We start from the raw sequence: 132,949 nt of genomic DNA on the forward strand, positions 1-132,949 counted from the left end.
TTGTTTTGCGGCGAACTAATAAGGCGTCGCGTTTCCAAAGAGCGCGGAGATCTCCAATTCTCGGATGTTGAAGTTTTTCGTCTGTTTTTTTTTCTTCTACGGATGGATAACAAGTTCTTGAAACTGAATAAATAAATTTAGAAACGCAAGTATGGCAAGTCCGCCTCTTAAAGGGGGACCCGCGTTGCCGAATGACAACAACGCTCATTCAAACAACATCAGAAAATGCGGATACCTCAAGAAGCAGAAGCACGGACATCGGCGCTATTTTGTTTTGAAGGATCAGAGCGACGGGCTCCCTGCGCGCCTGGAGTACTATGAGAACGAGAAGAAATGGAAAAACAAGTCCGCCGCAAAAAGAGTCATATTCGTCGACTCCTGCCTGAGCATAAACAAGCGCGCTGACGCGAAACACAGATATTTAATAGCGCTTTATACCAAGGACGAGTATTTTGCTGTCGCTGCGGAGAATGAACAAGAGCAGGAGAGCTGGCACGCAGACTTAACCGATTTATTAAGTAAGGGAAAAGTGTGTGACAGCTCCGTTTCTAGTTCGGCATCGTCTCTGGTGGGCTTCGAAGAGGGAAATTACGGTATGATCACGCCAGTGAATGCCGCGTATAAAGAGGTATGGCAAGTAAACCTTAAAGCGAAGGGACTTGGGCAGAGCAGAAATATAACTGGAGTTTACAGACTGTGCTTGTCAAGTCGGACAATTAGCTTTGTGAAACTTAACTCGGAGGTGGCGTCTGTGACACTGCAGTTGATGAATATACGCAGATGTGGGCACTCTGATAGCTTTTTCTTCATTGAGGTGGGAAGATCTGCTTCTACTGGACCTGGAGAGCTGTGGATGCAAGCAGATGATTCTGTGGTGGCGCAAAATATACACGAGACCATTTTAGAAGCTATGAAAGCGATGAAAGAGCTGTCAGAGTTCAGGCCACGCAGCAAAAGCCAGTCGTCAGGATCAAATCCCATCTCTGTACCCACCCGGCGGAACCTAAACAATCTGCCCCCCAGTCAGACGGGATTGGTGAGGAGGTCGAGGACAGACAGTACTGCAGCGACATCTCCTGTCCCTAAATTTTCTTCTTGCCGAATACGCACGGCAAGCGAAGGCGAGGGTACCATGACCAGGCCTGTCTCCATGTCAATATCTGAGAACGGGAGCCCGATAACTGTTGGCCGAAACCACATGAGCAGATCTAACACGGTCTCTGTGGGCTGCCGGACATCAGAACCATCGCTGCTTCATCACAGCAGGTCCATGTCCATGACAATGTCCCACTCGCCACCATCTGCTGTAAGCCCACTAAGTTTGTCCTCAATCAGTATGAATGGATCCATCTCATCTGCAGTACACAGACCCTCTAGCTGCAATGATTCCGTTTCTGGGTCACCCAACGATACTGGCTTCCTCTCATGTGACGATTACAGTTCTAGCCCAGGGGATGTGAGGTACAACCTAGCAAACAGGAGTGACACTCCTTCTTCTCTCTCCAGTACACCACCCTCACGAGAGGCCGGTGAGCTCCATGGTTACATGGTGATGGACAGGCCAACCCAAAACAAGATGTGGCCAAGTAGCAGAGAAATGCTGGATGTGGAGACATACCGGAAGAGGACGTCTTCTCTGACAACCCCGCGGCAACAGGTAGCACACTCCCAGGTTTCCTCAGCGTCGCTTGATGAATACATGCTGATGAGGGCTGCCAACAGCCACTCTGGACGGAGCACAAATTCTGCCTCTCCTAAGGTCTCATACCCAGAAGATTATGGGGACATTGAAATTGGCTCTAATGTCAATGTGGGTGACAATGGCTACATGCCTATGACACCAGGCATGGCACCTCTGTGTGCCAAAAACAATCATTACATGCCCATGAGTCCTATGAGTGTTTCAGCACCCAAACAGATCATTAACCCAAGGTTACATCCACAGCTCACAGGCAGTGGCTGCAGTACTAACTCGCCCAGCAGTGGATCTCTAGAAGACAGTGGGTACATGAAGATGTGGTCAGGATCCAAGTTTTCTCTTGAGAGCTCTGACGGGAGAGCGGTGAGTGGAGAATATATGAATATGTCGCCTGTTGACTCATGCGTCTCACCCACACCGCCAGATTATTTGCTGGGTCAGTGTGAACCACCACAACGGCCATCCCCATCTCTAAGTATTCACTTTAACAAGCAACAGGCCCCTAAACGGGCAGAGGATGACCAGTATGTTTTGATGAGTCCCCAGAGCCAAACTCCAACAGAAGAGGCAAACAGGGTTTCTGCCCTGCCCCCTCTCCGTCGGCCCGATGGCATAACACACAGAGCAAGAGTCAACAGGCCCAATAGGTTATCTCTAGACACTCTGAGGATGCTTCCCAGCATGACAGAACATCCTCTCCCTTGTGAGCCTAAAAGCCCTGGTGAGTACATCAACATAGACTTTGCTGCTGCTACACAGTTTTCTTCTCCCTCTATGGTTTCTGTGGAAAGCCAAGGCTCGTTGTCCAACCTCAGACAGGGATCCCCCCTCACAGACTACATGAAGCTCAACCAAATTTCACACTCTCCTAAACTGATGAAAGCGCTCAGCAGTCCCCTGGATGGAATGCCAGAGCTGGCTGAATGCCCATGCCCACCTGATGAGAGGGCGTTTTTCCTCAATGAACAGAACAACTCACCATGCCCATCTGGCACAGGTAAAGATAACTACACCGAGATGAGTTTCAACAGTGGTCAGATCTCACCTCCATTCCTGACCGAGAATGATGAGAGTGCTTCAGTCAGCCCCACTAGCAGAGTTCAAAGGATAAATTTGAGCGACCAGGGGGTTTCAACCGGAATCGGCGCTTTCTTGTTGGCTGCCTCCTCTGTAGACCCAAATGGAGGAGCGAAGGTGATCAGAGCAGACCCTCAGGGCCGGAGGCGGCATAGCTCTGAGACCTTTTCGTCCACCACCACAGTTGCACCTGTCTTTCCTTCCTTTGCACACAATGTTAAGCGCCACAGCTCTGCCTCAGTCGAGAACGTCTCTGTCCGAAGCAGTGAAGGTTCTGATGAGGAGTATGGGTCTCCCATGTGCCGAGAGACTTCAGCTGGTTATCAGAATGGACTTAACTACATTGCCTTAAACCTCATGGAGAAAAAAGAGATGGGCAATTGTGAGCTTGTGGGCTTCAAGACTGGTGGTTGCTGCAAAGCAGGAATAAATGGATTACATACAACTCCATATGTGTGTCTGGGATTCAAAGAGACTGCAACCACTGTACAAGGTGAGTTTAGATGATGCGATGGCTTTTATGATTTGAAAAGCTAGCTGAAATATTCTGGTAAATGCGCCATGTAAGGTTTACATTACAGTGTTTTACAGTGTGGTTAAAAGTCACTTTTATTAGTGTATATTTGCAAATGAAATTCAAATTTTCGTGGTACTTTTACATAGGAACATCCAAGTCAACCTTAAAAACAAATACACACACACACACACACACACATATATATATATATATATATATATATATATATATATATATATATATATATATATATATATATATATATATTTTTTATTTTTTTATTTGTTATATAGCTACTATATGCTTGCTTGTGTTTATTTTAATTGCTAAAATGAATAGTAAATGGTATTTAGGACACAACTGTATTGAAATTATTCAGAATTTTTTACAAAAAGTAATTAAAAAACATTTGGGCGGGACGAGAATATTATGCAATTTAAAATATTTATTGAGGTTTGCGCCTCTGGCTATTTATGTAAGTACATGGGGCGTTTATGGCGATGATAAGGTGTTTTTCATTCAGAGGAATTCCAGAGAAATTTGAAGCATGAGAAACGTGACTAGCTCAGTGGCCGCGCGCGGTAAACAACCCGACTGCGCAGGCACGATGACGCTGCAGGAAAGAGAGGGGCGCGCGCCTGCTTATTTACCCCAAACTTGATCGACGCTAGGTTTCTGTAGACTGAAATGTGTTAAAGATTAACGCCGTTTTACTGTTTGGCGGCTCGTGTATTAGCTGTTGTCAGAGAACGGAGCGTGCACTGACGACAGAGAAACGTTATTTTGAGGCTCACGCGCAGTGTTTTCATTCTGTTCGTCGATGCTTTTCCCAAAACTAATCACCGTTTACTTTAGTGATGAACACAGGTGTGTTATAATTTCACTTTGTATTCAAAATTTTGTTACGCCCCATATACTGCAAAATAAAAAAAAAATGAAGCATTTCCCATTAACAGCAACATAAGGTTAAGAAGGATTCGCATATCAAATATCCTTCACGCATGACATTATTTCTTTTAGAAGTGTGTGCTAATTTGCCTACTCGAATCATACGTAGGTGTGCGTGAGAGGGAATTGCTGGAACAATATGCTGTTCTTAAGTGCAGTGCCTGGGGCTTTTCCATGTGCACGCTGTTTTTGCATAGCACACAGAAGACAGAACATGCCATGTTCTGAGGCACGTACTTCACATCATCTGGTTCACCCATATTTCCATAAATGCCTCAGTTGGAAGCAGCGTTGTGGCCTAAAATGATCCCCGCTGGCTAAAAGACCGTTCATGGCTGGTGCTTTTCAGTGCAGGCAGCCTGCAGTGTAAACATCAGAGGGGGGTTTGTGCACAGCAGTTTAACTCTTTCTCGCCTGGAGTATTGAGCCTTGAGAATATGAGAGTGCGGAGGAGGAGGTGGGGGTGAGAGCTTGTTTTGCATTTTGTCTCTGAAATGAACACGTGCAACCGTGTCCATGGGCTGGCAGAGCAGAAGAGGGAGGGCCTGATGGAAGCTTGGGCCATGTGCTTCATCAGGAGGAAAAACAAGCCAGTTGGTTGTTATTGGTTCGATGATGTTTCACGCTTGGAATGTGTGACTGGTTAAAGGTTGCCGGGAGAGGCGGGCGCTCGCTTGTTTTGATTTCACCTTGAGTTTTAGTATTGTCCGTGCTCTCTCCACTCATCGCCAGGCTTCAATTTCACATACAGTGTGTTGACAAGAGCTTGTTTTGCTTTTCGGAAGAGTGCCAGGGACTCTCGAACGTGATGCTTTCACTTTTGTATTCGAAATTGTGATGCATGTGGGTTTCAAATGCAGAAAAAAATTCTGACAGCTCAGATGGCAATTAAAAATTCATAGCGGCAGAAAAAAGAAACCACATTTACAAGCAGTGCCGGTCATGTCCCGTCTGGGTGAATTTCTCACAATTAATGTACTTTTGATTTTTTTAAATTCTCTGTTGGTTAGATGATCACTAAAACTTTATTTGAGCATCATATAATGTTGCTAGGAAGAGAAATTGGCTTGCAGTGAAATTGGCTTGGTAAATTGGCATCCCCGAAGAGATGGCACCCTGGGTGGTTTTCTGTGTTGCCTAATGGGTTTATTATGTGTCCCTGTTTACAAACACATTACTGTGCAGAAATGCTATCAGTGGTAAAAGCTAGCCATTATTTCCACAGTAGCAGGAAAAGAACATGCGCGGGGCTAGTTTATGCAGTTTATTTCTGAACAAAAAGGAATATGGACATTAATCTGAAAATGAGGTGCATGTATGGTCAGTGTATTATTACCTGTTGCTCACTATATACATAAAAACTTTGATGAGCACATTTTGGAATGCTGACATTATAAAGATGTAGACTACCTTTTAAAAATAAGAATAGTGAAAAATACCAGAAAAAAAATAAGCATTGTTTAAAAATTCACACATTCATGAATCAACAGGTTTTCTTTTAATTTGATCAATAATTTGTTAATATTTATGAATACATGTAGAATGTCTCTGTACGGATTTGATATCTGTTACTGTTTATCTGTAAACAACATTTTAAAGTTAGAAAGAAAAGAGAACTATCTCAAACCAAGAAACATTTAGTACACAAGAAGCTTTTTTCTCTCATTCAATTACTCTCCCTTTTTCTCTGGAATCATATTTCTAGAGGTGTTTGTGTGCATTTGCGTGTGTGGCAGATGGCTGAGCAGAGAGGAGTGTGTGTGTGTGTGTGTGTGTGTGCACCTGCCGCTCTGCTCACCGCAGGTCTGTTATCAGGCATGGCAGCAGCACAGACAATACACTAATGACAGCAAGCCATCTGCTTCTGCCCCAGGACAGTGGCTAGTGCTTGTCCCTTCAGCCTGAGAGGAGCAGGGGGTGGGGGAATGGAGAGCTAGAGAACCTGTGTGATGGACAGAGAGAGATAAAGACTGAAAGTGGTTTGCAGAGAGAGAGAAGAAATTAGGAGAGACGTTTTACGTTTAGAACCTTTTTTCTTTTTCATATTCAGATATGTGATACTGAAACTGAAATAAAAGTTTTAATTTAGCCAAAAACTAACTAAACTAAACTTTTGTCAATTCAATTCGGATCATTGAGTAATTAAACTCTGGTCTCTTTCTCTCAAGTTTTTTGGAAACAAGTTGTAACTTGATATTTCAAAACAATTTCTCACTCTGTTGTCATTTTTGGTCCCAGTAAAGTGTTGAACCCAATGCTTATCCACACTGTGTAAGAAACTCTAACGCAGTCAAAATGCATTATCAGAGAAGTGCTAATAGAGCATTTTTTAATCAGTGATTTTGTTGATTTAATAATTCGGTTGCTTACATTTTCATGCATCGCTTTAAAAGGATTGGTCACACAAAAATTAGCTGAAAATGTACTCCGTTTATGTAGGCAATATGGCACAAAATAAATCTTTTATTCAGAACATTTGAACAAATTTTATTCTGATATTTTTTCAACTAGTCAACTTCGTCAACTACAACATGATTCACTTAGCATTCTGTTTATTTAAAATCCTCTGGTTATAGAAAATTCCATTCACCTTAAAATACTGAAAGCAAATATTAAAAGCAAATGAATATATGTATGTGTTCAGAAATAACTTTAGAATTTAGAAAGAATAGAATATAATGATTTCTGTTAAGAAAAATGGCTAAATATTCTTTAGTTAGATTTATTTAGTTTCATTCACTTCTGGAGGTCGACCCAAAAAGTCAAAACAATTTAAGTTCAAAAAGTTTAAATGTACATGAGCAGAAAAACCTGACAGTCAAAAAAAAGTTTTCATCTCAACTCATTTCATCTCAACGCATGTTCTTCCCGTTTCTATGTCTGCTTCTTGGGTTTTTCTGTCTGAAGAGCCCTCGGGACTAGGGATATGTTTTTGGTTTTTCACAGAGAGTGTCACAAATGAGCGGGTAATCAAATACCACGTTTTCATTGGTGTATTGCCAATGTGTCTACTTGTAATGTTTGCTAATATTCTTATTCAAAACTATGATTCCTTGATTAAATAAATGTCAAAACATTACTTTTGAATGAATCTGTAAAACTGGTAACATCGGCCACCAATACCAACAGGCCAGGCAAAATACAGATGAGTTTGTTTCTTTGTGGAAACAGATTTGGAGAATCTTTGCATCAGTGGAACATCTGAAGTGACTGGGTGCAGTCAGAATGAGAGTCCAAACTGCTGAGAAACAAGTAATCTGCACGATTCCGGTCCATCATTGTCATGTCGGTCATGACCCGAGTACTTTTTCAGCAAGGTTGAACTGTTCCTTAAGGGTGTGAAACGACACGATTCAAATAGCTGGCTGAATGTTAATGTGTGCAAACAGCTTGCAGGTTTTTGAGTAACTTCAGCACGAGCACAGTGAGTGTGCATTTTCTGAGAACTTAGTTACTATTCTACTACACTTTCAAAAACTAGGCTATATCTCTCCCTATCCCTTTTTCTCTGTATGTTATTTTTACTGTCATACATTTAGATACATTCTGGGTTAATTACTACTTCAATTACGGCTTACATGCCAGAACAATGTAAACACCAGTCAATTACCATAGAAAAAGTACTTAATTTATGTACCATATATATATACATAAGCATATTTTATAGTAATACAGAAGAAACCTAGACCTCATCACTACTGTTTCGACTAGTTATGCGAGACTAAACTGAACTAAACTATTTGGCCATTTCTTGGTTATTTAGGAGGTGCATAATATCGGTTCCCAAGACCTTGCAAGTTTAATCCAAGCTGTAACTTTAAACAATGAGATTTAAGCAACAAAAATTGTTAACCCAAGCAGTTCTCTCAGACTCTCCACCTCTGCAGAGCTGGCTAAACTAGGCCGGGATGTTCCTGCCTGAGATAGCCATGTCAACACTGTCAGTGTTACCCACATTTAGCCAGGAGCGAGAGGAGATTACTCTTAGGGGAGAGTGGGGGATTAGACATTGTTCAGCGGCTTGTTTTGAGGCGGATGAAAGGAGCATTGACTCAGACGTAGACAGTCATTCATGCAGGTTCACAACAACCATGTCCTCAAGTGGACGTCACAACATTTCCAGGATGGTTTTGCGCAGCCTCATTAGCTTTTGTGTCTTTGCCGATTATAGACCTAGATTTTACTCATCGCTGTGGAAGGTTCTGTAACCCTTATTAAATCCACAGCTTAGACTGTTTATTAGAGGACTGGGTTGCCTTCTTGTTCCACAGTTGTAGGTTCTGTTATATCCTCTATCCACTGATGCGCAATCTAGCAGAGACTCTGCGTCATGCATGCATTAAATCAGCATTGCGTGACTATTTCCCGGTCCCAGGCATTGCTCCCTGCTGCCTAGAGCTTTCAGCATTACACACTGAATTATAGGCTGCGGACATGGTTGTTGGTAGCGTCATCACGCAAACCCTAAATCTCATCAGCTGAATCAAAAACAGGGAGGATAATCATTTAATTTATCTGCTTGCATGCAAGCTTGAGCCTTTCGCTCTTGATTGGCGGTTGTAGTGTCGCATCCTTTATGCTCGTTGGTTCATTGAGGGTAGAACATCATTATACAGTCACGGGTACATTCTGTGAAATGTCTATTGCAGGGTAGGCAGGATTCTGGCAAAATTCATAACTGACTTGGCTCAGTTTCAGTTCATGAGGAGTTTGAATTGAATTGAACTAGAATTTGAACTGGAGTAAAGGGAAGAATTCAACAGGTGATGACATTTTTAGAAATGACGTGGTTCTCTCTTCTCATTCATATACGTGTTATATAAATAAATATAGGTGTTTGTGTGTCATGTGGAGGAGTAATGTGAGGCCTTACAAAGGTCTCATTCTGTAAGGAGGCCCAGATGCAAGTGAAAAAGGGAACAAAATCCAAAAGGGCAGACATTGTACACGCAAATATAAGCCTTTACAAGGACATCCCAAGGCCCTACTTAAAGGGAAATTGAAGAACGAACAGGTGTGACGTCATGTCAAACTAAATGTGACCAGCTCGTTTTGATGGTGTGAAGCAGCTTTCTGGAAACTTTCTGGAAAGCTTAGTGCTGTCTGTTAAAAACATCTAAACATGGAAAACTTCACAGGATAATTGCTCCATTGAAGTAAAACCCTGAAAAGACTCAAGAGCTGCTTTATAATTGTATTCATAGTTTCAATTAGAATCACTGAAATTGGAGAATCCTGTTTTTTGCTGCTTACAAGGAGTTTGTATTGATGATCAGATGCATTGATGTTGTTTAGGTTGTGTAAGATATTTACACACTCGTCTCCTCTTTTTTTTTTTTTTTTTGCTTTAACTGGTCTAAACAGGGTTTGTTTCGACCCTCCATTTCATTTGAATGGAATTGCAAAAGACTTCTTTTGGATAACCTTTAAGTCGCTTTGACATGGTTTGATTACAGAGATTCTATATACTGCAACTGCATTTTTTCTCTCTCAAAACAAATAGAGCCTTATTGACATCTTCTCTTGTTTTCTCCCTTTTACTAACACAGATTGAGCAGGAAGCAGATGTTTCTCCTCCTGGTACTGAAGCAAAGTGGAAGCTCAACCAGTGACTGGACTGGTCTGATCTGGTCTGGACTATGCTGCTGTAAATGAACTGTGACCTTTACACCTCATCCTCAAGCTGAACGTCAGTGATTATTCCAGTGAGGCCACTTCAACGTGCTGCTCCTGTTTGTACCATCCGCACCGTTTTTCAGGAACTGCAAAGCTGCTGCTCTGTTGGTAACAGGAGTCACGAAACGTACACGCCACTTGTATGTTTGAACATTTGTTATTGTTGTTGATGTGAACACTTTGTTTCGGGGGTTGTTCAGATTCAGAACAATGATTAGAATATAGTTTACCCTGAAATCTGTAATCTTTATTTACCTGACCCAAACAACCGTAAGGTCCTTTTTGCCCTGTCGTGCGAATAGCTACATTTGTGGCATTTTAGTAATTTTAAATAATAATAATAATAATAATGACTAAAAGATTCTCTTTCGGGAAAAGACTGAGGTACGCAATTCAAAATTGAATGTTCTCATACGACCAATCCAAAGCCTTACTCTATCTGCAAAATTGTGACTGCTTATTTGGACCTAAACAATCAGAAAGTTATCAAAAAATATAAGATATTTATTGTATTCATTCTATTTTTCTAAAAACGTATTCAGTAATTACATAGTAAGTAGCTATATAAGAATCCACTTTTGATACGCAGAGTTTCCTACCACTTCATCAGAGGTGGTTATAGCACATAATATTTAATAACTATTATAGTCACGACCAAATACGGTCAGTCTTTCTTCTGTTTCCTCAGATTTATTGTCACTTTCTCACCTTGCAACTTAAAACGTGGCCATTCCTTTTTCTCAAGTCGTATTCAACAGTTAGCAGTTATATCGTAGCAACCAGTGAAGGACGTTAAAACCCGTGTAAGACGTCAGGCATGCACAGAAATGTTGGTTGCGTAAAATCTGGACCCAAAAATGTCCGCCCCAGGCTTGTTTAGAATAGAGTTAGTTTGAAGCAAATCAAACACTGATCAATATTGACACCGCGGAGCTGCGTTATATGTTATATTTAAATATTTAAACCATTTTGGAAAGCAGTGACATCACACCAACCAAATAAAGTAATCGTTTAAAAATGATTCTTAACAGAATTGATTAGATTACTTGACTTTTTCAGATTAGCGGATCCAGAATTTGGCAAGAACTTCTTTTCGTTTCTGTGCATCACTGCTTGTCTTAATCCGCTCACATTGGCTCCGTGTCGATACGGCAGTGATGTCTCATTCAACTAGATTGTAGCACATGACGCATCTGAATGTAGAGCACAAAACTGAATTAGTGGGGCAGAAAGAATACGATCACAACATGAGTCATTTTTAGCCACTGTCTGCTTTTCCCTGAATGTTGTGAACTAAATAAAAGCTGTGATGTGCTTAGCATTTTCATGACATTATAAATACTCTTCACCCAACGCAATATATTAGTGTCTTATATTAAAATATAAGAAGAAAATAAACAAGATACTAAGCATTGCATTGGTGAAAGACGTTTTGTTGATATCTCAATAAATCCCTCATCAAAAACACATGTATAGCACTGGTATAGATGTGTTGATAGTATTTCTGTTTTAGTTTATGTTTAAAAGCCTAAAAAGAAGTGACACGTGACTAAAGTAATTTCTTGAGGCAATGGTACATATTCTACTTGATTCTTGAGAAGGTCTCGCTTCTTAGGTAGCTTTCATTCACCCTTTCTATATGCAATACTTACAAATCAGATTAGTTTACAAAGTGGAACCAAATGTATAAATATTATGTTGATATATTTGTTAAAGATTTTACAGAGATGCTGAATTTATGCTGTTTATACTTTTCTTTCTGCCAACTTTGAAAGCTTATTTTATTTTGCTTTTTGAAACAAAAAAATATATATATTCAACAGTGTTCTTGAAGATCTCGAGTATAAGTATACAAATAAATATATCTATTGTTTGTACGTATCAAAGGGTTAATATATTTTCAATATTTGCCAGGTTTAATTGAACAAGCTGTGTCTTCCATTGTACAAATGTCACATACTGTTCATTGTTATGCTGTTAAGAGATCATTTAATATATCCTTGATGAATATTGCTTTTGTTTTGTGTTGCGAAAGATAGTCACATGCAATAATACGAATAAAATCATTATTTAAGGAAAATAACTGTTTTATTGTTCCTTATATATTTTTTACAACAAATCTGAAATGTCAGTAAAACAACAAACTAATGACGCACAAAGTATTACATAAACACCTACGATATTTGCCATAATTCTCACCTCATTACTGACACGGTGTTCCTGAGCTCCAGGGCAATAGAGGAAGGAACACGCAGTTCATTCATAAACAAGTGGACTGATTACTTCCTGTTGAATGAGCAGGACAGAGGCTAGTGTTTTCCTGTGCACATCGTGATCCGCAGGCTTCCATTGACACAACAGGATGCTAATAAATCACAGTATTCTAATCAGAGAGACGGGTCTAGCCACATGCCTCCTTTTTGCCGTCATCGTTAATGTTAACTATTATTTTTAACTTTCAGGAAACAATAGCTTGATTATTTATGGCGGGAATAAAGAGTTAAATTTAGCTAGGTGAGAGTGTTAGTTTAACATAAAGTCATTCTTTTGAACCACTTTTGACATTTTATTTTACAGATTATCAGCATATGCTGTACATATGCTAGATTTTTACGTGAGACAGTTTCTAGACACGTTTTAGGAAACAGAATATATGCTGAGTCATGCGCGCGCAGGGAGATGAAACACCTGACAAACAAATGACCACGTATTTGTAGTCACACAATGAAGCGCAAGGACAGCAGGACCTCTGTTAGATCACAGTGACTGCAGGGAAGAGGCAAGGGCACTGTGTTATGCAATAATCCATGTCAGTGTGCAGAGAACACACTGTGCCGGAACTGCAATTTCCCCTGCCTCTGTCCCAGGGCCTGTTTCTGAAATATTTGCAAAAGACCTCCCACAGAGGCTAAATGAATAAGAAGCGAGTCAATTAAAGTCATTTAAATGTAGACAACTGTTCACATAGAAGCTTTGACCAAAAGAATTGGGCACTGATTTTGTGGGAACGATTTCCCCCTTAAAGCAGACAATTCACACTGACATAAAAAAAAACCGAGGCCGGTCCCATGAAAATACACACGAATGGTATGCCAAATAAAAAGCAAAAACCTGTATATATCGCACACACGTGATTGGAATGCATATAATACACAGTTTTTGTCGCCTTGCATATAATACTAATGCATCTACCCCACTCGAGTATATATGCCACACTGTCTTTTTAATTTTCTCAATGAGTATTTTTACATTTATATGAGACTTTTTATTTATCTGGGGCAGTACTGACGGTAAATAGGGAATGATTGGGATTCCCCAGTCATACTGTCTTTCCAGGACAATAAACCAGTGGTGTATGACAGATGCTGAACCAGCTCAAAAACTATGGGTGGGGAAAGCCCCCGTGAATTTATGTTTATGTTTATACGTCCATGGTAAAAATGAGTTGATGTTCACGGTGAAAGGAATGGATATACAATGGTACAAGTATGTTCACACGCAGTTTGTGTTTGATCTGTGACACATTAAAATCTGTTCCAATGCATTTAGCGCTCGTTAAAGATATTAGATATTCTCAGATACGCTCACCTATTCAAGCTATCCTCCTGCATTCCGAACGGCGTTAAATAAACTAAATCTTTTATAATGAACTCTCTGCCGTAATGCCATCAGGCATGGTTGTGCAGAACATGCGTGCGCATAGCATAAGCACTAACACCTCGCCAATCAAAAGAGCAACCGCTGTTTATGAAGAACCCATTAGTAGTCATGGTGGCAGTCATGCACACATCCATCCATTATGCAAACACATTATTTCCAGACAACGTGGCTTATTATACTCTCCTCACAGGGAAACTACTTTAGTTTCAGTACTCCATTCTCACATGCAACGCAGCACTGGCATCCTAAACACTGAAGTCCAATAACATGCAGTGTAGGCTGAGTTATCAATAACTGACTGATTCACTTGAATAAATACTTAGAACAACAGCATTTACCTAATGGATATAGAGCGTATACTACGTTCAAATAATTGTATTGGAGTTGCGGTGCATGCAGACTGAATTGCCTTCAGAATTACATTTTATGATTAACTTTTGTACAGCAGAGACGAAAATGGGAAACTGTTGCTTGAAATTCTCAGGGGCATTTCTCATAGCCAGTTTTCTTTTAATAGTCCACGTGGATGTACGCTTCACTTGTGATGCTTTCACATAGTGCTTTTATAAAGCCATTGCAGCAGGATGATTACACCAGTCTTGACACTAACAGAACCGAGAACAGATAACAGTGTTTGACAGCATGTTCATCTAATTGCTGGTAATACCCCGACTTGTCCCAATGACTGCAGGACATTTTAAAATGCATTTGGATGGACCCATGTAATGGCTCCATCCCCCACACATGCATCTCCACCCTTTTTATTTCCCATGGGGAATATCTAAAATGCAGCAGCCTATATGCGCACGGGCTAGTTTGTTTATTTTATTTAATGTATACGTATAACGTAAGCCGATTTGACAAGGAAAGAGATACGCTGGCATTGAAACAAACCAAGAAGCGTAGCTCTGTGGGAGTCCCTTCGGACGGACGCATGCACGAGATCATGTACGCCAGTCGCTCACGTGCGCGTTGTCACGGACGGCAGCTGATGGCGTGTAACCCGATCGTTCCACCCCCTGCTTCTATTCTCCCGCTTTATAAACAAAACTAAAACTATACCGTTCCGATGGAGGCAAGTAACGTGCTTTGAGGAATAATGAATGGGCTTAGTTCTAATCGCGCACGAGGCCACAGACAGTAGCGAGTAATCGCGCGCTTGTAAACACGTCCACGTGCTCGCTGCGGTTTCCTCCTCCGAGTCTTTTGGTTCTTGTGTATTCTGCGGGAATTTGAAGCTTCGTGAAGTCGTCTGCATGGGATGAATGCTGAAGTAATTTGTCATTTCGCTTGTTTATTTATTTATTTATTTATTGAAATAGTATTTTTGCAATATAGGCTAGCGGAAAATGCCTGTTCTGTTTGAGGGGGAAATCATTTTTTTCTGTCTCAAGAACTTTAAATGATGCCTTTAACAATTTGCTATTTTCTATTATTATTATTATTATTATTATTATTATTATTATTATTATTATTATTATTATTATTATTGTTATTACTGTTAATTATTCATAATAATAATAATAATAATAATAAACCAAAAATTAAAACACCTTTTGTGAAAACATGCCTTACTAGCTGAGCATGATTCCAACCTGTTTAATTTATATTTATATTTATTTTTTTATTTTATTTTATTTTGTATATATCCAAGAGTCATTTTTCTATTCCTTTGTGTACACAAGTCCTGATATATGACTGTTACGTGTTCAGCAGCTTTTCTTTATAGCACAATGTTTTTCATCTACCCTGCAAATCAGGCAAACATGCAGAAAACATGCATGACAAATAATATTGTTTCTGTAGAGGTAATTCTAATTTGATTTATCTTTTCATTATGTTCCCTGCTAAAAATATGCTTCAAGCACAAGGCTACTCAGCTGTGACTTATTTGTACATGATATGAAAACTATTTAGAGCATTATGATACTTAAAGAGGTCAGTAGTTTCCTTTTTTTTGGTTTGTATTCTCTTCATTATGTAGGTCGTTTGTCCTCACTAAAATATAACAGTTTTTTGGGTAAGCAGAAGTTTTCTTTTTAGTTTTTTTTTAGTTTTTTTGGACGAGAATGTAAATATGTTTGCCACATGTCAGATTTGTGATTTTTGAGTCCGTCATAACAAAATGGGCTTGTTTTGTACATGTGCTTATAAGGGTTTGTTTACCTTATTAGGTCATTGTTACACATCCTTGTTACTTATTCTCTAAATCCTTGGTAAACAAGCTGTTTATAATTCCGATTCCTCTTAAAGGAAAAGCTCACGCAAATAGTTCACAGGTTTGGAAATATACTCAAGGGTGTGTAAATGAATTGAAATTTTTGAGTGAACTATTTCGTTAAGAATGATTTACAGTTTCGATGGAAAGGTCAAGTGTGGCCTCTGGCAGGGAAATTCATCTTTACGTGTATTCATTTTTAGATAATTTAATTTTTTTAATGTTTTGCACGCATCTCTTCCCTCAGGTGATGCACCTGATGTTTAATATATGATATATACTAAAATAATACAAGAACTGTAGTGAGATGTAATTTATAAAAATGCGGCGTCACTAGAGTTTTGTGGCTTCGTCTGACTTCCGTAAATGCGTATCCTCTTATCTCACTGTTTGTTTTACCAAATGTTCTGTAAATGTTTGTATATGTGCATGGGTAATAAAATGTAGAATGTAAAAATCTGTCTGAACTGATTGACTCGTGGTATAAGTGTCTTAATCAGACACCTTTAGACTTGGACGAGATAAGGACTCTATTATATTAGGGTCTTAAATAGATTACAGGTAAAAAGTCAGCAATGAGAATTTGCTATGTAATATGTTTTTTCCGTGACCGGTTCTGAATTGTAAAAGAATCAGTCCGCCGTACGTTTAAGCAACAAGACGAAGCGACATACACATAAAAATGACAATATTTTGTCAATATATAATAAATAATTTGCTCAACTGGATATGAAATATTATACTCAAAGCCAGTTATGCTATCTACATTGCCTCTACATTATCTATAGAGTAAAGGGCAACAATTACTAATCGATACTGAGGTAGAAGCATTAAGTACTAAGCAATCTTTAAAGGTCTTTGTTTCTCGTCAGTTAAAAATAGCTTTCAGGACATAATAAAAACAGATTACTGTATCTCTCAATGCTTTCGCACATCATAGTTGAATTATTAGTAAAAGATACTTGTCTAACAGAACTTTGTTCTGCAAGTCTCATACGTGCATTTAATTACCTTTAGCTCACTGGAAACATAGTTCACAGAGTGCTTGTGGCGCTGCTGTTCTCTCAAAGAAAGAAAGGTAACACAAACAACGGTGAGATAATTTGCGATGCCCTAGGGGGGCATTATATAACTCGTGGCTGTCATGTGATGTCATCATTCACTTGTGCTGCAGCTTGGCTCTTGAAGTCGAGCGAAGTTGGATATTTCACCTTTAGCTTTCTAAGTGCATTCTAAATTATAGAAAGGACGGTCGTGACCACGAGTCAAGCGGAATTACTTTATAAAAGCTGTCTAATCAAGCCCGGAAATGCATTTACATTTTCACACTGCTTGCATATCCAGAATGATGGAACTTTCTGAAATAGGAATCAAAGGGTGATGGCCAAAGGTGCTCCCTCGCTCTGAATCCCAGCTGCAATCCTAATCCCATTTCATAATCCTTTGTGGAGTCTTGCCTGTATATGAGATTTGTTGTATCTTATAGTATTTATTGTCTTTGCATTGTGTCCTTATATCGTGGGATTGTGTCTGAAACGAGTCAAGGTGGATTCAAGCATGCATTACAACAATGCAAGTAACAAGTCAATTGCTCTGTATTAGACACAGCTTGAGCCGCAGTGAAAATCCTAACAATTCATAATTTCATTATTAAAGTATGATGTGTTTTTCTAGTCTCAAAATTGCAGCATAGAACATTTATGTCAAATGTAAAATTATCATCACGCATTTGACCAAAACGTATGCAATTTTTAATTTGTGTGTTTTTTTTCCGACTAGAAAAGTGCTGTGGATTATTTTTGGTTGCGTGTTTTATGAAAAAAAACAATGGGGGTTCTGTTAAATCTGAAGTTACAAAACAAATATCTATCTATCTATCTATATAAATATATAATCAGATTAGACATTTGACATGTAATTTTCCTCCTTTTAGACTGTTCAAAAGAAATTGAAATATATTACATTTACATGGCATTTGTTTAGATAATCTTGACAATGTTCCAAAGTCCAGTAGACCAGAGTCCCAGTACCAAAAACATGTAATCTTTATTATTTACAGAATCAAAAATATCCTAATATCCTAATTCCTTTGCAAACTGTGGTAGTATCCAATCATAGGTGGAAAGAAAAAGACAGAGAGACAAAAGGATGTGTTACACTCATCTTCTTGCCTGAGAGAGAGTTAGCGTATCCCCTGCTTTGGGAGAACAGCAAGCCAATAATGAGCAAATATATCTGGACAGATACAACAACAACAAGCAAGTTTAATAAGCGAGACTTCACACAACGCCAGCTTTCCCTTGCTCAGGTTCAGTCTTGGAAATGTAGGAAATTAAAAAGATTCTTCAAACTGAAGGGGTTTTCCAGACATGCGTTGAGTAATGTTGACGCTGGTCTCTTGAGTGATCATACTTGTTTATTACTGTTTGAGTGACACTGCGGATTGATTTCAAACAAGCAACAACATATTAGCTGCATCTTTGTGGGTTTTGTGCATGTACGATGAGGGCAGGGTCTAAACTAACACATCATTACAGAGGTCAGGAATGTTGGACATTTTCCTGAAAGATACGAGAGCTTCTCACTGCCGTTCTGCTTTGAGCTGAACCCTGTCATCCATAATTTACACTCTCCTCTCCCCCCTCACCTCTCTCCCCTTCCCCTCTTGTCTATCTGTCTATTCTGAGCCTGGAGAAAACCGGAACAAGACAGGGGAACACTGTGTACCAGGCGAGCACAACGCACACATGCGCTTGTTTTTCTGTGATGCTGGGGACTTTCCATTGACTTCTATTGTTTTTAGAATGAGATAATGGTACTTTTATACCGTACTCTTAAACCGAGCATATTATGTTTTATTATAAACCACGATCGTCATTAGTTCCCACAGTGCGGGTGATATCAGGTTTTACTATCCCAAATGTTCACACAATGCTGACAAAACCTCATCCACCCACGCACATCACTACACTCATCCCTCACTTTCATTCATCCATGCATGTTCTCTCTCTCATTCTCTTCCTTGCTGAGTTTTAGTAATGTTGCTTGGCAACAGATCTAAACAAACCGTCATAATGCTGTAAATACATGCATGTGCTTCTATGAACACAATGAACGTGTTAAAAGATTTAAAGGTGGTTATAAGAGAAAGCAAACACATCAGCAGATGTCTGTTATATCACCCTGACGCTGTTTAGACCTTTAAGAAACACACGGGTGAAGGTGCTCTGAGGACTGCTGTTTTTCACAATGCTCCTCCCCCTCCTCCCAGGTAGAAGCAAAGACTCAGGAGACTCGAGAACGTGTTTACTACCACCGTTAATAAAACACTGAATTAAGGTCTGCCTACAATGAATAAACTCCAAACTGAACTGTGTGTACCTGTTACAGCACACAGTTTACAGCACATGACTGGATCTCGTGCTGGTTGTCAATGTCTTGTCAAACTGTGCCACAATCCTCTGTGAGCAAATATTGACCTGAATGAAGTGTAATGGAAACGACAGCTCATCTGGGATGTTTGTAGAACACAAACTTCATTAAAGGATTTTCGCTTGTGCATGTCAGCAAGATGCATTTTAAAAGACAATGAGGCGTCTCGGTATGCTGTACGTATCTTTTTCACTTTGGGATTGATGGATGGCACTTGTGGGCTTAAGTTAAGCTGAGTTTCCTGACCTCATTTTTCAGGATCCAGATTACCTGCTTTAGTTCATTGTAAGGAGGCAGCAGTTCTTAATTACCAGATAAGATCTGGCTAGTGTCTGTGTTGTGATATTGCTCTCAAAATAGAAAAGAGAGAAAAGAGAGATATCACGAGTAGCTTCCTGCTTAAGCTGGTCTGTCCTCAAAAACAGGTCATGGACCTTCCTAAATATGCATAAAGGTGAGAAGATACATGGATAAAATTTGACATTTTAGTTTTGCAAATTCCCGCTAAAAGTAAAAGTTGTCAAAACACATTGAGGAAGCACATTTTTGGATCTGGAACCAAGGATAGCTGTAATGCTAAAAAAAGTTGCAAGACTCATTGTAATATAGAATTATAGAATATAGAATATAGAAAATGTTCAGCTTCACCTCCTGAATGGAATCTCTGCCTCTGACTTTGTGTAACATTAGCATCTGACCCGAAAATGAAAGGCTCAATTGAAGCCATAAGGTACATTGAACTCAGCAAGAATTTATCTACATCATGATTGCAGTGTGATCCTTATATACATTAAAAATAAACAAGAACGTTGCATGTTATTTAACTTAGATTTAGGACAAAATATTGCCTATTAGTTCTCCTTCATCAAGACTTTTTTTCTCTGAACAAGTGGCACTGAACGAAGGCACAGCCAGTTTTGCAAATTTTTCCATTGTCAGGAACACTGTAAAATGAAGTAGTTTATCTTAGATATAATTAGTTATCTTTACTTAGTAGTTATACTTACCAGGTTTTATCACGTTACAGCTACTTTTAGTCGAGTGAAATGACTTGCTTACTGCTATGAGTAAGCGTTACTTGAGATATCCTGGTAGCTACGACAAAACCAATGACATGTTGACAGTTTGGGTGGATAGTATGCACACCGGGAAGCAGGGCAAACTACATCTTACCACTCGACGACGACTGGTTATTTCTTCATTGTGTGTGTGTATCTTCTGTGTGCTACTAACTTGATTGAACAATTCGTAGCCAACTGTTAGTTAAAAATTACAGCATGGAAATTTTGAGGTATAATTCAAGAACATGCCAAAAGTCCCCAAGATAAGCTCTGAGTAGGTTTTACAGTGATATGTGCCTATGATAGTTAATTGTTTGCTGTAATCTTTTGCAGTGTTCCCGCTTGAACTTTACAACACAGTGATGCTTTGATCACTTTTTTGGTAAAATAATTTTTTCTTGTCAATATATATCATACATTACGGTCATGTACATTTTCTGTAACTTTTAGGGTTTAAACTTTGTCTTGCAGTCATTTGTGTTGGAACATTGGTGATACAGAGGCTGCTTTTGAATTGGTTTTATTACTGAGACCTCATAGATATATATATAGAAATGCCCTACCTTTCTTTCTTTCTTTCTTTCTTTCTTTCTTTCTTTTGGTAAAGCATGCAAATATTAAGAAATGAATGTTATCTACAAGCCACAACTTAAACTTAAACTGAAGAATTATCTTTTATATTTAGGACAACAGCCTTCACATCACACAGGTCTCAGTGCACTGAAGGGGAACTATTTTATAAGAAATAGGCACTGTAACATCATCGTAGCTCTATTCTGGAAAGCATTCGCTGGACGCAAACAGCATATACTCTTCTGTGTCAGCAGCAATAGAGGAATACGTCTTGTACATATATTTACATTTTGATTTGTTCAAGCAGTGTAGCCTTCCCTTGTTGCTGACACAGAAGTGCGTCCACTATGTGCATTCAGTGGATACTTTCCAAAAAGGCACTATGACAATGTTGCGGTGCCAAATCATTGAATAAAGTATATTATAAATATTACGGCTGAACTACTGATGACGGATGGAGTATTCTGTCTTTCACACTTTTTCTGAACATGACATGCAAATTGTTTGTCGGTCAATGGGACAGTCACAAGCTGAATTTCATCCAAAACATCTTAAATTGTGTTCCAAAGTCTAACTAAGCTTTTATGGTTTGGAGCAACATGGGGTAAGTGATTAATGACATTTTCATCTTGGGGTTTTGACATTTTAAACAAGTACATAATTGTGTAAATTGTGATAACGTATGTTAACTCTTGCAAGGCAATGGTTGACACATTTGTGTTGCATTCTAAAGAGCTCTGTTAACAGGCCAACAGTAGAAAAAATGCAACATTTTTGAGTCAGCTTTGCCAGCATGGAGTAAAATGGTTAAGCAATAAAAAAGTTTTGGCCCGACAGAGGAGAAGCAGCTCAAGATCGCTGTATATGATCAACCGTCTGAGGTCTGGTTTAGGTAAATTGAAGTTAGACATTCAGAAGGATAGGATTGAAATTTCTTGGATTTTTATTTTGTTTAGAAAATAAACACATGTCATGGTTGAGTAAATGATGGCATCAATTTCAAGTTTGGGTGAAGTAATGAAATGGCATGCCAGTATAGGTGTAGATAACAATGAAAACTGATCATTCATAGTGTTTTTTAATTTGTTTATACAGGTGTCTGATGTTGATGCAGTCTGGGCAGTAGTGTCTGCTGGGGTTCTGACTACCACTGACGATGAAGCACTTCTCCAGATCTTCTCTGCCTTGACTTTGTGTCTTCTGCCATCATTGTTCAGTAAAGTACTGCAAAGAACAGTGTCCAGGATGTTCCCCAACCATTTGCTTCCAGACTGTCATGTGCCATGTTTGGATTATTGCTACATTTGGATTACTGCTGTGTATGGATTACTGTATGGATTATGGTATGTCGTGAAGAACACTTACAGTGTGACGCTTGACGCAGGACAGAAAAAACCCCCAAAACCAAACTATTGACAACTTGTGTGGCCGATCCAATGCCACACTAAACTCATTGTACTGCTGCCTTCACTGCATTCACTAAATATGATTGTTTTTGCTTTGTTTCCAAATGTCTGAAACACTGCATTGAAAAATATGAAAATATAACTTTTTTTAAGTAAGGTTAACTAATTAGATTATACAGTGAATGAATGGATGAACAAAGCACTGGTCACAAATAAATGAACACAAATAAACAAAACAGTAATAATTGTCACTACACCCCATTTACATCGACTGAGGTTCCATATGTGTTTGTGTTTAATTTTGGCCAATGGGTATCCCTGGATAAAGGCAATCCCAGCCAACCATCTGTTTGTCTGACAGGTTTATATTCGAGAAAGTGTTTGCCACACACACCAGTCTATGGGTGTTAATTATGTGTTATGTACTAAGTACTTTTTGTGCTGAAGACGTTATTTGAAAACTCTCCCTCAAGTGAATAAGCTTAAAAACGAGAACTTCTCGTTATAATATGAACTGTGAAAACAGAGGTTTTAGAAAAGGATGATGCATGTAAACCCAAAACAGTCAAGATGAAGGCCCATATTTTACCAACATCGTTGTACCTTTTTTTCATTTCATGGCGTTGTTGAAAATTATAACATTGATGGAAAATCATTCCCAAATGCTATCCTGACCATGTTTTATTCAAATCAACCTGTAAGTGGACAATATTTTTTCAGCAATGGTTTTTGGTTGCTTTGGTTAAAAGACACTTTTATATAGTTATTAACTGAAAGTATTGCGGTTTGCACTATGACTTGAAAATATCTCTTTGAGGAACTGTAACAAAAGACAACATATTGAATGGGTCATTCAAGTGCCCGCTGAGGTCAGAAAGTCAAAACAGACGTAAGTCATATGACACTAAAGGAAATGAAAATCAAATCCCTCGAAAAGACCATCATCTCTTTGATTTCCTGACTGCTTAGAGGCTGAACCTGAAGGGATAAAAGGTAAAAGATTTTTGTATTTCTCCTTTCACAACACATGTTTCAAGCAGCTTTTAAGTTATACTGTACTGTCTACAATGCCTTAAAGAAATAGTTGTAATGTACCCACCCTCATGCCATGGGTTTGTTTCTTCATGGCAACAAATTTGTAGAAATGTAACATTACAATACTTATTCCCAATGAATCCAGTGAATCCCTTATTCATTATCAAGTAACATTTTGACACTACGGGAATGCATTCTCTCAGCTGGTGTCTAATTCTAGTGTGCAAACACACATCCTCGATTGACTGGCATGGATTCTCATTGCCGGTGATGTTGCTTAGCCATGCTGTGTATGCATAGATGCTTAAAAGCTTCTTTGTCTTCAGGAAACAGCTGTTTGTTCGGTGCATATGAAGTGTGGGTGAAAAAGAACAAAAATTTTGCGCTAGAGCCGACTGTGTTCGATAGAAATATTTTCCCGTCTGCAAGCATAGCACAACCTCCCTGCCGTAATCTCCCATTCTTGCCTGGTCTTGAGAGCTTGGAAGAATACTGAGCCTTAAAGGGCATATGCCAAAGGTGAAATACTTGCATGTGAGCTAAACATACCAACATCAGGTGCTTCCTTTCAGCCAAGTCACCTTGAACCTTCACAAAGAATTATAGAGCCTCATTGTTGACCGGCTGAACTACCCAGGTCAAAAAATTGGTGATTCACCAGTTCTTCTCGCTCACATAAGGTGCCTAGGCTTAAAATGAAACCTTAAAAAGAGCGTATTTTCTCCAAGTCAAAGAACCATTTTCATAGGGTATTTGAACACTGTGCAGGCATAACTGTCTCCTGCACATGAGTTTGATCCTCTGCTATGAGCAGCATCTCAGCGTAATTCTAACGCAACTGTAAACTAGTGCAAGCTTGGCTTGTACATGAACTTGAGCTACCCTCTTCCCAGAAGTGGTGGGTAAACAACACAGATGTGACATACTGAATTTATTGTTCCCTGAAGGCTTGAGATACTAAAGAATCCATGAAGCAATCATTTATTTATTTTTTTTAAATGAGCCGCTGGATTCTATTACTAAATATCAATCCTGTATTACTCTTCATTGTTCAGGATCATGAATAAAGAATCTTAATATGAGAGAATGATTCATGTCTAAAATGCATTCACTAAAGGAATCATAGAGCAAGTCAAGGGAAGAATAGCCCATTGTATCACTGCCCTACATTTTGTAAAATGTGTTTTGCCTTCTTTTTTCATCTACTTCTTTGGAATATATTTAGAAAGTAGCTGAGGAAACCTGTAATTGAACGACACTGTGCTGTTACAGCAGTTCAGCAAACTGGACATAATATCACATAAAGTTGAGCATTTCTCTTTACTACCAGAATGATAATTAAACGTAACAATCAGTAATAGCATTGGTCAGTGTTATTCAGAAATTTTTAACGACCTGCTTTGTTCATTGATGTGTAGGCCTATAGAAAAGTGAAATGTAGAAAATATATTAAATATGGGCCTCCGAAAGCAATACTACAACTACTTAATTTGAACAGTCTTTAGTTGTTGTTAACGTTTTATAAGATGATACGTTTCTATGATATTCCTGCATTTTTAAATAAAAAGCTGCTCTGTCTCTGAAGTATTGTAAATTCATCTAGCGCTCCAATTTAAATCAAGAATTAAGCGTCGGAAAATCATGGCTTCCGGGTATTATTATATTGTTTTAATAACACTCCGTTTCAGTTTCACATCATATACACACATTGCCAGTCTAAGTGGATCTATGTCATTTGTTAAGTTAACAAAAATGTAAAATAAATCAATCTTCTTCAGCACAGCTAAATCGGGTCACCCATTAGCCCACCTGTCACCGTCTCTGCTATCTGTAAACAAGCCTTGTTTTCTTGACCGCTTACAAACGGCTGTTTGTCTTATCATGCAATTACTATGTTGCCTCAGTTCAACCCAACCACGTGTTGAAATTCAGCTGTTTTTCTGCATGTTTTCGCTGTTAAAAAGCCTCTTAGTGTGAATTGGGCCAATTAAAAAGGAAACCAGGACAATGTGTTATAAAAGCGTGATCGTAAGCTCTTTGTTGGGTATTTTCAGTTTGAAAACACCTGATCTGTAATGTCAGAGCACACACACGCTGTTTTCCAAAGATTTATACGGACGTCCTTGCATATGGCATACTGGTTTTTATACTGTATGCTGTAATGGTTTTATTTCTAACCTTACTTCTACCCTACAAAATTCAAATACCCCACAAAACTATATAAATATAACATAAAATATACATCCTGCAACATCTGGGCAAATAAGGGACTTGTAAAGATCCTATTTGTGGCCTTCTGTTTGACCTTCAACACCATCATTCCAAACCTCCATCCATCAATGGATCGTAAGTGGAAAGTAAGGCTGAGAAATTCACATCCAACACCTGTACCATCAGCACTGGAGCCCCCCAAAATTGTGTCCTCTCCCACTACTCCCCTCTTTACAATTGTCTGCATCTCTACTGACCCCTCTGTTAAATGACACAACAAACATCAATCTCATCCAGCAATGTGTCTGCATTTAGATCCAGTGAAATCCCTCAGGTTCTTGTGCTCTACAAAGTCTCAGGACCTCACATACTGAATTATGGATAACAGGGAAAAAGCCCAGCAGAGGTTGTACTTCTATCACCAGAAGAAAGAAGTTCAACCTGTCACTACGTGACTGTCATCAGAACACTACAATGGACAGTCTAGACCGCTTAGAGGATTTTTGGTCCTCCTGTGTCCACCTTCCAGGACCTGTAATCTGTGAGGAAGTGGGCAGAGAACATAATCACGACTTCACTCACCCTGGCCACAACCTCTTTAAAATGTTGAGATCCGGCCGGCGACTCAGGACACTAGAGCATCTAGGCACAAGAACAGCTTCTTCCTTACAGGTCAGCTCCCTCATGAACAGTAAAATACCTCCCAATACCCCTCTCAGTGCAATACTTCAATTTTAATATTATATGCATTGTATTTTTGTCTACACTGGAAGCTTAAAAAACAAGCCAGACCGCTAGTTCATAGGAATTGCTCTATGTTTATTGCAATGTAAAAAATTGCTTTCTATGTAATGTTCTCTATCACAAAAAACAAAACATGTGAGCAATAGGTTGCAGTGAGTAGATGCAGACATTAAAGCCACTGCCGCAGCCTGGAGCTTTAGAGGTTTGTGCAGAAGCATTTGTGCAAATCTGTGCACCGACCTGATTTCAGTTATAGAGTGAGGGGTGGAGGAGATAGACTGTCTTAGATGCAATGTGATGTCTCTCCCAGTCAATGTAGTGCTATGTAGTGCATTCCTCCCACTCATCTGTACACCTGACTCATTCTTTTCCTCCATATGATCAGCAATAGAAACATTAACAAGACTGACAGTACATCTCAGACAGAACAGTAGTTCACCCTTATCTGAAATAAATATATATTCATAAATTCAAGTTCGTGAGATAAGAAAAGCTGCTCTTTTGTTGGTTTTGATTGCTTCTAATGTCCTCAACTGTCAGTCGCTTGGGTTAAAAGCATCTGCTAAATTACTAAATGTAAATAATATAATACAATTTTGTTAATGATTATACGCCATAAAATATTATACATAACGAAACAGCAAAACTTGTTTACTGGTTACAGGTAAGTTCCCCACTATACTCTAACTGTAATAAAAAAGCTATAATAGATTTAACATGACTTTTTTTTATTTTACAGTAAAATACTGTTAAATGTAGTTTACAGTGAAAAAACAAATCGGTATTCTCAGGATTACCTGGATAATACTTCTTATTTATTTGCATTCCATTTAAATAATCGTATTTATTATTGGTTTTTGTTAAACCTTATGGTTACATAAAGCGTGTTACATCTTATGTTGGTTAATTCTGTTTTATTGCATTATTTTAACATTACCATTTGTTCGTATTCGTGTGTATGACAAAGTGCACTCAGCTTCTGTAACATCCTGGGGTGAACTTTGTAATCTTCACGTGGCTTTATCTTTTACTATCGGTGTTATTGTAAAGGTTAGTCTATGTTAAAGATGCAAAACAGATTTTTGTTGCAACACGGTCACGTTACTGTAACTGAGCTGAAAAAAAATGGATTTAGTATTTTTGCCTTTTTTAAATTCTGGTCAGTTTCTTTTGTTTTCTTTTTATGTGTGTGTATCTGCTCCGTTGGTGTTTCTTTTTCTGCTGCAATAGCTTTCACTCTTCTGGCAAGGCTTTCCAGTAGATATTGGAACATGGCTGCAGGGATTTGCTCGCATTCAGATACAACGGCATCAGTGAGGTCAGGGACTGATGTAGAGTGATGGAGCCATGGCTGGCAGGCTGTGTTCCAGTTCACATAAACTCACTCAGTGGGGTTCACATTTTTCCACAACGGGTTCAGTAAATGTTTCTCAGGGTCCTGTGTCATTTTGCATATTTAATATTACAATAAAAATAATTTAAATGTCTTTAAAAATGACATGAATTATAAAACCTGATGGCATTTTCTGTTTAGTTATACATAAACATTTAGAACTTGTACTTTGTTTCTATGACGTGCATCCACTGCACAGTTGGGTCTCTCCAAACAGACGGACAGGTGATGGAGAAACCATGTGCCTCTGAACAGTAATAACTTTAATCTTACTGTAATCAATAGAAATCACCACTACAGCCCTTGCTGTAACCATCTCATGCCAACCAGATAAAGCCTGATTGGTTTGTGTGTTTTTCATTTGGCTAAACAATCATATAGCAACGTGATAGCAGAAGACACAGGAAGTGCTGATGTGTGAGAAGCATTTTTGTTTTCAGTTAACTGTCGTTTGAATATTATTTTTATAATCTCTTTTGGATGATTTTGCAAAACCAGACGCATTTGAGTGTAGCCCGATTACCTGACACACACATACAGTATATAATATATATTTGTGACCCAAGTGGTGGCTACATATAAAAATCATAATATATATTTTTAACTAAGAGTGTTTTATATGTTTTAAACTTATATCTTCTCATTAACATGCATCACTCTTGATATCTGCCAATATATGTCATATATTACATTTCCATATGGATATTTTCTCTTTTTTTTTGTCCTAGTTAGAAAAACCACAACTAGATCACCGTGGGATTTTAGCGACACAGAAGAAAACAGATATCAAGAACATTAAAATGATTATGTGAAGTAAACCTCTCTCCTTATTGCAGGTTAGAGTCATCAGTATAGTCATTTCTGGACAGCTTTTAGTTTTTTTCTTTGCTTTTTGCATGGTCATGGTGATGCCACCCCCCCGGACCCTGTGACTTCTCTGAAGCAGTGTAGGTTGTGGTTCAGTGATGCCGAAGTCATTTGGTGTGCAGTGCAGTGAGTAATCCTATGAAGATTAAAACAGCAATAGCCTCACAGCTGGGAATATGTACGTATGCATGTGTGCGTGTGGATAAAAGCGAGAGAGAGGGAGGACCGTTAGCGATTTTGTGCTATCAGCTGACCTAAAGTTTCCCTGACAACAGAACATTTTCCATGCTCTAAACCCCCTGCACAAAACACGCACACATTGTTTGGTGCCACTTGAAAATGGACTCACCACAAATGCTTACGTCACTTGTTTACCATTTCCCAGCTCAGCACACTCTCCCTAGTTCGGTTCACTTAATCACAGTTCCCTCTACCTCTTGTGCACACACACACACATCTACACAACCCCACGATCACGCACACGGAGTGTTATGTAACGAGCTGTTTCTTGTTTTCATGCATGCAATTCCAGTTGATGAGATGTGAAGTGTCAAGCCGTTGGTAGCACCGATGTTGTCGTTCTGAAGGATGGCAGTTGGAGGGATAAGATGGTCAGTGTCCCTTCAACGGTTTGTCCACTGCAGGGCTGATGTAAACAAGCCAGGGCTGTGACACAGTTCCAGCAGTGCAGTTCCAGCTCATACGGAAAGTACTTCCCTCTAGTGGTGAGTATATAAATTCCAAACACACTGCTGGCCTTTTGACAAATTCATTCTGGCTCACTCAGCTCTTCTGCTCCAGCGCTTCAGGTCGAGGGTTCATGTTTGCATTATGATTGGATTATTTGAGGGCACAGGCTTTTAACCCCAAAGCAAAGGATTCCTAAAAATACTTGCATAAACATTGTGCCCTCGTAATCATGACCATAAGCAATTTCTCTGTATGTAAGGCCTATAGGCCATTTGCTCTGATATCATTTAATAAAGTAAAACGTTTTTTATGTAATAAAGCAGTTTATAGATACCTTTCGGTTTCTGGGCAGAGGCAGGGGATGTGGTGGTGTCCCTGCACATTTACTGAAATCTTAAATTCTTCCCTTGCCCTTTTTTTCTAATGGACAAGTATGCTCACATAGAGGTTTTAATGGCGCAATGTGCACGTATAGATGAAGATTTAAAATTCAAAGAGATAAGATAATCTATACAGCATGTAACCTGGCATTTCAAACAAACAACTTCACTTCTTTTTCTATCAAGTTGCTTTTGCGTGTAGTTTCCAAATTGTGTTGCACAATGACAAATAAATTCTTTTTAATTCTTTTAAACAAATAAATACATTTTTTTAAACCCTGCTTAAGAAGACTACTGTTTCTTGTGATAAATAATTAGCTAGCAAGTCTTGAATGCCCAAACGCTCATAGTATATCGGTGTATTTTGGTAAAAAAGTAATACACACATAAAAATATATTCATTATATATTTATTTCAAACATACTAATAAGTATACACAATACATTCTTGCTGAGAAAAGCATTTTAATGCATAATTTCTTTTTTAGTAGGTTTTTCATTAGGATGTATATTTATATTTTGTAATCAAAGTTCAGATTTTCTTTTCTTTAACATCATTCACAAATTTAGCTTTTTCAGTGAAATCTGACTCAGTGACTCATTACTCTTTAAAAACTGACACTAGAGTTTCTGTATTCTATCTACATTCTATCTACCACAAAATAAGTTTCTTTTTTTCTATATTCTATCTACTTGATTTTCTTATATATACTTTCTATATATATATATGCTTGCATGTTGTTGTCCTTTTGCTGGTTTTGATTGCTTCCATTGTCTCCATTTGCAAGTTGCTTTGAATAAAAGCGTATGTTAAATGACTAAAGTGTAAAATGTAAATGAGTGCATGTATCCAATTCATATCACATTTATGTATACATATGAATAACGCCTGAAACCGATCTGAGAATATTGAATATTTTCCTATTTTCTTTTTTACACTTTGCTGAAACTGCCAAAAATAAACCCAAACGAATAAAAATCATCCAAATGATTCAGCTTAAATGTTGAAAGGATTCATTGCAGTGATGTAGGAACCAGTGAGCAGGAACATTCTACCACCTCAGAGAAAGAACCAAGCAAAAATACAGCCTAAATTATTATGTCCTTCAAAAGCTATTAATAAATGATAACGTGAAACTCTGTAAATGTTTCTTTAAACCCATTGTAATCCCTGGATCTTTAGGTTCAGTTTAGTGAATGTACTGTAGGTGGCGGTAAAGTCGTCTATTAAACCAGGAGAAGAAGTATACACCTTGTGTTACATTAAAAAACTTCCCGACAGGCTGGCTGGAATTTGCAAGATTCGTTGCTTGCATAAAATAACACAGCATGAACGACACTTTAATTAAATCACATTATATGCAGATAATTCCGATAATTGTTTGATGAGCATCCTGAAAATAACACGGAAGTTGACATGAACTGACTCCCGTTTCAGAAGTCTTCGTTCAAAGGTAACTCAATAGTTTGTTATGGTTTCTGGTATGTAAATATTTTTTTATTTGCCAAAGTGACGCTTTTAAATGCTTACCAAATTTTACAATACGATCATTTGGCAATTAACGTTATTGTTAGGCCTTTTACTTATATAGCATATTTTAATTATGTATTAAAATATATTGGAGTTGCTTCAAAATAGTGAAAGCATCCCGTTAGCATTCCGTTTAAGAAAGAAAGTGATTCGTTCTGCTTTGTGTAAGTTGTAATTGCATTGGTCTGCATATGTTTTTAGGTTAGACTGAACCTCAAGGGAAATGAATCAGTTATATACAGTAAAAGGCTGATCGCTTAGAAATTAGATGAAAGAAAAGCATTAGTTATACTCTGTGTGGAAAAAAGCGCAGTATGTGAATGAGTCTAATGGTCTGCTTATGTTTTTAGGTTAGAGTGACAGGATATGTTACTAAATAGAAATTGGGACAGATTCATATATTAGCATTAGTTTTTATGCGTGTAATAAAGTTTTGCACATATTTGGTATGTACATGTTTATCCACCCTAAAACCTGTCAATACTTATGGATGTTAAATAAGGAAATATATAAAATAGAAATGAACATTTATTAACATTTATATAAACAAACTGACTTTTTTGTTGACATATATTGTTTACATATAGCTGCCATGGCCACATAAAAATAATCATATAAATATCGTTAGAGTATGTACACAATCGAATCAGGGAGAATGTACATTTTTATGTAGGTAACATGTCATATATTAAATTTTCATATATAAGCTATTATTTTCTTGCTCTAAAAAAAAGCACAACTCTTTGGATAAACTCCATGTGTCTTTTGTCCCCTCAGGTGTCCTCTGCAACGATGGAAGGTGCCTCAAAAAGTGATGCCACACCACAGACGGCTGTTGCTGCACAAGTTCCGTTCATCGACCTCTGCACAGTTCTGGAGAACATCCAAAAGACCAAACTTCGACCAGACAAAAGCAAAATTCTAAAGGATTTTATTGATTCTTGGAGGAACTTCCATGCAGCACTTCACAAGGACAATTCTAATACCACAGATTCATTTTACGCAGCGATGCGTCTTATTGTGCCTCAATTTGAGCGAGAGCGAATGGCTTACGGTATAAAAGAAAACATGCTTGCCAAACTATACATTGAAGTTTTAGGCCTACCTAAAAATGGACCTGAGGCAAACAAACTTCTAAATTACAGAGCTCCAACCACGAGTCAAGGAGAAGCAGGGGACTTTGCCCTCATGGCCTACTTTGTCCTGAAGAAAAGGTGTACAAGTCAAGGGAATTTAAGCATTAAAGAAGTCAATGACTTCTTGGATTCCGTAGCTATCAACAATGCTAGCAAACAGAAAGATCAAGTGAAGAAAAGCCTTTTGCATCTGATAACCCAGAGTTCAGCTTTGGAACAAAAGTGGCTCATTAGAATGATCCTCAAGGACATGAAACTTGGTATCAGCAAGGAGACAGTACTTCAGGTTTTCCATCCAGATGCAGCAGAACTCTACAATGTCACCACAGATCTGAATAAGGTCTGCCGACAACTTCATGATCCATCTGTGTCCCTCAGTGAGGTCTCCATTGATATGTTTTCTGCCTTTAAACCGATGTTGGCCGCTGTTGCCAATGTGAGACAGATAGAGAAGCAAATGGGCAACCGGACATTCTATATTGAGACAAAGCTTGATGGTGAACGCATTCAGCTGCACAAAGCTGGAGACGTTTACAAATACTATACGAGGAACTCTTATGAGTACACGCAACAGTTTGGGGCCTCTCCACTAGAGGGCTCCCTCACACCATACATTCACAACGTCTTTAAACCTCATGTGGTAAACTGCATACTGGATGGAGAGATGATGGCTTATAACCCTACGACTGAGACCTTCATGCAGAAGGGCAGCAAGTTCGATATTAAAAGGTTGATGGATGACTCTGATTTGCAAACCTGCTTTTGCGTGTTTGACGTCTTGTTAGTAAACAATCAGAAGTTTGCCAATGAACCTCTAAAGAAGCGTTACGAAATTCTTGAGACTATATTTACGCCAGTCAAAGGTCGTATACAGCTGGTCACAAAAATTGAATGCAAAACAATGCAAGACGTGGTGAATTCTCTCAATGAGGCCATTGACAATCTAGAAGAGGGAATTATGGTGAAGGATCCCATGTCCATCTATAAGCCAGATAAACGGGGAGAAGGTTGGGTGAAAATTAAGCCTGAATATGTGGATGGTCTGATGGATGAGCTCGATCTGCTAATAGTGGGAGGCTACTGGGGTAAAGGCCGGAGAAGCGGGATGCTCTCTCATTTTCTGTGTGCTGTAGCAGAGGTGCCAAGTCCAGGGGAGAAGCCTACGGTTTTCCATACCCTCTGCCGCATTGGATCAGGCTACACCATGAAGGAACTCTACGATCTTGGTCTGAAGTTGGCCAAACATTGGAAGGTTTACAACAGAAATAATCCTCCGCTGCCATCTTGTGTGGAACAGAAAAACCAGAGGTTTACATAGAACCACGCAACTCAGTGATCATACAGGTCAAAGCTGCAGAGATCGTCTCCAGTGAAATGTATAAGACCAACTGCACATTACGTTTTCCCAGAATAGAAAGAATCAGAGAAGACAAAGAGTGGTATCAGTGCATGACCTTGACTGAACTGAGCCAGTTCCGCTCCAGAGCTTCTGGAAAGCTGGCATCCAGACATCTACATATCCAAGAGGACCAGCCTGAAAAGAAGAAGCACAGGTTTGTAGCCAAGCCCAAGAAGACAATCGGAGTCATTGACCACTTTAAATCTCAGGATTTATCAGCAGTCATCAAAGAGACGGATATGTTTGAAGATGTGGAGTTTTGTGTGATAAATGGTAATGAGGAAAATTCCAAGGCAGAGCTTGAGAAAGTTGTGGCCCGCTGTGGAGGCATTGTTGTGCAGAACCCTGGGAAAGATACGTACTGTGTGATTGCAGCTGTGCAGAACATGAGAGTAAAGAACCTCATCTCCTCAGACCAGCATGATGTGGTGTGGGCTACTTGGCTTCTGGAGTGTCTGGAAAATAAGCAGGTTATACCATGGCAACCTCGTCACATGATCCACATGTCACCTTCCACCAGGGACCACTTCGCTGAAGGGTATGATCAGTATGGAGACAGTTATTATGTTGACACTGATGAACAACAGCTGAGGGAAGTCTTTGAAAGGATTGGCCCGACAGAAGAAGCTGAATGTTCATCAGTGGCACAGATAGAAGCAGATAATGCCTGGGACAATTTGCCCACTAGCGTTTTTAGGCCTTACACTGCATACTTTGACCGGTGTGCCGACTTGGGAGATCCAAAAACCATCATAAAGGGTACAAGTTTGGACACACGTGCCTTAGAGTTCCGATTTCATGGTGGTACGGTTGTGGAGAAACTGAGGGAAGGAATCTCCCATGTCATAGTCGAAAGTGAGAGAAGAACTCTGGACTTGAAGACGCTGAGGCGACTACATACTAAGAAGTTCAAAATTGTCAGAGAATCTTGGGTGACCGATTCCATCAAAGCAGGTCATGTAGTGGATGAGACCGACTACCTAATATAACAATGAAGGCTACTACACAAAATATAAGTCTAGAAGATTGTGGTGTTTTAAAACGAGCTATAATAACCTATACTGGATACGCATTAGTTGCATTTAAAGGTAACCATTTTAATATATAAACTGTTGGGACCGGAAAGGATTACAGTATGTGACAGTACATCAGTACCTTGCTTTTAAAGTGTGTTGTATGTCTCTGATTTAAAGCACTAAGTAAGACTGTGTTTGATTTAAAGCACTGAAAACATTTTTACAGATGGAAATAATGCCATTTTGGAGGGGAAAAAGTTTATTTTTCTCATACACTTTTTGTTGTAAATAAAAATGTCAAAATTATGTGATTTATTAAATGGGGTGGTTATAACCTAATGGTTAAGAGTCTCAGCCTTTATATGTTGCCCTATTAATTACATTGATACTGTACTATTACTTAAGATGGAAATTACATGCAAAATAACATGTAATTAAATTTGATTCTTAAAGAAGCATTCACAATTTTAATTGAAGCTGTCAAAAGTGTTTTTCTTGTACATTAACTTGACTCATTACAGTCAGACAAATTGAGCTTCTGACAAGCTTGAAGTTCCATTTGAACAGCTTGTCAAGCACACTGAATTTATTGTGCGAGAGCTGTAGCTTTCTAATTGTTTGGAATGGGAGTTACTGCAATGCTTCCAGAGATCTCATTTCCAGAGCGTTAATAAAACGATAGAGGCTTCACACTCAAACACATTCAGCTGTGTGTCTAGGTATTGTAAAGATAGACTTGCGTTTGAGTAATATGGATATTACACTAGCTAATTGGTGTGAGTTTGTGAAGGTGTGTGAGTGACAAATTCATCCTTCATTGAAAATGAAAGTTATGAAAACCACATTTAGTGTGGAAGGTGCTTTGGTTTGGAAATTTATACTGCAGAGCCATAACAGGAATGGTCCTAAGACAATAGAGTGTGATGTGTTTAGGGAGGGACTTTAGATTTATATTTCTTTCTTGAAATCTGGTCTGAATAGCCACAGACAACATCTTTTAAGTGAACCAGACCTTTAAAGTGAAAATTGTCATTAGATAATTGGCATAGTACAATGACCGTTTTCCATTTTCAGCACAGTTTGCCATTAGTTTACTGGTTTACTCCAACTCTAAGTATTAGATAACAAGATTTTTTTTTTTAATAATGACAGAAGTATCAGTCTCTTCTGGAATGTAAAGTCTAAGAGACAAGAAGACACATTACCTCATCAGTTGAAAAGATACAGACTGCTATTATAAACAATCGCACCGGCAGAGTGTGAAAAGAAAACCCTGGGAAGAAAAGTTTTTGTGCAAATTCTTCATTGTCTCTTTTTGTTTGGTCTTTCGCATGCATTATAAGCTTTGAGTGTGAAACCGCCCTCCCGTGCAGATCTACAGGGAGAGTGAAGCTCGCTAACAAAGAAGAAAAACAAATACTTATTTTGGATCAGAAAAGCAAGGACGTCGAAAGGTAATATGAATCTGACCGAAGATGTGTCCCAGAGTGCCTGCTATAGCTGGTGCGCCCACTGTTAAAGGTTTCCTTTATGGAAAAGGTCAGGATTATCGTGAGTTTATATCAGCCTGCAGTAACTTTGACTGCTTTTTGAGTTTAGTCGCTGATATTGTTTACGGGCTTTGCAGTATTATTTTTTTGAAAGATTAAAGATTTTAATATCGATTAGCCTTGGTTTGTGTTTTGATGTTAAAGTCCAGAGGAAAGCATATTATATTTTTTCTCCCGTGCAGTTTTTCGTTGAGCAGTTAAGTCTAAGTCAGTTAGCAGCAGTAATTGGGTGTTTATACTAGGTAGAGAAGAAAAGATCCAATACCCCGGGGCTTCCTGGAAATAAACGTACTTGTAAGAAAAACATCCCCCCGACCCCAGCCCACTGAAAGCTAGAAGATTTGACTCAAAAGTGGGGAATTTGCCTTGCAAAGGAGTTTGCTTTCCCTCCGGTGACGTGTTAGTTTAAAGCCACCGGTCCAAGGATGTTTAAGGAAGATCCTGTCAAAAGCAATTTGTCTTGAGTTATGTAAGGCGGACGGTGTTATTGGCATGAGTCAATGCTGCTTATCATATGGAGTGACAAAACATGTTTTTTTAATTTATTTTTTTGAACCAACCCTCATTATCCAGCATTCTAATGTCTCCTGAATTATCTGATGTGCTTGGCCACTGAATAGCATGTGCATATCCAACTGGCTTAATTCACCTCAGCTTCCTGCCAAGAGTTGTTTTGATAAATGTAATTTTATCCCGGTGTCTGTATAGCCATTGGTCTTTTTCAGAGAAAACTCCATCATGATTGGTTATTACTGAGACGAAGACAGTTATTACTAAAAGAAATGATGATGATGATGATGATGATGGTGATGGTGATGATGACAAATTATTGTTGTTGGTTTAATAATGATGACTTTATAATGAATAAGGAAACAGAGAAGGAAACACAAAGAAAGGACTGCTGGAAATTTCAGCATAACATTGCATTCTTATACATGAGTCATACTGTATAATTTGAGAGCCTGCTGAATTATAGCCTTGCTTTGTGTGTTTGCTCAGCTTGAATACTATTGTCGTTTTAATGCCATGATCTCAGCACACATACGGGCACCCGCTGTGGTATGAATGGAGTTTACAGGTCTCAGATCCCCAGCCTAACATCCTTTAAATGAGTGCGATAGTACTCGTATTCAGATAAGGCTTTCAATCAGAATATTTTTCTCTGTCTGTTTCCTGTCTCAGGAGAAGGGAGGATAAATCCACATTCCGAGGGATTATATGTTGTCTTTGACCCGCTTCTGAATGTTCGCTTTGAAGTGATGAAACATTTTGAAAAGGGCTGTGGAGAGGAGAGAGGATTTACCTTGCACCTCTGTAAGGGCATGTTTTGATCTAAACGGCTTCACATGAAATCCTTGTTCGGTATGTTTTGTTTCGCTTAGAGGCACAGTGGTGTCCTTTTTCTTCCCAATTCATCCTAAAGATCTACGTCTAAGAAGCGTAAACAGATGCATATGTAAAATATGTATATCAAAATTTAAATATACGCCATGTAAAAGCTCTTTTGGAGAGACATTCCATCAATGTCTTATTTATTGTCTTTTTAATGTATTTGATTACAGTCTAAAGCATGATATTTTAGTAAATCGTGCCAGGTCAAACACATTAGATGCCCTTGGCTTATTCTGTATATGCAACCTGTTCCGCTCAGTCCCCTTTTTGGATATCAACTAAAAGTTTCTTTCGGTGAGATATTCCTTCAGTCTCTCGTTTCTGGTTTGCTTACTGTATCTGAAAAAAACACAACTTCTCACAATCTATTGATTTTGATTACCGAAAAAGCTCAGAGGGGTAACTGTGAATAAATAATGGTGTGTGCATTCCCCAAAGTTGTTTTGCTTCAACATCAGTCAGTTTGGTTCCTTTAAGTCGTTTTAAATCTACGGTTTCTTGCAGCTCAAGAAATGAATCTGACCCTGTTTATGGATATTGTTCCAAGATAACATCCTCAGGTGTGCTTAAAGATAGCGCCTTCGCTCTCCACACTCCTGACTATATCCTTTCACCAATTACCCATGAATATGCTGAGTACACAACTATAAAGGCTTATGTCAATGTCTTCTTAATTACAATATGCGGGCTTTAAGGATAGATCGTAATTAAAAGGTGTTGAAAATTGAGAGGCGATATAAATTCAGCAACCTTGCAATTGGTAGAATGTTGCAATAGGTGTAATAAATTGGGAAAACTTGATGCATGGTAATGCATGTTTAAAGCATTTGGCAACATGTGACCATATGGCCTGTAGCAGACAAATACTGCATGCTGGAATGAGGAAATGGAAAGTGTTCTTAATTGCTACTTCAAAGTGCAACGCAGGACTTAATTGTAGCTTGACTAATAATAGTTAATGACCAGAAATAACAAATAATAGTGGTGCCAAATAAACAAAACCACTGTGTTTACAAGAAGCATTCTCCGCGCATCCTATTTATACTCTTAAAAACAAAGATTCTGAGAGTTTGCAATAACCATTTTGGGTCCAAATCACCTTACGGTGAACAGCTGTTGTCATTTTTTCAACTTTCTGTGCATTGGAAAGTTTCAATGGATGTTAAAAGTTCTTCATTCAAACCACTGCTGGAAATAATGTTGTAAAGCAAATAGAAAAATCATTGTAATTATTGCCACTCGCTGTTTTTAGATTTTCTGTTAAGTCAATACACATTAGGCGCATGTTTTCACATTTGTGACCCGTTTTCTATTAGCTTTCTCATCGCAGCATCTATCATCGTGCTGCTGATTAGAGAGAATGAAGGAGATGAAGGGAAAAAAATGCGCTTTGCAAGCATGAACACATATGCCGTTGATTAGACAGCTCTAATGTGTCGAGTTTCAGGTCATTACATGCTCTGCGAGTATTTGTTTGTCGATTTATGCAAATGCGACAGGTTCACACACTACCAAATGGCTGTCCAGAGACGAAAAAATCTAAATCAAAAACAAAGACCGACCTTCCAATAAAAAAGAAAAAGGCGGTGTAGGAAAATTCAAGTTTTGTTTTGACCAACCTATGGTGCGTTACATCATCTTACGGTTTTGTGGACTGCTTATATCGATTATGCTTTAAAGGTTTGTCCACATAAACCAATTATGACTGGACCATTTTGATTTGCGTGGAGGTGCGTTTTCAAGAAATCATTTTTTTTGTGTTTCAAGAACAAAGGTCATACAGGTTGGGATCGTCACAAAATGACGAAACTAACCCTTTGCATATAGTTATATATACGCTTTAAATACACATTTATCAGCGATGAGTATGGCAGTGTATACTGGAACTGCTTTATATTGGTTAAATCATGTAGAAATATCTCTTTAAAGTAATAATCCCAGGTTACCATTTTTTTACCAATCATAAATATGACTGAATTTATGCCAATGTGATTTAAGCCTTACAGCATCTTGGCACTCTCGCTTTGCAGAGTGCATGACATATAGTCTATCTGACCTAATGTTGGTTTCAAGCAATAATGCATAGTTTCCCAGTGCACGAGCTCTTCTTGTGCAGCTGTTCAACCTGTTGATGTAAACGTGTTATAGATTCTAACGTGATGATTATGAGGGCTTATTTTCTTGACCGGCAACCATGTTATCTCTCGCCACGGTGTATCGGCTCAGCCTATACGAACAGTTTGCAAATCGGCCGGGTCGCCGCGATGGATCAATCACATCGCACGAGCTGACGCAAATGACCCTGCTCTCTTTCAAGAACTCTTTCAAAACGAACATGGCGGCAACTTAGCGTTCGGCCAAAATGACTGTGGGTCGTTTCGCGAGAAAAGATCCCACCTTGTCGGACCGAGGAGGCGAGATTCAGCGTTTCGAAACGAGAAGTCCTTGCGCTTTCCACCAGAGCGAGCGGCCAGACGCTGCTGGCTTTTCCGCGTTGTAGCGGCTCTGCGCAAAAGGGGAGAGCGGAACCCATGACAGACGAGCAGGGAGAGACATGTTGCTACAGATAGCTGGGTTTTTCTCCGGAGAAGCACGGGGAGAGGGGACTCGACAATGAAAGCAGTAATCCCCCTGAACGCAGCAACCGATCGTTAATCGCGGAGGTGAGCCACGACCGCTCGTCAGCCATCGTTTAGTGGGCAAAACTCAAGGCAGACCTCCCGTCAATGACTATTGTGGCAGAAAAGCCCCCACGGTGGAGTCAGCCAGAGCTGCGCTTTCCCAAAATATGACCAGCGGTGCTTGGAAGTGTCGGCAGCGAGATGACGGCTTAAAAATTTGGTGCGCTCCCCGCGAGAACGAGAAGCCATTCACCGACTCCGAGAGGGCCCAGCGATGGCGATTGTCCTTAGCGTCCCTCTTATTCCTAACCGTTCTGCTTTCTGATCATCTGTGGTTCTGCGCCGAGGCCAAACTGACAAGGACCCGAGACAAGTTAGCTTCAGTGGACATGAGCGCGAACCACAGACCCGACCTCCCTTCAACACACAGCAGCCTCAGAAGAAACGAAGATGCTATTTTTGTAGTCAATTCTACCAAACCTTTGTGGCAACTAGAAACTTGCCACCCGGATGGTTTGTCTGAAAACTGCTTCACTTTTGTCGACGCTGACCACTTGTGCAGGGGCCTTTCGCAAACGGAGGGGACGCGGTGGATGAACACGAGCGATTTGTACCTTTCCTTTTGTAATTCGTACTCTCTTATGGATTTGCTTTACGGATCGTTAAGTCCGGACAATTTGAACTGCAGCCTCGACGTGATCGCGGACGGCGACCTAAACAGGTGCAGTCTGTGCGTTCAGGCGTACCAGCGTTACGACCTGCACGCGCAGGAGAAATATGAGGAATTTGAGACGATGGCAGACAAATACGAGACGGATGTGTACTCGGTGAGGACGTGCATGGAAGAATGCAAGGTAGGGCTTTATGATCTGGATCTCTCGTTTTCGCCGAACGGAGTTGGCTCTTCGTTCTCAGTCGTCATGGTAACTGGTGACAGTAACGCGGTGATGTTTTAGTGGGGGAAAAGTGCATTTCGTATTGTATTCGGCTTCCCCCCTCCCGCGTTTCGCATCTGTTGGCGGTGTCAACTTTGCGGTCGTCTCGTTTAAGAGACAGCACGGGCTTTTAAACTTTTCCTTTCCCGCTGTCTCGGATGATTCCTACAGCGCGGTCGACGCAAGAATCCATTGTTCTCAGGGAAGAAATGAAGTGTTTCTGCTGATCCAAGGTTACCGTGTCAATGCACAAAACGCCGCACAGCCGATCTTTCAACGTGCGTGCGTGCGTCACTCTGTAGCGCGCAGGTGCGTCTCTCCGAACTGAATATAGAGCTGCTCCGCCAGGTGTTCATTCACGTCCACCACACTGAGTGCATTTCAATAACGCTAATAGGGCAGCGGTGCTTTCCCGGCTAATCTCTCACAAGAGTATTTTCCCTCGCTCATTGGTCTTGTTTGCACAGCACTCCGCGCGCGCTGCAACAGGGTGCCCTCTTAACCGCCATAAACTTGACATTAAGGTTAATTTTCGAGCTCCCGCTGTCGTCCTAAATGGATTGCTCCTGGGCGACGAAAAAAGGGCACGCTGCGTGTATAGTTCCTGCGCGCTGATAAAAGCGATCTCGCCGTGTTCTTTGCGCCCGCGTGTTGCTTTGCGTAATTAATGGTCAAACATTTACCGAAAGCTTGTAAGTTGTCGTTTAAACGAAGGAGGAACAGATAAGCCGGTGAATAAGTGGGTGGCGTGTTTTGCTTATTCACCGGTTCATTTGGCACAGGACTCGATCGCTGCTCGCGCTGTCCGTGGTTCTGAAACGAAAGGACAGGCCTTTTGATGCGGGGGACATGTTTAATTGTGAACCTGGACCACATAACCGGTCAAAAAACTGAGATATATATATATATATATATATATATATATATATATATATATATATATATATATATATATATATATACATTATCTAAAAGCTGAATACACGAGCTCTCCGTTGATGCGTGATTTGTCAGAATAGGAGACGCAACTGTTCGAAAATCTGGAATCTGAGGGTGCAATGAAAGCAAAAATAATGAGAAAATCACCTTTAAAGTTGCACAAATGAAGCATATCGCTAACCAACGATTGAGTTATAAAATATCTTCATGGGACATGAGCTTTACTTAATATGATCTTTCCTAAGGATTTTTGGCATGAAAGAAAAATTATAATTTTGATCCTGCGTTTGCTCAAAATACACCCGCGCTATATGCGACCGCTTTTGTGGTCCGGCAAGGGTGACCAATATTACACAAGCAATTTGTATTTTTCTACCGCATCGTTGCCAGAGACGGTTATGACACTGCATCTGTGATACACCCGCAATCCCCAAAATCCTTATCTGTCTTTCTAAAGTCGCCTTTCATAAAAAAATCTCTTTTGTTAGTCAGAAACGATAGTAATAATCTATATAGTGTAAAAAGAGTTGAACAGAAGGTGAGAGTGAGGCTTTTTTCGACCTGTTGATGAGTTACGTTTCTTTTCAGGACGATTCCCGCTGCCACCTGTGCGTGGTGTTTTCTTTGCCTTGGCCATATCTTAGCGAAGTGCCCAGCCGCAGGACTGCCATTCAAAAAAAAAAAACCCTCCCATACGAATAATCTCCCCGAAGCAGCCTCTACAGAACAATTATTTCTATTAAATGCTTGCAAAGTATTGTTTGAGGATAGAAATTCTGGCCAGTAACCACAAATTAGTCTTTTGTGTTATTGTGGACGATAAGTCTATACTGTTTTGCTGCATTGTTCTTCTGTGCAGGAAAACATAAGCGCTCATCACTCCTGGCACAATACGGCCGAAGATATCGTGTCGTTATAGTGCATTTATATTCAGTGCTTTTTAATGCCTCGCAAGCGGGAAAGCATGCATGCAGTTGAATATTTATACCGTTCTGTTTCTCGGACATTTTCAACTGTCGAAGCGCATTACCGTAGCCTGATTAACTACCAGTGAGTGTGAATGAAGGCCGTAATGCAGAGGGATGTGGCAGGAGTCAGTCAGAGCCTCTGGCAAGCAGCTGCAAGGGATAGCCAGTCCCAGCTGTGATTAAGCAGCGAGAGATAGAGACGGAAAGAAAGACTGAGAGGACGGGTAATCACTGTGACACGCCGTCTCTGACAGCCGGATCAGCCTTCAGGTTGATTTCATTCGGCACCTTCCTCGCTCTGCATCGGAGTGTGGAAGACGCTGTTGCTTTTGACTGCGTGCATTGGTTCGTATTTCGTGAAAATGTGCTAAAGGTTCAGTTCAACTGCTATGAATAAACCAGACATTATAAATAGGCAACAAACAAATGAACAGAGGGAGGGGGTAGCGATTAGAGGAATAAACCAAAAAGGTTTTACTCAATAGTGTGCTATTCTTAGCTACTGTATTGAGCTCTGCGCCGTTGCACCGGTGTTACAGCTAGGCTGTTCTGTGACAAAGCAATCGCAAATCACTGATAACATGGGCCACGTTTAGTGTCTCAGAGACCAAAAGTGGACAGTAGTTTTCTTCAAAGGTGGAATGCCTTTGATGTCCTTTTTCACACTACAGTGCGTTCTCTTGTGTCACGTAATTAATTCCTCATTAAAAATCCTGCAGAAGAACACCGAGAAGCATACTGTGTTACTTGCCCTGACTTTTTCCACTCCGCTGCGATTGGAAACAGTTTGATTCTAGCAGTGAAACCTGCCGTTTCTTGCTGTAGAGAGTCACACGCCGCCCTCATTGCATTTCAATTGGAAATCTTTCTTAATGCTTGGAGTAGATCTTTGTGATTTCCGCTGATCGTCTCCCATGGGCAATATAGAAAGGCTTGTGGTATGGAGTCGATAGCTATTGAGGTGAAACCCTATTTACTGACAGTAGATAAGGACAAGCCCAACACTTCTCTTAGAGCATAGATAGTGTTAGCTCACTCGACAGGGTAAGATCTCTGCAAGGATTTAGCACAATTGCTTGTTCATTTCTTTCAAAGTTGAAGGGACATCTCTATTTTGTCTGTCGCCCACATTCTCCTTCTATTTTCTTTCTTCATTACAATGAAATGCATTAATTGATAATTGAATAATCTACTTATATATAGATTCCACATTTTTTCCATGTTGTGTCTTCTGTTCAGCATTGCTAAATGAAAGCAATAGCTTCCCACGAAAATGTGAATTTTGTCATCATTTCCTCACACTCTTATTGTTTTCCCCTGGTTTTCTTTCTTTTGTGGAACATGGAAAATAGGGTGATGAATGCTGACAGAATCAAACGATGACAAGGTTTTATGACAAGGTCAAACTTTTCCTTTAATGGGGTGATAAAGAAAGAATAAAGGAAGAAAGAGATTGTGATTTTGTGTTTTCAGTCTTTAAACGAACCACACAAATAGCAAGACAAAGGATTCGGCAAATGCCCATTCATTTCCAGCTTTGCATAATCGGGCTCTTTTTTAATCATCCTAATGGGTGGCATTTAGCTTATCAGGTTGGAGAGTCATCCTCCGTTCTAAAGATACACCTCACCGTGGTGTTTGCAGATGGTTGGGTAACCTTTTCATCATGGTCAAGTGTTTTAATTGAACAAAAATAGTGATATACTGATGTAATATTATGAAGTTATTACGATTTATATTTACATCAAGGTATTTATTTTAGTTTATTATATACACACAGTATAGAGCTTTTTACATATCATAGCTAGCATAATGCGTTCGTAGAGATGCCATTCGGATCAACTCATAGGCTGGAGCTCAGACCCCCTGCCACTCCTGTTCATTGAAATGAAGCTGTGGATTGGATGGGATTACGCTGATGGGTGGAGCTAAGAGGTTGAAGCTCTGGCTAGGGTCAGGTCTCCATGGCAGCATTAGAATGCTGAGTGTGTTTGCTTATTCATAAAAGCTTGCCGTGGGCTGCTGCAGCAGGCTTCCAGTGAGGGACACAACCACAACCAAGGTCACTGTCCCAGATCTCCGTTACATCACTGCCACTGCAAAAGGTGCCAGACCAACACGCATACGCTTTTATATATGTCAACTAATGGAGACATTTTATTTATTTATTTTGTACCACTTTAATAGATAATTCATTTATGAATTCATTTATTTAAATAACCCATGTTCTGTTGATAAAGTGATTTCTTGAAATAAAAGAAGACACTGACTGGGTTTGGTGATGAAGGCCGGAACACCTCTGTATGGGTCAGAATGCTTTTGAGGATAGGTTGCCACGGAGATCGTACAGCACCTTAATTAGTGTCAGTGTGAGTTTGACGTCAGTCAGCAATAAGAGTCTTGGAGGCTTCATACAGATTCACCTTCTTTAATTCCCAAGGAAAGACTGTAAAGTACCTCAGAGAGCCCAGACCTCCAATTTTCCATCCCAGGCTGTGGTTACTGCTTTAGAAGAAATGAAAACAAAGACCAAATATCCTTTTATTATTTACTGTACTCACCCTCAAGACTTTTTGTCTTCTGAAGGACACAAAACAAGATGTTCTCATTCATTATTGTGCTGCACTGTATTATGTTTTGATCATAAAAACAAGCATTTAAATTTCATTCTAAGACATTACTGGGAGATAAAGTGATACAAAAGTAGATTTCAGTATGTTACAATCTATTAGAATTTTTATCAAAGATTTTGAACAAAAAACAGATGCGATTTAGATTTTTTTGTGTAAAGTTGAAATACAATTTTGAATTAACATCAAATTAAATTTGTGAATTGGAAAGTAAACAAAAAATATTTTTAGGACTTTTATGAATTTTTTTGCCCAAGGTTAGTCATTTGCATAAACCACGCCCCAAACCTCCATATAAAGTACACAACCTTTCCTTGGCAGTCTTTCATCATTCTCTGGAAACATATGATGTTCTTTAAAGACACACTCATGCCTTAAAGACACACAGCAAGATCCTAGAGCAATGCCAAGTGTGTTGTTCTCAGAGCCAGTTAATTCTTCCATTGATTCATTTGTTGTTTAAAATCAGTTTTTGGTTTTTGGTTGTTTTTTTTCTTCACAAACTTTCTGCACAAATTTGCGTAAATGCATGCTTGGTAAATGAGAAAAATAGTTTATAATGTTGCGAAAACTCAGCAACAAGTTTGCTGTCCATTTCCCGATGACGTTGATGTGCTGTTTTGTAGAACATCATAGTACCAGTGACTTTACAACAAGCAGCAGCAGCAGCCTCTATGTATCGCGGATCTTTGGCGGCTTGACAGCCTCCAACAGAGCTTCCGTTTCTTGGATAATGATCGATTTCACACTTTCCATCCACTACACAGTGTTTAAAGAGGTGACTCATAGAACAGCACCGCATGATCATTCATCTGGGGCTAAAACAAACGGGGTGAGATATATTTAAGTCTACTTAACTATTACAGTGACTGCAATTTAATGGAGAGCTCAATATAGGTTTCCAGACCACATGTTCTGTCTAGAGGCTAAGGAAAAGGTGTTGTTTTTTTTTTTTTTACATGCACTGCACATACAGTGTGATCATTTGTTCCCTGATCAATGCAACGTCTTTGAGGTTATTTAAGAGCAAATTTGTGCCCATGTGCATTGTACCTGTCCTCAGAGGCCGTTAATGGTAAGCTTATTATTGAATGAAAAGATTAAAGAGTTCAAAGGAGAGATGAGAAAAGAAAATAGCAAGTACACATGCTCCAAACAGATGGGGACCATAGACCTAAAGATGTAAGCAGAAAGCGGCTTGATGGGGAGCCTTAGTTTTAGGTATTCCCTTAAAAGTACAGTTGCTGTTTTCAGTGGCCACAGTGTTCGAGTTGTGAAAGCCAAGTGTATTTCACTCCCTTGAAAGTGTTTTATTTGGTGCAGACATGCTTTGAATGAAACAGTATGTATGGCGCCTGCTGGGTGAATAGAACATGATTCACGCTCCTCCCTCCATTGATCTCCTCACTGACAGACAGCAGTAAAAAAAGATGATGTCAAGCAGTCTGGGAAACCGTTGACCTTGTGCGAAACAAGTAGTTAATCAATAGTTAACCGTAGAAGTATGTTTCAAGTGTATCGTGTGTGAGTTTTCGAAGAGTTAGGAATAATACAATGAAGGTTTAGGAAGGGAAATGTCAAAGACTGAGGTTCTCTGCGTTACACGAGAGAAGCTACTTTTAACATGAAAGAGAAAGAAAATTCATGAATGTACTTAGAGAGGACCCCTAACAGACGAGGTAGCCAAGAAGGCTTAAACGTGAAGCTCTGGTGAAGAATTTTCATTAGATTTTTACTTTATTTTTAGTCTTTCCGAGGCTACTTTTCGGTGGATTTCTTGTAATTACTATATGTAGAGTCTTTTGCAAGTCATCAGCGCTTTATGAATAGCTCTTTCTACCCCTTCCATGTCACTTCCTGCAATCATAGATTATTTTTAGCATAGTTGGAAACTGGTGCTTCCTCATTCGTTTAATGTCCATATTTACTGTACGAGATTAGAATTAATGCTTCATAATATGAACATTCTGTGATTTACTCATTATAATTGAATCACCCTCGAGTTGTTCCACGAATTTCTTTCTTGAGTTGAACAGAAAAATTCTAGTATCCCTTTGATTTTCATAGCAGGTAAAAAAATACTATGGAAGTATGGCATTAGATTCACGCATGAATAATTGAAGGAAGCATTAGCAATTGTGCACAATGAATATATTTTCCTATAGGGAATTGTAGTTATTTTGTTTCATTGACATCAGCGCTTAAAGGGACAGCTTACCCAGAAATTAAAAATTCTTACATAATTTCTTGAAAAATGTTCACATGGTTTTCCTTCATTAGGATTAAAAAAAAACTAGAAAGCCTAATAAATTCTGATAAAAGCATCTACTTAAAATATAAAAAAAAACAACAGATGAAACTAGAAACTTTTTGGATACCAACGTTTTTCTGAATACCATCATTTGTGTTCAACTTCATACAGGTTTGCAACAACATGAAAGTGAATAAATGATGACAATTTTTTATTTTGAACTATCCCTCTAACCCACATATTTCTGGTATTAAAATGAATGCATTCGATAAAACAATATATTGTTTAATAAATGGTTTGTTACCATACAATTTCATTTGTTCAGTAAAAACAGCACAACAAAAGGTATTATACAGTGTGTGTGCAGAAAATGCATTTTAACATTTTCAGGTGCCTTAATGTGAAAACCTCCACTGTTGTTTGCAATCAGTAAAATTCATAAGACAGAAAAACATTTAGTATATATGGTTAATTTATACAGTTTTACAATTCATTTTTATGTACATTCTATTCATTGATTTGTGTTTATTCGTGTTTTATTAGAGTTTTTCTTAGTTTTTTAAAAATCCCTTAATGCAGTGCTATGCAGTACCGGCACTTCTATATTTCTCAAAGCGTCAGTGTCTGGCTGATTAGAAATGACACAACATAAATCACACTACCAGGAGGGGTCGCCTCTCATCTCGACAAATCACATGAATGAGTGCAAGCAGAGTCAGTCTACCGCAGGCTCGAGAGCATGTCATAGGAGGTACAATTATAATAATTCATTATTGATTACTAATATGAATCAGTACATTATAACAGAAACAATAGCTTCAAAATGAAAACAAGCAGGTTAGGCTATCACATCACTTTAAACTGGTAAACTCAAGCTAATTCAAACCGTAAATTCAAAACAGATTATAGTGACTTGCATCTAGATGTCGGTGAATTGTTCTTGGTAACACTTTATAATACGGTTCATTTATGAATAACTACACAAGAACATATGAGTAACGCAATATTAGCGCTCTAGTAACTACTACTAACTAACAAGAAACTTGTTAATGAATTAGTAAGTAATTGGACTTGTAGTTCACTATTAGCTAATCAGTAGCTATTATTTTCTTCAGACCCTCTCCAAGAGCTACTAAGAATTAGTGTACGAGTTCATAATTAATATGAATAATACATAATGTCACTTTAGAATGGATCCAAATAACTAGTAGTTTCTTTAGAAGGATGTAGTAACACTTGAGACATTACTATCCAAAACCTTACATACTTCTCAAAAGCTTTCAGTAACATCAGTTGATATTAGGGAGTTATGATGATTTTCACTTCAGAATACTGAATGAAGTTCTTTCAGAAAGATTTGGTAATACCTGAGTCATTACCAGTGTGTTACCATCATCTTAATTTTGGAATTAATTATTTATAATGCATAATTCATATTAATTATAGACCTGTATACAGTAGCTCTCCAGAATATATCCAGGATAGAGTTTCTTGTTAGGTAATAGTAGTTGTTACAATGGTAACAGCGCATTAGTCAATTGTTTCTGTGTAGTTATTCATTAATGATGGAACAATATTCTGAAGTGTAACTTATTCTTTCAACATGTATTTGGCATAAAAGCAAGAGTTTTATAATGAACACTTGCTGATGGTGTTTTAGATTATGCGGTGGTATATAAAATGCTTTATTTTAGGGCATCTTAAGTAGTTGCTTATATGCATGCATGAATATTATTAGAATATTAGCCATTTATTAGTGCTGTAGTAGTTACGCACACATTAATGCCTTATTCCACATGGCCTTGTTCTACATCCCTAGTCCTCTAAACTTAACAACTAATTTACTAACTATAAATAAGCAGCAAATTACGTACAATTAATTAATAGAGGAAAGGTAATAGTGAATAAATGTTCCAAATTCTGAAGAGTTACCAAATTTTAAAAAATGTGTACTCAAAAAGAGATATTTGCTTTGATAGAAAATATATTCATAAACTTCTATGCCAATTTCCGACATTTGGATGACTCTTGAGAGCATGGCATGGTCTTATATGTGTCCCTGTATGCTTCCTTGCTGCTACAGCTCGGTATAGTCACAAGTTAAGATGTTCTTTTGGTGCTTTCCACCAATCTTGTTTTCTTGAGGTTCCAGAGTGATAGGTCACATTAGTACATGTCATATATCTCAGGCCTCCTTGGTATGAACTCCAGTGTGTTAATGTGTCTCATCACGATCTCCAATATTATTCAGATTTTTATAAGAATAGCTACCAAAATCTACAAAGATGTTTTCATTTTATTATACTACAGAGCCTATACTGGCTGGTATTCTGGAGCTCAATGAAAAAATATACAACATAGACAAGGTCCATATTCTGTTTGTTGCTTGATTGGATACTCTTGCTCTCGACACAGCAGCGTGAAGCAGCTCTGTTAGAATGCACTGGCCTCTATCACAGTTTATGTTTAAAACTTCTTTTACGTTATGCAACTGTGAGTAATACTTATTTTAATTTCCTTTCAGTAACCAGTAACAGAAAATGACACAGGATGCAATACCACATGAGCAAATTTGGACCAACAGCATGAGCTCTTTTTCTTTCAATTGCTTTCTTTTAATATCTTGCGTTGCATATTTTTTGCTTCTCCATGTCATGGAAGTCAATGAGGACCAGCAACTGGAACTGTGAAGATGAGTTGAGTGTGAAGATGCTACCCGATCTCATGAATGTCTGTATAAATAATATGCCAAAAAAATTGTAGTATAGATGCTAGATAAAAATGGACTTTGGTGTGTTAGTGCTACACGATGGGTAGGATTAGGGTTGATGCGTATCACATGTACGAGAAAACTGTGCATCATATGCACGCCATATTCTTCTATTCCTCGCACAAAACAACTATTCGACCTCAACATACTTGCAATTTTTGAGAAAATTATTGTGGCTGTACTGTAAAGTCCTTCTTTGGATCAGGTGGCCTTTACTACTATGTACTTAACTTGTAATTACAAAAGATTTCCTAGCTTGCTGAATTAGTGATACCTAGCATCTTAATAGGCACAATCAAGGTGCTTGCTTCAGTTTCTGATACCTTCTGAGCGAGACAGGTTGAAACCTGGCACGTACAAGTAGTTAATGAGACACTGAAATCTCTGGCACTGCTCTACATACTGTACATTAATAATCTTCTCTACCCATCACAGTTTGCATGTAGCCGGTGCCAGGGTGACACGCACTAGGAGGCTTTGGAAGAGTGTGTCATTTATATCGCTAGAAGTGTGTTTAGATCATGTTAGAAAGCCATTAACAAGTCGGTGATTCACACAATGCCCTATTTCTTAGAATGCAAATATCAGAATATACGCCATACAAAACTCGCAGATATAATTTAATCAGTCTGCTGTTATATTCAACAGATGCCAGTGGTTTGTCTATGGTCTCAATAGCATGATAGCAGGACAGGGACAGCTGCTTTGTGCAGTATTTAATCATCCATGTAACTATCGTATCTCTAGGCATGCCGTATACTGTAACTATATGATTAAGTAAGATAATAAAACTTATTAATGACAGTGAGCTGCTTTAGTGGGGCTGACAGAATCGAAACGTATAGTTGCCTGAGCGTTTGGCTTTAGGTAAGAGTTATCATGTGCTGTGTGTGTGTGTTTAATGAGCCCCAGAGAATTCTTACTCGTGAAAAACCTACAGTAGTAAATCAACAGTAGCAGCCATTGACAGCTGGCATAGAAGCCTTCCCCTCTGTAGCAGTCCAGCTCTGCAGGTCCATACGAGTGGAGCTTATAATATGCTGGCAGCCTACCATCAGTCCCTGGCACCCCCTCAGTGGAGCGTATGCCACTGCAAAACAGTGCTGCGTACCCCCCTCTGGGTCTATGGGAAACACTGGCATATGGGCATATTCTGGTGCTTAGCCCTTTTCTTCCTACTGTGTATTATTGGTTGCTGAAATCTGGCACGGTCGATCAGCTAATCCATGACTGGCTGCTTCCCAGAGCATTCAATAAGTACAGCCACCAGCTAGCCTGAGGGCATCAATGCTACTCTCTGTTGTGGTCAAGCTAAATGTGAGCTCTGCCTTGTGATCTTACAAGTCCAATCATCAACCATTCTCGAGACGCAGCAAGTTCTAAATTACCTCTTGTTTTTTTGTCTACCTTGAAAGAAAAAACACGGAGAGAAAATAGCAGAGCACAGCAGAATGTTCAAGTGAATTTATTTATTTATTTTTCGCCAGTTATTTAGTTTATTGTTCAGAAAAGTTCAGAAACTTCTGGAGGCATTAAATTCTCAGTTTTTCACGCATTCGTTTGTTTCATTTGTATACTGATATAAAGTCGCTGATTTTGTGGTTTGGTTTTGTGTGTATTGCACAACTGATCTTAAGCGAGTTGATTTTTCCCAGGAGATGTACATGGAACATTCTACAACAAAACATTAATGAAAATACTAATACAGATAAAGTATAATAATGAATATAAGGAAAGAGATAGGAGAAGAGTTAGGGAAGGAGAAAAAGTACAAAGGAAAAAGAGAAATCTTTTTACCCTTTTTCCTTTGTATTTTTTCTCCTTTGCTACGTCTTCTCCTATCTCTTTCCTTGTATGTCGCTAGATATTGAGTGAAAAGAGGTTATCTCAGTTGCAAAGGAAAAGCCCTCTTCGTGTATATGTCGTGTTCTCAAGATCTCTTCATCCACTATATGTCTTTTTGGTTACACTTTAATTTAAGGTGTCCGTGTACTGTATATATTTATTAACTACACGTTCTTACTATATGGTTAGGATTAGGGTTTAGTTTGACGTTAGTATACGTTATTGCATAATTTATTGTTATTATAGTAATAAGTAATGTGTAACATGGAAATCTTAAAGTATTTCTTTACTTAACACTTTGTGGCGTTCAGCATTAAAAGCCTTAGTAATAATAACAATAATAATAATAATAAAAATATTGGCGACACATAAGGAAACACGTATATAATTTTAAGACTGTTTCCTGAATAAACGCCTAATTAGCTGCTTATTAATAGTAAGGTAGTTAAGTTTCGTTATGAGCATTAATATGTGCTTTAATAAACAGCCAATAATATATGCATGCCAATTAGCAACTACTGCAGTTAATAGTGAGAACTGGTCTTTAAAAAAGTTCTATAATATCAAGAATGTATCAGCTCTTCCTTTTTTTGTATAATACAATGCAAAGTGTATTTAAAAATATTTAGCATTGTGTTAAATGTATTCTTATTATTGCAAGGATATTTTATAATATATCATCCTATTTATTATTTAAATCTCTTGTTTAAAAACAGGAACATAGATGTGTTATAGTTATAAATAGTAATATATATATATATATATATATATATATATATATATATATATATATATATATATATATATATATATATGTATTGAATATCTTATGCTTATAATAAATGTTTTCTTTCTGCTCCCAGTCGCTGTGGTGCAGCAGTTCTGAAGTATTGTTCTTTGGATCAGGTGAATGATGACGTGAGCAGATTAAATGCGGTACAAGAACTGATGTTTGCACATTGCACACGGCCTCTCTCAGTCCACTCTGTCTCTTGGGGCTGCAGCAGGTCTGTAATTTGCATTATCTTACCAGTATCTCACAAAATGGGGGATATTTCTGGTGTCATGATGCTGCCAAATTTGTTATTAACTGAGGAAGCAACAGGCTGAGAAAAATAATTGCACATTTCAGCTCTTATTGTCAAGTTACTTTCTGGCACTGGACTACAATTACTGTAGCCACACATCCGTAAACACGCACACACTTATTGCCCTATTGCTTAATTTCCTGGACATTTGCGTCAATGCCTTAATGAAGCCTCCTGGACAAACTAAATGGGCCTCTACACCATGTTAAATCAGATATCTATTGTCACTACTCCAGAGAGCAAATCACTAACAGCCTCTCTGGAACAACAGAGGTCTGTGTTCAGTCAGGGAATTGTGAGAAGGGTAAACAAAGACAAGAAGTTGAACCTGGGATTTTTTGGATTAAGCACAATATTTTAGCAATTCCCATGACTGCACTGGATATATTCTAGGTCTTTGTTGTTTAGCTTGGGTGTAGCATCACTCTCAATGGTGCAGTGTTTTTTTTCACTTAATAAAAATACATTTTACCGTGCCAAAAAGTCTTGCATTTTACACACAATGCAAAAAAAGTGGTAACCTGCAATTTAAAAGAGGTGAATTTCGATATTACTTTTATTTTTCAGAACAGTTTGGATGTCTCCCATATTTAGCACTATGTGCCTTATATTGTTGGTTTTTCCTGTCTGTTATTAGGTGCTGTATTGTCTCAGACAGCTTGTACAGTCTGCCAGATTACTGCTTTTGTGGTTTCTCTCACTCTTGCCATTTACAGCCACTAGATAGTATAGGATTTCCTAATGTCAGCAACCACTGTTATCATGATAACCAATGGTGGAGCTGGTGGAGGTTGTTGTACCATGTCACCTCATGTTCTACTTCCTTCCCATCCATTCTCCCATCTGATGGCGTCTGTGGTACGCTCTGGAGTAATTAATCTAGTATATGAGGTTTTATCTAGAATGGTATAGTCTTTTTTCCTATTCTTGGTCCTTATAGCCTTTAATCTTCAAATAAATGAAACAAATGATATATATATATATATATATATATATATATATATAGTGTTCTCTTAGGGTTCTCTTACTTCACATTTCACATTGCTCATAACTTACCCTGGGTTAGCAATGTATGTGTATTCATTCATAAGCCAATGTTTCGAGCTCTTAAACCCCAAGCTTTCTTATCTGCGGTGTCAGTGTAATTGATTGGACAAACGCAGCATGCAACACATTTTATATTTATAAGATTCCAGCCATGTGTATCTTCACATACTAGTTGTCCAGAATGGACTTTTTGGATTCTAAAGTTAAGTCAATAATTTGTAGTTAATACAACGGTCTGTTCACTTCAGTATACTAACCCATTTTCTCACCACTTGACAGTTTCTCCTTCAAATGCTGAAAAAACAATGCTCAGGGAATTTATAACTCTCAAAAGCATGTGAATGCTAGGCACGTGATCATTTGACGGTTCCTAAGCATCTAACCATAACGTTCTAACACTGCATTTCAAACTGTACAAGATTGACATTTTAATACAGTGTTAACTTTGTACTGGTGCAGTATTTCAAACTAGAGTGAAAAAGTGGTGCAAACCCTGTTTCTAAATTACAAGTGGGTTAAAAAGAAGGGTTTAGAACATGGTGAAGTACCTAAAAAGTGTAAACCAGTGAAAGTTATGTGGTTTCATGTAACAAAATATTAACTAAGAACACATTAACTAAGAAAAAAAAAACTAAAATAGTTTTAACTTATGTGCATGCGATATTCAATTATGCTATAAAATGTAATTAAGCGTGTTAAAATTATACACCTGTGTTTATCTCAAGTCCACCAGGGTTGCTTAATTATGCGATAAAAATCGCAGACCTAGAATAGCTCATATTAATCCTACTTTTCTAGACTTTCAAGGAGATGAACCTGTGGAATTCATCAAAAAATCTTTCTTTCAACACAATTAGTCCATTTAAATACAATTAGAAAAACATTGCAAAACATGGACAACTAATGCTGTCCTATTAAAACTGAGAGGGCAATTGAGAAGAGGCACCAGAGAGAGAGAGAGAGAGAGAGAATCCAGTTGCAAAACTTCTATTCTGAAACGGCAGTAGCTGATCAGAAATCACTTTAACACTTCACAGATAGAGAGTAGCCAGAATAAAGACACTTGAGCTTGCTAGAAGCCATTTGGAAGAAGAAGAAAAAAGAATGTTGTTGTCTGATCCTGATGGTGAGCTCTTTGAAAGCAAAGTGCTATGTTTGCTCTAAACGAAGTATGGCCCAGTGCCCAGGTAACACAATTGTAAACAGAGTGTTTTGGACAATGATGGAAACACAAGCACCTGGCATTGGGGTGGCAGTGCCTGTGATGCTGGCAGGCTCCTACACTTCCAAAATATGTGAATATGACCCCTTTTGCCTTTTCTCTCTTCCTCTAATGGTGTGCAGAGTATGTGAGAAAGGAGACTCAGTTCAGTACAGTATATCCTGGACGGATAATGTACCATGTGCATGTGATGCTGCTTAGCTTTAATCTATGTTAAAAAGAGATCTTTATCAGAAGACTTATCAGAGTGATGTTTGTTGTCCCATGTACTGTCTGTGTATGCTGCTTGAAGGCCTTTTTTATTTAAAAACATGTTGTCTTTCAATTTTTTTTGGCTTCCCCATAAGTTCATATTTTAGGTTTATAATAAAACAATCTTTGAAGACAAAATCACCAGCGTTGGGGGTAATGCATAACTTGAGGTGTGCAATCGGACACCTTTTTAAAGAAACTAGAAACTGCTTTTTAATTTATAAGGAAATATCTGATGCCAGTTATTTTTTTTTCCACGTATTGACTGACAGCTCTGTTATCCCCATGTTGAGAGAAATAAGGGGAAAAGCGTTGTGTGTGCATGTGAACGTGATGATACTGTTGTTGTATAAACGTGAACATGCATTTAGTCATCTCATCTGCACAAAAAACAGATTTAGTACACTTCAAAATGAATAAAAAGTCAAATGCAAACTAAGAATATTATAAGTATTGAGTATTTTTAATATGTTAAAAAAGACATATAGTTTATGTATTTATTCCCTTTTTTTGAGTAATGTCTTTGCTACTGAGCTTTCAATGATTCAAATCAACCACACTAAGCAAAATATTACACATTTATGTTTCATTTTTGTTAATGCTGAATAGTGTTTCATATTCTCCATGCCGTGTGTTGAGCTGTGGCCTGATATGCACAGACAAGAATTTACATTTCTTTCAGCCTAACACCATGTCCTAACTACACGTGACATGAAAGATACAAGCAATCTGGGTGTCTACACTAGACGTGACAGGACAGAATCAATCAAATATGACAGCCAATCAGAAGTGAGCGTGGGCGAGCTCTCTCTCTCTGGAAGCGCACTGCTCTCACATTAAGACGTAGTAGTCTGAAACAGCAGAGATAGCAAGCAAAGCAATAGTAATGGTTCAGAAAATTTCTAATGACTGACTGACTGTGCACCCGGTTCTGGCTTCTTGAATGACCTATGACTCAACGTATGGCGTACGTTGAAACGGAAATTAGCAAAGAAATTAAAGGAACAGTTCACCCAAAAATGTCTACTGTCCTTCATAGGCAGTAGACGCTGAAAACACAGTGAATGCCATGTGTTTGAGTTATGTAGTAGACAAAACTATACAACTCTTTCACACTGAGACACACAGAATCCATGAATCCATGTCCAGAGAAAAAAATGTCAAGAGCTTGTCATCATTATTGCCTTAATTTTATGCAATCTCAGTATGATATTGTTTATAGCCCACTCGTAATTATAAGATTTTTTGGTTGTTGAGAATTTACAGTGAAGAAGACAATTTTGTCCAGGCATGATCGCTCGCAAGCTATAATCGACAATGGATAGCACCCACTTACATGCCTTTCAGCAAGCACTACTGGCTGAATGTTACATCACCTAATTAATATGCATGAAGCTGATTATTTCTTCGTATCTGAATAGAGGAATTCTTTCCATGGCCAGACATGCTGTAGTTAGAAGACAGTCCTGAACCTCAGGAACTGCAGCCCGTGTATTTGTACTGTAATGTATCAAAAAAAAAATGATATGTCAACTGACTTTTGACATTAAAGTCTCTTATCTCCACTCACCTAAGCAGCCCTCTCCAGCTTTTTTTGCCCCCCGTAATGCTCGGAACCCCCATTTCTGTAAATATTGTTAATTAGTTTTTGGTTTATGTGTGCAGTAAAAATTGTTGTAGCACAGCCCATATGCGAATGCAACATATGTACATATATCTATATTTAAAACACATGGTCATTTTACATAAAAAACACATGAAACGGGAACAATTTCATATATTAAAATATATATCTAGTTTTGTAGCTCGTTTTAAATGTGACTGTCTAGAGGTTCCCAAACCTTTTTTCTGTGCCATAAAACATTTACGTGTGTTTATATCTTAATATCTGAACAACACTTTTGGATGTTCAGAACAGATTAACATAATAGCTCATTCATACTGCTACTCCTACTATTTCTGCGCTATTTATGTGTATAGGCCAGGGCAGAAAAAGTAAAAAGTACTAAGTGAGTTTATGCTGTTTTAGATTCATTCAGAAATATCACTGCTGTGTGTTGCACTGAGGTATGTGTTGATTGTTCCTACTTTGAATGCATAATGTATTTTTGCTTGTATTGTTTCTGAAATGTAAGCTTGCTTGTCAGTAAGCTTTATTGAACTGTTGTACAGTTCAAAAGCGACGTCACATTTAAAATCATGCTGACCGTCTGCTTGCATGCGCGATATGGCTAAAATAATGTGCATTATAAGATGTAGAATTCAGTCGTCCAGCAGCTTACACTGGGAATATGATGTGAGGCGGATGAGGCACGCTCCTATCTGTCGTTGTGCTGTGCGCATGTGTGCGAAACGATCCATAATTGAATACAGCTGATATCTCACTATCGTGACTCACCATCTTTTAATAGCGGCAGAGTTCTTTTTTTGAACCCTCACAACCAAAACACAAGAGCATTAAATGAAGAGGGAGATGCATTTCAGGCCCAATCTTTTACAAGAGGACTCTGACGTGTTGGCACAATAGAGCCTTGATCTGTCGGTTAAATGAATCTCATGTCACTTCCCTCAGAGTATTCATGGTTCATCCGCACACAAAGGGTTCAACATATGCTTTTGCCATCTCTTATTAAGCAACACTCCAAAACACAGGAGCCCAGCAGTTCACTTCAACCATTTGTTATGCTGCAGCTTTAATCCAATGAATTATTAAATGGCACATTTATTACACAGCCCTCTGCTTAAGAAACCACTGCTGCAGAGAAAACCAGACTGTAGATTCTTTATTTATTTTAATTACGCATATATTATGCATCCTTTCTCCTCTCTGCTACTATATCTGAAATGATTCTCTCCTTTTGCTTTTTTCCACCTTTTATACTAGTTTCCTCAGGGACTGTGTTCTGATTTTGTCTCTGCTTTCGCGTGACAGGCTGAAAAAAAGATGGCAGGGGAGAAAAAGTCCATCAAATAAACGTGTAAAACAGAATTGAGAAGGAGCTGCTTTTGAAGAAGTGGATCTTTGGAAATAGGCTCAGATCTCAGGATTGTGTGTCTACGGCAATGAGCCCCCTTTGATGTGGCAACGGGAAAGAGTCGCTGATGTGTTTGTTCCGATGGAGATATCCCCTCTGTCTGTCTCGCTGACTGTATGTCTTTGTGCAGGTGTGTCACACCAGCTCATTGGATGGTTCTAGAACAGCGCGTGCTATTCAGCACCATAGCACATTCACATAAAGACTGTATGTGCACATGTGCAGGAAGATTTATGGTTTATGCATCATTCAAAATGTGTTTAAATTTCCTATTCAGTTCCGAAATTTGATTTGAATTTAGCAAACAGGATGCAGTATTAGTCAAATGAAAATGAATAAAAAATCATTGAAAAATTATAATTGTATTTTTAACTGGCAAAGCAAAGTTCAGAACAAATATTTCTATAACAAGGCATGCGGATCCATACACGAGCATTTATTAAGAAACACAGGCAGAGTCGAAAACACCGGCAAACAGGTATATCGTGGACAAGAGACAAGAATGTAATCCAACAGAGCTTGACAAGAGGGGTAATCCGATAATGAGAGTCCAAAAATAAAACAGGCAAGAATCTAAACACAGGAAAACAGGCAAGGCAAGACTAAGACTAGACTGTAAAATCTTGAAGTGGCTCCGTAGAGTAGCTATTGCTATGAGAGTGATAAACGCTAAGAACGAATGGAGTGGGTGTAATGTATGCTGCGTTCCAGGCAAACCGTAACTTGTGTTTTTCGAACCTTCAACCCGTGAAAGTCACTGTAACTGCAGTCAAACCTGTGACTTCCCAACTGTGAACTCTTACTAGTTTGATCTTCTCTGTGCTCTGATGTCACATAGCACTCGAAATAGCAATGGCGGCCCCTACAGATGAGGTGTTTATGTTCGTGTGATGTTAAGAGACAGCTTCTCTTGCCTTATGCACTGCTTTTCCTCCCCTGTTTCTCTCAGATAAGTGTAAGCACCTTTGGCGATAGAAATGATTGTAAATGAGCATAAGGACCCTACGGGCTGCCACGCTGGTTTGTTTACATCTAGTTACCACAATTCTTTGCACACAGGCCGTTTGGCATGACTTGCCTGGAACACTACAAAGTGGTTTGAAGTCGTGACTTGTGGCTCAAAAACGTGCCTGGAACGCAGCAATTGTGTGTGTGTGTGTGTAATTGAGTGCAGGTGAATCCAATCAGTGCAGTGGAATATGGGAAATGTAGTCAAGTGTGTCTGTGAGAGTCAGTATAGTAGCAGAGTGACCTCTAGTGGCAACTGGACAGAAGTCCACAGACCAGATTCATGACAATTTAAATGGGGCAAGAATATAGAGCTTGTAATTTTTTTTTTTTTTCATTTTTCATAACAATTAGTACATTTAAGAAACTGTTCAAAGATGTGATTATCAAATACATAATAAGTGCCTGATTTGTAAATCTCCATGCTTGACTTCTTGACCATAAACATGGTTTTGTTCTGCTCATGTTATTTTTTTGCACCAAACATATCACTGATCCATGGGTCCAAAAAGTTCCAGGTAGGTCACATCACTCACATCACATCACATCTCCTTGTAGCCATAAACAGACTAATATAATACATACAAGAATTAGTTTTCTAAAGCCTTTGTGAGAGCTCTTTTGACTTGTCCATATTTGCCACTCATCCTTAATTTTGTTCTATAATTTTATTTCCAAAGGCCTAAGTGTGTTTTAACACAATTTTGTACCATACCATACCATACTATACAGGTGACATAACTAGGTTACAGAAGAAAAAATATATTCTAGCTATAACTCATAAACATTAAAGCGTATATTAAAATTATGTTTAATTTGCCATATATATTCATTTGTCCGTTGGGTTCAAATCTTCGCATTACAGTTCAGTGAGGTCATCTGCCTGTCGGTTCAATATTGGATTCATTATACTGGAGTGTGGCTAAATCAATTCAGCTCATGAATTGAAAGGAAACCAATTTTTGCATTTAGAATTTTTTCACAAGCTCTATACTCTCCCACAGATTCCTAAAATGAAGCTTCTGGCAACTTGCTTTGTTCTCCTCTGTAGGAATCATTCCCAACAGGCACCACCGTATGCAAGACCACATCTCAACAATTAAGTGACCGCTACGTCTAAATGCAGCGCTTTTACTAAAACCTTTATTAAATATTACAAGACAAATAACAACTTGATAAAATGACCCAAGCAGCCCACATCAGCGTGTGCTCAGGTGCTGAGAAGAAACCACTCTGTAGAATGTCACATCCTGTTAGAGATGAATTGTTGTTTGCAGGAAAGTTTGTCACACATTTCTCAAGTAGTATTTTGCCTGACTTGGCCCAGACATGCTACGGCGCTGTGTGTGTGTGTGTGTGTGTGTGTGTGTGTGTGTGTGTGTGTGTGTGTGTGTGTGTGTGTGTTCTGTCACTTTATTAGGGGTAGCAGTGACTCAGGGGGGTGAAGAAACGATTTGCAGCACCCCTGCTCTCCTCTTCTTTGTAATTAGTGAATGTGTCTGTGTGTGTGCCTGACTCTGTCTTTGTGTATTCTTTGATTCATCTGGGGTTGTTGCCCTCCAAAAGGCATAATCAGTGTTGACTTTAGAGATCACTGAATCAGAAAATGAGGTGGCATATGTGAGAAGGTATTGGGGATGTTTGGGACCGACCCCCTCTCTGTGATCTCATTTCCTTATTGTTTAGTCAGGTATATCTACATGTGCTCACATGGCGATAAAGAGTGACGTCGCGGTGGATTTGGAAGTAGGTTTTGTTCTAGCCTCAGGTTATTTAATTAAGGTTCCAAGAAGTCCAATCTCTGCATTTCCTTCCTAGCAAAGGTCTAAACAATCAAAGATCTCAAAATAACTGCTTCAGGATCTGATGTTGTCTGATTATAAAAAAAGTAATTACATTTTACTATTACAATTATAATGAAAATACATTTTCAGGTTGGCAGTAGCGGTCGACCTATAAAGTATATTGCCAAAGTTCCCATCTTCTATTATTTACTATTATTCTTCATTAGTACTTTATTAGACAAAGTAGACGTTATATGAAATGAACTACTACAATTACACAAATTATTTATTTTTAATCAAATTGTTTTGTTTTCATATAATTAATAATATAAATAATAAAACTATTTATTTTAGCATTTTTAAATATTGTGTAAAGCAAATATATATTTAATTTCATCAATTTTTGTACATGTTTTTTTTTAGTATCTTTAAAATAAATGGCTATCCCACTTAAATGTACACTGAACATGTTTCTTAGCTCTGTTAAATTGACCTATTTTCTATAAATTGGTACTAAATATTATATAGAAAATATATACTACTTATTGAAAGCTAATCATTAATCTGCCATTCACCAAGCACATTCTTTTGCAACAAATAAAGTCCAAAATCTAATTTATGCTGTTTTAGTAACCAGTATGAAGATCAAAACTCGATGAACAAAAGGGATTTGCGAAATTCATTCACCACAGGCCTTTTACTATTATTTACAGCGCATAATTAGTAATTCGGGAATATTAGCAAAAATATACAAGACAGAAAAAACACTTAACGCCTTTGGCTGGATAAAAACAAACAAGACATAAAATGAAACTGTATTTTAATAATTGAATCAGTTAATATTTCAGTATTAAAATTTATTGCAACACTTTTTAGTGCACAAAAAAAAAACCTTCAAAAATCAGATTACTACAGGGCCAAGCTACTGTTTCTTTTGCATGTTTACGGTCACGCTGACAGGCTGTGGCATTAATAAACCTTGTGACTGGATAAACACGTGTATCTCTCAAAGTCTACACAGTGCCTTTGTTGTCACATTAGGCTTGCATTGTTATGCATGTATTTACTTTGCATGAGAATAAAATGGCAGGGGCAGACTGAACTGATTCAGTGTTGCCCACAATATATAATTCCTGTTATAATGTAGGATCTGTTGTATGTCTAATAATTCCAATGCTATAATAGCCAGAGACAGAACAGGCTCTGTATGTGTAAAAAGAGACTTATCTAATCTAACACGACGGCCTGTTTCCTGCCACCCCATCCCATAACTCAATCCAGCTCTAACACATCATCTCCTCTCTCTCTCCAGTGCTCTCTCACACACACACACACACACACACACACACACACACACACACACACACACAGCTGGGTCTGGAGCTCTTCACAGAAAGAACGTCTCTCCCTCTCAGAATAGAAGCTGCGTGTAAATGCTAATAACTTGTGAATATTTGCTTAATATAATAGTAATATATTGAGAACATTTGACATGACACTGTAAAACAAAAACACTAGGCCTACATATGTATCACTTTACAAACTCGTTCGACTCTTTCCTACTGCTGTAGGCAAATGCTAAGAAAAGTTCCTACATAAAAACCAATAGCAGACCTTTAATTTCAGTATAATTAAAGCTGTTTCAGCAAAGAGCTTCATATTTGTGAGCTCCCAGCATGCATTGAAGCATGAATTAAAGCTGGTGTATGCAGTTATGTTAGTGTCATCTAATGGAAGGGCCGGATTACTTATAGTATAGAATAGTATATAATATCTTTCTATCTATCTATCTATCTATATATATATATATATATATATATATATATATATATATATATATATATATATATATATATATATATATATATATATATATAATATATATAAAATGTATCTATAATGCATTGCCCACATATTTTTATAAATTAAATAATTCATTTCAAATGTATTGCAACGATGTTGATGTTCATTTAATATACTTAACTATGTTAATGTAATCTTTAAATAGTAATCAAGAACTCTTTTAGTATGTCACAAGTAGCACTTTCTCCACAATAAATCTAACCTATTTAATGATTATAGTATAGTTAGATTTTAAGTGTAGCCATATAAAGAAAAGCACACACAGAAGAATTGCATACTTGTGCATTACTTAATAGTGTGCTATGAATGCTTTACATAATATGTTTGTGTTTTGTGGTAATAGGGTAATTATTCTTACATTTACGTGAATTACATGTATTTTAATTTCAATCAAATTTATTTTTTGTTTTTAATATTCAAATAGTCTATTATTAAACATGGAAAGCAACATAGAGTGTTAAACTTTTTTCATGGCAAATATGCAGTGTGTACTACAATTGGACAATTTAACAGTAAAATCATTTATAGTAAGTATATTAAGTTCCACAGTTGGGAAATTTTATTTATAACTAGTACATATATAATTTACAAAGATTTTACAAATTGTTAAAGCATTCAAAGCATACTTTTAAGAAATACACTAATAAAACTAATGAAAATGATCTAGAATTTGTTCAAGTGTTCTGAAGCAGTACTAAAGCAGAAATTGTATTTATATTTAAAATGTATTGTGTTTTTTATTTTTTTACTTTTATAAATTTTATTTATTAAAAAAGTTCTACTGCAAGTATTTTTAGTGCATTAAAGTATGCTTAATTTTTACCTGGTTACTATTTGTTGGAATGTCATGATCTGGTTCCTGAGCTTTCTCCCATAACCACTAGAGGTCATCTAATCTCCTCAGTCACACTACACCTTGGACTCCATTTCCCATAACACCCCATACCTGAGACGAATCACCTGCACAGGTGTTCCCAGTCAGCTCCCCTATTTAAGCAGTGTTCACAGACTCATTTCAAAGTCTTGCTTTGCACCGGCTGAGTGGTTTTCCAGTGATTTTTTTTGTCTGGTTTTATTCTTAGACTGTTTCCCCAGTTAACTCTGATTGTTTGCTGCCGGCCCTGACCTCTGCCTGGATATCGACCCCGTCTCTGTCTAACCCTTAGTCCGATCTGTTGTTTATAATAGAACTGCAAATGGATCCGCTCGCCTCTGATTCCTTTGTTGCATGGAAACACCTCTAGCTCATACAGACCTATGATCACAATATATTTTCCATCATACAGGATTTAGACCACATGATGGCAACAATGCTTTTTCTGGACCTGCATCTGCAATATAAAGATATTTCCCATTATAATGCATTTCACTGGCCAGTTCAGTTCTATGAACGTGAGTCATGGCTCCGTTTGAAGAATGCTAGGATAGATGGCACAGGCCTTAGTAAACACCTCTCATCTTTTTCACTTTTTCATTTGCATTTAGTATACTCTAAAAATGTAAGTATTTGCATGTGTATTCACACTAGTGTGTGTTTACATTCAGATCTCTCACTAAGGGTATGTGTGCCTCAGAGTGGCTCAAGGAGACATGATTGTTCTTTCTAAATCACCGTTATAGATCCAGCAGCAGGAGTCTGTCTTGTTTGGCTGCCTCCCAGTTTCTTCATCCTCTAGCATTTCTCTGTATTCCTTCCTGTCTGTTTCACATTGGGGGATAAACCTGCCATCACCGAGGATACACTCCTGCAGGAAGGAGATTTAATTAACAGGTCCTTGAAATCAGCCAAGACTGGAGATGCCCAAGCTGAAGCTTTCAGGTGCAGTGGAAGAGAATTCACACTGACACTATAGGTAACACCAGTGAAGGCACACAGTACACACAGTGTTATGCTCTAACCTCAGGAAACCAATACATTAACATTAATGCCAGTTAAAGAGGCTGCAGTATAAGGGACATTTTTCATGTATTGATCTTTATATGAAGGACTGTGTGCTTCAGAGCATTTATGCAGAGATCCTCTCTTTCTTTCTGACACATGAAACAAATTTTTATACAATGTTTGGGTTAATACCGAAAAGCTATTTTGTACAGTCATGTCAAGGTTCATGCAATAGCCAGATCTAGTCTGTAGTCCCACTTATTTTTTATAATTAAATCATAGCAGTGTATTTTTTATTAGCTCATCTATCAACATGATGGCGGTAAATTGAAGGCCTGGTGCAAACATATCCACATCACTATGATGAGTTTTTGAATTCTACATATAGTTATTTTAAAATGGATGTATGCTACAATGGTTAGTACTGTATTTACATTTACAGTATAGAAAAAAATTTAGTGATTTTGGCACTGAACCACTATATATCTATCCCTAAATGCTAAAGAAAGTGGTCAGTGGTTATAATCAATTATAAAAAGAAATAGCAGTATAGGATTTTAGGTGTTTTAAAAAAAGTTTTAATTATAAAGAGTCATCACAACATACACTCAAAAAAATATTTAGGCCCAATTCATAGGATTTATGTGTTTCAATTGAGTAAAAAATGTCCATCCATTTTTAATTTTAACCCAAATTAACTAATAAACTTTATGTGGTGCAAACTTGCCAACCTTATGTAAAAGAAACAAGTAAGTTATAAGATTTTGTAATGAGGAGGCGGAAGGCGACATTGAATCCAGAGAAACAGTAATCATAAACGGTAAGCCAGACAATGGGTCAGTAACAAAGAAGCAGTCCGATCTTACAACAAACAAAAAAGTGATCTGAGAGATGGTAGTGATAAGGCAGGCAGTGAGTCTTAACCAGCAAGGTAGTCTAATCATAGCAATGAATCCAATGGGCCGATCCTTGAAGCGTGAGTCAAACAGACAGGCAGAGTTAATACACGTGGCAAACAATCAAGATAAACAGAGAACGCTTAGTAGGGCAAAGTAAATTATGTAAATGTGATACATTTTATCAATAAACCCAACATATTTAATATTTTAATCCTACCACACCTAACCACACTGTGCTACAACAAAATAAAAAAAAGTCGGGTGAATTTTGTATTGTGGTGGGAGCTGAATTTTATACGTGCCAACAAATTTGGTACTCAGTTTCCTGCTGGACAGGTGCAGTCTCATGCCCTGCGTCATTAACCATACCCTTTGCCCAGCATATAAGTTGGGGTCTCCGATTGATGACAAGTTAGGCTACCAGTAGTGTTCTCGTAGCAGCAAGTGGGTTGTGTTGGCCCCTGGGTGTCCAGTGCCTAGAGAGGAGAGGAGTGGATGAAGTGGATTAATGGGGTGCGTTGGGAATGTGGAACATACCGTAAATGAATGAATGGCTCCCTCCAACCAATGATGCCATTCCTCCAACGCCAACTTGATGGCAAGAAGCTCACTGTTGTCAGTGTTGTAGTCAATTTCTCAATTGCCCTGCTGCTGTGACAACACGTCTCTTACCCCTGTAGTAGAGGCATCCATTTAAACCACGAAAAAGAGGCCAGGATCAGGATGAACAAGGAGAGGTACACTGGTGAATGCTTTCTTGAGGGTGGCGAAGGCTTCGGTGGCTGTAGATGTCCAGGACAGACACTTGAGATTCCCCTTTAATAGACTGGTCAAAGGTCTGGAAACTATGCTATAATTCTTGATGAAGCAACATTAAAAGTTAGGGAATCCAAGAAAGCGTTGTGGTCGTGTGGTGGAATCCGGCCAGCTTTCACCTTCCACTCATGAATCTGAATGCCAGAATGGAAATGTTGTACTCAAGGAATTGAACTGAGGTTTGGTGGAAGGTGCAAGGAGTCAGAGGGAAGCGGATCTATTTTCAGGGCTTTATTAAAAGACACTAACAAATAACAGGCATGGGTCAGACAACGCCAAGCAGGTGTGGCACAGGAAAAACACAAGAATAGTCCAGGTGTCACGGTGTGGTTTGTGAGAAGGAGCACTCAATGAGAAAAATAAACTTAAACAGTTTTAATCCTCTACAAACGAACAAAATGATAATATAGTTGCAAGCAGGCAGACAGGACAAAACCTACACGCATTACAGACGAGAACGGACGATAAAACAAACTGGAACTTAAATACACACAGGAAATCACTAAATTAACTAGACACAGGTGAACACACTAAGATAATTAACAGAAAGTAGGTCACACGGAACACATGGGAGAAGACAAAACAACTAAAAAAGAGTCCACATGTGTGACATATCCCCCCCCCCTCCCGGAAGGTACATCCTCGCACCGAAACAAAACAAAACAAAAACAGGAACTTGGGAGGGGGTTCCGGTGGAGGACGGGCCCCCAGAAGGGGGTTAGCAGACGGAGTCCAGGGAGATGCAGACAGAGGGAGGAGCCAGGGAAGAGACAGGAGGAGACCAGAGCAGGAGCCAATGGAGGGAGAAGCCATGGAGGAGGAATGATCGTCAACTCCATGGGACTGACCGACGGCGATGGAGCAGGTGGTGGAGGAGACAGAGACGGAGGTGAAGAGCAAGGCACACAAGGACCTAGGCGAAGCCGCTGGGTTCGGTGACCGATGCAGAGACGGGGGACGAGAAGGACGTTGTGGAGCCAGAGCAACAGAGGACTGAGGTGGAGCAGGAGGGAAGGAGGTGCCTGACAGAGCAGTGAGGACAAGTCGAAGCTGGAGGAGAGGACCAAGGCGGAACGATGGAGCCTGGGTGAGCTAGTGGACTGATGGGCCACGGTGGAGAGGAGGGAGCTAGGAGCCAAGTGGGAGCTGACAGGTCTACAGACCGAGGTGAAGTCCAGGACTCAGAGGCCAGACGATGAGGCGAGGGATCCTCCACCCACAATGAGCTGAGGATGAGCGCAGGGGCTGCTGGAAGACATCGGCGGTGGATGGTAAGGGTGGGAGGTACTGGAGGGAGCACTCGAGGCGGGGGCACTGGAGGGAGCGCTCGAGGCGTGGGCACCGGAGGGAGCGCTCGTGGCGCGGTCATTGGAGGGAGTGCTCGAGGCTCAAGTACTGGAGGAAGCGCTCATGGCGTGGGCACTAGAGGGGAGAGCTCGTGGTGCGGGTACTGGAGGGAACGTTTGTGGTGTGGGCACTGGAGGGAGAGCGCTCGAGGCTCGGGCACTGGAGGGAACACTTGAGGTGGGGACACTGGAGGGAGCACTCGAGGCGCGTGCACTGGAGGGACGCTCGAAGAACAGTGTTCAAATTCAAATTCAAATTCAAATTTTATTTGTCACATACACATACATACATGGTACGACATGCAGTGAAATGTTCTTTACAACCGTCCAGCATCAAAATAGAAACAAAATTTAAATGTATATATAAATATAAAATATAAGAAATATATATAAAAAGAAGTGTGCAAAGTAGAATATAAAAAAATAAAATAAAATAGAATATAAATATAAAGTATAAGATATAAAGTGTAAAGTGTAAGTGTAAAGTGGCTGTGCAATGTCCAGTGCAAAGTGGCTAGTGCAATTGTCCAAATGTAAGTGGCGAGTATCTGGGGAAAGAGGGGTGAACATGGGAATTCCGGTATTTAGGTGCTGGGTGTTCTCTGGTTCAGACTCCGAATGGCCTGCGTGGAAGAAGCTCCTCCTCATTCTCTCTGTGTTTGCCTTCAGGGAACGAAAGCGCTTTCCTGAACGCAGCAGAGAAAAAGAGTCCATTGTTGGGATGGCTGAGGTCTTCCACGATCTTCCTGGCCCTGGTACAGCACCGCTTGTTGTAGATGTGCTGCAGCACAGGGAGCTCAGTGCGGATGGTGCGCTCAGCTGACCGCACCACCTTCTGGAGAGCTCGCCTGTCCTGCATGGTGCTGTTTCCAAACCAGGAGGTGATGTTTCCCGTCAGGACACTCTCGATGGTGCAGGTGTAAAAGTTCCTGAGCACCTGAGATGGGAGTCTGAAGTCCCTTAAGCGCCTCAGATGGTATAGACGCTGCCGGGCCTTCTTCACCAGGGTGTTGATGTGACAGGACCAAGACAGGTCCTGCGTGATGTGAACACCCAGGTACCGGAAACTGTCCACTCTCTCCACTGGGGTCCCGTCGATCTTGATGGGATGGTAAGAGCGCACCTGCTTCGTGCTGAAGTCCACTATTAACTCCTTTGTTTTGCTGACGTTCAGGAGAAGATTGTTCTCCTGACACCATCTCTCCAGGTTGTTGATCTCCTGAAGGTAGGCCATCTCATCGTTGTTGGAGAGCAGGCCCACCACGACAGTGTCGTCAGCAAATTTAATGATGGTGGTGGAGTTTGTAGTGGCCACACAGTCATGTGTGTACAGCGAGTACAGCAGGGGCTCAGAACACAAACCTGAGGGGCTCCAGTGCTGAGAGTGAGGGAGGATGAGGTGTGTTTTCCCATCCGCACGGCTTGTGGTCTCAGTCGGTCAGGAAGTTGGTGATCCAGTGACGCAGGGATGGGCTGAGTCCCAGGACCTCCAACCGAGGTGAGCGTGGAGGAACTATGGTGTTGAACGCTGAACTATAGTCCACGAACAGCATTTTCACATAGTTCCCTTTCCTAAAATCCAGGTGGCTTGTGGTTGTGTGGAGGAGGTGTGTGATGGCATCCTCGTGAGACCGGTTTTGGCGGTAAGCAAACTGTAGTGGGTCGAGTGTGTCCGGTAGTGATGCGGTGATGAAGTCTCTGACGAGTCTCTCGAAGCACTTCATCACTACAGACGTCAGAGCTACAGGGCGGTAATCATTAAGGCAAGATGGTTGAGGTTTCTTCGGCACAGGAACAATGATGGACTCTTTGAAACACGAGGGGACTACAGACTGTTTCAGGAGAGATTAAATATCTCAGTGAACACCGGTGCTAGCTGGTCAGCACAGGCTCTCAGAACCCGACCTGTGATGCCGTCAGGTCCTGCTGCCTTCCTGGTGTTCACTCTCCTGAATGCCCTCCTTACGTCAAAGTGCTTCGAAATGGTGAACGCGATTTCCTCTCCGGCTCTCTCGGCGTGCGTGCTGTTCATCATGCGCTAGCGGCGCTAAGCGTGATTAGCGTGATTAGCTGCAGCCTTGAAACGAGCATAAAGGTGTTTAGCTCGTCTGCCAGAGAAGCATCCGCGCTCTCCACTCTGGAGGTTGGCGTTTTATAGTCCGTGATGTTTCTCAGTCCCTGCCAAAGGCTCCTAGAGTCACTGTGTTGAAACTGTGACTCAAGTTTCCTCCCGTAGCGCCTCTTTGCCTCCTTTACCGCTCTGCGCGCACGCCGTATGACGCAGCCTTGTATTCAGACATATCCCCGTTGACAATCCCCGTATTATAGGCTGCGGAGCGGGATCTCAGAGAGTCGCGGATAGTTTTGTCTACCCACGGCTTCTGGTTGGGAAACGTCCTGATGACGGTTTTCTCTACCGTGTCATCCGCTAGTTTCCCGATGAATCCCACCACCGCTTCCGTGAACACGTTGACGTCCTCGGAGCTACACCTGAACATGGCCCAGTCTGCGTCATCCAAAGCGTCCTGCAGAGCGGCCACCGAATGGTCAGTCCAGCGTGACACCTCCCTCTGTACCGGGGCTTCCTGTTTCAGCCTCTGTTTGTAAACAGGTACGAGGAAAATGGCGGCATGGTCCGATTTACCAAACGGTGGGCATGATTTTGCCTTGTAGCTGTCTCTGAAGGGTGTGTAACAGTGATCCAGTGTCCTTTCGCCCCTGGTGGGGCAGGTGATGTGCTGGTGAAAGTTCGGCAGTGCGCGCTTGAGGTTTACACTGTTAAAATCCCCCAGCACAATGAGTGCGGCGTCCCGGTGTTGTGACTGGTGTGTTGTGAGGTGGTCGTGTAAATCCCATATTGCAGCGTCCGTGTCCGCTTGAGGTGGAATATAAACGGCGCTGACTATGACCGAGCTGAATTCCCGTGGAAGATAGAAAGGGCGACATTTGATGGTCAGAAGTTCCAGGTTTGGTGTGCAGGAGCGTGAGAGAAGAACAACGCTCGCGCTGTCGCACCAGCGGTTGTTCACCATCAGACACACTCCACCTCCCCGTGTCTTCCCCGACTCCATTGTTCTGTCCATGCGGTAAACGGAGAAAAACTCGGCCGGTTGTATGGCGTGGTCCGGTACCGCTGGGTTCAGCCATGTCTCGGTGAAGCAGAGGAGGTTGCAGTCCCGAATGTCTCTCTGGAACTTGATCCTTGCCCTGAGGTCATCGAGCTTGTTTTCCAGAGACTGGACGTTGGCTAACAGGACACTAGGTAGGGGAGCGCGGTGTGAGCGTGCCCTCAACCTGTTCCTGGACGCCGGCTCGTTTCCTCGTGGACGCCGCCGGTGCGGTCGCGCCCTTTTGTCTTCGTCAGGATCTCGCTCGGCCAGCATGGGTCCGGGTTTAAAAACGGCGAAAGTTGGGTGCATTGTACACCAATAGATATAAGAGTGGCTCGGTCGTATGTAATAATAGCCATCTTATATAAAGAAAACCGCGCAGACTGTCCAAAATACTAAAAATTAAAAGAAAAACAAAAAGTTTTGCAGGAGCGGTCGTGACGGCAGCCGAACTCAACGGCGCCATCTTGAACTTTCGTGACGTGTTTGGGGGGGCGCTCTTGGGCAACAGTCTCTGGGGGGGCGCTCTTGAGGCAGGGATTCAGGACGACTGGACGGAACCAGCGGGCATTCAGGATGGCTGGATGGAATCAGGATACAGAGGAGGTGACAGGTCTAATTCCAAATCCCAGTCATCCAGCAATAGGTGATGGGAATAGAAGTCCAGAGTGGTGTGGAGAGGGAGTCATCTGGTGGTGAGACAAACGTTCGGAAGTAATCAGCTAAGCAATTACACTTGCGACAATGAGCAGTAAGTACATTTTTTGTGCTCAATGTGAACCGTTAATAAAAAAATAAAACAAGGATGGTAAATTTCAAAAGACACAAAATAACATTTGAAAATTCTGTGCTTTTTAAAAAATGCTTGTATCTGTTTGCTATTTGTAATTAGAATTTATAGTTTGATTTTTGGGCAACACTTTACAATAAGGTTCATTAGTTAACATTAGTTAGAAACAAAGAATGAACAATACCTCTATAGCATTTATTAATCTTAATTAATGCTAATTTCAGTATTTACTAATGCATTATTAAAATCACAAGTTGGGTTTGTTAATATTAGTTAATGCACGGTGAGCTAACAATGTATGATTGTATTTTATGGACTAACATTAACAAAGATTAATAAATACTGTAATAAATATATTGTTGATTGTTTGTTCATGCTAATATTAACAAATGACACCTTGTTGTAAAGTGTTACCAGTGTTTGGTTTAATCTTGTTAAAAGGCATCATAATATATTATGAACTATAATATATAATAGTGCAATAAAAATGTATATTATTTGTTGAAACAAATACATATATATATATATATATATATATATATATATATATATATATATATATGTGTGTGTGTATATATATATATATATGTGTGTGTGTATATATATATATATATGTGTGTATATATATATGTGTGTGTATATATATATATATATATATATATATATATATATATATATATATATATATATATATATATATATTGTTTGTGTTTTTTCAATTTGAAGATTAAGTGACATTTTACTGGTATTTGAGGACTGAACTAAGAAAATCCCCCAGTTTCCATTTCACAAATCTGGTCATCTTACTGGCAGGAGCTGTGAGGGATAATGCTTTATTTTGTGATCTCATTTGGTACCCCTGGAATTTGAAGTTGACAAATTCTCTGTTGAATTATTCTTTGAAAAGACATGTCGTTCTTTAGTTGGCGTTATTTTGGACAGACAAATAATCAAGAAAACAAAAATACCAAAGCCTGCCTCAGTTTTTACACTTTATATTTGAGGGCCTCAAAATAGATATTGACTTTGCTAATCAAGTTTAATTGTTAAATGCAATTGCATTTATAAAGCAGTAAAAGACCACTTTACAAAGAAGTAGTAGTAATAAGTAGTTAAAAAACAAGAACTACTGGTATGGAGGCAATTGCACTGTGTGGGTGAAATATGGTACTATTTTCATAAACTGTTATAATTCACAAACATTAAAATTCTGTCAGTTACTCACCCCAGGATCTTTCAAACCTGTCTGAATTTCTTTCTTCTGTTCAACACAAAAGAAGAACAATGTTAACCAGTTGCTTTTAGCTTTTAGCTATCAACGTCCATAGTATTTTAATACTATTTCATGTTTTCTTTCAGTTACAGCAGTTTTAGTATTTATTTTTTGAACTGGCTTGCTGTAGACCTAATTGATTGCATGCACCTAAAAAATATTATTTATATATTATTTTGTGCAATTTTTACTCCTCTTGTTAACTCTTGTAACTAACAACTTTTAACCCTGTGCACTTTTAATGTTAATGATTGATGTTGAGACTCAAAAGATCTGATTTGTGAGCACCTTCTCTAAGACCGCTTCAGTATTTAGTAGTCTGCAGCTATGAAGAACATAATAAAATTAAACCTCAATGAGTATGGTAGGTTCAACTCCAGATTCGCCATCAATAATGCCATGTTTAGCAACATGAGTCAGCCTATTCATAAATCCCCTACTGAACCACGTCTCTTAAATTATCTCAGGCTACATCATGGTCACAAATTAAAAGCCTTTTTAATTTCAGTAGGAAATCCAGTAGTGACAATTACCCGTACAGAAGTGTTATATATACGATACATGTAATATAAATGAAATATATAACACAGACTTATATATATATTATAGTGATATTACTATATTATCTGTAAGTTTTAGAATAAAGATATAACAGATAATACATACAGTATATTTTTAATATATTAGCAATAGTGTGTGCGTGTGTGTGTTTACATATAAATAAATGCCTCTTAAAAATCGAAGGAACAAAGAGAAAGATGTTGCTTAATTGCCGTGAGGTGCACAGTAACTTTCGACAGGCAATTCTGTCATTCTTTCATTTTTATTTATTACTGCTCGTCAATTAACACAACACTAACACACATGTCACTGCTTGTCAGGAAAAGCAGAAAAGTCTATGCACAACAATCTTATTTCTTCCCTCTTGGCAAACAGCGTGCACACTTCTGTTCCCCCTGGATGGGTGAAAAAGAATGAGACGGAGGTGGGAGGGTGGCAGCAAGTTTCAAGATGCACACCCAACTCTTTATTCCTAGAAGACTGCTTTCAAGAAAACAACGCGTGTGAGCATGCCTGGGACCCAAGGAGTGTAACACTCACACACTTACATACTCACGAGAGAGTGGGGGAGTCATCGGCTCTGCTTTTCAATCTAAATGCAAATGTGAAGAACAGGAACTCATAAGCAACAGGACAGAAGATAAAACAAAAGAGAAAAAGCGCAAGATTAAGAAACACTTGTGTGTCATCACGTTTTAGAGTATGTGAGTGTGCATAGTTCCTATAAGTTTAAGTCGTGATCAACAGAAGACTTTGTTTTTCCGTGGATGTGTGCCTGTCCGCTCGTGGAATGCAGCTAATTCTTCTTTAATGAGCTGCTGATGTCATTAGTGTGAGGTGTATGCATCACTGCGTCCTCAATTGGCTGAAACCATAGTGATGAGGCAATCCACACGCACATAGCCATCACGTCAGGCTTTGAAATGAAGATGCACTTCTGTCAGTGCAGGAGTCATCCTTCGCCGATCGGCCAGCGTTGGTTAAGAATGCAGTTACATTTTTTTATAAAGGTTTAAAGGTTGTTTTCGTTTCTTTTGTGTGCTAATGAATCACTGGCTGAATTCATCCCAGTTAACAAAAGGTTCATTCATTAACTGATGTGGCAAACCAGCAAAAAAAATAATCTGACTCTGCACCATATTTACAATTAAACCCTAAGTGACAGTTACAAAGCCACAGAAAGATTTGTTTACCCTTTATTGTGGGTGTATAATGAGGTTGTATATGATGCCCTCAGAAACGCGCTGCTCATTATCAGTAAAAGCTGTTCACTGGTTACAGAAACATTTCCTTGTAATACACCTTGAGCTCCTCTAATAAAAGAAATATTTCAGGATTTCTCAAGTACTGTACTTATTAAATAAATGTAGCGTGTGTTAAAAGCATTACATAAAATAGAATATATTAAATACCTCACACTCAAGATCGCGATGTCCTTTTAAAAGAAAACTTTAAAAGGAAGTAAACAATCTTTTGATCTTTCTCCTGTTCCTTCTCTCAAAAGCTCTATTTTCAACATACATTTGATAAATCAAGTGGCCAATTCATAATGTAATCCTTCATTTATTTTGGGGTTTATGGATGTCTTTGTACGTATATGTGTGTGTGCTGGAAAAAGAGGTACTCTTTGGCAGATAGCTCATATTTCACCACTCCGGTTGTGAATCTCGGCCCACAGCCGAAACACATAAGCAGCTTCCAGATTAATAAATAAGCAGGCAAATAATTGGCACCAATTAAATATTGAAATGCAGCGGTTGTTTACAGAAAAATGACTGGAGCTACAAATTGGGACATTAAGCTCCACTATAAGACAGCATGTTATCTCATTTTACAGATTCATTTGGCAAGCATCAATCTTCTACTATGTCTTTTCATGTGATTATCTTGTTACAGCCACTTCAGTTTGACTGCGTATCATGGCATTATGTGTCATATAATGTGTTATTTTTATGACAAAGAACATATGTCTTGTGGCATATATTAAATTTCCAGATATGAAATATATTGTCAAGAGGTAAAAACAGAACTAAACAATTTTATATATAAATATCTAAACTATACAAATATGTACGTTTATATATGTGATACTTTTTTGGATATGCACTATATTGCCAAAAGTATTCGCTCACCCATCCAAATAATGTGAATCAAGTGTTCCAATCACTTCCATGGCCACAGGTGTATAAAATCAAGCACCTAGGCATGCAGACAACCATTTGTGAAAGAATGGGTCGCTCTCAGGAGCTCAGTGAATTCCAGCGTGGAACTGTAATAGACTGCCACCTGTGCAACAAATCCAGTCTTGAAATTTCCTCACTCCTAAATATTCTACAGTCATCTGTCAGCTGTATGTGAAGCGTTTGGTAATGACAGCAACTCAGCCACGAAGTGGTAGGCCATGAAAACTGACGGAGCAGAGTCAGCGTATGTTGAGGGGCATAGTGCGAAGAGGTCACCAGAGTCAGTCGCTACAGACCTTTATGTGGCCTTCAGATTATCTCAAGAACAGTGGCGCAGAGAGCTTCATGGAATGGGTTTCCATGGCCGAGCAGCTGCATCCAAGCCATACATGCAATGCAAACTGTTGGATGCAGTGGTGTAAAGCACGCTGTCACTGGACTCTAGAGCAGTGGAGACACATTCTCTGAAATGACGAATCATGTTTCTCCATCTGGCAATCTGATGGGCCAGTCTGGGTTTGGTGGTTGCCAGGAGAATGGTACTGGTCTGACTGCATTGTGCAAAGTGTAAAGTTTGGTGGAGGGGGGTTTATGGTGGGGTTGTTTTTCAGGAGCTGGACTTGGCCCCTTAGTTCCAATGAAAGAATCTGAATGCTTCAGCATACCAAGACATTTTGGACAATTTCATGCTCCCAACTTTGTGGAAACAATTTGGAGCTGGCCCCTTCCTCTTCCAACATGACTGTGCACCAGTGCACAAAGCAAGGTCCATAAAGACATGGATGACAGAGTCTGGTGTGGATGAACTTGACTGGCCTGCACATAGCCCTGACCTCAATCCCATAGAACACCTTTGGGATGAATTAGAGCGGAGACTGAGAGCCAGGCCTTCTCGTCCAACATCAGTGTGTGACCTCACAAATTCGCTTCTGGAAGAATGATGAAAAATTCCCAAAACACTCCTAAACTTTGTGGACAGCCTTCCTAGAAGAGTTAAAGCTGTTATAGCTGTAAAGGGTGGACCGCCCTCATATCGAACCCTATGGATTAAGAATGAGATGTCAGTTAAGTTTGAGTCAAGACACTTGAGTCAAGGCAGGTGAGCGAATACTTTGGACAACATAGTGTATGTCATGTATATATATATATATATATATATATATATATATATATATATATATATATATATATATATATATATATATATATGCCCAGAGAATGTAACACATGTGGGAAATTATATTGCTTTTTGGTAACATAAAATGACAATGTTACTCTTCATATATTGGGCAATATTGGTCATACGTTGGTCATACGACTTAATCAAAAACCTATGGTACATTAAACTTCAAAAATCTTCATCATCAGCTGCCATAATTATATTGCATTATAGCTATTGTGTCAAGGTTTGGCTGGTTATCATTGTCAAGTTAGATTCTCCACCATCTGTTTCCAAAAAAACATTTTGCAAGCAACTCATAAATCAGTAGTATATTGTTACATTGCAGTAGATGGCTTACCAATTACATTTTCAAAGTGTGAAGGTCTCCAGAAGGACCTGTGATGATTTTAGCTTGACTTCAACTGTTTTAGTTGCTCAGCTTTGGGCTTTTGTTCATTTTCATCCTTGAGGGCTTTGTGGGTGTAAGTCAAACAGTGAAATGGAGAGATTTCAAGCAGCATTGGTATCCAATCCAATTAGAGCCAGCAGGGTTGTCCATGTGGTAGACTGTGAGACATAAGACAGAGCATTAAGGCAGTATTTGGGTAATGCCTGCTGTCCTGTATACCGCTGCCTAATTGAAATTCATGAGGAAAACACCATGTGAATACCACCTCTTGAATGTTTTGTTTTCCTCGAGAAGCAACTCAGCTGGGATCTGTGGGAACACATTTACAGTGCTTGAGTACATCTCTGATAAATACTGAAACACTATACTTTGCTTATTCTAGGTGTGTTGACGTGATGCAGCACTATAGTCTGAACAGCCTAAATTGAAAGAGCTCTGTGATCAAAGCTCAGAGAAGCAGTTGTGATCATGAAAGTGGATGCTTTTGAAATTCACAAATCCATTTAAAAGTTCTACCTACACTGCTGTTGTGTCCTTGAACAATATTTGTCAAAATGCAATTAGGATTCACATAATCGAGACATTATCAAACTGTTGAATATTCTGAAAACGTTTAGAGAAAGATACAATCTTCATTGCTAACACTTCAAAGTCGAAACAAGGGAAAATATAGGGCTTTGATCTTTGGTATTTATTAAGGCCTAATTGAAGGAATTCTCTCTTAAACAACGCAGACGCTCTTTGAAGCTTGCTACCATTTAACAGTTCTTTGAATCTAGTCTTTAACATTTATCTTCACATTTTTGGCTTGAAAATATATACGCAGATCCAAGACTGACAGGTTGAGAGGAGGGAAATTTCACAACTTGCTTGTTTGTTTGATTTGCAAACAGTCACTGTCGAAACTGGGGGAGGGTGCCAGTGTTTATCAGGCCTTCAGAGAAAAGTGAAGCTGGTGACATTTTGGCAACCCTTGAGCCTACAGTATGCAAGTGCAGGTTGTGGAAGGACACAAATTCACTCAAAGTCACTATTTTAAGAACATAGCAAGAAGCTTAGCCTCGGAGCTCTAAATATTCAGAGAGAGGAAGGTGTGTGTTATTGCCAGCCAATTTTTTGACAGCACCCGGGGCTGCAGCGTGAGTCAGCAGCGCAGATGTCTGCTGCTAGCACTGCTCACATCTGGAGAGCCAAGGACACACAACAAATGTCATCAACATGTTGCTTCATCTGGCTTCAAGGGGGCAGAAAAAACATCATCCTGATTAGTGGATCTAAACCAGCAGGGCCATGTCAGGGGTTGTTAGTCATGTCATGCCAGCAACCAAAAACTATAAATACAATTTACCTCTAGAAAAAGGCCTTTTTTTTATTGCAAAGCCTTAGTGGACAGGCATGAACAAGGTGAACAACAGTGCTGTTATGTTCTTTTGACAGTAAAAAGAATGAAGTCTTACTAGCTCATACAGCTGTAAACATTAGCTCACAGCGAGGAGCATCTAGTTTCGTTTTACAGTTTATAATTTAACACTGAATTATATTATTCATGCTATTTAATAACTATGTGAAGCATTTGATTTCTGTACCAAACAGAATTACAATATAATGAGTGTGTTCAAACAGGTTCCATTGTACACAGTATACACCCTTGTCTGCTATTCCCTTGTGAATATTTATTACAAAAATATATTTTTAAAAAGTATACCGAACTGCAATCTGAATGTAAGTTTTTTTGGAAAATTGCATTTTATAAATTTTATAATTATACTTCCAAAACGTAACTAGCAAAATCACCGTCAATCGTTTATGGTTTACTAAGAAATATTTAAATTTAATTTCCTTTATATAATGTGAAGAAATATAATCGTGACTCAATGCCAAGGCACAGTAAAGCTATTCTTGTGGCGCAAAGGTATACCCGCCCTAAAATATGTGTGTTTCTCTTATTTTGTCACCTCTGCAGATTCACATGGTCAGTTTGCTTTGTCAGGTGATTTGACAGTGCTGGTGTTGTTCAAGAGGTTTTTCAGCAGTACAGCTACTTTGGTTTTAATGTCTTGCGGGGATGTGTATTGTGCAAAACAATACAACAATGACAACCGAGTCTTTAACTGCAAGCAAGTGATCAAATAACAATTTAAAATATTTTAGAGTAGGGGTCATGATGTAAAGATTTGAAAAAAAAAGGAGATTTTCTCCTCCTCATTGTGACCTTTATATTGCTTACTGGGGTTTCAAGTCAGCAGTAAGTCTGATATTTAATCTGCAATAATGCATTTTGTTAAAGTTTTATTTTTGATGTTTTTATGCCTTTATTTTTGAAAGGGCAGTAGGTTGACAGGAAGTGAAGTGGGAGAGAGAGAGAGAGAGAGGGTGAACAGAATCTGCCTACGAAGCTATCATATATTTTTTACATTGCTATTCCATTGTTGTATAGTTCAATTTATACATTATTATGGCACGGTTTCATAGACAGGGCTTAGCCTAAACCAGGATTAGGCCATAGTTCACTTAGGATATTTAAATATTTTTTATAAACATGTCTTAGAAAAAAAACATTACTGGTGTGCATTCTGAGACAAAACAAATGCAATGACATATTTTAAGATCAGTAATGCAAAGTGTCTTTCAGTTGAAACAGCTCAGTTTCAAAGTGAAACATCCAGAGTGGTGCTAAAACTCAGGTTCTTCGGTGACCCTGGCACATATTTGTAAAGTTGATATAGGCGCATTCTGCTGTGTTTGTATTACATTGCTTCAAGTACGTATTCTGGTGGTTCATAATTCAAATATTTGAGAAGTGTCGCTAAAAGTTAATGTTCTATTGTATTAAAAGGAATAACAGTTGTGGGAGTTTTACTGCCTATAGTGTTCATTTCAGCTGTAAACTGTAGCAGTTTGTATGTATAAGCACTTTTCAAGTCTGTGAAACCAGGGGTATAAACCACAATCATAATACAAAGTTGATGTTTTCCGAGTTAAACCAAAGCACGTACACTTTCTATTATATGCATTCTATTTATATCCTTTTTTTGCTCACTGTATATCACCTGGGAACCCCCAGCACTGCACATTTTATCAGACAGACTCAGTTCAACCACTCTCTGCTATGATTTGAATCAGGTGTATTAAATAAGGAAGCTAAAATATGCAGTGCTGTGGGTCCTCTAGGGCCCCATTCTTTATATACAATAATACATCTGATATGATGTGACAAATGTTAGATCTTCTAATCATGATTCATCTCTGGCAAATTTGGCTCTTCAAATGCATTTGCAAATTTGATTAAAGCATCATGATTATGCTGTCTGAGATTACTGTGAATTCTCATTGATACTTGAAACCATAGTTAGCGAAGCAGTGACTGGTTGCCAGTATGACGGCAACAATATCACGTCATTAATAAGAGTTTAAGAGTAAGTAGAGTATCTTTATAATATCAATACAGATTCTGTTTCAGTGGTAGGACAAATGGTACCTTTCACAAAGTTCCCTGCATCCCTTGCACGTTTTCAGGCACAGTAGCAGTCATCACCCACATTAAAGGACAGCGCTGGACAAGATGTGGGAAATCTGATTAGCCAAAGCAATAATTAACAGATTTTTCTATTTTGTTGCCCTATGGATTACATGTGCATAACTGGAATAGAAGAAAGTACTTGACACACATGACTATCTCTGGATGTTAACTTAAACACTCACTGGTTCAGAATCACACCCAGTATTGCACAAACTCCAGGTTTCTTAATCTAATCGTGTTCTGTAATAATGTGGCAAGTCCTTTTTTCATGTAATTAGTTACCATTGATGCATTATAATGATCCTCGGAAGCACTTTAATTAGATTTGAATCATTAATGAGAAACTCATGGTTAATGAAGTTTGATTGGACATGTGAGTGTGCAGAGACAGACCCACATGTACGCTTTCACAACACACACACACACACACACACACACACACACACACACACACACACACACACACACACACGTTACTAAATGAATGGATTTAGTTAGATTCCAGTATTATTTTTGCAAAGTGTTATATCTGGGAGTTAAGACAGTTTATGCATGTGTGTATGTATATGTATATATATATATATATATATATATATATATATATATATATGTGTGTGTGTGTGTGTGTGTGAGAGAACAAATTAGTTTTCTTAAAAAAGGCTAAATTAACAAATTTAAAATACATTTCTCTGTTGGGATTGCAATTACAAGAGTCTTCCTATATGCTGACAAATTACTGCATTTTCAGTGTTCACACTTTGTAAAAATGCTCTTTTATTCCCCCTTTATAGCACTGGACAGTAAATGTTTTTTGCACATAGAATTCATGTGTTTCTGTTAGTCTATAAGTAATACAGGTCTACAATTACATATAGACCAAGTATAGTACAGGTAATGTGTTGCTAATTTATACAAAATAGTACCTTTTTGTGTCTCTTTTACATAGGTCAAATTTTCAATTCCATCATCCTTGTTAAGCTTGACAGACCAACAATTCCTCTATGAAAAAAAAATCGAACAACTTCCTCTTTCATGCCGTTCATTTTTCTCTTCCAATCCTTCACTGCTGCTGTTCATTTGCACGAGCATGCCTTTTCTGATAACTACTGCATAACCCTTAACCTTGGCTCATGGCCACATGGTCATAAGAAATCCCTCGAGGCATTACGGTGGATACTCATAACGCTCTTTACCGTCCACATGCCTGAAGGTATCGCACGCTTTAACCTTTTGACCCCCTGTTACCATTGTATGCGATGTGGGAGGATTCACTAATTTTTCTTAGCCCTAGAACTTTTATCTCACAGTTGCATAAATTCCACGTTGATGGTTTTTAATTTAAAGAATTTAATTGTTGCTCTTTTCAGTGCCTAGTAAGGGTAAAGTGGCAGAAGTGGCATTCATTTCTGTCAGCAATAAAAACGAGGCTGTGATTGACTGCAGTTCTTCCATACGTCCAAGCATCCCCTTTTTCAAAACATTATGGTAACCAGGTTTTTGTTTATATTTTTGCCTTTTGTTACTAATGTCAAGAGAAGTGATAAGTATTATAAATCAAATATATCAATTAAAATTAGTGTTATATAGCAAAATCGAATGTAGAAGTCGGCCTTCAGCAGAAAGCTCCACCATCTTGTTTCTACAGAGCAGTGGGTGTGGCCTGTCTCACACACAATAACAAAGACGCCTCAGCAAAAAAACAGAATGCATCTCTCAAAAGTCTTTACATTTTTCTTGTTACCTCCCGCTTGGGAGAAGTCAAGTTGTTTTTAAGTTGATGATACTGATGAAGTCGTCAGAGTAACGCTAACAACATTAGCTTGTATATTAATATGTGTGTCTCTTAGGGTGAGAGTGAGAGAGAAAGCGGAAGAGATGTGCTTGCCATACGTAATAAAACATAACTTTGTATCAAAACATGGAAATTGTCACGCCCCTGGACTGTTTTGTTTGTTTGCAGTCCCCACATGCTCTGTGACCTAGTTTCTGTCTCCCCTGATTGTATCATTATGTTCAGGTGTGTGTCATTAATTATCTACATTTTCTCCACTTTATAAGTTCCGTTCAGTTCAGTGTCCTTCGTCCGGCATTAATGTTGATTTGTGTTGCATACATGTGGTTTTTGCCTTTGTCTTTCATCTGTATGAATTATTAAATACTATAATTGTGAATTTTCAGCATTGTGCCTTCATTCCACACCGCAGCTGTGACAGAAATTAAATTTATATTATTGTATTTATTTGTTTGGCCAGTGTTATTGCAGGTTTTGGTTATTTTGCTGTTGTAAGACATGAAATAACTCAATGTTGCGAAGTGATATGGAACTGTAATTTGGTCAAAGAGCTGCCTGGAACTATGTTCTCCTGCGGTTCTGTTCATCAGCCAATCAGAGCATTCAGCTGCCCCGTAGTATAAGTCGAAATTTTTATTCCCCAGTGTTGAACTTCTGTTACATGTTTGATAAGCTGTATGTGTGTTGCTCAGTGTTAATATGTTCATCGCATGAAGTGGTTGTATCAAGTAAAATCACATTTATATACCACTTTATACAACAAGCTTCTTAATAACAGCGTTAATGTTGCAGAATCAATTTATTTTTCAGATGTAAAGCAGCGCTACAGAAGACAATAGTGTCATTATTCAGCTCAATTCAGATCAGCGTTGATTCAGATCAGTTCAATAACTGTCAATTTTATCTGTTAACAAATGAGTTCAGTTCAACTACAATCAGCTTCAAATCAATACATTCTGATGTTGATTCAGTTTAGCTCAGTAACTTTCATGTTGCATAGTTTTGAAAATTAAAATTCTATTTAACTATAGTTAATGCTTATAGAAGATGACATTCTCAGCTAATTTTATTTCATTTTTTTAATATCATTTTTATAATTAATAAATAATAACTGTGTCAGTGTTCCGAAGTTCATAAATGATGAAAAGCGTTCACTTCAGCTGTAAGCAGAAGCCAATAGCGTTATTACTCAGTGCAAATTATTCAGTGTCTCTTCAGAAGACTTATTTAATAGCTTGAAAGAGAACGTAAGGATGGTCTTATGAATGTTTTGATACTTGAAAGTTTTGGCAGAATGTACTTTCAGTGGAGAGAAAGAAATCTCATAGGTTTCTTTAAAAATACCTGTTTGAGTTTTAAAGATGAACGATTTGGGTGAACTATCCCTTTAAATCCAATCTGAACAATTTGTTCTTGAATGAGACTGATCCGTTGTTTGAGTTCATCTCACTGACTCGATCTGGTTACTGTAGCTTACTGAACTGCATGACCTTCAGTGAATAATGACTTAAAGTTTGTCTGGTCCTTCCTAAAAGCTATCGAATGGCTTCAGAATATGTTAAGTCCATTTTTCTTCAGATATTCAACCTTTTTAAAGTATTTTTTATCTTTCTCACTGAAAGCTTTCTTGCTAAATGCTATGATGTGACAGCTCTAGATTTACAGTAATCCAAACATTAGTTTTTTCTCTTCCATCTGGCATGCGATGGGTGAGATGGGGGTCAGCAGCCCCCAGTGGCGTGTCATTTCCTGTTTTCTGTTACAGATGTCTTGTTTTAAAGACATTTTAAGTAGAGAGCGAGACAAGAAGAGAGAATCCTCTTAGAAACCAGCCTTCACAAATCAGACTGCAGTACTGGATTCTCTGACAGCCAGACAGTGCTAATGACGACCTGGTTTTCTATGCCTCCTGTTCTCTTTTTCAACACACACACACACACACTCGTGGATGCTCTGGCATCTTCCTTTTCCTCAACAGCAGGCTGTGCTGTGTGCTATGTAGGGCAAAATAAATGAGCAAAGTCTATTCTTATAGCGCCGTGGAGTCCTCTACTCACCCCTTGCGCTGCCCACTGCGCTCCTCTGCTACTAATTCACTTCATATATAGTGTGATGCTATCATTTTGTCACAGTGATGTTGCAGTAAATGTATTTCGTTAGACGATCAAAGGTGCACCATAAAGCAGCAGTGTTTTTATGAGGTCTGTGTGACCTGGTTGGGTTTCCGTGTATGTCACTGATACAGGCAACTGAGCCGCCGCGAGACAGATAAATGAATGTAGCAAACGGGTCCGAAGTGGAGAGCTGTGCAACTCTCCCATCTGCTGGTCACTTTGACTGCTGCACAGTTGATCGATGGCGATAGTGGTTTAAATCCTTAGCTATAACTTGTTATTGAATGGTATATGAAGTAAAAAGTGGCATGTGGTATTGCACCGTAGTGACAGTAAAGTCAGTAATTCAATAATGTATTGCTGTTTTCAGAGGGGAGGTTTACAAGCTTCAAAATCAGTCATGGGAGTGTCGTAAAAAAATATCAATTTACATGTATTTTAAGCCTTTTGAAGGCACGAGACTAAATTTTTAAGCTGTTATTCACTGAAAACCTTGACATTTGCCTTACTTAATGACCTCACGAGCGATTCAAGAACAAACTGAATTTCCATTTAGTTTATTTTTACTGCATTTGATGTGCTCTATATGTGTTGACCAATGTTAATATGTTAGTAAAGGCCTATATTAAATATGTTCATCATATAAATCGACTGTCTTACTCTGATAAGAAAAAAGGCATTTCCGAAACGAAAATGTGTGAAATTCAACCAACAGGTGTTTGAAAGTGAAATGGTTTGCATTCATTCACTGTTCTTGCTCTCTCTGCAGACTGTCTACAAGCCCTGGCTCTGTGCTCAGTATTTCCAGAGTCCTCAGTCAGGCTGCAGTCATAAGATTCCCTGTGAACGGTACTGTCTCGAGGTCCAGCAGAGGTGTCCGTTTATATTGCCTGACAATGATGACCTTATACATGGAGGAACTCCCAGTTTTATATGTGCAGGTTGGTATATAAACATATGCGCACTCTATATAGCCAGAGCTGTATTGTACTGAATGATCTATTGTGCATTATGCACAGTGTTAGTAATTTAAGTGCTGATAATTACATGTTTTATGTCAAGCAGAATTCTACTGTTAGTAATCTAAATCTTGTATTTAAATGTAATTATTATAATAAAGTCTTTAAAGTAAAAGCAAATTACAGTCTGCTTATAGGTAGCTTTTTATCCTATCTTATGTACAAGATTAATAGCATAGATGCAGCAAAAAAGTAACACATTAAAGCACATCAAAAAAGATCCAAAGCATCAACAGGAAACCAAGTTTGATTTAAATGATCATTTAAAAACCATTTTATTGTTTCATAGAGCAGAGCACAGTTCATTCCTCGGGATTATTTCAGCACTTCAAAGTAAAAACATTGGAAATCCTGAAATGAATCACGTTTTTGGGATTATAATACAGCTTTTTAGTGACATCTGTTGGACATTTGCTGAAACTGTAAGACCTCTGCTCAAAACAAAACAAAGCACCTTAAACAATAATTTAGTAGTCATTTAACATAACATGAGAGACTGAGCACATCTACTGCTTTTGTGTCTTTGAAATGAACTGTATTTCCATGTATGAAACTGCCCTATATACAACGTAAAAAGGCGTTAAAAAAGGAACCAATTTATACAGTAACATATATCTTACCAAATCAAACATATGTGTTTGTGTAATACATTCTGGACATATATGTCATGTAGATATATAACCATCCTAAAACTTATCAATACCTGTTGATATTGTTGACATACATGGTTGCTACGTATAAACAATCATATTAACATACAGTATGTTGTATCTTAAATCTGAAACTAAAGTATGCATGTATATAAATATTTATATGTCCCTATAAGCAACACACAATACCATTCCATTCTCATGCAATATTGATACAGGACAGTGTTCTTATATCTCACTTCTGCATGCCACATAATAATCTAATCATCACTTCATGCACATATCATGCACATATTTTTATATACTCATCAATATTCAGTAATAATATCATTTTGTAATCAACAAATAATAGTTTAATGATAATAATATTAATAACATTATTTACATTACTTTAGCATCATATAGGAGTCAACAATAAGTTAATTTTTGAGGTTGAACAAAAGACAAAAGCATACAGTTGATGATCACTACACTAGCACTAGCTTTTCTCAAGTGTGAGCACCTTGGCCTTAAAAACGAGTTATTTAGAACTTCTTTCATCTTTTCTAATTACTTATGATTTGACCATTTATTTCTGCTTATATTCAGCTTTAATTTGCATACGGTGTCACAGGGATGTCAGTGCCATGGGAAGAAATTAATGAGCACACAGAAGCATCGTTGTATTTAACACTGCAGCCTTATACTTTTCTTTAATTCATGATGAAACAGCCAAATGCTTTTTAAAGCACGAACAAACACTTTACACGTTGAAGTCTTCAAACTGTTTTAAAAACCTGCTTTCATTTTTTTTGCGTATGATGAAGTAGTTAGCGCCTTTAAAACCTTTCAAAAACCTTTTAGAACATGATGAAACAGCAGAATGCCTTTAACATGCATTTTAATGGATAGACCTTTTAATCCAAAGACTTTTTAATGGAATAGTTAGACGTAAGATTTTATGAAAATTCAGTTCACACTGATATCTTAGTGTAATCATTTTAGGGCAACACCAGCTTGAAAATATTAATATAAATATTTTTAAAGATATTTTTTGGGGGAACATTAGTAAAAGCAATAAGGAAATGTTGACGTAGGGAGCATTACTTTTTAAAGTTCTCTGAAATGTCTCTAAAGCGAATTAATAGCAACATTTAAACAAATGTTAGACTTACATCCAAATAAAATGTTTCGGAAAAGATGTCCCCTAAATGATGTATAACTTACATTTTTCCCCAACATTTTGGCAATGTTATTATAGACCAGATAACTTTCAACAAATGTCCATATCTTTGAGAAATCTTGTAAATTTTTCATCAACACACTCTGGTGTATCATACGATGTGCAAGAACTTATCAAATGAAACACTGCTATGTGTTTTTGCATGCTCCCCAGGGTTCAAAGCAGACATCAACCAGGATCCAGAGTGTTGTGATGTGCGGTGGAACCAGAAGTCCAACAACCGCTCTCGCGGCACTTTAAAAAGAACTCACCCTTCCTGCCAGCACACATCCGTGACCTCCTCGGGGGCTCCACGGCTCGGCCAGGGCCGGCTGAAACTTTGCTTGCTGGTCCTAGTTCTTCTCCACACTGTGGCTACCATGACGGCCAATCAGAACTCGACCTGCCTGACCGCCATCTTTCCACTGGACGACAACGCCCCCAGAGAAGAGTGATTGGACAAAGCCGGGCTGGACAACTCTAGCTTATCCGCATGCTCCAACACATGTCGCTTCGGGCTTGTCAGTAAAGAAGCCCAGCACTCAGAGAGAAGTTGAGTGTACCGGCTCTAAGTGAGGCTAACAGTCTCAAGCAGAGAACACTTAACCACACTTGTCATCAGCACCTTGTGGGGTTTGGGGAAACAGCGAATGAGACACAGGACAAAAGATAAGCATAATATGAAGAGTCAGAAAATGCCCCCACAGAGACTTCTCACTCTCTTCTGGAACACACATTGTGACACACCCATACCACACACACACACACACACACACACACACACATCATTTCACTTTGCACTAGGAGATTATCTAACTTTTCCCTTTTAGTTTCAGCTGTTATTTTTACTTCAAGATGGTTTTGACTTCTGTTCAGTGGTTTCAGAGCAACCTTGAAAGTGACTTGAGTGTCCATGGTCCTGTCAAATTCTCTCTTTATATGTTGCGTGCCAGTATTTTGTGTATTTTGAGTGAGTGCCACACCACCCAGTCATCAGCACCATTCAGGCAGGATACAGGCTACAGGTTCACGTCTCTCATGCATACATTTTCATCCTGAATAAAATGTTTTTAAATGAGATGTACTCAAAGCCTCAAAATCAAAGCGGCAATTTGCATCCCATCTAATTAGTACATTTAGTTTTTCTTCTCTACCTTCTAAGAAACAGATATAACCACCTAATAAATGATGATTATTCCCCAAACTTTATGAACTCATGAGTTTGCTGCAGTTTGTCTTAACCTCAACAAAGATAGTTCTGTTTATTCCAAGATCTTCATCTCATTTACGTGACTACTGATGTACACTCTCGGAAAAAAAAATATGAACTGATATGAACCTATTAAGGAAAATAAGATACAAAGGTTTACCTTTTTAAGGGGTACGGACACAGTTACAGCTTTTATCTCTTTTTTTTTCTGAGGGTGTATAGTGTTTAAACCACAGAGTGTGAAGAACTCATTTAAATACGAATATAGTCTACAATAGGTCAAAATAATCAAATAAACAGGGCTTTGGCACACAACTGTAAAGGAGGAAGATGATAACTATTTTAATACATGACGCTACTTTATTATGCACTTTATTCAATTAATAATGTGCTAAACCCTTCAGCCTTTCTGCATTAATTGCATCTTAGATGTTTTGCGAAAGCATCATTTATTCAGTATGTGGTCCTCACATAATTCTTAGCATCAACGATGTTTGTATCTTCACTCATCGCATGACAATTTGAATGCGTTCATTTAACACGCTTGTATGTGAAGCTAGTTTAACTGAGGTTAACTACCACAGTTCATGTGCGAATGGAAATGAAATAGCTGAACAGAATGTGCCGTTCCATCATAATCATACACAATTACACTGTAATTTTACCATCATTTCCCTGTCAAAAATAACTATCTATTGTGTAAAGGGCTTAGCAAATAGTAGTGTGTGGAGAAGGAGTTAAGGGCTTACTCTACATTTCTCCTTCTGTGTGGTTGTTGTCTTCTGTGTTTGAGTGTAATGGCTAATAGGGATTATGTGCTGTTTTGCCTTTGTCAGGACCTTATTTTCTGACTATCCTTGTATACACCCGTGCATCCAACACATTCCTTTGGTCATTATTTTCTTGCGCGTTTAAAGAGTAAATTCACTAGCATTGAATTCATTCTTGTAAGGTTAAATTCTAATTACTTACGAGCAGAGACGCACAGATGGATTGGTGATGCTGGCCCAGGTGGAGACCACAAGTAAATTCCCCATTTATAGATTGTATATTTGTGCACAAACAATACGATGAAACAATAGGCGCACACTTCACAAAACATCAAAATGTAAAAATGTCAGAATCTCTGACAGACATGCCATCGCCCAAAAAAGGCTTCTGTATGTCTCTGCTTTCGAGTAAATTTAACTGCAAGTGATTAAATGTTATTGGTTATACTCTAAAACTTCTCTGTCAGTGTTACTAAGTTGTTTCTGAGAACCTGTGTGTTTATGATTTGGTTCAATAGTTCATTTCACTAATTTCCCCATCAAATGATGTACAATGCTAACTTAAAGGATGTCAATTTTCCCAGTTCCCAATTTTATTTTGTTAAACTGTAATGATCATGCAGTGGAGACATTATGCCTTTACCCAGTGTAATAGCTCATACGTTAAACATACGAAGAACAGCATGCCAAAGTTTTGCATAACTCTCCTTTCATGTTTTATCACACGACTTAGTTGAGTGTACAACCATTGATTTCGAAGGCTCATCTAGATTTTCCCAGTATAATATTAACACAACGCAATATCTATCACACTAGATGAAGGCAACACCAACTCTTAAATGATCATTATATTTTACACAAATATGCAAAGGCAAAATACAGCAACAGAGTTATGACTGAAGCTGGGTCTACTATGATAAAAGATTATGGGTTTGGCTGTCCAGTACATCATAGCAAACAGAGTTTGAATTGATACCGTATCAGTTACAATAAAATAAAAACAAATGGAACCATTTTCTTTGTCTCTGTGTTGCTGTAATCACTGTTTTGCCTTTGCATGAGGTTATACAATGAGATCGCATTTAATTAAAGACATCAGACCGTGAATGATCACAGATTATCAAGAGACTATGAAAACGTATGAATGTCCAGCTTGGAAGAGCTGCATAGAACATATTGTAGTCCATCTGATGCTTTAGGGCATCTGTTAATTACCAACCTGTTTCATGCTGACTTCAGGACCAGAGATTTCCTTTTTTTAGTTTTCCCAAATGTATTCTGTCACTATACTGTATTTCCATTGTAAAGTCAAAGACTGCTTATGTGTAATCTAACCCTAAATCTGGCCTCGCTGTAAAGGATCAAGTATATCAGTCACTTTTTCCCACGTTTCCCTCGTCCCCAGGATTTAATTCCATTGTGTCTTAAACCACATAACCGATCCTCATGCCATCTTTGTCGAAATCTGGTTATTCTGATATAAATTGTAAAATTTATTTGAATGTAGCCTGTCCTCTTTGAGGTTTTTCTGTGCTTTTGTTGTTGTTTCTGACTCTTTTGTTTGTCACGTTTATCAAGATTTTAATCACTGTTGAACACTTGTCAAAAAGTGTGATTTACACAATGAATGCTCTCCTCCTCTGGAAAGGTTGCGACTGGAACCTGCGGTTTACAAGCATAGAAATGGACAGACATACAGTATATAGAAATAACAGTTATTATTACAGTGTCATATTGTCATACAATAGATGCTTTAGTTCAATGATTCTCTTTGATTTTTTTTACGCAAAGACTTTGATTAATATTTATAAATCAGTCTCACTGGTCATGACCTTTTTTGAAGGTAAGATGAAAATACAGCTACATTTATTACAGTTCTGTTCTAAGGGAAAATAAATAGAGATATAAACTATTATGAAAATGCTGTCTGTGTTTTTATCTGACTATCCGTTTGTGTTTATTAGCAAAATAACAAGAGAATGTATGTAAATGCTTCGGTGTAACATCACAAAATTTGGTCTGTATAATCAACTTATTTAGGACTCTAAAGTCACTACCTTCAAAGGGATAGTTGTAGTAATGTTGTAAGTAATTTTCACTTTCTTGCACAGCCCACGCTGCTGAAAAAAACAATGGAACCCTGCCCAAAACATGACATAAAATGTAATGGTTTTAAATGCTTGTTATGGGAATTGTAAAAAAACAGCATATGCTGGTTAAGTATTTTTTGAAGCTGGGATGATGGTTTGAGCTGGTCCTTTGCTGGTTTAAGCTAGTACTTAGCTGATGGCCTGACCAGTTTAAGACCAGCAAAGGACCAGAATTATTTCATATTAGCATGTTTATCTTTTGTTAGCTTGAATTTGCATGTCGTTAGCATTTGTTTGTCACGTTTTAACCACAGACACTCCATGGACCTATATCGCAGTGAAATTGTATGGATGGGTTCTTCAGGCTATGTATAGTTTGAAAACGCTGTACTTACCTGTTAAAATTAGCATCTGCAGGATAATTTTAAAATCCTGACATTTTCATAGACAGGCAAAGAGATATTTTGATGATGACTGTGTACAGAATTTTCCGGACTCAACCGAACTTGTAGCTTTGAGCCTGTAAGTCACGACTTTAAACCACGACTCACGACTTTGTAGTGTTCCAGGCAAGTCACGCCATATTGCCTGAGCTCTTGGAATTGTGGTAGCTAGATGTAAACAAATCAGCGTAGGGGATCGTACGGAGATTATGCTCATTTACAATCATTTCTATCACCAAAGACGCTTTCCTTGCTTGCCTTTAGGGAAACGGAGGAGGAAAAACGGCACATAAAGCGAGAGAAGCTGTTATGTCTTTTATTTTAGTGTACCACTTGCATAAACACTGCATCCATAGGGGTTGCCAATGCTGTTTCGAGTGCTATGTGACATCAGAAGGGTGACGGGTTTGACTGCCATTCCAGTGCACTTTCAAGGGTAGAAGGTTGATATATAAGGTCAGAATGAACATGTTTTATTTTTTTTTTTATTATTCTGTCATTCTTCATTGACAATCGTTTTACTGTGTATAATGTTGATGCCAAAAATTTTCATTAATATTCAAATTCATGCTGTCAACAAGTTATACTGTTTAAGATTATTTGGCCAAAATGTTCAGCATTCATTAATCTATTTTAATACTACTCTTATGAAAATTAACAATGGTCAGTCAATATCATTCACTTTTATTTATATAGAGCTTTTAACAATTCTCCTCTTTTATACTGTTCAGAGCTTTGATACAGATTGTATCAAAGCACTGAACAGTATGAAATAGGAGAATACAATAACTGATTGTACAATGACAAGATTGAACAATTTGTTATTAAATGCAGAGACGGTTTCTGAAATTAATCGATGATAATCACTAGAAGTTAATTGTCCCCAACAAAGCAAGCCAGAGGCGACAGCAGCATGGAACCAAAACCCCATTCATTACAGAATGGAGAAGACCTTGGGAGGAACCAGGCTCAGTTAGGGCCAGTTCTCCTCTGGGTGTTCTGGTCTCCGATGAACTTCATCTCAGGGTGCTGCTCCATCACCTGATCTGGATATGAACTGAGAAACAGAATTAGAAAGAAACAGTGTAGATGCCATTCTTTTTATGATGTAATTAGTACATTGTGTTTTATGAGGAGTGTTCCCGGTTCCAGCTGATCTAATTACTGCAGCCTAGGCTAGATTAAAAATGTGTCTTTAATCTAGATTTAAACTGGCAGAGTGTGTCTGCTTCCCAAACAGTGTTAGGGAGATTGTTCCAGAGTTTGGGTGATAAATAGGAAAAGGATCTGTCGCCCGCAGTAGATTTTGATATTCTAAGTATTAACAAACAGCTTTGAGAATGCAGCGGACGTGCAAGACTATAATTTGATAAGAGCTCACTCAAATATTGAGGAGATTTTAAAACCTATCCAATGTTTGATCGGGAGCTGGTGCAGTGTTGACAGAACCGGGTTAATATGATCATACTTCCTAGTTCTAGTAAGGACTCTAGCTGCTGTGTTTTGGACTAGCTGAAGGTTGTTTATCAAGCGTGCAGAACAACCACCCAATAAAACATTACTATACCCCAGCAAGACCTAGGACACGCTGGAGGGACTATGTCTCTCGGCTGGCCTGGGAGCTCATCGGTGTTCCCCTGGAAGAGCTGGAGGAAGTGTCTGGTGAGAGGGAAATATGATTGTCCCTGCTTAAACTGCTGCCCCCGCGACCCGGCCCCGGATAAGGGGTAGAAAATGGATGGATGGATGGAATAATATAACTTTGAGGTCATAAACACATGAATTAATATTTCTATATATATATAGAACAGGTTTGATGTAAGTTAAATGCTCTATAACAGTCATGTTCAAAATTAGTCCGGGGACCCACTGCTCTGCACATCTTGTATACATCTTTTTGATCCTTTATCTGACACACTCAGTGTGTCTAATGAGCTGATGATCTGTTTAAGATGCGTTAAATAAAGAAGAGACACAAAAAGTGCAGAGCTGTGGTGCCAAGGTCCCCTGATCTAAAAGTGTTAATGTTTGAAATTTTTGCCTTTGAATTCCAAGTAACTGAAACAAGCCCCAGACCTTTACTGAACATGAGAACATTGATGGATCAAGTGGCGCTAAACCTACAAGGAGAATGAGCGGTTCCAATTTGATTAAAGACACAGATGTTATTTTACAAGCAACCGCCAAGGGTAAGCTGAAAAATACCTCCAGACAACCACCATCATTGTTAGCCTATTATATCGTAGAGAGATTTAGGTTGGAGGAGAAGGAAATATATTTATATTCTCATATTTATCAAAAAATGTATTTCTTGTATTGATGTACAGTGGCAACTGCCTTTGTCCATATTAGGGATTTCCAGAAACAACAATTTATTACTTTTGTGAGGCATGTTTACACAAGGGCACAGATTTCAGTAAGCTTGAAACATGTTTATAGCATTCCATTATGATCACACCACACCGTTGTTGTGAGTAAATAGGAAAAACAATACTACTGTCAAAAGAAATTTGAAGTAGACATAACAATCCATATGTTTTTCTCTGGTGTTTAGTATTTTTCTATTAGCAGGGGAACGTAAACGTCCCCCACAGCAGACAATTTATTTATTTATTAAAAAAGGTTATTTTAAAATAAGCTAGGAAAATTAACTAGGAATGGCAGTGCTCAAAACTGCTTCACAGACAAAGCACATAAAACACAGCACTAATAGTGCAATTACAGTTTGTAGTTATAGAAGGCAGATAACAAGAGAGATATTTTTTTAATCTTTAGACTTTTTAAAAGAAGAGATGGTGAAGGTGTTATGAAGACTCTGTGGGAGTGAGTTCCAGAGTGTAGTTGCCATAATGCTAAATTGAAAAAACCCACCACCCATTGAAAATCTTGGGCAAGCTTTTTTGAAAACAACAACCTGAAAAAGCAGACAGGTGTGTAATTCTACAGTAGCTCAGATGAACTCAAATGAACCATTTAAATGTGGTCAGATCTCCAGTGTGTGTGTGGAAATATGCAAAGTTATGAAAATGACAAGGTCTGGTGATGATTTTAGAAGGCAATCCAGAAACTTTTTTTTTTGACATGAAATAAATGACATAAAAAAGCAGTGATGAACCTGTCATTTTATGAAAGAAAGGAAGTTCTGTAACAGAATAAGCACATCAATCAATCAGTCAATAATTTTTATTTATATAGCGCTTTTAACAACACAGGTTGCATCAAAGCACACGTATAGTGTTAAAGGTAGTTATGATGATTATAATATTTTATAATTTAAATAGACCTTATAAGCTTTGAATAGGATTTATATCCCATATCAAAGTTTTTGATGCACTAAAATTTCATAATTTTATTACTAATTTCAATGTCACAAAAAATGGACCTATATGAAAAAATTAAGGCACTGAATAATAATAATAATATGTATAAAGAAAATGTAGAAACAGAATGAATGGTCTCACTGTACATGTTCAATACACATTCATTTTACAAAAGCGATTTAGTCAAGGTCAGTAAGTGATTTCTGATGTTTGATTCCTGTATCTGGGACCTCATCCTTTCCGTAATGAGGACAGCCCCTCAAAGGGACCCGGACCCCATAATCCCAGAGCACCCCCCACAGGACACAACGAGGAACACGGTTGAATGCCTCCTCAAAATCCACAAGGCACATGTGGACTGGTTAAACAAACTCCCATGAACCCTCCACTACCCTGCAGAGGGTATAGAGCTGGTCCAGTGTTCCAAGACCGGGACGAAAGCCGCATTGTTCCTCCTGGATCTGATGCTTGACGCTGATTGGACAAGTTCTCCTCTCCAATACCCCGGCATAAACTTTCCTGGGGAGGCTGATGAGTGTGATCCCCCTGTAGTTGGAACACACCCTCCGGTCCCCCTTCTTAAAAAGAGGAACCAACCCCCAGTCTGCCAGTCCAGAGGTGCTGTCCCCAACCTTCATGCGATGCTGTAGAAGTGTGTAAGCCAAGACAGCCCCAAAACATCCAGAGACTTGAGCTATTCAGGGCGGATCTCATCCACTCCTGGTGCCTTGCCACAGAGGAGCTTCTTAACTACATCGGGTCCACTTTTGAGCCCCCAGTCTCCTGCTTCCTCAGTGGAAGACATGTTGGTGGGATTGAAGAGATCCTCAAAGTATTCCTTCCACCACCCGACAATGTCCCCATTTGAAGTCAGCAGATTCCCACCGTCACTGTATACAGTGTTGGCAGGGCACTGCTTCCACCTTCTGAGGTGCTGGACGAACTTAAGCCCAAATTAAACTTCTGCATCAAACCTATGCCGTAGCCTACACATAGACATACATACATAAACATTTAATCTTTTATTAAATGCAGAGACCGTCTGTGTAATTAATTAGATGATAATCGTTAGAAATTAAGTGTCCCCAACTAAGCAAGCCAGAGGTGACAGTGTTCCTCAGCTTATCAAAAGTTCCATCAAAAGACCATAACCTTAAAAAGTTAAAATCTGCACAAAAAATATGGCTTTAATGCCATTGCTCTTCGGGTAGTAACACTGTCAAAGTCTTTCTGTTCTTGAACGAGGCAGGATTGTTGAGCCTCACCTGACACATGCCATCGATGCCAAGTTTAAACTCAACAAGACAGTTATTTTACGTTTTTTTTAAGATAATGAGAGTTGAGGGACAAAAAAAGTCAAGTGGTAGACGCCCCAAAAAATCACCTGCTCTGCACCGGAGGATTTGACAGGCTGTTCATGAAGACACAGGCTGATCCTTCACCAAAATATAGGCCCTTTATAGTTGCTGACTGCAGCCCAATAACCATAAGAAGGCAAGAGTTTTAAGAACAAAAAAACGTCTTTAAAAAGTCGACGTCTTCTCCCATGACACAAACTTGCCTGATTGTAATCTGCAAGAGAGCACCAAACATGAGACATTGAAAGGTGGAAGAAAGTTTTATTCTCTGATGAGAAAATATTTGCCTGGACAGTCCTGACGGCCTCCAATGTTACTGGCATGCCAGAGATCCCACTGAAGATGTATGTGCATAGAGCAAGATGAATCACGCTTTGGCAATTGTGGTTTTCTTTTTTGCCTTTATCTTATTTAAGCTTTAGCATCATGTTGTGTTTATCAATATATCATTTCATGTTGCTGTTTGATTGATTAATCACTGTCAGTAGATGTAGGTTGTAGCAGCAAACACAATGTCAAAGGTCATCCTAAATATCTGACATCTTTTATAAGAGAAGGTTCAAAAACGCAGAATGCATATGGGCATAGGTCTCGAGGACATAATTAGCTGGATCAGATAAGTTTAATTAGGCTTAAAGCCAAACTCTGCAGAGCTGCGGAACTCCGGGAACGTTTTGCACTTCTGAAGACACCAAAAGAATTATTAGTTGAAGTCAGACTTGTTTCAGTGTGGTAAAATCTGTAGCACTTTCTATGAAGCCTGTATTTATATCATTCTAAAGGTATTCCCAAGCCATTACAATGAATGCATCATGCATGTAAAAATATTATAAGAAAATATGGCATTTACCGCTGATTACAGAATCGGCTTTTTTAACATTTCGGCCACTCTTTATCGGTGGATCCTTAAAAAAAACATAAAACATTATAATATTTACATATATGTCATTATAACTATTAAGAGGGTTATATTTAACACACAATTAAATCTACTTCATATATAATGGACTAAATATCTTTTTTATTATTATTATTACTTATAAGTAGTATTTGTCTTCTTTATGTAAAGTAACATAAATAAAATGGCAATATATGAGACTTAATAGGCATTATAACTTAGGTAGATTAATCATGTTCATTACGTGTTATAAATGACCATACTCTTAATCTATATATTTATTATTATTTCATTGTAATAATCATGTTTATGTCAGTTATTTATTTATTGTGCATGACAGCTAGGGTACAGCTTTAAAAGACTTTGAATACAGAGCAAGAGCTGACAGGTGACATTTTTATTGAACTATTTCTTTAAAATAAAGCCAGTGAATTGACCTTTAACATAAACTGTGCTCTACCGAATGGAAAAAGTATTGTCGTTAGTTAGTTTTCTCCACTAGATGTCAGCACATGTCTTCAGTGCAAGAGGAACATTTTTAGCCACAGGTGAGTAAAAGAGAGAGCTGGGGATTTTGAGAACACAACAAGGCTTAAAATCTATTGATCCAATTTGTGCATATGACTTTTTACATTATTATTAATTATACATTATCAGTGTTCTAAAAATGTTAAGTGCGTGGGAAAGAAACCCCAACATATGCCGATGAGGTAGGTTTTGAAGCTTGGAAGCTGGTTTGAGCTGGTTTAACCTGGTCATGTGCTGGTTCTAAACCAGCGTACAATCCCATGACCAGCTTAAACCAGTCCGAAACAGCCTGCAGACTTCATAACCTACCTAACTAGCGTGCGTTTTAAACAGAGAGGTTCATTTAAATACAGGGGACCCCCAATAAGAAAAAAAGCTGCAAAAAATGTAACTAAAAATGGACTTTGGTACATTTCTTATGTTGGAAATTCCTACATTAGGCTTATTTATCTGTGCTGACCATTTGCCATTACAGCACACTACTAGTTGCAACAGTTTTGAATAAATCTTTCACAGAAATCCAGTTCATGAGATACTGCTACTGTTAATGTATCTATATGTTTTAAGTATATTTACTATAACATAATTAATCTATTATTTTTGCATAAAAATCGAATCTTAGTTCAATTCTTTTGCCAAAACTAAAAATCTTAGTTGGCATGCCTTTTACCCAATGACTATTTTTAACAGTGCAATAAAAATATCTTTAAAAATTTAGTAAGTGTGAATTCTTTCAGTTTTTAATATACAGTACTAATCGAGTAAAGCGATGTGATAATTAATTTTTAATGCTGAGACTGTTATTTAATGCTTTCTGTTATTTCTAACACAGTATAATGCCACAGGGTACATTTCAACACCATCAGTTTAACAAATTAGAAATTTACACCATAATGTGGCAACCGTAGAAATTCACAAGTCATATTCAGTATACAATTAATGAAAAACATCCAGTTTTAAGAAAACAAAATCAATCAATCAATCAATCAATCAGTCAAATGTCCTACATTACATAAAACCTGTTGAGCAAACATTTGCTAAGACAGGTGTGGAATGCTTTTTGATTCTCACACTTGATAAATGTAAACGTACAGAACAAATGTTAGCACTGCACAGCATCATTTACAGATCATACACCTGAAAAACTAACACCAGCCTTAGGGATTTTAGGTAGCTCTGACATGCTCTACACGCTATCTTCCAAATGTTCTGATAATGAAAACAGAGCCGCTTTCCCATATAAAGAAAAGGTGCTCTCCAAAATCTGTAGCGGTCTTATAAAAGAACCAAGCAGTTCAGCACCCATGGGTTCATTTCATGTTTGATGAGAATGGTGACTGCTGATATACTGAATATAAAAAAGGCACCCGGAGACAGACCTGACTGATTGAAACTTTGCACTGTTTTCTGGAGCTGTCATTTCAGTGTGCAGACACCTGTCCTTTTTGTTTATTGGTTTTTTAGCCCTGCACCTGATTCCAATTTGGCTTTTCGATGTGCTCACCTGTACTTTGCATTCTTCTGCTGATATGCAGTGTTTGGAAGGTTACGTTAAAAATGTAATAGGTTACAGATTATAACTTACTCTATTTAAAATGTATTGTGTAGTGCAATTGCTTTAATTACTTTAATTATTTTAATTACTTTCTTACTTACTCTAACCTTCTAACAATGTGTGTGTGTGTGTATTTATATATATATATATAAAATATTCCAGATGTAACCTCTTTTAATTGTCAACATTTTCAAGTAACTGTAATTTAACTAGGACACATTTTTTTCCTCAGTAATTTTTTTGTAATTAGCTGTAAATAGTTATTCCCCAACAATGCATAAATGTACGCAATGACTTATTAATGAATAACCTTTATGAACAACTTATTATTTTTAAGACAAGAAAAAGGAGAAAATATTGTCAGTTGCATTTTATGCTGACTGCAAATCTTGTAAATGAACCAAGATGTGAATACCACAGTGTCATATCAGAATGAATGTAGTGTTTTGATTTTATTGAAAGAAGATTGGTAAACTTACTAAAGCCGAATTAAATGGATCAAAGGTGCAGTAAAACAGTAATGTTGTAACTTAAAATATCTGTTTTTGCTTTTCTCCAGAGGAAGGATTCCAAGGTTGAGCTAAAAAAGGAGACAAGGAGCCATGCTGCTTTAAGGTAAGTTATATGAGGAGATGCCTCAGAATTAAATGACATATCTACATGTACAGCATAGCATTTTACGTAGACTAATGTCGAACAAACTAAAACCAACTTGACATAAAAGAGTTGGTTCTCCAATGAACATATACACTGATATCATGGGTTAAATAATGAGGAAGCACAAAATGCATAACTGAGATGAAACCTATTTTTAATTAAACATTAAGTTGGGGTTAGCTACACTTGGTCTCTGATGCCAAAAATAGACATTTTTAGAATGAAATCACAGACAATCTGGCAAATGGGAAGGATTCACTTTGTGACGCTACAATACCTGCAATCAATGACTTTCAGCTGTGAAGCTCTGAAAGCAATTAAAACTGGACCTATTGTGCATTTTCTACATTTCATCTTTCCTTAGGCTTATAGCTGTTTGCGCATGTAAAGAGCACCATACAGTCACCTTAACTATGTCCCACAGTCTTGTTAATGTATTGTAAATAATGATCCTAGGCTAAAAGATTAGAATTAATATAATAGAATAGAATTAATATAGAATGAGTTCAGTGTGGCACTTGCAGTTCTCATCCAGTGTTCTGAAGATTTGTGCTACCTTCTCACCCCCATTAAAATAGTAGGTAGCACAATTCAACAATGAAAAATGCTTTGTATCAGATTATGATGTACAGTAAATGTACAGTAAGGCCTGATAGGACAATCTGATGGTAGCACCCGTGTGCAACTGCCTTACATTCTTACATTGTCCACAGGCTATTAAATGTCGGTCCTTGAAAACGCAAGGTTTTTCTAATGATAATGACCTGTATCTTTCATCAAAACCTATAACACTTGCCTAAAACACTAGCCCTTCTCGTTACTTCTGTGACTAAACTTCGTGACCATGTTACATTTTTCTGCATAATGTCTGCCTGCTGGCTGCTTTGGTCTGCCCTCAAATTGGGTTGGGATTTTTGCTGAGGGGGCAAAAGCAAACAAACAAAAAGCAAACATTATATGGACAAAATCATTAGTTAAATATCAGTACCATAACGAAACAATCAGGGGTGTTACATTTCTGACACAACTGTAAATATAATACAATTTAAATGGCATTTTAATTGACATCAGGGACATTATATAAATGCCTTACGTGCAGCATATTACCCAGATTGATCATTGCTTTCTGCAGTGATAGATATGTCCAAATCGGCATTTTTTCCTATATTAAGAGAAACTCTGTGCTGAGAATAATTCTGTGAATATGGTGCATTCCTAGGTTTCAGGAAAGCATAATTCTTAGTGTATTAAGCCTAACAGAATCTAAATAGAAGCTGAATGTGTGTACTATCAAAATAAAAGACAAAAAACTGAATGGACTGGAAAATCCAATTTCCTATTGTTAGTTTGTGAATAAACCTTTAATACCTTATTCCCAAGACACAACATAAAAATTGTTTCTGCTAGAAGATTTCACATCCTGACATTTGCAGAGACATGACTAAAAATACCCTGAACTCTACTGTGTAGAGCCTCTTTGAAATTTAATAGGACATTAAGTTTTTACACAAAGGTCTGCGGCAGACATTTCCCCCCCAGTTTATCTTGAATCAGAGGGCCAGCGGGGTTTGAGGGCCAGTGTTGTTTAAGTCAAACAGCTCCACTTCATACATTGTGCCCCAGTTTGTGGGTGAGGATAAAAAAACTTAACAATGATAGGTCTGCATCTATTCAGCTAAAAAAACCCTTCTTAAAAACCTTCATGTACTCTACTTACATCATTATAAAATAAAAACAATCAATCCTCCCCTCAAATATAGCTATGCATATAAGCATCGCTGCATGCTGAATGTTGCAAGGTTGAGGCAGTACCGCAAAAACACACCGACATATGAATCAAATGCATCCCAGCAAGCTCGTCCTGACTCATGTTTGACCCCGCTCCAACTCTTCTCCCTACACCTCCTTTTGCTCATCCATCAAACCTAGGAATGACCAACGAGTCAGACTGACAGTGCCACGTAGTGACTATCCAGGTTTCATCAGGCACACAGGGTTATATAATGTTGACAGCTGGATCAGACAAATGTCCTTAAAGCATGTGTGGCCACTGGACGAAATGAGAGAAATGTGTATGTGTATTTAAAACACACCAATACACTACAGTAAAAGCCACTGCAAATGTAGATGAGTGAACGGCCCAATATAAGACTCGAAATTGTTTCACTGGTTTTTCTTAAGTGTCTGCTTGTTGAAACAGCACAGCTGTATTATTGCAAATGTGGTATTTTACATTTTTTAAAATGTGCTGGTCTTTCAGTACGCTACAGCAGAAATTGATCTGGTGATGGTTTTAATGAGTCGGCCTGTCCTAAATTGCAGATTTCGAAATTGAGATGTTTTAGATCATTTAGAGTTGAGTGACTGACTACCAGTTGCTTGATAATGACTTTAAAGCTGTTTGCAGACTCATCTGGGAGGCCTCAGAGAGCTCTTTTGATCTGATGATGTCATTACGTATCAAATATTAAACCCAAACCACAGAACAGATTTTCAATGTGCTCTCCAGGTTGCTCTGTGTTTTGGAGAGTGAACCGATGATAGTGTTTGCACAAAAAGGTATATATTGGATTAACAACGAAATACTACATTCAAAACACAAAAGTAAACAGCTTGATCGAAACATTCAATCCATGATTTCTATACATACATTTTTTCAAATGTAATTTTATGCCACGTTTTATCTGGCAAACAAGTCTTAGTAGCCTCACTACTTAGAGTTGTCCTGAAGAGGGCACTATATTTCTTTGCTATTAATGTAGAGAAAATGTCTTTGTATCTGTATGTGTCCGAACGTATTTAGAAAATTCTTTGAGGTTATTTAGGCATCATAGCAGGAGAGTTTCTGTTATCACTCTCTAAGTGAAGAATAGTGCAGATTTTTATCATTACGTCACCTTCCAGACACACAGAGGAAGTGTGTATGAGAATAAAATAAGTCTCTCACAGACTGCATGGAAACGACCAATTCTAGCCAGCGTTATACCATTTAACATTCAGTTTCGCAACATTATTCATTTAGCGGATGCGTGATTTGTGGATCACTGAATGCCAAGTTTCAGGTATGAGCTAGATTAGTATGCGAGCAAGATCAGAAGCGAAACAGAGAAAAAGACGAGAGAGACTTAAGTGTTCAGTTAAGAGCTATCCAAAGAGACATGTCTCTTTATCTTGAACTGATGAATTATGACAGAATGTGTATCATATATGAATATGTTCCATTATGTAAAGCCTCCATACAATATATTAATAGTTTTGATAGCAAAGCTATGGTGAATCTCTGAAGTCTGAAGAATGCCGCTCTGAAGTCAGAGGAGGGAACTGAACTAAAAGGGATTTATTAAACTGTCATGCTTTGAATGAAGAACAATTCAGACAGAACCCTGACTGTTTAAATTTAGCCCTCTAAATTGGGCAGAGCAGTTTTCCTCAGCGTTTCATCCAGAGCATAATTCACCAGGAAGAATGGAGATAACAGACCATAGACAGAGGAGACTCTGACATTCGCATAGAGGTGAATGCATAAGCAAAGTCCTTCTTTAAGATGCGCCTGTTGAATAATTCAGAAGAGCTTTTGGCTACACTCCATTTACAAGAATGCTCAATCTTAGGAAACCATAACTCGGAGTTCTCAATGTAAACAGGAGATTTCCCAAAATCAACTAAATTCCACTAAGTGCAAGATTTTTCAATCGGTAGAAATTATCTTAAATTCTGGAGCAAAAGAAGTGCAGTAATAACACAAATCTAGAATATTTGCTTAGCATGTGTTATTTCGTTCATTGTGAGACTTTACAAGACTTTCTTTATTATTTTAACCCATCACTTTTCCCTTTTGGTGTCCCCTGAGTTAGCTAGTGGCAAAGAGGCTGTCGTAACAAGCCTGTGTAAATAAGTGTAAATATCACTTTCTCACCATGACTCCATGGTAACTGCACACTGTCACAGATCATTTACTAACTATAGCATCAGAATGTACTTGTGATGTGGATGCACATGCAAACTCAAATAACCCCCATTAGACCTTAGTTGACTTCTTAATTAAGAAGAGACATGTGCATGGTGTTCTGAGCCTCTCTGTTGTGGAAGTCAGTGTTGCAAAGAGCTGTTGCTGGGAGGGATTACATTGAGGCCATTTATATCTCAGGAAGGCAATGAGAAAATGCTTTCATTCATCTGTAAGGGCAAACAGTTGGGCGGGTGAAGACAGCCGCTGGAGTGATAAAAGACTTACTTCAATTATATTTATATTTTGTATTGGAAATATTGCATAAAATAACTTATGCATGTAAAATGGAGAGTGGGGAAGGATTAACCTGTGGGTAAGCGCCCTTTGTATCCAGGCATATTTTCTGTCATGTGATCATATAAACAGGACGTATCCATCATGTTATCAGGCTGGGAGGAGGAAAATCTCAAGGGTTATTGCAAGAGCTAGGCATGCTTTACACACACACACACATGCACACACACACACACACACACACACACACACACTGAAGTTGTTCTAGTCTAAATGAATTGTTCTAAAAATCTGAATTAAATTAGATTAAATTAAATTAAAGAGATAGTTCAATATTTCTAAGTTTTAAAATAAATAAATTCCTTAATTCCTTAATTACAAATATGGGATATTATACTGGATTAAAATGATTAAATAAGTAAAAATTGCCTCACATTATCACTAAATTAAATTAAATTAAATTAAATTAAATTAAATTTAAAAAATTCTAATTTAAAACATTCAAGTTTTAAAACTATTTTAAAAACTCTTACTGATAAACAGACAATAACATTAAAAAAACATTTAGCGTGAGCCATTGAGCACAAACTAATGAAATCATCCATTATCACAGGAATTCCCTCAATTCCAGTCATTAAATATTTAACCAGAGCACATTGTTTGTGGAAGGAAACACATAGTCATGATTTAAAATCAATTGCAACTCTCAATGCTGCAAGCAACACTCATATTTAATTCATCTTAGCTGGAGATAAATGAATTATTATCAGATTTCATGCATCATGGTTGTCTAAGCCTAAAGGAGGAGACTAAATGAAGCTCATCATAAATCGTAAGATAACCACATGTGTCATTCATGGGTGATGTGAGTGATGATGCAGATGTCTTGGATTTGTACCGTGACACTATATTATTGAATTGAGCTCATTTTGTTGAATCTCAGCTCCATAAATTAGTCTCTGTTCACAAACATACAACGCATGGTCATTGTTTACTGTGTCCAGCTGTCCACGCAATTATAGTCTCTCCATGTGTTTGGATGGCCTCTGTGGACTGGATGATGTATTGTCTAATGTTTCCCTGCAGTTTGTTGTCCCCATCAGCCTACAGACTACAGACAGCTTACTCATCTGGACTGTTATTCTAACTCTAGAGGATGTCTCCCTCAAGATTCACTGTTCAGATGGTGTTACCACAGCACAAAGCCATTCGTAATGAACATCAGACTGGACGTCCTGTTTGTGTGAGTCACAGTGACTCAGACAGCAACATCAGCACCCCTGCTATAGAATAACAGATTCACATGAATGGCGGATTGAGTTCCAAATGTTCCTCAATAAAGGGATGCCTAGCCTGCTAGAGCTGTTTTTTTTTATTATTTTTTTTTTAATGAATACCCACTGTGAAGATATGAAACGGTTACCACAGCTACCTAATATTGCCAAAACACCTCTAGGAGAGAAAAGGAATGTATGAGATGGAGAAATGAGTCGCTGATGAAAAGTTAAAAGAAGAGAAATCCAAATGCTGGAGGCTGGGGGTTGCACTGTCATCTTCCCTGACTTAATGCTATCACAGGACATCTTAGTTCCAGTTTGATGATTGTTTCATCATTACTCATGCACACTAGATGCCATTTTTAGATTCACAGAATGGGGTTCACATCTAAGGACAGCACTGAGAAATCCTTTTAAAAGAGAATTCTTATTGTGCCAATGAAAAGATGCATTTGTTTTGGCTCACATTACCAGCAGCCATGTAGTCAGAACTGGTTTTAGCTTCTTAGGAAGCTAAACAAGATTTACTGATAACATTAACTAAGAATAGGTTATGCTGAGGCTATAGGACAGTTTCATGCACCAGTGTGGGAAAAGTATTTTTACAAGGACATGCATGCACTTCTGTATTTAACTTCATTTATTTATATTTGTGTTGGTAAGTAACCATAAAATTGAAATCACCTTTCAGGTCAGTAACGTGTTTAGTCGTGGAATTAATGATATACATAAAGAAATATACTGTATATGGTGCCTTATTTTGTTCATGAACTGCTTTAAAGTGCTATTCTTTACACATCAATCTACACTTTATACACAATAATAACAAACCAAAATAGCAGACTTAATTTGTGAGCAACTTTATTAAAAAAATAAATAAAACTTTAAACTTGTAAATTGTACATTTTTACACTGCAAAAGTATTCACATGAATAATGCAGTACTCAGCTGAAGCACCTTTAGAAGTAAATACAGTCTTCTAGGTATGATGCAACAAGTATTGCACATCTGTATTTGGCCACGAGCTCTGTCAGACTGGATGGAGAACATCGGTGAAGAGCCATTTTCAGGTATCTCTAGAGATATTTGATTGGGTCTAAGCTCTGGTAGGGTCACTCAAGGTCATTTACACAGTTGTCCATCAGCCACTCTTGTATTCTTTTTTTTTTTTTGCATTCTCTGTTTTGCTGCACTGAGCATTTTTCCTACTCTGAACAGCCCCCTGTTCCTGCCACTGAAAAACCCCCTCGCAGCATGATGGTATTGTGCAGTTGATGAACGGTGCAAGGTTTTCTCCAGACACAATGCTTGGAATTGAGGTTCATTAGACCAGGGAATCTTTTTTTTCTCACAATCTGAGTTTTCATCTTCACTTAAAATAGAGGATTGAGTCTGGCCACTCTGCCATAAAGCCCAGATCAGTGGAGTGTTGCAGTGATGTTTGCCCTTTTTTCCCCTCATCTCCGTACGTGCTCAAGTAGAGTGACCATCAGCTTCGTGGTCACCACTCTAAAAGGGACCGGAAATTTGCTAGTTGAAACTTCTTCCAATAATACAGGGTACATGCTTCTATGAGCCTTCAGTGCAGCATATTTTTTCCTGCACTTTTCCCCCAATCTGTCTTGTCACGTTCTTGTCTCTGAGCTCTACTTCAAGTCTTGATATTTGTTATGACGTGCATTTTAAGCTATTAGACATTTTGTTGGCTGATGTATGCGCTTTTCCAAATCATACCCATTCAAACTAATTGGCGACAAGTTAACTCTACTCGAAGTGTAGTAGTATCTACAAGCGGCAATAGAATGCTCCTGCGCTAAATTTTATGTATTCCAGAAAAGGGTATAATCAGTTTATTAATATTCACAAATCTGTACTCATAAGAATTACATCTCTATCAATCACAAAGAGAATATAAATCTTAAAACAGGTGGGAAGAATGTGATTTCCAATATCTTCTGAGAAACAATGGTACCTTTTGTCAGTGCTTTATAGTACTCAAAGCGAGCACACAATCCCTCAAACACACATCACTAGGGCACATTGAAAGAATAAATTTACACACTCCAGGGTTCCTTGTTAAGAGACCCATATAGTCAAAACCAATTGATTACTTATCCTGCTGTTCAGCGTGTGAACTCCTAATGACAGAGCAGCACAAGCTGGGGGAAGACACAAAATCTTTGTTCTCTGCATTGTTTGCAGTTTCACTGTGCATTTCTTTAATGAGATAAAAAGAAACAGACCTCATTAGTGGAACAATAGGTGACAGTGGAGACTGCCAATTCATCTTAAGCTGCATGAGGAATATAGTGATTGACAGTGTTGACAGCTGTATTCATTATTGGTCATAAGTCATTGAGCAGTGTGCATAATTTAGCATTGATTATTAAGCATTTTAAGTAATTATTATTCAAAAGCCACTGGTTGATGTATGTGCAATTATATCTGAGCATGACAGTTACATTGAGATCGACTTACCCTTTAGATATTGATAAGTGAAGTTCCTAAAATTGTTTAAAAGAAATGAAGTTTTTCTACCCATCATTATTTTCCATCACGTTCAAGCTTATAGAAACATAGCATCGTGACTGACAACCTGTGACCATGAATACTTCAAAAGATATGGGAACTTTGAATTGCTCTGAAGGTCAGGACAGAAATAGTACAGTGAGTTACTGTTTTTAAACTGAGGTCCTTACATGAAAGCTGATTGAAAAATGTCAGAATGGCCTTTTAGCTAGATGAACCCCACTGCTCATATTAAAATGACCTCCCAGGCAACTGACACTTAAGCAACTTTAATGTCTTTGTTGTGTGAAATTAAAGCAACCCATCTGCGTGAGGTATACAGTAGTCAACATTTGAAGTGGATCAAAACCTAAAACTAAAACTTGTTTTAGGACAACTTTGATGAAGTTTTGACTACTGTAAATAAACAGGTTGCAATATTTATAATAAAAATATGAGAGAAAACTTGAGAGCGTGAACTGTGTGGGTGTTTGAATAAACAATGCCTTGTCTGAATGTCTTTTTATACAGTATGTGTATGTTAAAGGATTAGTTCACTTCAAGAAAAAAAATCTCCTAATCATTTGCATCCAGATTGTCTGTCTTTCTTCAGTCGAGAGGAAATTGATGTTTTTGATCAAAACATTCCAGGATCTTTCCCTGTATGGACATCAATGGGAACCACCCGATGGGAGAGGTGAACATACAGCACTCTATTCCACCCTCAATACTACGACTGAGGTGACCCTTGAGCAAGGCACCAAACGTTTGCCTTAATTTCACTTCAGTTAATTTAGAGATACAACTTGAGTGTTACAAGTGGGCTTAACTCAAAGTTTCAAGCAACTTCACTTAACTTTGGACCAAGGTGATCACTCAATCAAGTGAAGTCACATGTCTTTCTGATCAGCTAACACACTGTATTATCTTGACTGTTGAACTGATTTTTTTCAGTTTCTTAAATTTTTTTACAAATGACAAACTTTTAATGGGTAAGCTAGTTTAAGTAGACAACATTGTCCTTGTTTGTAAGACAACTTACAAGACTAAGACCAAAACTAATCCACAAAAAGGGCATAAATGGATGAACAATGTCTAGACCTCAAAACAAATGTTAAAAAGATCAACTTTTTACATCAAAGTACATGACAATAAAGACAATAATCATATAACTTTAACTGTAATTTATTCAAGCTGCAATGCTCACAAAGCCTTAAAAATTTCAACAACATGAAATTCTTTGTTCAGAAAACTACGTTTGACTCGTTGGGACAGCATTTTGGTGTAATTCTTGTTGGTCTGACAAGGGTTTTTGTGTATGTTAAAGAAACTAGCATTTTCATAATTCGTGACCTGTTACTTCCAACACTTGTATTGCTATATTAGTGATGGGACTATGAAGGGACGCCTTGAGTGACAATAAAGAATCTGTTTTTGAACACAACAAATTCTGCATGCCACACAATGGTGCTATACTGGAAAGGTAAATAAGCTAAACTTGGGTGGCACAAAATAATAAAAAATAAAACCTGTGCCCGAGCACTCACTGTGAATAATGTATACTACCAACCACAACAACAATGACTGATTATTTCATTTAACAAGCCAGAACTGATTAGGGGGTGACTTGCTGATAGGATCTGTTACTAAGATGCTGTGATACAACTGGTTGCATCTGTAGAAGGAAGAGGAGATTGCAAGTGATGAGTTCACTTTATTGAAAATTGTAAGAAACAAATATAAAAGGCACTCTTTTCCATATTCACACAGTGTTTGTCCATATCTGCTCCACAGCAGGCCTCTCTTGTTGAATGTGGTCACAGATGTCACCTCTCTGAAATTCATAACGCTTCAAATTGCATGTTCCCATCTTTGTTCATATATCTCATGTGTTATTTAAAAATACAAAATAAATAAAGAAAAAAAAATTCTTCATGAGCATTTTTTACAAAATGTACCTGTCATACAAGATCAGAATCTCTTATCAAAATGAATATGAAGTTGTAGTCAAAGTGTTTCATGGGGGTTTATTTTCATGATGCATTCAATCTTAATATACATTGATGTATGAGGAAATATATTACAATAGACAATTACAAAAACACAGAGATGGTTGAAGAGACAGATAAAGCATACAGATTTTTAGGTACAATGACATTCAATTCACAAAAATGCAAATATTTATTTTAGAGTCATTAGATTTTGTACAGGTCTTGCAAAATAAAGGCTGCATGGTAAATCTGTTTCACAGACATTAGTCTATAAAAGTATGTTCTCTGATCTGACAATGAACAGTGTTGGGGAAAGTCATTTATAAAGTAATGCATTACAACATTGCGTTACTCCCTTGAAAATTACGTTACTTTTTATGAAAAGTAATGCGCTGTGTTACTTTTGCTTTCATTTTAAATATAAGCAGGGTTTTATTGTTAGTTTTTTACATTTTTTACATACTTTTTACATACCTATTAATAGCAAATGTAAAAGCCCTTTCAGACCGACAAGTGTCATGAGTAAACCTCAGGCTGAAGGAAAAGAAAATTGATGTCTGTACAGTAGAATACAGGAGACGGAGGTTCAATATTCTTCAACAATTAAAAAAACAATGAAGAACAATTAATGGCTTATCTAAAGTCATTTTTGCTTATTAGTACGCTTGAACTGAATCATCAAAGGTCAGCAGCAAAGACTTAGACTTACTGGATTAGATACATTTGTTTCTGTATTTAATTTTTACAGGTTTGCGTCATTTTTTGAATTTCACCATTTCAGTTAATACTAAATCATTTTTTTTGCCAGTGAGATGAATTATGGCCCGTTCACATTTAGTCTAGTATTCACACCCAATTCTCTGATCTTCTGATTTCTTCCAACAGGAGACTATAAATGGAAAAACTAATTAAGTAGCATTACGTTTTTTGAAAGAGTAACTCAGATATTTCCCTGTAAATCAAAAAGTAATTACTTTACTAGTTACTTGAAAAAAGTAATCTGATTAGGTAACTGATTAGGTATACGTTCTTACCCGGGTCGGTAATGCGATGAAGCCTGTTTCCTTTCATACTAACCTTTTCATCTTCCCTTTTTCTTTCTATTGCCATAATGGAATTGGTGAAGTGCAAGATGAGGATCTAATCTCAGGTCTCACCCTATCCAACAACCAACAAAAAAACCTTCATTCTGGTGACTTTTATCCTGCAACACAAAGCTACGCAACAGCTTTGTAGAGGTAATTTATGTTTGTGTAGTTTGTCTCTGCACTTGACAAACATTATAGAATTATAATTTGTGTTTTGATTCTGCGTCTGTAGATCTGCCATCACGCAACAGTGAGCAGCCAGAATGTAGGTACAAGGTTTATTTCAGTTTTAATCTGCTCATCATCTGAGTGTTGGTCAGTGTGTATATATGGTTTCTGATTGCCTACTCATAAGAAGTCATGTTGACGAGCTGCTGCTGCACTGCTGCTTGGATTTTTATTATTAAGCCTTCCAGGAAATGTTGTGAGTCTGCCTAAGGTAGACTGCTGTGGTTAGCGGATGGCTGTATGCACTAATAGTCTGTATGTGATTATTAATTCAATTATTTGTGGACATGGGGCAATTTGGGGCACATCCATGCAGGGTCTGCATTTCAGCCCTGACCTTCCTGTTTCCACATATTTTTTAGAGCACTAATAGTGAACATGATTTTGCCAAGTGGAACATATTCCTGAATCAACATCCATATTGGTTCTGGTACAACATTCCTCTCATCCAATCAGATTTTTAGAGTTACGAATATAGGGCAATTGTTATGGTGAAGCTTGGGGCTGTAGTTAGTGGCCTTTCTTAACCTGTCATCTGATTTTAGTCTTAGATTTGAGTTTGGTGTAGGGTTCGAATTAGGAGTTTTACTGGTTGCAAACAATTCTGGCTATTGGTAGTATGCATCTTATCTGTCTCCCACAGTTTTTGTAACAGCACTGTATCAATTCACCCATTTTTCTTCCAGCTTAATATTTATTAACTTAACTAACACTCACTTTTTGATACGTGTGACAAAAGGAGCAGCTTTTGGCAACTTCCCATTGTGGGTCCAATGTATAATCTCCCCTACAAGCCACAAACAAGTTCAACTCTCTTTTCGGCATCTGTTACATACTGTGAAATGTTACTTTAGCTTGTTTTCCCTGTTTCATTGGACGTTTCTTACACTTCCCTAAGCCAGCGAAAGCACAAATCATCCAGTGCTCTTTTCTGTCTTAGGGCTATTTTCTTTCAAGAGCATGACTTGACTTTGTGACGACTTTCCTGTGTGACAACTCAGAGTGATGAAATCCTTTTTTTCTGTTTAGTTGTAATAGCCTGCTCTTCATTTTAGAAGTATAAATGTCATGGGCCATGTCTGCCTACTCATCAGTGGCAGTCTAATTTATTGCACTCTTTCCGACTCTAGTCCTGGAATAAATCCACATCTCATTTTATCTCCCTAAATTTTGAGTGTCCAGTCCTGCTTCTGGAGGGCCGCCATCTTGCAGAGCTTATCTTGAAGCCTAATTAAATACACCGGAGCCACCTAGTTAGGTTTTTCAGGACTACTAGGCTGTGTTTGATACGACTATACCATTAAGCAGGTTAGATCTACAGAGAATGAAAAGCAATGCAAATGCATGTACAACAAACACTAAACTCAGACATTTTAGGCAATTTAGAAACCAGGGCATATAAAGAGGGGGAAAAAAACGTATCACCCGTATTTTAATATTCAGTGCTATAAAGGAGTCTAGCCTCGAAGCTTCAGAAGAACTGGACAAGGATAGACTCATCCTCGCTGAGATGCAGCCATTTGACAGAGGAGAGCTCCAAAATGTGTACTGTGAAGGGTACTCCAGGCAGAGAGCGGCATGAGAAACAAGGATTTTCCGTAAAAGCATTGTTTTTGTCTTTATTTCTTTTTGCCATCTTTTAAATCATTTTTATTTTGGACTTTGTATGTTATTTCTGCTCTACAAAGAATTTTTGTTTTGCGTCTTTGTTTATTTATTTATTTCTCAGTTGTGTTTCTTTTGCATTATTGATATGTACCAAACTTCTGCATTTTGTCCCAAGATATTAGACCATTGGTGTGAAATATTGCGTTTCTTGCTTAGTACTTTTTATAATTTTCATAAAAAGCTGTGAGGATACTTACTGGGTGTTAATATGGCTTTTTAGACATACATGCCTATGCTGATGATTTGAGACTGTACTCACTTTGCTTTATTTCTATTATTTCATTTAGTTGTAAGAAACAATGCCAGTGTGTGTGTGTGTGTGTGTGTGTGTGTGTGTATCTGTATATGTGCTTCCGGAATATAAAGATGAATATAAAAATTTATTTGATCAAATAATAGAATTTAAATGTATCAGTCCCAAATCAATCAAAGCGATATGTTATACTGTGCGAAACAAACTGACAAAAGATTTACAGGTAATCTAGAGACTTCTTTATATCGGCTGGCATAATGACAAAACTGGGATTAAAAAAAGTGCTATCCATCTTCTCACTAACACTAAAGGATCACAATGACATTTTTAAATGACAACATGTCATCAATTTTCTCTGTAAAATCTCTTTTTTATTATCTACTCTGTTAATATGATTTATTGCCTATGCAACCCAGTCCCCATAATGCAAGCAAGTTTTCAGCCTATATCCGCACACTGTTTTTAACAAATAATAGTTAAAAAAGTTCGTTAACATAGCTATAGTCTAGGAAAAATATCTTATCTTTGTTTAAAATAAGCACATGAGCTTTTATGCATGACGCACATGAACACATTTCTTTGACGTCTTAGTCTATTGATATTGCAACCCCCTAGGAAATGTCAAAAATCCTAAATGGACGCCTCTGAACACAGACACGACAACGATCAATTCTGAGACTGTTTGACCAATATGTCATCAAAGTAAAAGTAAAAGATTGGTCCATGTCTTGAAAGCAGGTTGCCCTAAAAAATACATATCGATTAGGCCCTTCAGACATCAGTGCTTCAAAAAGAGATTCTGAAACCTTAAAATGAAATGAATGTGCTCAAATAATATGATTCAGACAGCCCACGGGTAGTGCACGGCAGAATAATGTAAAAGAAAAAATGATCAGAATTAATAACTGTATGAGTATGAGTATCAAATGGTGTGCCTATGTATGCATCATGTGCACTTTTGCTTTGTAATCTATTTATCCAGTGTATTATGTATTTTCTTGTTGTCTTACATGTATATGGGAAATTATAGATTGTTGTAATACCATTATCGTAAGGTAAAATCTTTAGGAAATTATACATAGTGATTAAATGATTATCAGAATGATCACCATCATCCAGAAGTGACATTAGACATTGCAAGTGTATGTGTGCAAGCAGGAATCACAAAACACAAAATTCAGTAGAAAAACCCAATTCATTAATGTTAAATTAAAGCAATGGTGTAATCTGAATCGACAGGTTCTCTTGCTTAAATTCATATATAATATTTCAAATTGAAAATCATTTTTAAAAGAGTTTAATAATGTAAAGCCTAGTAGAACTGTCTACTGCTTTTCCCTTTCGCTGTACTTCTGAACCCATGAAGACAGAAGAAAATAACTAGCTATATATGTTTGTTTGACTGGCTTAGTGAGGACATCTTCCAGAGTTTGGACTTTGTTTTATGAATGGTTAAAGATATTTTCTTAACCCTACCCCTACTAGTTGTGTTCATCAGGTTTCACTGTGTTACTGAAGACTAGATTTAAAAGATTTAAAAGAAAAACTTGACTATTTTAAAAAGCCTTTTCAAAAACATGCACTGGATTGAGCTACGTTGTCCTTGTTCATCCAAATTAGACAGCCTGATGTTTGTCTGGGATTAGGTATCGTTTTTTCAAAAATACTAATAAAATAAATAAATAAAAACCTTTTTGAAATTGAAATTGGTCTGCACTTTACTAGATGTGTTTGCAGGTGATGTTCTAAATACACTGGTGTACATGGTGAAGTGGAAATAAAGAGAGCTGAATTTGAGGTGGAAGAACCCCTGCAGTCTCTGCCGCTTCATACTATTTAACTCAAAATGGTTTTTGCAGGTGTGCGTCTAATTTTAGAGTCAATTATATGATCAGCTCCCAGAAGCTAACAATTTCCTGCCAAATTCAAAGCAAGTAAAATAAAAAGAGCAGTGGTCTGGTACACCGTACACTCAGAACCTGGTTTGCTGAAATGCAGTGGTGGATTTCTGGCAGAAGGTGGTGAAAAACAAGAAGCACCGGGTTCACCTTGTTCTATACAGTCTCCAGATATCCATCCGTCTCCTCCTTCTGTCTGAGGTCTGGTGAAATGCAACACCCAGAGTGCTTTGCCAGTAGACAAAAGAATAGCAAGGTTTGAGGTATCTTCTCACCTCCGCAGGTTTTAATGAGGGAAATGGAGAACAAAGACTGAATTAGAAAAAAAACTGATGATGTTAAAGAAACTTTAGGTCTGCTTGTCTTCTTTGGAGAACACAAAAGGAGAGGCTACGGGCCTTCGAACAGTACCGCCAGTAAATGAGATACAGTCTCAGTTTGGCCTAATTCACTGCTACATGTAAAGCCATCTCTACTTCAGTAAACCTGGTTTCATAGTCATAGTCTAGTCCATTATGGAGCAACTTTCCTCAGGACTCATTTCATTTTATCTGTAAACCCTAGTAAAAGAAAAGTAAAATACATTTATTTCATAACCCTAAACCTAGTGTATTCAATTACACATTGCTCAAGACTTACTGATATAAATCTATAATTTAACTTTATTTGGAGTAATACTTGTGCATATTTCTTAATATTAAGGCTAAAATGTGTTTTAATGTACGATCTTTAAATACAGCCTGGTTTTTAATGCTAGATATTGTAGCTAAAGTACTGTATACTTGCCATAGTTCCACTTTAGCACAATAAAATATACTTAAAGTATATCTTTAGTTGGACTTCATCATTGCTTCTTCACAGTGCAAACTGTATTAAGTAGCTGTTCTAAATTTAGCAGAGTTACACAACTGCAGGGTATTTTTATTGAGTACAAAATATGTACATTTATTTGTAATATACATAGTATATAATAACTCTATTTCAAATATATTTTATTTGGCTATATCTATTTTTTTTTACTAGGACAGCTTATATGAATTATGAATTAAACCTGAAAAATGAACTATATAATTTTTGGCTTAGTTTTTAAGATCTTTTATTATATTTATGAAATATTAAAATGTGTTTTTTGGCATAACCCCAGAAATTCTCTCACAGAACATGAACATATTTTGTAAAAAATGATTGCATCAGGTGATGGAATTCTAGAGTAGCTCAAAGTTAAACATTGCAGCAGGTGGTATTGTGCAAAGCAAATTGACATAAGATTTGAAGTTAAGCTACCGTTTTATTTATTTTGATGCGTATGTTGACATGACTCAAATATTTATTTAAATTGCCACAAATTATTAAATCCATTTGAATGGCTGAAACACAAAATATGCCAGAGTGTAATGCACCAAGTGACTCTTTTTATTTTATTTATTCGTTCATTTTTTGTTCATGATAGACTCAAAAGACTGCTGATTAGGCTGGGTACACACCACAAGATAATCGGGACGATTTTGAGCTGATTTCTCCCTTTCTGACAATCCTAGGTATCGTCCCGATTATCTTGGTGGTTCTAAAAAGATCACCTCATCAGATTTTCCTGTGGTGTTATGCGTGGTACGAGTGGCTGAATCAAACAGAAACAAAACGGAGAAATCTAGGATTTTTTGCCCTCATGTTTGCGATTTTAAAAGATTTCAAATTGTATTTTTTATTTAATTTTAGTGTGTACCCAGTTATTGTAAATGATTGGCGGTTAATGAAGGCTTACGTCTGAAAAGAATCGAATCAAGGGATGTATGCAATCATATAAACTGGCATGGCAAAATATAAGTTATATAATTTTCTTAGATTAAGGTTTATTGAAAAAGAAGTTGTTTACAACTTTTTCATCGGTGGAAACAGATATGCATTTGAAAAAGGACTCTGAAAGGGGGAACGGTTTTACAGCTTCAGATATGTTTTATGAATTATCATTGCCCATTAACTCCCACTCTCAGTGTGATGTGATATTTTTTGTGTCCCCGTGGAATGTCTAAGAGGGATACTGGCAACCTACCAAATGTCAGCTTTGTAGTGGTTTAAAACAAGCTCTTTGATCAGGATGTAAACACACGGGCTAAGCTCTTTAGGTAAGTACCACCTGTATAATCTGCTGTGGCAGCAAAAGAGTGAGAGGCCTTCACTGTGTTTTTACTTTTATTGTAGAAAAGTTCCTTGACCTTAAAACACCGTCAAGTCAGCAGCAGCACCTTAGACAAGGTCAATGTGACTTGGTTTCATACATACCAACCTACTCATTGGAAATACAAGCCTTTACATGCATTTCTGCAAAACTGTAAAAACTCACTCACCTTTGAATCGAAACTCCCTACAGCTTTTATTTCTTTTCACGCCGAGCATGATTTACAGGTACGGTTCTGATTAAGGAAGGCAATTTTTCATACAATTACTTGCAGAATGTTATGCTGTGACTTTTTCAATTTTAAAATCCTGCATGATTTGAAAATGGACACTTTGCAAACGTTGTCGTCACATGTCTAGTTTGACTTTTATAATTCAGTGAGTTCGCTTGGCAGCTCTGCGATACGGCGTTGCACTTAAGTGATGAAAAGCCCTGGGACGAATCACTTGAGACTACGGTTCAATAAAACAGCTCAGATCTGCTTAACGAAGTTAAAATAGCGCGGCTGCATCGGCGAATGCGTTTTTACATTGCTTTTGCATTTGTTAACACTGCCGGGTCGGTTTAGGTTTGGGTTTGGTAGGGGATATTTCCGCATAATTTCACAAGGTATATAATTACCGTGTTGCAGAGACTAAAATCTATAAATATTTAAATGACTATAAGAAGAAAATTCAAGATACTTATATTGGCCGGCCCAGTTTCGTGTAACGCAGCCAGGTAAACATCAGACAGTCTAAAGCGTATTTATTCATTCATTCATTTATAGACATATTCTTGCCGCCTGTATAAATCAAATAAAAATACTTCATATTTTGTTCTTCAAATATCATGCATTAAGTGTTTTTTCTGCATGGACCAAAACTATAAGGTGGTGCAGACGTTTCTTGCAGGAGCATAATTTTCATCAAAGCAAAAGTGTCCTTTTCAAGAGGACACATTTCTAATCAGCTGGGCAGTGTGCAATCACTTAAATAAGAGGTGTGAGTGATTTTACCTTTGTGGCTATGTGAATATGCGCACATATATCTGTCATTGTGATTAAACTTTAACGAGGGACTTGTGTCTAGAGGCACTAGAGAATATAAAATATAGACATGCGCTTTGACTACGTCTCATACACCGACTTAGACCCACTCATGTTTCCGTGGCACACGTAAAAGCTAATCAAAACCTTAGTTTCGACTCCCAGTCACTCTCCATGTTGTGAATAATACAATTTGAAAAATGGCATTCATTACGAAATTAGACAGTTCTGCTCTGCTACATTGCATCTCATTGACTGCTGGAGGGAAGGACGGTTTCTAGGGGGCTGCTGTAGCAGACTTAACCGTCTGCCACTGAAAACGAAGGCGCTCATTCGATCTGCATTTTCAGTTAAGGTGTCTTACTAATGTGGAGATATTAGTAAGTTATATGCCCCATGATAAAAAAAAAAAGACCCACAGAGTTACCTACATCTAACAGAATACCAATCTTGGAATCATGTGAAGATCTTTATTTGATATTCCTGTTGAGGTGTTAAAGTACTGCTTCGGATTCAGGGAACAGTCGATTTCTTACACTTCACTGAAGATCAGGGCCTCCAAAATCTCTACATGAAGGTCTCCTGGGGAACAATTTAAATGGACCGTATTTGTGGGTCAGCAGTAAGGAAGAAGTTTACTAAGAGCTGTGGTGGTGAGTATTAGTAGCTATAAAAATGAGCCACTGACTGGAGCGCAACGATTGTAAATCATTAGATGTGCCACATCAATCAGAAAACTACAGAGGAGCATAATCAATGCTGAATGCCTTTGCGCCTTATGTGTGTGCCTGTAAAATGTGAAATATGTATAAACGCAGAGCAGTGTATTCATTTTGATGTTTCATGATCTGGCACTGCTCAGTCTCAGAGACACAGTGTGTTCCCATGCAGTGCAAGATAGAAGGATATCAGCTCATTTTTCCAACTGAAAAGTATTACAAAAGAATGACGCAGATGAGACCTCAGCAGATTCCCATCTGACCCCAGGATCACTACTCAGAGCAGAGAAAAGTGGACTCCTTATTAAAACTCTTATATCATCTGAGATCATTACAGAAGATTCGTTTTCAGCATGAATTCTAGGCCTATAATCGCGTCGACTGGTTCTATATTACAGTTGCACTCTTTTACTATCTCTAACGAATATATTTTGTGATGTCCATGAAATAAATGTCCACAAGCTGGTAAAAGAGCACAGCAGCCGAATAAAACATTGACTCTGTAATATCAGAGACATAATTTGCTAGAGAGCTTGTTTGACTCAGGCTGAGAACTGAGATTTATCCCCACAGGTCACTCCTCGACAATCAGCCTGTCATCTGCCCCCCATTAGGATGTACTGTCACCTCTATGAAGAACTGATTCACGCACTCCCCTGCACTTTTAGAAAATGGAAAAACATTTTAATAGTCCAACTAGAATATACAATTGTCCTTATTATGTTCATCATTCTTTCTGTCAATTCAGTTCAGTTCAACTTGTTAAAATTATGCTTAAAGGGTCGTTCACTCAAAGGTTTCTTATATCATTCACCTGAAGTTGCCTGAGTTTCTTTTTTCTGCTGAACAGAAAATTACATATTTTGATTTTTGTTTTAATAGAATTATAATTGTAACTATGGAAGTCAATGGAAACCAGCGACTCTTTCATTACCCAGCTCAAAATATGTTAATTCTATTTTCCATACAATAAAATTTGTAAAGGTTAGGAATGAGAGCCAACTATACTTCCATAGCATTTTTTAAACATGTTTCCTGGGCCCATACTGCAGGACTCAGTGAAAAACAAATATCAGCTAGTCAGTTATTTAATCAAGAGTCAGGCCTAATGAGAGGTCGTTAACACACTGCATGAAATGATTTCACTCGTCTAAATCCCTGTAACATGTTTCCATTACAGTTGCCATAGTGAGAGAACTTCTAGTGCAGACAGTGCATTGTTGTGTTTTGTTCCCTTCCCCTTTACACAAAGCTTATTTCGGTAACGCTTTCTATGAAGACTGTATTTATAATACATTATAAGGGCATTCTTAAGGCATTACAATAAATGTATAATGCATTATAGAAAAAACGAAGCATATGTTATGTCATCACAATCTTAAAATAATTATAATACATTGTAATATTAGTGATTATAACTTTTAAGAGTATGGATATTTATAGCACACAATGAAGACCATTTTAAATCTACTTAACTTATAATGGACTATATCATATGTTGAGATCCTGTGAGTAATTAGGTGCTGAGTGCTATCTGAGTGTTTCTTGTGAGGCTAATATTCAGGCTAATGTGAGCTACCTAATACTACCAGCTGAAAAAGCTGAAAAAATGTTTATTATATAAATCTATGAGTATTAGTAGATTTTATAGGGTAAGTATCAGTACTCAGTATGTCTGCTAAGGAACTACTCTAATGAAGGCTAGTTGAAATATTGTTGCAGCTGTCTAAAGAGTACAATTACAATATAAATACAAAAATCTATATACAAATACAAAAATCTATTCATGCCATTTTTATTTTCAGAAAAAAATAGTATCCTCCGCAGAGGACATAAAATAAAATATGCATAAAATATAATTTTTTCTTATGCTCTAAACAATGTAAGAACAATGTAACTTTTTTTTCAGTCTCAAGAGGTGTAATGTATTATAAATAAAGGCTTCATTGAAAGTGTTATCCTTATTTCTTCACAGATATGTGAAAATGTACTGAACTGAATGAGCATGCAGAAGCGACTATTTATTTAGTAAATCAATTACTGAAGAAGAACCCTTCATGATACAGTAGGTCACCGGGAGATACATTTGCTCTGTTTGCTCACATTCTCTACAATAAAAGGACAGAAACCCATGTTAAATTAAGATTTACTCTCTGTGTTTCACAACTTACTAAAGGAATTATTAAACATTTTAAAAACAGCTAAACACTAATAGCCTGACTTTTATATGCTGCAAAAAACATGATCCAGTCTGAGAAGTAATTAGTTTCGCTTGTCCTCAGAGCAGTTTCATGTACAACATATTTACAGCATACTTTCTGATTGAAGACATAATTAAATACTAAACATAATTCAAGGAGAGGCTGCCTCCAGAATAGCACAATGACGTCATGAAACCCACCCACACGTGCAAAATCAGAGGGAAGAAAAACTTGAGCCGAGATGCTTTCCATACACAGATGAACTCAAAAAGTGCTTTCTTTTGCCTGGAAACACACACACACACACACACACACACACACCAGGCGCACAAAGATCCAGAAATCCGTGGCAATCTTTACCACAGCATATGGATCATACAAGACGAAGAGTCATAAGGACAAACTCTGGTCTGTCTCATGTCAAGGTCAGAAACGATGCGTGGCAGCAGCGAATGAAAGTAAAAATTGCAATTTATATATTAATTGTTCCCCTATCTTAGTTTTTGTGGACTCTTATTTTAAAGTGTTTGTTCCCCATTGTTTCTATGTTCCCTTGTTCCTTAGTTTTGTAAATGATGAGTAAATGATTAGCTCCTCCCCCTTGTTATCTCGTTATCCTGTCTATTTAAAATCAAACTGCGGAGTATTGTTCTGTGTTTATCGCTCTCCCAGTGATATCTCAGAGCCATCCCGCATTTCTTAGTTTAAGACTTAGTCTAGTTTCACAGTTAATAGCCCTAGTCTGTTTCATTCATGTCCTTGCCTTGTTTTTCTCATCTTGCCTGTCTTCAGTCTGCCCTGGATTTATTGTCTGTTCTGGATTTTGTTTGCTCCTGTCTGGATTATTGATTACTGATTATTATCTCTCTGCTTCGCTCCCTGGATATCGTTTGCCACCAATTGACCGCGTCTGCTTGCTGGATTGCTCTTGAGTTTTGCCTATGATATATTTTCCCTATGACCTGTTTGCTGTGGTTTGACCCTGCCTTTGTTTTTGAAGTCTCGTCAGCTCCCTTACAGTTATTAATTTTTTAGATTAATTTTAATATTCAATGTTCTTTTTAAAACAATTTTGTTATATTTTATGCCGTCAGAAGCATAAACAAAGGACGTATTCTGGCCATTAGTATGGAGCCAGTCCTACAACCCTGATGCTACCCATCACAAGTCCATTTTTGTGTGTCAAGCCATGAGTTTTCGCTTTTATTTGGCATAGCATTTTTATGCATTTTCATGAGGTCAGGTAGTCCAGCAATGTCATGTGTACAACCTTGGCTTGACAAATAGCAGTGGTTAACAGTTAAAGATTTTGGAGAGATACTACCTCTCAAAATTTTGGGATCAGAAAGGTTTTTTGTTTATAAAGAAGTTTCTTTTGCTCATCAAGACTGTTTCTGTGATGGGTAGAGTTGGTGTAGGGTGATTAAAAAATATTATTAGGTCAGTATAAAACAGTAGAGGTCTACCAAAGTCCGCATAAATACATCAAAAGAAACCTGTGTGTGTGTGTTCTTGTATAAAATTGCAAATGGCGATTCCTCTTCAGCCATAGCTTTGATTTGTGCAACATATGAAATAGTGACCCTTTAAGCTGATTTTGGAGTACGATCACACTTCAGGCTGTGATTAACTTCTGTCCTGTGGTGCTGTATCATTACCATAATAATTTGCTCCGCTATGAAAAAGCATACTGCCAACCAACACAGCCAGCTGCACTTCTGCTGTGTTCTGATCCCACTTAACCCTCTGTTTTAGCGTGACATTTGAGCATGATTACTGGACAACGGTTCATTATGTGTCGTAAGTTTTCAACTTCCTGACACTGGCCTTTGGTAGTAATCACAGGTCAGTCTTGCCACCTTGCTGGTATTTTCCAGGTCAGGGTTTGAGGCAGCAAAAAGGAAACCCTCTCGGAATTGGTATTTTAGCTAATTTTGCTAACACCTCACTACTTAACAGAAGTGACTGAGCAGAATAGAGGCCAAATGTGCTATTATGTCAGACTGTCCAGCACATTTTCACACCCTCCTCCCCCTTCTCTTCTGGTCTCCAATTAGCCTCCAGTTATGGTATTCCCTCTTGGGGCACCATAGTCCATCTGTGGATCATCACGTCTCCTGCTGTGCTTTAATCTCAAAGTTAACTGTGCTGTAAGAAAGCTTGGAACTCTACATGATGATCTAAGTGTATTTTAATATGGTCAGAAAGAATCGTGTTCCTCCTGGCATAAGATATGCGATGCAGTTTGGACAATGTCCAGTAAAACTTTATTTATTTTTTATGTAGTCCTAATTGAAGAAGTAATGACAGCTGGAGGTTAGATCTGCCACAGGTGTTGACAAAATCCTGCCTACATTAACGAAATGAGGCAAAATTTTTATGTTTAATGCTGTAAGACATATGCCAGGCAAAATAAGCTTTAGAGGAAATGCTTCTGAGATTGTCCCTGGGGGATACTTTACCTTTATAAGTGCATTTATCTGCGCAGTCTTCAGGTTTCTGCACCAAGTTTACATGAAACAATGCGTAAAAGTCTGGCATTACCTAATTCGAAAAAAAACACTTCAACTTGTTGACAGTAAATTATGTAACCAAAATTTGTCATTTCATAAAAGGAAATCAAAGATCTGGAAGTTCCAATAAAACAGCACAGTCAGATGCCATAGCGGTGGGTGGGAGAACAAAAACTGTTGCTGGGTTTGAAAGACGAAAAGAGAGAAATATGTTAGCAAGTTAATAAAATATCATTGTTTTTAACTAAATTAAGAGGTTAATAGTCCACCAGAGTTTGTAAAAGTTTACCTTGATAGACTGCTTAATTGTTAAACGATTCTGTACTGACTGTTTAAAGAGCTTTCACATATGAGTCAAGGTAACAGCCTTCAGTGTGGGAAGTGACAACCAAATGAGGCACATTTGGATGAGATACTTGAAAATTAGATCTTGCATATGACAGACTGACTTTATGTTTGATTTGAAGACCGTGTGGCACGGTGACATGTCACGGCCATGCGAAGTGTCCAGATATTTTGAAAATACACAAAAATGCGTCTGGCTTTGCTAACTCATCAAACCTCAGGGGGCTCATAACTTCTGTGCTTCCGTGTAACAGAAAAACACCCCGAAACAGGCTATTGATATTGACTCTTGTTCAGTAAATGCTTTGTGCTTCCAGTACTGCAAAGACTTGCTCTAGCCATTTTTAGCATGTTCCGTCTGACTCTCTCACCTCATTAATTAGTGAAAACTTGCGTCAGCTTGTACAGGAAATGACCTTAGTGCCACGACATACTTTTGAAAACGAAAGTTTGAGTCATCAGGCTTATTCTGATCCATTTTTGCTCATATAATCATATGCAGTGGTGCTGTGAGGGGATGCGAGCAAGTAAAAGTAATAATCTCACACCCATGACCAGGGTCGCCGCTACATGTGGATTGTGACAGACAACAGGATGCATTAGCAGATTTGGATTCATTTGATCGTATGTCCGCGGTCACTATTTGTGTGCTATCTGTGCTCTTCCGTTTCCTGTTACAGCTCCTAATGAGAAACCACTTCCCATGATTCAGTGCCTGTAGGGAAATCAAGCATAGCTTTGCTTCTGGCGGGTCACGTCAGTCAAGTTTGCATTAGAAGATCCATAGGAACATGAAGGCTATCACTGCATCCATATATATAAGGTCCGTTCAGTATTATTCAGCAGCTTATCGCATTGCCAAGAACCAATCCTCCGTGTCCAGTTTCTCATTTTGTCCACAGTCAGGACTTGGCCTTCTAATATTCCTCACTGAATCAGACTCCTTTATCTTGAATTAGGTTGTTACATTAAAATATCATTAAGAATCTTAATGAAATCTGCTACATTTATATTGGATCTGTTCTGCTTACGTTTTTGTCCAGAACGTATTCACACCGTCGGTCCAAACAGTGTGCTAATTGTCAGTCATCTTTTACAATAGTGTTCCTGACAGAACTGAACAAATAATTCAGACTGATCTGCAAATCAATTTAGACTGGTTTGTCAGTTGTTTTGTTGTTGCACTTAGAATAAACTGCGTATTTTGTTATTAGAATTGTACTCAGAAGTCTAACCACATTTAAATCTACTCTTAAAAGGAAAAATATACTACTCAATGTATGTGTATGTATCAGAGCAGTTACTACCCATCTCTGTTCCATTTGTTTTCTTTTTTTTAGTATATTGTTTTTAATGACACGTTAATGAAATATTAAGTTGCTGTTTAAAATGTTGTACTCTCTGTATGTCTGAAACCTCCAATAACAGAGGTCTTTGTAAAAAAAAACAAACAAAAAAACAATCTCCCTTTAGATAAATGTTTGCACTCTGTTTTAAAGAACACTTTAACACTTTATAATTACATTTTCATATATGTAAACAGCTACAAATAACATAACAGTTCATTTCAAGGTTGAAACTTGTTGACAATTTTAATCACCAAGCACAGCTTTGAAAGAGGCTAAAAAAACCTATAATAAAACACTTCTGTAGTACTTTCATTACATACTTCACAACATCTGATTGAAAATGACTTTAAATTAAAGTTAATACAGCGGTCTACTTTCACACATGGATATTGTCTTTGAGGAGACAAGGGAGGAAGTTTGGATGAAAAAATGTATTAATCAAATTTTACTAAATAAATAGACCTGCATTCTTCTTAATGTCATTGAGCTCCTGAAGAGCAGCACGAACGTGGCAAGTCACTGTGATTGTTTAGTATGGCATAATACAACAGTATCATGTTCATAACAGTCATGTAAAATAATGAGAATAGATAGAAAGCGAAATTAACCTCTAATGACCTGAAAAGACAGGAATGATCTCTGAGTAAACTAGTTTTTATTAGAAGCTATTAGTTAAAAGTGCATCTCCGCGCTTGCAGTGTTTTTTCTGACTGATGATTCAATAAAAAGTCAGCTATTATGTTCCACTTGTGTACTATTGTAAGAAGTGAAAAATACACGAAAGATACTTGTTACTGCATTACTGTAGCTATTTTTGTTTCAGAAGAATCTAAAATAAATGAACTAAAATAACTAAACATTAATATTATGGTATTTAATCTGTTTAAAACAAGCATGGGTTATTTATTTGTATTATCTGGTGGTTGGAGAGGGTTCTTCTACCTGTACTGTGTTTGTGTGAATGTTCTAGAAGCTCTGCAAACGTGATTACAATGAATCTATCACAAGTGAGCTGTCAACTTGTCAGCTTATTATTAAAAAGAAGAATGGTGCTTGATGATTTCATGCAGTCTTGCTCACAATGACAATCTAAAAAACACTGCATCTTATGTAGATACGCACTTCTTACCAAAGTACCAAAAAAGCTGGCCAAACTTGTCCATCTGCGAGAGGCACGGCCGAGGGGTCACCAGAAGTCAGGGGTCGGTCACTAATGTGTAGTCCATGCGCAATTACTGCCTCTCGTTTAGAAAAATGTTGTTTTTACACCCACAAACCAGTATGTAAAATGGGCCTGTGAGCGGCATACAGGGTCATTATGTTTGGCAACATTACAGCAAATTGCTAGACCAAAGGGTGAATTTTACACAGGGAGAACAAAAGAGATCGAATGAAGCAACAAGAGTTGCAATACTGGATGAAAGGAAGAATAGGAAGAGAGAAGGACAGAAAGAAATGTGAGGGCCAGTGAAGATGAATAGCTTGGCTCTCTAGAGCTTTCCAAGCCGTTAGTATGCAGTGGGCGCCATGAAACGCCTGTGTGTGTGTGTGTGTGGATATGGGTGTTAGTGTGTAAAGGGTCTATTTGGCTGACAGTGAATCCTCCAACACCATCTCATTACCGAAGGCGAAGAGGAGTGTCCATCCATATGAAATGTAGCTTCTCTGCTTTTACCACTTATTTCTAAGGTGAAAATTCTGCATCAATATCTTTCTTTCTTTTCTTCGCCCACCTTTTAAATGTACACTGTGTGAAAAAAGGCTTTGAATCACTGTCAGAAGTGTAATGAGATCGTGATGGCTTGAATCTCAACTCAAAGTTATACGGCCTCTTTTGGTGTGTAGGCCTGGTACAAATATCTGGGTGTAAATTGAGCTGTAAATTCTGCTGTACTGAATTGAGCTGTTTATGCAGGAACATGCTTTGGGAATGAGCCTTGAATTTTTCTTTTATTGCTTTTGAGGAAGCGAGTCAAAAGGTTTTCACTTTTCAGAGGATTCTGTGAGTGTATAAATTTGGCTGTGTTCGTCATTTGCTGTATTGACATTGAATAATAAAGCAACTAATGGAACTTTACATCTGTTCATTTCCATCATGGCCAGCCTGAGTGATTCACCTCATCCAAAAACAGCAAGTTTTATGTCAGAAGACAATTATTTAAGACGTCCATAATGACAATATTATGTGTAGTTGGGTTAGCTGATTGTTAGAATTGCTCTTCGGACACACTCAAAGAGGGATCTCTAGCTTAATGTCTCCTGACACTGTAATCTGTCTTATGATAAGATAAGGCTCTCACATAAGCTGACCACGTACAAACTCACCTGTGATATGACCGAGGTTTCGGAGATGGCCACCAGATGGGGCTTATAAATGAAACACCACACATACACATGAGATTCTATCCCTCACAAGACATTACTTTGACCTAACGTCTCCGGGATCAATCCTTACACAGTCTAGCCACAGAAATGGGCAGAATCTCATAACAGCTACAGTGTGTGTGAACTGGAGAGACTTGTTGACTTAGACTGACCCTCATAAAACAGACCATCTCCCTTGCGGTCTAGCAATCTTTGCCATCCTTAACACAATTTTCTCTCTGTCTCTCCCCACTAGAGTTTCCTCAATGGGAGATGTTTTTTTAGAGATGAAACGGAAATAAGTGTTGGATGTTTGAGGACCGAGGGTTCAGACAGAGTGAATTGCTTAGCTTCCCCTGACAGCCGTATGCGTCTGTCTTGCGCACACAGCGGTAATTGCATGTGTTTTTGATTAGTCATTTCTCAGTTGAGATTCACCCTTCGCTCAGATAAACGTAACATTGAAATACATCTTCTAGCTCATTACCTGCCTGCGCAGACGTGCGGCTAATTAATAAACATAAGGAAATTTTCTTCTTGACAGGCAGGTGTGAACCGTAAACCTGAGAGATAATAAGGCAATTGAACAGAAAAGGTTGTAAAAGGAGCAAAAAGAAGACACTGACCCCAATTACATGGCTGCCACAGGGAAACGAGGCAAAACGGACTGATGAAGTGAATCTTAACACAGGCTGGACTCACAGCCAAACGCACCGATCGCACTTCAGCGTAAGGTTTTGCCTTTACTTGAACTCCGGTGTCAGTGCTAGCGCAGTTTTTAACTATACTTTGAAATTATAATTACATTAATTTTATTAAAAGTATAATTTTGCATACAATGACAGGCCGTATGGAGTATGCGAACCTTAATCGTGAATGCTCTAAAGACCGGGAGGGGTCCTCTTCGGTTCACTTAGTTTTGCCGTGGGAACGTGATAATATGACGTGACCACAAGATATTAAATTGAGGGAATGTCATATTAACTTATGGGAACATATTTGTTTTGTCAAGGTAACAGCATCGTTATGTCGTGGCCTTGAGATGCTATGATGAGGGAACAACTTCTTTTTTTTGTGACCACGACTTCTTAAGTTGAGGGAACAACATATTTTTTTCTCTTGGCCACGAGTTCATTGCGTAAACAAACCTATGACCATAGCAACCTTATTAGAGACTGATTCATTGTTATTTTATTTTGAATTAAGAAATGATTATAATAATTATTATACAAATTCCTACATCATTTCTTATATTTCTTTTATTGTTCTATAATATAAATTATTATGCTATATTAATCCTGCTATATTGCATGCGATGTAAACAGCATTCTTCTTACGTTTTGCATGAATAAATGCTACATAAAGTAAATAAAATAGGCCTAAAGAAAATATTTTACCCATCCTATCTTTTTTGTAATATTTGTATATCATCATCATCATCATCATCATCATTATTATTATTATATTTTTATGTTAGTTTTTTCCCTTCCTTTCAATCTCATAATTTTCGATATGCCAGTTAAGCTTTGATTATGCTGACTGGAAGTTTTAATAAAAACTTTTTTCACTTTAATTCTGTGACAGTGTTTTGTTGAGGAATGAATCAGTCACATATTTTCATTTCTAAATGAAAACACAATATGCTAATTAATCATCACATACGAGCATAAATATCCTACAATTGTATTTTCATAATTAGCAGACGTGTCTATTTGCTAAATATATGGTAGATAATAGCATAATTCTAGGCTACAGAATGTTAATTACATAAAGGGATAGAGACGAATTGAAAGGGGAAATAAATATTATTTAGATGAAATAAATATAAATTTATAGCCCTAAAAAGTTAATTTAATAACAATAATAATATACATATATTAAATTGAAAGATTAAAGTTTATAAAAATATTTTATTCATCTGATAATTTCTCAATTTTCAAATTTGTGATTCTGTTTCACATATCAAAAGTGAAATTGTCCTATATGTTAGATATAAGGCCAATTTAATATCTGAAATTGTTAGTTTCTAAAAGGTTTCATATGAGAATATATTTTATACATGTAAATTTTAAATGAGCACAAATATTGCATTCTCATATGTAGATATAATATAGATAAAAACAGAAAGTAAACGTTCATCAGGCTGCATACATAACAAGTGTGATGAATTCAAACAGCTCGGTATGAGGGATGATGCTTACATTATACACGGATATTATTTAGTCAATATTAAATGTTAAACAATACAATAATGCCCTTAATGCCCTACTGAGTATAGAGAAAGCGAGCTGAAATCGATGTGAGTGTTGAGATCACTGATATAAAGGAGTCACCAAAGAGATTAATTATATTTTCAAATGTCGCTTTACTTTGGAATTAATTACATTTATTGTTGGTGGCTGCAAAGGTACCTACACTCTCAGAAAGGTACAAAAGCTGTCACTGGGGAGATACGTACCTTTTCAAAAGGTATGCTTTTGTACCTATTAGATTCAAATAAAATGTACCTTGAAGGTACATGAATATTGTAGGAACAAATATATAGGTGACAGCTTTTGTACATTTATTTTTGAGAGTGTATAAATAAAATGCATTAATATTATTATTATTATTATTATATTATTATTAATTCCTTTGTGTCATTCACAACAATCTTTAGGCATTTTAAACTGATACCATCTTACCATGTAACTCTCTAATCTCCCGTCTACCCATAACACACACACACACACACACACACACACAGCACATACTGTACACACACTCCTGTCCTGTTGCTCAAAGCCGTGCAGACAAAAAAAAACGCTAAGCACTTTTGAGTAGCCGCGCTGTCACAACACTGGCTTTCACTGAGAAACAGATTCTGTGAGACATCACCTGTGAACTAAGTAGCTGAATAAACATTCTGTAATGAAGGAGGAACGAGTGGGAGTTTCAAAGACGTGATAACAGAAGACAGATTACCATGGCAGCACAGAGAAAGCTTTATTTTAGCCTTGGCCTCAAACTACAAACCCAGAACACAGCAAAAGACGTTTACACATTGCAAAACAAGCTGCCTCAGGTATTATATCAAACACATAATGCGATCAGCTGGCTTCGAAACAGACATTGCTAGAGTTTCTCACAGCTTTAGCTACAAGAAGGCATAATCATATTAAACAGAGCATACGGAATATAGGTAGGTTTTTTTTCTCAAGATATTCTTCTCAGAAGTCTTCTGAGAAGGTCCAGAGAAGTCATAACTCATACAATGTCAAAATAAATAAAGAAAAATCTTTTTTTTTAAATGTAAATGTGGCTTTTTCTATTCTATGTTTCTTTTTTTTTCTTTTTTTTTTTACAAATGTACTTTCTGTATTCATATTGATTTACCTTAAAACCTTTTATATTATTTTTAAGAGAAGTTATGAAACTGTTTGTTAACAGTGGTAATGTATATGTCATTTATTTTTGTAACCTTAATGCAGCCTTAGAGTTTATGGTCTGTTTTTTTTTTTTTTATTATTATTATTATTATTAAGTAAAATGCTGATATTTTGACTTGACTTAAGACTTGAGCTATGATATAATTTTATGCATGTTTTTGCACATGGCACTCTAAACGATTTTGCAAGCAATTTGTTTTCAAATGTTAATAAGCAGCGAATTATCACTATTATTATAATTTCTTTTTC

General features: G+C 37.9%; 3 protein-coding genes and 1 long non-coding RNA gene across 4 annotated transcripts in view; all 4 read left to right on the forward strand.

Moving 5' to 3' along the window:
- The window catches only part of irs2a (insulin receptor substrate 2a), a 12,067-nt gene extending 70 nt beyond the window's left edge, over positions 1-11,997 (forward strand). The window contains exons 1-2 of the mRNA XM_043245845.1: positions 1-3,269; positions 9,791-11,997. The exon at positions 1-3,269 is cut by the window's left edge and continues 70 nt beyond it. Coding sequence (XP_043101780.1) covers positions 152-3,269; positions 9,791-9,795 — 3,123 coding nt within the window. The 5' untranslated portion in view covers positions 1-151 and the 3' untranslated portion in view covers positions 9,796-11,997. The remainder of the gene's footprint in view (positions 3,270-9,790) is intronic.
- A 7,294-nt stretch (positions 11,998-19,291) lies between these two features.
- Positions 19,292-22,518, forward strand: LOC122349708. Its single transcript, XR_006251482.1, has 2 exons — positions 19,292-19,403; positions 21,957-22,518. It is a non-coding gene; the product is annotated as an uncharacterized LOC122349708 (long non-coding RNA).
- Positions 22,519-30,857: 8,339 nt separating this feature from the next.
- On the forward strand, positions 30,858-35,254 carry lig4 (ligase IV, DNA, ATP-dependent). The gene is given in 3 exon segments (XM_043245856.1): positions 30,858-31,040; positions 31,895-33,527; positions 33,530-35,254. Coding segments are annotated over 2 exon segments (2,730 nt in total). The 5' UTR covers positions 30,858-31,040; positions 31,895-31,909; the 3' UTR covers positions 34,642-35,254.
- A 4,526-nt stretch (positions 35,255-39,780) lies between these two features.
- nalf1 (NALCN channel auxiliary factor 1) lies at positions 39,781-89,376 on the forward strand. The gene is made up of 3 exons (XM_043243335.1): positions 39,781-41,085; positions 86,495-86,666; positions 88,770-89,376. Exons 1-3 carry the CDS (start codon positions 40,399-40,401, stop codon positions 89,048-89,050), a joined length of 1,140 nt encoding a protein of 379 aa, XP_043099270.1. The 5' UTR covers positions 39,781-40,398; the 3' UTR covers positions 89,051-89,376.
- Positions 89,377-132,949: the final 43,573 nt, after the last annotated feature.

Source organism: Puntigrus tetrazona, chromosome 7 (assembly GCF_018831695.1).
Source record: "Puntigrus tetrazona isolate hp1 chromosome 7, ASM1883169v1, whole genome shotgun sequence".
Taxonomy (NCBI): Eukaryota; Metazoa; Chordata; class Actinopteri; order Cypriniformes; family Cyprinidae; genus Puntigrus; species Puntigrus tetrazona.

Bases quoted from the DNA above. Each gene is read 5' to 3' on its own strand.
- nalf1 (XM_043243335.1), top strand. From the start codon at position 40,399: ATGACCAGCGGTGCTTGGAAGTGTCGGCAGCGAGATGACGGCTTAAAA. The intron at 41,086-86,494 runs GTAGGGCTTTAT...CTCTCTCTGCAG, and splicing joins CGTGCATGGAAGAATGCAAG to ACTGTCTACAAGCCCTGGCT. The intron at 86,667-88,769 runs GTTGGTATATAA...CATGCTCCCCAG, and splicing joins TCCCAGTTTTATATGTGCAG to GGTTCAAAGCAGACATCAAC.